The following is a 144,179-nucleotide window of genomic DNA, read 5'->3' on the forward strand; positions in this document are numbered from 1 at the left end:
CCCAATTAAAAGCAAATTGACAGTCACAGTTCACAGGGAATAATTCCATTTTAAACACCAGGTGTCACTGCAGTATACTCCTGACTGCATACCAAGCTTCTGTTTGCTTAAAGCTTGGCTTTCAAGCACTGTCAAAGACGAGAGGAGAACAAAGATGCTCCTACTTTCTTTTCCCAAGTGCCTGCATGCAGCTACATGGTTAGCCAGAATCTGGGCAAATCATTCAATATTTCAACCAGCCACATTTGTAGTTCTACACAGTAGTCTTCAAAGCTGAAGCTAGCCATTGTAATATAACTATTTTATCGCTAAGAGCAACTGTTTGGAATTAATATGTATATATATATGTGTGTGTGTGTGTGTGTGTGTATCTGTGATACAGTTCTCTTGATGAGAATAATGTATGCATTTCTTAGAATAGCCTGTATTGGGTAATGTTCAGGAAGTTAGTTCATTAATAAATTGTATCAAGTTATGTATTTTGCAGTTTTTCTGGTTCGTGAACAAATGTTGACCAAAAGGCAATCTATTAAACTACCAGTTACTGAATAATTTTGCATGTTTTCCTTATTTTTACAAGTCTTCTATTTGACATATAAGCTTATATCTTTCAATACTAAAATACCTTTTCACAGATTAAACAGATACTAATTGTCTGCGTGAGTGCAATTTTGCAGGCTCCTAGCTCAGTATAACTAATCCGTGGCTGCACTGTGAATTTTCCAGGAACCTGTTCATCAGTAATAGCTTGGTATTAAATGGGTAAAGCTGCTTTTCTCTCATCTGTAATTAAAGATAATGAGGGGGAAAGGTGCAACTCATGGAGAATGTGAGTCCCAGCAGGCTATGCACCACTTCATCCTCATGCTCTAGTGTGCAAAGAAGCCTTGCTCCAGTGAAATGCTTCAAAGATGACATTTCCTTGTGTTATTTAGGTGCAGAATACAGACTTGTGTTATGTATTCAGCTGTGGTCCTAGTTCAGCTGCCTCTGAAATGTTTCAGTGTGTTCACAAAGGAGAGTCTTGCCATTGACAGAGCAGTGTTGCAAATGGCGGGGGAACGTTACCTGGAGAGCACCTTTAGCAAAGCAAATGGAAACAAATTCTATGACAATTTCTGAAAATAACCCATAAAGCTAGTAATTGCAGCTTTTTCTTTAAAAATGTCGAAAGCTGCACAACTTTTAAAGGCTCAAGACCAATATTTTTACCTGCATTAAAGAGCACAGTGCCGCTGTATTCATAGGAGTTCCAGCTTTACTCTGCAGTCAATTTAAAATTTGTGCAGTGCATCTTGAATGTTGACAGGATTGTGGCTTTGGGGGGAATAAGGTGCTATATAACGCAAAGAAGACTTAAAAGTTCATTTCAGATAATGAAATCAGCACAAAATGCCTGGAACAAATAAAATTCTGTCAAATAATGCAGATTTTAGGACATACAAAAGCAAGTGTCTACAAGGACTAAATAAAACATTTGTTAAGAAAAACAAACTAACAGAAAGGAGGCACAAATTGAAGAAAAAAGGACAAAGCTTCTTTATTGTGTTTTATTCTTTCTGTCTGGCTACTGAATTTATATAGCGTTTTCAATTTTTGCAGGATTTTTAAATCAAACTAATTTCATTGCAATGTACCATTTCCCATTTGACATCATTTACAAGGATTTCCATTAAATTCAAAAGTTATTTGCAAATATATTAACTGGAGAAAATGGCAAAGCCTATTTCAAAAGCTTTCAGAGAATACAGTACAGAATCTTAGTAATTTTTTCCCCATATAAACAAGTAAATATTAGGATACTACTGTACATAAATAAAAGCTGTATTTTATATTATTCACTTATGTTCTTACTTTTAGATAACTGCTTCATACATTTAAGTAACATTTTCTTTTCTTTTCCTTTTTTTTTTTTTTTGCCCTGACATATTTACATAAAACTTGTCTACATTTACAGTAAATAACCATAATTACCTACTGTGCTTTCAGCAGCCAAAAGCTGAATTGGCTAGAAACATCAGATGAAGATTCTTAGAATAATGGTATGACTAAATTACATCAACTTGTGTATATTACTACAAAATGTTGAAAGGAATTTCATGGCATTTATCAATTTAAAAAATGCAACTTAGTCTTGGATCCGAGCTGCACTAACTGTAGTATAAGCCCTGCAATTACAGCCAAGCTACAATTTATGGAACATACATTCTGCAAAACTACAGTATTTTGGTGTCTACAGTGCTGTTAATAAAACCATATTGATTTCAGAAAGGTAGCAAGCCAAATAACCAATCGTGTAGCAAACAAGCCTCAGCAGTGCCAGCTTGGAAGTCTGCATGCACTGACTCCAGGTTTATATATTACAGTCACTTCTCTGAACTGCTCTCGCTACCTACAGATCTGAACCGCACAGTTCCTTCAACTGTATCCACTCCGAGACAGCCAGAGACAGTTCTAATCCTCTCTTTTCAGAAGATCATGCTGGTTAGAGGATGTTTTGAAGTTCTTCAGTGACCAGAAAATCAAATAGTTGTCCAAAAAACAGAATTTGTTGCTAAAACGTTACTTAGGAGAACATTGCTAGAAAACCGTTTTTACTGATAAACATTTTTTCCATTATAAAACAACGGTTAAAATAAATGAAAGTGTCTGTAATTACAAATACTTATCCACTATGTTCTAAGTAGGCAATGTTCCATGCATACAGCAATTTTGTGCTGAAGCTCCTTCAGCACCCAATTTAAAGTGAATCCTACTGAGGCAGGAGTTTAATAACAGCTATTGGAGATAATTATCCATATACCAGACTCTGTATTGTTTGTTGTTCCTATGGAAGTCATATCAATTCACTAACATAAAAGAAAGAAAATTCACTTCACTGAAAATACAAACAAAAATACGTTAGCACCAAACCAAACATGTCCTAAACTTTTAGGGTCTAATCCTGCACTCTTATCTCATGCAAATTATTACTTTTAAATAACATAACCCAGTTTTGATTTTTATTTTTTATTTTTTGCTAAAAAACATCTGTGGAAGTCCAAATCTGCACGTGAATGATGGTACTTACATTAGTGCACGCACCTTTGCCCATTTGGGGTTTATCATAGAGCAAAAGCATGTATTTATAATTTATTTTCCTTTCGTTTATGGTGCTACAGAGGCTTGATAAAAGATCAGGAAACCTACATGACAGTGGGGCAAAGAGGGCTTGACCCTTCCTCTCTGGGCTAAGGGAATACGGAGAAGAGTAAACAGTTCCACCCATCCCTTGTGCAATTCTCTGCTCCTTGTCCCTTGACTGCAATCTCCTCTACAATAAACACCTTTATGACTAGGTAGTCTGTGAGATGGGTGAAGCACAAATGAAACTTAGCTACTTTTCCTCTGACCTCTCTTTTCCTAGTTGCTGCAGTAGGCTGTACCTGGTCTGCCCTGATAGTACATGCTCCTCTCTGGGCTGGCAGCTGACTCTTGGCACACCTCAGTCTAGCAACACCAGGCAGACTGAAGAGGAGCAGCTCACACACTCAAAGCTCAGGGGGTTGGGACTGGGAAGCCAAGGGCCATTCCTAAGTTGTCGTCGCCACAGAACTGAGACAGGCCCTGAACGAAGGTGGTCCATGTGGAGCCATGAGTGATCCAGATGCTCATTTCAGGTCTGAAATAGCCACACAGGTAGGACGTTCGGAGGAGGCTGGTTACGTGACCATTCTCAAGCAGCCTCAGAGATAAAGACCAAGTTTAGTATCCTCTTCAATGTGAAAAAGGGGGTTCTTGTGCTCTTAAGGATTTTTTACTAATGTAAAAAACAAAACCAAAAACAAACAGTTCATCTCTTACTGTACATCTTTCCATGTCAGCTGAGTGTTTCCAAGCTATGGAACTTTTTGCCTTGAGAGAAAGTGAAGATCTCCACAGAAGTCTGCAAGACAGGATCTGATTTCCCCAAAATGTGTGACTTCAGAGCACAAGTCCAGGCTTCTAAACCCTGTTCAGAACTGTTAAGTGATGCAGTTTCTGTGCCCGCTGGACAGTGGCCAGGTGCTGTATTTCATCAAGGACAAAAAAAGAGAACCAAGATGGTGATGGTTGAGCGTGACAGGGAGGAGCAGTTACATAAATAAGAGGATAGTCCAAATCCAATGTATGCTGAAAGTTAAAACATGAACACCTCTTCATAGACATTAGGAAGTCAAAACACCAGTGGTGCCTTTTTTTTCTTTTTTTCTTTTTTTTTTTCCCCATAAGTAATAAGATTCATAAGGCTTTAGAACAATACAAGATTAAAATCACACAGTTGGTAACATTGTCTTGTAGTGAAAGGGAGGCATCTTGAAAGTTAAACCAAAGCATTTTAAAGTCATGTTTTACATACTTTGTAAATCTAAGCAGGTTGTTGCATTATCTTAAATTATGAGAAACAACACAGCTGCCTTCTAAACTGAACAAAGATCTCATTTTATATTTTCAGTAACAAACGTTCTATTTAAAATTATACAATTGAATTTGCAGAGACAGAAAACTTGCCAGACTGTTATTATAACAATAAATGAACACAACAAATGAAAGACAAATTTAGAAATGTGTATGGCAAGAGAGTACCACATACGGTAGACAAGTTGCTGTGCAGTAACAGTGAGCATTTTTACCTTTATGGAGACATCTTTACTTTTAGGCACTTTGCTGTTGTGGTTGTAGTGACTGTCCTTCTGTCCAGTTTGAGACAGAAGATGTCCAGAAAACAAACCCCACAGCTCAAAAAATCAGAACTAAGCTTTGTGTTGCCTATAGATTGGGCAGGCCAATGGATACATAATACAAAGATACTCCATGCATTTGCTATGCAAATTGTGGTGCCATATGAGCAGGTCCAACCAAGTGTAGAGCATGGAGATGTTCTAGCGATTCTGCCTACAACATCTCATCATTTAGAGTTAGGTTAAATATATCTACATTGTCTAGACCCTCTCTTGCTGACCTATGGCTTACATGTAAAGTAAATTTAATCAATGGGAACCTTATATCACAATAAGCTTTCAACTTTCTGTTGTCCATAGGAAAAGAACAGTGTCTGGTGTATGTGATACCCTAATGCACTACTGGAAAATTACTACCTAGGCAACTAATTTGTTTAACACCTTTTGTTGAGGATATATGAATGCTGAGCATGGGATCTTTCATATCGACCCAACTACACGGGGTTCTCCCTCCTTGGAGAAAAGGAACACCCTGCTTTTATCTCTGTGATGCTTCATCCATAGCTCTTATTCTCAGCATAATCCTCAACACAATGATAACTGGCTAGCTAGCAAGGGATATAAAAATACTTTTTTTTTTCCTTCTCTTTTTTTCTTTTTTTTTTCTTTTAAGGTTGTGATCTGCTCTGGCAATGTCTTCAGCCATGATCATCCCAAAAGACAGATACAAATGAACTTCAGCACCAGGGTATGAAATCATATTAACAGCAATTATGCTTCCTGCTCCAAGGAAGAGATTTGCCCTTGAGAGTCTTCAGCATGCTACCCCAGGAGCAGCCATCAGGTTGAGCATCTTTTGCATTCGCCCAGTTCTCAACAGACCACACACACCAAGTTGCTTGTGAGGCACATACAAGCCTTACTCAGGCACGTTGCAACCTAAATAAATAACGCTCATCTGAACTAACTGCTAATTAACCAAATATCCTCTTTGGAATTTGGCCCAAATTAAAATGTTTGTTGCAGAAATAGGTTTCTTACAGTCATCTTACAAACAAATGCATATACACAATTGGAGACAGAAGAACGTCCTTGAGGAGCCAAGTGTCTAGCTGCTCTCAAGCCAATGCACTTGGCCTGAATGGCTGCTTCTGAATGCTATCGCCCAACCCAGGCTTGTTACACGTGATGGCTCCATTCTGGCTCTTTGGAGGGTGAAGAAGAAACAGGGAAGCCCTGTCAGACTTTTGCAGTCAGAGCATCACAGTTAACGCTCAGTTCTGTGAAGCAGAAAATGCTAGAGAGAACACTTTATGTCACAACTTTACATGTCAGCTTTCAGAAAGCACATTGAAACCATTTATCCAGCATCTTATAAAAGCACCATTGAAAGGTTGAACAGAGAGCACCGTGTACACAGAATTTTGATCAAGACAACTGAGAGGAGCTGTTCAGGGAGCCATGGAGAAGTACACAGCCCAGAAGAATCCCCACAAGATGGATTCCTCGGAGGCACAATACACGAGGGCTTGGAGAACAAGGCAGCTGACCCTCAGCCAGTCGCTATTGCGGGACAGCCCAGCTTTGGGTGACTGATGCATCTGAATCCCAGCACCCACTCCTCTTTTGCCATTCCCCTCATCCCCCACCCCGTGCAGCCTGCTACATGTAAGCAAGCCTGTAATTGGTACTAATACAAAGACTGAAGCTACCGATTGTTCACAGCTGACATGGACACAGATCACCACCTCCCTGAATGCTCACTGTTGAAAAACGTAGGTTCTTCAAAAGATGATTGATCATGCTTATTGCAAAGCTTAGTTATTGTAGCTACAGTACTGGGCTTTCTAGAGGAACTTTGTAAGAGACTATTGCTAAACTGAGGCTAATTGAGGTCCAGTATGTTTGATGTGTCTTTATAAAGCTACTACCAACTGTTTCCAAAGCTGTTTCCCCCACAGATAAATGGGGGGAACACTCTTTCTAGTTTTGTGTCAAACGAACAGGATGGAAAAAAGAGTATGGAAGTACTAACTACTTAGTAAAAAAGGCACTATAGCTGATCTAGCTGTGGTAACTAGGTACATGCCTGTGTACAAATATCCTTAAAATTTATTTTGCTCTGTGACTGAGCAAGAAATTCTGAGCTCGTCATGGTAGAAAGGGACACTACTGGCTTCAAGATGTGGCTAGAAATCGCATGGGAGATGGATTCAGGGAAGAGATGTCCAAACTGCATTTCCTATTTCTACCAGTTCACAGAAGGGAATCAGAAAAGACCTTTTCAATAGTGTAGTTACAGAGATGTTGCAGCTGTACGTGGCTTTACTATGGCAATTTGAAGTGCGATCTTCTTATACAGTTGTGCTAACAAATGGAGGTAAAGAAATAAGTCTGTGAAGTTGCCCCAGAGAAGATCATCAGGTAACAAATAATTCATTCTGGATGTTGACATTTTATTTACGGGTGTGGTGAAAGAGAAACAAATAGCAGTGATGAGACAAGTAGAAGAGACTCCCCTTTCTTTATAGCAAAAATAATGTATTTGGAGATTGCTGCTGGGAAAGTATTTCCAGTGTATTAGTGAAAAGGAAGCATTGGCAACAGTCGTAAAAGAACAGATCTTACTTCTGGAAAGAGGGAACTAAAACAGAAGCTTATTTTTTTTTGTCAAGTGATGTTAATTACTCATTTAAGAACCTTGGACTGAATTCTAAAATATTCTTCTATAGCATTAGACTGCATAGTGGAGATTGTAGGGGAGTTATCACACTGCCCCCTTCACGTGTCCTTGTTCAGGAGGGCAATTCATTTTTTTTGGCTCCCAAGAGCCCAGCGTCAGGAGGTCTCAGAGGGTGAGGGCAGGTGCTAACATCGCAAGCAGCAATCTGGAATCTGAACGCGTTCCCCACCAGGCTGAGGGTCTGGTGGGCTGGAAGCAGATCCCTGCTGCGATGACTTCAGAGAAGACTGTCATGGTCAAAGCCCCTGAATGTGGCAAGGGACAGAATGGGGATGGCAGCTTGCACTAAACACTCTGTAATAAATACTGGCTGCATTACTGTGTCATCTGTCAAGAGGTGGAGGTGGAGAGCTTGAGGAGATGCAGATAAAGCACACATCTCCATCTCGTGACTGACAGAGGGGTAGAAGGAAAAGGTTAAGCTGTTTGTAACATCCGAGATCAATTCACATAAGAAGGAAATAAAACACTGATTTCAGACCCTGTCCACCACTCAAGAATTGTCTTTGCTACAGCAGCTGCTCTGCAGAGGTTGTGAGCAGCCCGAGAGTGGCAGAAACGGGAAGGAACGTGCCAGCACCATGGCACTGCAGGCTGCACACCAGCGCCCGGCGCCAGACCGTGTGAGGCAGACTGAGACAGCAACAAAAAAAAGACAGGGGGAGGGGTTTCACTGTGAAAAAGGGAAGTCTGGGGTCCCAACAGGGATCAGAAAGGAAGGAAGGAGCTGAGTCTGACATCCCTTCCTCCAGTCCAGCACTCCTGGTTCTGCTCCGAAAGACAGCAAAGTGCCACCAGGCAGTCCTTCTTCTTCCTTTGGCTCCCTGATCTTGGCGTCTTTTAGAGTGATGCTTGATTTTCTTCTTTTGCAGCTTAAAATTTTGCAATCTGGAGTTCAATGTTTTTCTTTGCTATCATTAACTGCTATTATTTTTTGATTTTTAAACTGATCTTGAAATTGCATCTGGTGAACCTGACAAGCCTCATGTTGCTACTGTTTCTCCATAAGCAGTCATCCATGTAATGAGTAAGACAGCCCTTAAGGGATAACTGCATCCTGAGATGTGTTTGGGAACCTCAGGAGTTGTGTATGTCTCCCACTGAGCTGCAGGAGTCAGACTGAGGACGACATACATAAACGAGTACACCTGAGCACAGAGCAGGCAGCAAGCACACAGTTAAACCTCCAGAAATTCTCCAAACTCAGCACAGAAGATCTTGTGATACGTGAGGCATTTTATCTTTGGCCTTAAACAGCATGAAGTAGAAGGAGAGAACAGTCAAAGGTGAACTTCATGAATTCACATTTGAGGGAACACTGCAAGGGGAGGAAGACCAAAGTCAGCTATAAAAAGCACTGCAGTGAAGTGGAAGAAAAGTCTTTGCTGCGGCCGTGAAAGCATGGCAGCACAGTCAAGATAGCTGCAGACTGGTCTGTCTGAGCTGCTTTTCCTTGCAGGAAGAGAGCCCCAGCTCAAGTGTGCTCCACGGCCGCGCGAGGTCAGGCTCCACAAAGCTTCAGTCACTCTGTGGGCAGTTTGCAGGCGAGCACTGCTCCTCAGAGCCATGCTCCTTACAGGCTACGCCCATAAACCAGTACACTTCTTTCAGTTGTAGGTATTTCTAACAAATGTGTGTACCCAGGACTGTGTTTGCCCTATACAGTACCAAGTACCATTGTGTGCTGGCCAGTGATCTGAGAAGGACTCAATCTGATATATCACACCTCAGCACCAGCTGAGCTGAAGCTAAACCCATTCTGGGCTGCTATGCAATGAGCCAATCTCAGTTTACGTACTGTTTTTGCATTAACTACTCTTCAAGCACATGCCAATATTATGTATGTGAATGTTATCTGAATGCTACCAAGTTTGGACCGTAGTTTGTCCTTGTTTACAAATCACGTGTATGTGTGTATGCATAGGGACACATGCACAGATGTACACATAAGTGTGTACAAAGGCATATAATGAAATGCCTGTTCTCTACTGTTGGACTGTTCTTGTATTATTGTAGTATTCATCATTGCACTATTCTTGAAGAAAACACGAGTATCAGTCCAGTACCTGCTTATTTCATCTAAGTACTGTACTTTGTTTTCACCAGTAACAGAATAACATGGTATCTTTGGAAAGACAGTGGCTTTCAAACTGCTTGTTGGAGCCCCAGGAACTTTGTGGTCTCCCTCAGCTATGACTCTCCTGCTTCTTTTGGCAGAGGAACAAGGATGACCAGTGGCAATCCCAGAAGAAATCCACTCTCTCTTCTGCCTCTTTTTTGCCTTTTTCTTTTACACAGACTCCATTATTTTAAGCTTAAAAACAGCAAGGCATGGTCCACATCCCTGTTTAAGAAGATTAAAAAAAATATAGCAGTTGTTCATTTACGTACATCTAAAATAGGAAAAAGATGTAAAGGAAAAACAAATACAACCCAAGGAAAGAATGGGATTCCTCTGGTTACATAAAGCAGTAAGGTAATCTACAAAAACCTCAAAGATTAAAAATATGTTGCAAAAATGAAAAATATCATCCACTCAACACAATACAGAAGTTTTCCTATATAATATAATAGATAAACATATTAAAATATTTTAAGTCTTTAAAAAGGGCAAAATTCTTTAAAAGATGACTCAACACTATTATGGTTAGACTAAACATTATGCCAACACATTGATTTGTACAACTTCTTGCAACATGACAGTTGTCTAGTGTGTGTATGTGTAGGTACGTGTGTGCACACAGGAGGAACACAGTGAGACCACTAAGAGTGTCACTTGCCATTTAAAAGCAGTATTTCACAAATAATTAAATGAAAAACCCTACAAATACCAGTACACATCTCAAAATACTGCAAGTCACATTCTACAGCCCCAACATTAAAAAAAAAAAAAAAGAAAAGAAAAAAGAAAGAAAAAAGCCTACAGAATTAATTCAAGTACCTTTGGGGTAGGTCTGTTGTGAAGTGAAGTAACTGTTATTTGCACTTTAGTTGTAATGACAGTGGAAAGGACACACCGATATCCTGCCTCCATCTCAACCCCACCTCGCTGCAAGGACTCACGGTCCCAGCAGGCTGACTCACAGCACGCTCCCAAAGACACAGAGGTTAGCACACCTTCCCCAGCCCTGCAAAGTCAGTCTGAGGAGAGGCGTGACGGTCTGTGAGTTGCTCCACGAAGTGGATGCCCGAACTCGAATGAAGAACGATTCTTCAAAAATATGTTGAAGAAAATGACATAAAATAATATTCTAAAATGAAAAGCTAGCTTTGTGTAAAGGCAGTCTTTTTGGTATGGGATCCTATCAGGACGACAAACACAGCACTCCTTCCCAAATTCTGGCCATCTTGGAACTAACAATAAAAAGGTAACAATAAAAAATAAGTTTTCCTGTGAGCCTCCATCCACCACCCAGAACAACCCCATGGATATCACACCCAGGCTGAAGCACGCATGGCTTCTTCACAACTTCTATTCTGTACTTAGCTTTGTTCCTCAAAATAAGAAGCGATTCCCTCTTCTTGTCTCACATGTTCCTTTGAAAACACCAGCAGATAAGATAAAGGCTGAAATCTGGCTGCCAGAGTAGTTAAAGTCTGGTGACATCCCTGTGGTGCTGCAAGTCCCCTATGCTCTCATAGTCATTCTCTCCCGAAAGAGCAGTGTGGTTTGTGTTAGGCACAGACAAGGTCCTGTCTTCTTCTTGGCTCACTGCCTGGATAGCTTCATAGTCAGGCTCCAGCTCCCCGTTGGGTCTGTCTGCTGACTGAGGCACAGTGGTAGTACTGAGGGTGTTTTCAAAGTCCTTCACGCTTGCATAGAGGCCACTGCAAACAGACGGGGACCTCTGAGATGCAATTTCTTGAATACAGGTGTAAGGAGAATCCAGTGCCTTGATGGCCTGTCCTGGCTTGCTCACTGAAGAGTACATGGCTGAGATCTAGGAAAAGGAGACACCCGCTGAGTGTTTAAGCATGGCATAAAGCTTGGGTGCCAGCTTGTCCCCCTCCCGCCATGAGTATATTGAAAGACAGGACCTTCCAATAAATACATATCCTTTCTTACAAAATTGCTTTTCTTGCATGCATTTATACATTTATTATTTCCTTCAAAAAAGAATGATGACATTTAGAAAAGTAAAAGTTACTTGAATATAAATCCCTGCAGGCAAATCAGATCCAGGACTGGCTTTGTGAGCAGGAGCTCTTGCAAGCTTTGCTATGGTACTGGAGCCAACTTGGGCTGAATGAGACAGGTATCAAAGTGATGATCAGGTTTAGCTGCTGGAATGCAAAATGATGCTGCCTGACCTTTGCTCTTTCATTTTAATGGTAGCAGCTACCCTCCAACTTTTACAGACACTGCAATAGGACAGCAGTTATTTGTTGGTTTTATAGGTGCAACCAAGGAGGGACCAAGACGTGAAGAGAACATTAAAAAACAGGAGGAAAATCAGAAACCAGCAAATAGTGCTGGCCCTGATATGCAAGGTCTATTCCTTTGGCTAGCCTGTACCTGAGCTGCACTTGTCACTGCCTATCAGAACTGAAGACCAGAGACTGGTTGCTGCAAACACAAGAAGGAGCAGGAATTTCTCTCCTTCTGGCTCCACGTGGGGTGGGGTAGAACAGCGAACCCTCAACAATGGTAGAAAAACCTTCCCAAAAGTAAATTTCTAATGGCACAAATCATATAAACAGTATTCTAGAAAAGCACTCAGAGGAGGTGGTATGCCCAAACCACTGCACAAAGGTGGCCCTTCATGAAGGAGAAGCCCACGTCCATGAGTCCCTGTTCTCCTGGCTGGTGCCCAGTGCATCCTGACTCCCTCTGTCAGTCGATGTGCATAACTTCCCTCTCGTGGGCCACAAGGCTGAAATTCTTTGCTTTGCTTCTCTGGTACCTACCATCATAATTGCCATACAGCTCCTCTGCTACGTTTAAAGTCTTTCCCAAGCATGCAAGACCACCATGGATTTGTATCAAATTGCACAGAAGCACTGGATATGGTCACAAGCAATGTTATTTCTGTTTCACTTTTCTCTCTCTGTTTCAATCTCCTCAATTTCTTTGACTAACAAACATTTAAAAGGACAGTTTATGTTCCAGTGCTTTCATTGTGCTTCAGAGCCCCGTACACTTTGAATGGGAAAGGTAGGGCACATTTCAAACTTCTTAAGTAGAACTTGGCAATCAAACCAAGGAACTGCCCTAATGATCAGCTAATTGTGGTCTCTCATTATTTTTAGACACCTTTTTTTAAGCCTATTGGCCTGGCAAAGCCATATGCTAGAATACTTCTATTCAGAAATTTATAAATACTTGTATTTCACAAATATGACAGTGCAAACTCTGTACAGAAAAACTTCAGCTTTCATTTTCCCTTCAGACAATTTTCACCTTTCTTAGATCCTGCTTAATCATGCAGAGCTTATGCTAATTTCTGCCTGAAAGAAGGTCTCTAGCTAGTTATTGAATTTCATGCAAGAAACCTACCTCGTCTTCTGTAAGAGATGGATCTTCCTCCCGAGACTTGTAAGACATCGAACTATGCCTCTGTAAAAAAGGAAGAAAGAAAGGAAAAAAAAAAAAGGCTCATTACCAGTCAACAGCGTGGAACCTACAATAAAACCCTCACATTACAATCAATACATTGTATTTTATGGTCATTTGCTCACTAGTTCCATTTTATGGAGCTAATATCCAGCTTACATCTCTGGAGATAACAGCCCTGAGGTTAGTAGAGCTTTTTAATGTATCTGCTCTTGTGCTGACCTAAAAGGGGCAAAAATTATGTAATAGTTAAAACAAACTCTGCTGCACTCTATCCCTGCCTTTAAACTTCCAATGAAGTAAAAAAAGTGTCTGCAGAGGCTTTTGAACAATTGAAAGTGAGGTGCTGTGAAACACTAGCCAGCCTTCTGCTTGATCTTCAGATACAATCCTAGATTACAAAAGAACTGCACTAACTGGAGCCTTCCTTACAATTACTGTCCTTCCTTCACTGGGCTCTGGAAGCTCTGCAAGGCAGCTATATTCTCCTCCACCACGAAATGTAGCAACTACTCAGAGGTGCACTCACAACCTTCAAAGCCATGCATATGGAAATGACCCACTTCAATGCACCCTGAGAGGGGAACCTAAATTGTCAAAGCATTTGTCTGGATCCGGTTCATGTGTCAAAGTTACTAAATGATGGAGGGCTTGGTTTCATGTCAAGTCTAACTTCAAGCATGCAAAGCGTAAGGCAAAGCATATGGATCATGAAACTTTGGGGAAAACCATTTTACCACTACAAAGAATGTCTTAGGATCAGCAAGTTTGCCAATGACACCAAGCTGTGTGGTGTGACTGACATGCTGGAGGGAAGGGATGCCATCCAGAGGGACCTGGACAGGCTCCAGAGGTGGGCCTGTGCAAACCTCATGAGGCGCAACAAGGCCAAGTGCAAGGTCCTGCGTCTGGGCTGGGACAATCCCAAGCACAAATACAGGCTGGGTGGCGAATGGATTGAGAGCAGCCCTGAGGAGAAGGACCTGGGGGTGTTGGTGGATGAGAAGCTCAACATGAGCTGGCAATGTGTGCTTGCAGCCCAGAAAGCCAACCGCATCCTGGGCTGCATCAAAAGCAGCATGGTCAGCAGGGTGAAGGAGATGATTGTCCTCCTCTGCTCTGCTCTCGTGAGGCCCCACCTGGAGCCCTGCGTTCAGCTCTGGGGCTCAGAGCAAAGGAAGGACACAAGTATTAGAGTGAGTCCAGTCGAGGGCCATGAGGACGATCAGAGGGCTGGAGCACCTCTCCTGTGAAGACAGGCTGAGGGAGTTGGGGTTGTTCAGCCTCAAGAAGAGAAGGCTGTGGGGAGACACAGACACAGACAGATTTCTAGGTTGGAAGAGACCTCAAGATCATCGAGTCCAACCTCCGACCTAACACTAAGTACTCCACTAAACCATATCACTAAGCTCTACATCTAAACGTCTTTTAAAGACCTCCAGGGATGGTGACTCCACCACCTCCCTGGGCAGCCCGTTCCAATGCTTAATAACCCTTTCGGTAAAGAAGTACTTCCTAACATCCAACCTAAAACTCCCCTGTCGCAACTTTCGCCCATTCCCCCTTGTCCTGTCACCAGGCACGTGGGAGAACAGACCAACCCCCACCTCACTACAGCCTCCTTTAAGGTAACTGTAGAGAGCGATAAGGTCGCCCCTGAGCCTCCTCTTCTCCAGGCTGAACAAGCCCAGCTCCCTCAGCCGCTCCTCGTAAGACTTGTTCTCCAGACCCCTCACCAGCTTGGTCGCCCTTCTCTGGACTCGCTCGAGCACGTCCATGTCCTTCCCGTAGCGAGGGGCCCAAAACTGAACACAGTACTCGAGGTGCGGCCTCACCAGAGCCGAGTACAGGGGCACAATCACTTCCCTAGACCTGCTGGCCACACTGCTTCTTATACAGGCCAGGATGCTGTTGGCCTTCTTGGCCACCTGAGCACACTGCTGGCTCATATTCAGCCGACTATCAACCAATACTCCCAGGTCCTTCTCGGCCAGGCAGCTTTCCAGCCACTCATCTCCCAGCCTGTAGCTCTGCTTGGGGTTGTTGCGCCCCAGGTGCAGGACCCGGCACTTGGCCCTGTTGAACTTCATACAGTTGACCTCAGCCCATCGCTCCAGCCTATCCAGATCCTCCTGCAGAGCCTTCCTGCCCTCGAGCAGATCGACACACGCACTTAGCTTGGTGTCATCTTACAGACCTTACAGCGGCCTTCCAGTACCTAAAGAGGCCCTGCAGGAAAGCTGGGGAGGGACTCTGTCAAGAGGTGTAGTGATAGGACAAGGGGGAATGGCTTTAAACTAAAGATATCAGGAAGAAATCCTTCACTCAGAGGGTGGTGAGGCCCTGGCACAGGCTGCCCAGAAGCTGTGGATGCCCCATCCCTGGAAGTGCTCAAGGCCAGGCTGGATGGGGCTTTGAGCAACCTGGTCTAGTGGGAAGTGTCCCTGCCCGTGGCAGCGGGTTTGGAAACAGGTGGTCTTTAAGTTCCCTTCCAACCCAAACCATTCTGTGATTCTGTGACTTTTATGGCAATCAGAACCCTGGCTACCTCACAGCAGACATGCGAGTCCTCCCCACCAGGGCAAGCAGACTTTACTGAACTCCTGCTCCACATTTTGGAGTTTTCTGCAAATTTTCCATTTAAAATATTTCAGACCTCCTCCAGTACAGACCAAGATGGAGAAGTAGAGCTATTTTTAGCAGAGCCAATTAAATATTGCTTCCAGAAACATATGAGATACACAAGAGACTCATTACAACAGATTCCTTCCTACTTTCACTTTTCTTGGTGGTTTAATTCTGAAAAATTCCAAAATTCAGGCTCCTCATGCAGGTCTGAGGAAGACTGACCCAAAGCACTCTGACATCTGCTCCTGGTGGGGCTTCCTTCTGGCCTAACATCTCTCTTACTTCTGTCTCACTGGCTGGAGAATGTAATCTTTAACCTGTGGTTTTCTTACTCACCAATTAAAAAAAAGAAGTTCAAATGCATTTTGGCATAGCCCTTTATTGAATCTGCTATACTACAGGTGCTCAGTTTATTTGTTCTTGTTTGCAGGATATGTTTTGTCTTGAGGAATAAGTTACTAGTGTCAACTTTGGCCAGTAAAACAAATATGTGCTAGAAAAAATCTGCAGTGATGTAATTTTCTCTAATCGGTATGTTTGTGAGCACCATGTGTCAGGATCCCTTCTATCGTTTCCCAATCCAGTATTGAGAAATACCCCCAAGTGCTAACAGACCTGTTCTTGTTTCCCTGGTATGCAGCATTCTTCTAAATGTGGAACCCGTGACACATTGATTTTGAAGGATACAGAAGAAAATACTTGCTCCTAAACATCTTGTACCTAGCAATTTTATAAATTACGTTTGAAGCCTCAACACAAACAGAACACGTCCTTATTTTCTTTCCACTTTCTTTTTGTTCCTCAACAGCACTGGAGTTTTTGCTCGTTGGCTTGGCTGTCGCTCCTGACTCAGGCACCAGAACAAGAACACCATTCTCCTCTGGTGCATTTGCAAGAGGTGCTTTGCCCGTCCTCAGGCTGTGCAAGTCTGAAACCAGATGGGCAGCAGCCAAATGTACACACAGAGAGCATTTCTACCAGTGTTCCCGGGTTTGCTCACTCTGGAAAGGCCTGGGTGAAAAAGAGGATCTGTACTGCCTTTTCTGCTTAAAAAAGAACTAAAGAAAAAGTATTTTGCCTCTCTAGTTTAATAGAAGAGCTACACCCAAGTTTTTCCAGCTCACAAAGGCCTGTAAGAGGCCTTGTACTATTAAATTCACCTTTCTTCATCAAAACCTTCCAAAGGCATTTTCTGGGTCACGGTCAATAACCTACTTGGATAACAAATTTTCACCTGTTCATGACATGTCTGGCCCCAGAAGCGATCTGTTATCCCTGCACCAACTGCCTGGCAGTGCTGCAGTGGGGAACGCTGACCAGGCAACGTGCTTCTTCTGCATCCAGCAGGCATTACCCAGGGGCACACCTCTGCTGGTAATGAAACAGTGCCAGGCACAACCAGTGGCACCAGAGCTGCTCTTCATGCTGTTAAATTCTGGAGCAGACTCTGGTTTGGCCAACCTTGCTCCTTCCCAAACATGACAGGAAGCAAGAAGAGACACCTATGGAGTCTGTTTAACTAAAAGAGTTACAAATATAAAATACGTTTCCATAAACATCTTGTTCTTGGTTGCCACGTCTGAAAAAACAGGCATTGCTGTGCATTGTGTGAAGAAGCAGAATAGAGGGAAGAATTATCATCACCACAACAGAGAAACAATCCCACAACCACCTCCACATACAATGCTGACAATAATGACATTTATATATTCAATCAATTACCATTTCCAACTCTGCTGCAGCTGTAGCTCTCAAGGACAGGACAGGCACACGCCTTGATGCATAATGCATGTACCTAGCAGAGGACTTTGGAACGAGCTGACGCTGCTGAGGCTTAACTCAGGATGCCTTTAGCTCTGAATAAATTTTAATTAGACAAACACCTTTTTTTTTCTGGCACTTTTGGGACTGCATGTGTCATTTCTTGATTAATCCTTCAAAACCTGAACCATTTTAATCAATTCCCAGTCCTTGCAGTCACTGACATTGTATACACGGTGTACTGGGGAGCTACTGAGCAGCAAATGCATTTCCTTTGTATCAGTGATGGGGAAATACAATGATTTTCTGGAAGTCTTTTCACACCTGGTAGGGAAAATGTCATTAGTACTGAAAGCTGTTTCTCTAAAAGATTAATTAGAAATTACATGTGCCCTGAATTTGGGGGGAGGGAAGTGTTGATGGATTATTATCGACAGACATATCTTAATTTTCTACCTAACAAGCTCATTATTTTTAAGAATGTGCACTGAGGAGCCTGGATAAACAATTTTTAGATTTCGAGTAGCCTTCCCTTTGTTCATATTGATTCTCTAGAGCTTTATAAATTATATGGTTAATCAGTTATTTAACAAGGTATTTTTCTGCTCTCTACCTGGATTACTGAAGTACTTCAAACAAGAGAACAAACAGAAGCAAGTAACAATACCTCAGCTTTCCTATGACTTTTCAGGTAAATATTTACATTAAAATGTTGCATCACATCTAAAGATTTTTGGAAATTTTTGTCAATACCTAATATTATTTCACAACTCAGACTCCAAAATTATATTAACCTGTTAAAATCACAGTTCTTTCCTTCACAATTACAAATTATTTCAACTAGTTCTGAAAAACGTGAACTCAACAATTTGTGACAACTCTGTGCAATAATTCAAAAGTATTCTTGCAATTAATTCTGGTGAAAAACTAAGACTAGTAAAACAACCTGTTGAAAATGTTATCGCTCTGTTTTTCAAGGATTTCACCACTAATTTGTCCTTAGGCTAGGAGAAAGAATAAGCTGTTGAGAAAACATAACTTTTGGCTGTGATTTCACCAGGTAGAAGTTCGTTACTTTGTTCATGTATGACAAACAGAATTCAACAACTATAAAATCTACAGGTTGATAAAGTCTTTGCAGCTTTTATGGCTAGCTTAATGGAGATATTTAGTTTAGTACTTATTATTTTGTGATCCGTTTTACGTGGGAATTGCTGAATATCAGCTACAAGACCAAAAGCAGATCTTATGTTTTAAAAGTCTACAAATTGCAATCCCTCTCCCTCTTTTTCTGTCCCTATTATCCCCTACAGAGGGAGACCAGATAAGGCTTTGAGCAGTTAAGTTGAAGTGGCCCAACAGAAGAGGCACATCTAAAGCTAAGGCATCTACCAAAAATGCCTCACTCTTTGTTCCACTAATTCAGGTTTTACTAGAAAAAAAACAAGGGCGAGATTTTGAACAATATGTGGTTGTTAACAAAAGTACTGGATACCTATTGTAATTGCTCCTACGAGTATAATATCATTAAATAAAGAAGCAGAGGCTTCCTATGTAACTTCTGGATAATGTTTGAGAAAAGCTTTAAGAACAGCGTGCTGCAAGGATCCTACACATAGGTTCCAACAATATGAATACATGCTTTTACTAAAGAGTAATGCTGTACCATGCATTTTCGTATTTCTGTGTTTTACAGTCTTGCATCAATGTGAGTGTTTATTTTTTTTTCTGTTTCTTGCCATTTTTTTGTTATTCAAAAAATATTCCTCTGCCCTGTGTGTTCTGTAGTGATTATCTGTCTGTTTGACAAGGACAAGTAGTATTTACCTTCTCTGGTTCACTTGCTCCTTCTGTTCCTTCTCCTTCTTCCACTTCTTTTTCTTGCACATTCTCATTTTCATCAAGAAGTTTCATGGGTACTGGAGGGGGAAGCTCATCTTCTACATCTGGTGTGTTGTCAAGAGGGCTTTCTGAATTAGCACTTTGGCGACTTTTTTTATTTCGGTCTACAGATGCGTATTCTGCCGATTCAATTCTGTACTCAGGATTCTGATCCTGATCTTCAGATGCCATCAGTGAAGCTGCTGACTTTCTGTTGCAGCTTCTTTCCATGTTGGCTGCTGCTCCAACATCTTTGATTTCCTTCACAGTTTCATACAAGCAGTCTTCAACTATGTTCTCTTGAGAGGAGCTGTCTTTTAAGACTTCGTAAGGCCCTTCCATTCCAAGACCTTGATCATTTTCTGCATTCCTAGCTGAGATGATGGTTTCCATGGTATTGTTAGGGGGAATACTGGGTAGTTCCCGGCTCTGGTGACATTTTATGGATTTTCCAAGACTGTCTTGTGGATCTAGCAGATCAGAGACAGATGTTTGTACTTCTTCATAAGGCTGGATACAGGCAGTTGTACTGTCCTCTGAGAGCACTAGAGAAAATTATAAAGAAGTATTTAAAACAACCACATGACTAAAAAAGCTGAATACAATTTGGTATTCTCTACGTTACTCTGTTTTTGTGTCTTATTAAAAAGAATAAATGACAGTAATTCCTGGAAATGTCTAGTAGTCATCATGTTTTCAGCTTAGAAAAAGCTTTCTGTTACAGAGCTTTCTGCACTCCACTGTTAAAATGTCATTCTGACAACATCTTAAATGCTTCGTGCACTCCCAAATCACTTTACAGAGCAACAGTATTCACAATAAGAACAGGTTGGGTGGGTAGGTGCAGGCAGGCACTTAGGTTCAGCTGGCTTGTACTCTATTACGTTGAATGCTTGCAGACTGTTCAGTAGTTTCAGATGGGGAATGCTGCTGGGAAGCCTCAAACCAATTACATGTAAAATATCTTGTGAGATTTTCCTCTTTCCACTTCCTTATCCTTTGTAATCAAAAAAGAAGGCTGTCCTACTTTTTCCCTGCCCAGCCCTCACCTTGTTCAACATGCTGGACAAACTCTCCTCTGAATCACACCTTGCCCAACCTTGTTAAGTCAGCCTCACTGCACGGTGCACCAGGAGGTCCTTACTGGAAGGCTGTGCCGTGCTTCTCCTAGTCTCACACCACATAATGTAGGTTGACAACCTACTAACGAGCCAGCCATATGCACAAAAGAGAAGATTAGACTTCAGGAAGTAGTGTTAGGCAGAACATGTTATTTTAAGTTGCAGAAGTGGGCCACATGTCACTGTCACAAAGAGGGTATCAGGGACTGAAATTTAGGGGACCTTTCATCTTACAGTGCACACGTGACATTTACCTGCATTCAGGGATGTATATGTGGGTACATACAAGCATGTTTCAGATAGTAAATGATATGTTACTTTATGAGACACCATTTCTTTGAAAAATCACTTCTGGACAGCTTTACAGTACAGTTCCTATGGTATTCTCTTGGAATAATCTACCTATTCTTCCATTTCCTTTAGTGTGTTTGACATCATGTCACCAAGTGCTGATGAAGCAATCCGTGCCACTGATTTGGTGGTTGTCACATGTATTTCTTTACCTTGGGCACTGGACATGCAGACTCACACAACAGCTCCCCTAGGAGCTGTAACCTGACAGAAAAACACAGGTTGGAATTTCAGGCATGGGATGGTAATCATTGTCTGAATGGGAAACGTGAGGAGAAGAAAGGGGAAACATCTTTCTCCATTCGCTTTGCCTCCTACATACACCTGGGGAGGAAAAAGTCACATTCAGGATGTTCTGTTCACTCCCCAGGATGCCTGCAGACTTCCTGAGGAACATCAGGACCAGCCTGAGAAAGCTGGAACATGTTTTCCCTTTCTGGCCTTGGCCCTCAGGGACTTTTGTGCTCTGCAAAGGGCTTGGCATAGACAGGCAGCCACCAACAAAACTCTGGCAGGTTGGTCAAAAGAAAAAATAATATGTTTGGTGCTGCTCCCATAGCCCTGTCCCTGCTCAAAAGGCTAGCAGAAGCAGCAAAATAACTATTAACAAAAAGGATATTTAAAGCATGTAATAAGAAATTAAAGCAAATTGTTTCCTCTTATGTGAAAGGGTTGCTATGCAAATTGTAAGCCGAGTAGTATCTGACAGTCTGAAAACTGTCTGATAGTTGACAGCATGCCTTTCAGTAGCAGCTTCTGACAGCTGAACGTGTGGTGACTGGTGGCAAGCAGCAATGCTTCCCCCTTCCAGAGGGCTTTTCCCTGCGCACTGAGTCACTCGGAGATGTAAGCGTACCCAAATGCAACAAGTCAATGTACAGGAGCTGTGACAAACTGCAAAAGGAAAGTTTAGAAATTCCTTTGGTTACTTGTCCCTGAGGGGTAAAGATTTAATAGCTTAACCTCCAGCTTCACAGTGAGGTTGGAGGGGAGCTGGAAGGAGGGGACGCAGTCCCCAGTGCCACAGCGAGCAGTTGGCTCCCAGCAGCGCTGAACCCAGAGCACGTTTTATTTTTAGGTGCAGCTGAGCAAAATATTTTCCAATGATACTTGACTTTCAATGTATGTGAATCACTTTGAGTGCTCAGCAAAGCAAAGACTGAGAAAAAAAGGAAGTGTTGCTCACCCTCGCCATTGCTGAGCGCCCCGTTCTGCTCACTGCTGGGGGGCGGCTCTGTGGCCGAGCTCGTGATGGAGTGGCTGAACACCTCCTTCTCGGAAGGCTGCAACACAAAGCAGTGGGATTTAATCAACACGTGGTCAGAACACACGTTTGCATGAACAGATTCACAATGAATTTCATTCTCATCTCAGGAGAGACTCTGACTCGAATGTATCACTGGCAGGAGGGTAAAATCATGCTGATTATACTCAAGCAGTTATTTATGTGTTTACAGATGTTAAAACAAACAAATGCAAGTATGTCCAGGGTGATCTCCCTTCCAGACTTTATGGTAATAGAAATTACCACAGCTTTAACCAGTGAGAAGACAGCAGCTGAAAAATGGGTATACTGCACTTGCGCTGCAACCCGAATGAAAGGAAAAGCAGGAGATATGGAGTGACAACAAAAAGTGCAAATTATTGAGATCATCAGAAGTTGTCCTCCTCTTCCTGTTCTGAAACTTTTAAAATTTCCTGTGCTTAACAATCTCTAAGCTCCTGATCTGTTTTCCAATCTGCAGTATTTTGCAAGGGGCCTGATGCAAACCAACCCCGAGAAGACACAAGCTGCCACAAATAAACACTTACCACGTTCATCAGATTTTCATGATCTCCATTCTGATGTTTGGACTTCTTTTCCCTTAATGAAGAGGCAATATAAGATGTTACTACAGATTACACTATTCCACAAATGCCAATCATTAATAGCTTTTACACACCTGCGGGGAGCAGAACTGTGATTCACCACGATATTACAAATCCCATAATTGAAAGCTATTATGGGGACAGGTAAGGTTTCTGTGTAAGGTCACCAGCAAGATAGGGTGGTGCTGAACATATCTGAAGAGGTACAGCAAACACAGGCAACCTTTTTTCTTTAATATAAAATCACAGTAAGATCACATGAAGAAGCAGAAGACACTCACAAAATTCATCTTACTTCCGCTTAGGATACTAGTTATAATTAACAATAACCATGAGCAGTTCAAGAAGGCCTACAAATTACATAGCAGCAGAGGCTTTTCAAGATGAATGCTGCTTCAATGGTACTTCACAGGACTCCCAGTATGGATTGAATTTCCCATTTCTACCATTTTGGAAATACAGCTCTTATTCTGCCAGGCGTCTTCTAGGCAGGACAGACACCTGTATGATCCCACCCTTTGGAGAGGCTGAACTCAGAGTCAGCAGTGTTTGTGACTCGGCCTCTTGCAGCTCCCTTGGTTTTTAGCTCTCTTCTCTCTGTGAAGGCCTGACAGATCAGGTCTACCACTGTGGGGTGAGTGCAGGCTGCCCAGCTCCCTCTCAGCAAGGCTGAGCTTCAACGTTTTGAAGGGGCCTTGAAATTTGAATGAACAAAGTCAGTAGAAGTGCCCGTACTTGTGAAATCTCTTGTGGAGAAGAAGATAAGGATAAGGTATAAGTACAAGCCATTTATTAATAGCACTGTCTGATTCTTAATCATTTTGGTCTGGATCAATTCCCTGGTCTCCAGGAACAGCCAAAGCAAAGCTGAAATTCACAGAAATCATTTTCCTTTCCTTTTCACCTATACTTTTCTGTCCTGTTAGCCCACCTCTTTTTCTTGATTAATAACATGTTACAGAAATTTTTACTTCCAGATCTTTCTGCAGAAATGCCTGTTCTCTCAGAAAGCCTGGCGAGACCAACAGCCCAAATGCCGAGTTAGGCAGTCAGAACTACACGTGTGTGCTGGAAGGCATCCCTGTGAGGAGGGCAACCCGCAGAAAGACCGAGGGGCTGACAGCAGCTGCTGCTTTACCTGCTCCAGCTCACTGCACCGCACGCTAAACCAGAGGTGTAGGAACACAGCTGATGCCTTTTCCTCAGCAGGGACCAGCACTAACATGCTGCTCCTGTCCTGCAAACCCCTGGGGACCGCTGGATCTTCGCAGAAGACCTCTGCTGGTCTGGCTCTCCCTCCCAGATGACGCCAAGTTGTGCAGCCCTTCCTCTCCCTTTTCCCTGCTCAGAGCAGCTCTCCTTCATGGTTTGCAAAAAAGCTTTGCCACGTGTGCAGTTTTTCAGAGAGTGAAAGCAAAATTCTTCTGCTTTTATTTCACTATGAGACATTTCCCACTCCTCCGGCTAGTTATAAAGCATCATTTAATACTAGTGCTGGTGTAAAGAAACTATTCAGAACAGATTATTGTCTTTAAAAATGTTTTTAGCTAATTTTTGTGTGTGTGTCTATGTGTGTGTGATCTACTACCCAGAAGAATGTACAGAGCCAAGCTATGCCAAAGGAATCCAGCAGTGAGGCACAGGATGGATGGTGCTAGAGCAGAGCTGGCACTGCCACGTGGCATGGCATTGCCATCAATGTCCAAGAAAGCACTCAGCAAGCACTACAGCATTATTCCTTCACACCAAAAATAAATTCTTAGATTATTCCTCTACAGCATAAGAAACAGTATGAACTATTTAAATTCAGGTTTGCTCTGAAAACAGATGTGCTGTCAGGCCTGAGATCCCAAATAAATTACCCTGAGGGTAAAAAGCTATCGTAAGCCAACCCATAGACATGCCTGTGGATGCAAAAGGCAGGGTAGTGTGAATTAACTTATCCCTCTGAAAACACAGAATGACTACTTTGCATTAACTTACTAGAACGTGGTAATTTATTTCTGTACATAAGTCCTCAGTATTTCTTGTTAACTAGTTACTCGGGAAGCTAATCCACGCAGTACTTGACTTGAGAAGTGTTATTGCTTCCTAAGCTCCCAAGCCATACCTGTTGCAGCTGGAGCAGAGGAAGATGAGGAAGGTGAGGAATAGGAGTGTTGTCACAGCTGCCAGGCTTCCCCACAGGATGATGTGGACCCGTCCACTGCTGAAGAAGCCACCGTCTGGTCCCATGATACTAGCAGGAGCTGGCGTCACTTGGGGATGGAGAGGTTACTCCTTGGAGAAGGCTGGCATCTGTGCTGAACACAGCTTCTGTTTCTGCAGAAAGAAGAACATCTTTGGAAGTTAGCACAGATTTTGAAGATAATGAATCTGACAACTCCAAATCTGACAGGAGAGGTTTTCAAAACCAGATCTTACAAAAAAAAACAGTTTTGACTGCAAGACAGCCAGCCAAAGACATTTTCAGATACATTTCTGATGGTGACATAGAACAAACTTTGTCAAGTATTAACACAAGCTGTTATGTATCTACAATCTCAACATGAATAAAATGTAGCACAACATCTCCGTACTCATGAGAAAGTTTATAAATCCATTTCAGGGACCAGAGTAGTCTATTTTGCAATGATATTTGTTAATTTCATTGAAAAGCGAGCTTTGAAAAACAACAACTTCTGCAAAGTTAACAAGGCAGAATTGCAGCAGGACTTTACCTCCTTCCCTTGTCTCCTGCCTGCATGGGATTTGGTGTTTCAAGTACAATGATAAGTAAGTTAGATAAGATTTTAAAAGGAATACTGCAAAAATCTTTCTCACAGTGGATCAGATCTAATCTTTTAATCTATTTCTATGTGAAATACTTTTTTTTTTTCTTAATAGTTGGTCTGAAGAGTAGTAATGTGAGTAGTAATATTGAACTCTTTTTTTTTTTTCTTTTCTCCAACTAAATAGAAGCCTAAGATAACAACTAATGAGAAAAATAGACACGGTGTTTTTTTAGAACTTGAATAAACACAACTTTTGCTACAGCACAGCAGCCCCTGCAGACACTTCCTGGGTTAACAGCATTTACGATCCATAAGTTTTGTTATTCAATATGTTCTAAACTTTTGTACATATTGTTAATATAACATACTGTCGACATATGGCAAAATTAAAAAAAAAAAGAAAAAAGGAATTTTTCATTCTGCACAGCTGAAGATATCTATTTCTACATAATTTAGAAATAAGTAATACAAGGTCAATTTGCAGACTTTCAGCCTTAGTTTGGGATTGATAAACTCTCAGGTAGAATACAATGGTCAAGAAAGGAGTAGTTATCTTATGGGAATAAAAAAAGCATCCCAAACTTAAGATTGAATAATGTCTAAAATTGACATGAATTACTTTAAAATTCTCAGTTACATTTCTGATGGTGACATAGAACAAACCTTGTCAAATATTAATAGAAAATATATTTTAGTTGTATGCATATATTTGGTTTATGCAAGTTTTTGCATATGAAATACGTATGTACAAATGTATATATATATTTTTTTACAGTGGCAGAATCACACTTTTTAATAACAAGTTCAATTCGGTACCAACATCATATCTGTATCAAAAACCACTATGTTGCCATTTTGTTACTAAAATATTATGAGGAAAAAGTTTAATTTTTAGAAAAATGCCAGTCACATCAAAGGAAATCTGTTGAGTCAGCAGAATAAACAATAACCGAGTTTTTTTACTACGTAGAAAGTAATGTTTCTGTTCCTGTGTCAAATGGGTTCATTAATTTCTACCATACAGGATCAGACTTCCGGACACCTTCTAAAAGGAACCAATTCTTACCAATTTATCCATGGTGAAAACAAATTTTAAGTTATTAATAACATTGCAATAGCTTGAAGAGGTGAGAAACAAACACAGAATTTATTACTTTTTCTGAGTCGTTCTAGCCATGTCCAACTTACCCTGGTTTGCATTTGCTGTGGGGAACAGAGAACATAAGGAATAATGTGAAAAAGACCAAAAGATGAAGTTTATGAAAGAATAAAGAAGTTGAAGTTTATGAAAAAATAAAGTTGCTGGTCCTAGAAAGACAGGCTTCAAAGTGTAGCTGAGTATTTCTAGTCTGGCCGACTAACTGGAAAGTCAGATAATTTGTAACTTTTCAAAACCCATAAACACAAAGGATGGGGAGGGAGCAGCAGGTGTCACATGCGTTGTCCAAGTGCAGGATGTGTTTTAGTGGTAGTTTTGAGCAGCAGTAAGTGCCCAACAGCTGCCATGGCACAGAACTTGGTGAGGGCAACTGCCTTGGACCAGCACCCAGGGTGGATTTCGCTGACATGCTGAGCAATCTGCTTCTGTGGTTATTTTGTTAAGAGCTTGGAAAAGTAAACATTTAAAAACAATGGAAGACTGCTCTGAAAAATGATACATATTGCAGATGTGAATCTGATACAGTCCCACCTCATCCCTCTTCTAAAGCAAAACTCAGGTTATGGCCACACCGAGTCATAGCCACATCACTGACTGCAGAATGGAGAGACATTAAGAGAATCAGGAATCAGATTTCGTCAGGAGAATCTTGGTGTAATGCCCCAAAAGACCTCTCAGGTTAGGTGCACTGGAATGGATTCCTGTAGAGGTGATGGACTGTCCTTACTTAGAAGGTACCACAAAGCATACCGCACCAGATGCCTTAACTGGCTCCAAACCTTTGGTAAGGGTTTTGAAAAGAGAATACTTGCTTTTCAACTTTTTTTTTTTTTTAATGAATTTTCAAATACTTTTTCAGACTTGTTAAAATATTTTAAAATTATTATAAAACAGTTTTTTACTTTCATTTTTTTCATCCTTTTGCCTTTTAAACATACTAATACTCTTTCTTCCTTGGGAAGAAGGCCAAAAATGGAAAGGGAAGAAAATAAAAACTGAATAAGAGTTTTTTTCCAGCATTTTTATTGTTTTATTTTTTATTTTTTTTAGTTTTCTCAATAAATAAGTATATAAATATAGAGAAGACAAATGAGAAAAAAAATCCTTTTTTTTTTTTTTTCAAATATTAGGCAAAAAAGGTTAATAAGAATAGGGATTTCAAAGCACGTTTCTGAAAACAAACACATGGTTATTTGTTTTTTTGGAGCAGACATAAAGTTGTCTTGAATGATATTTACTCTGAAGAGCAATACTGTTCTCCTCTGAAAAGACTAAGTGATATACCAAAAGCTAACACAGCAGGAAAAGTTACTCTACATATAAGGCTGCTGGTCTTTAGATACATACAATATTGAGCTAAGGAAAGCTAAGGATGCATGCTGTAAAGACACACAGAAAAGTTGCATCCCTTGAAAACTTCAGCCAGTTAGGAAGTTGTGTGATGAGCAGAAGCTTTTTAAGCTGAGCTTAAAAAAGGAGTGAGATCACAGAGAGAGCCAAGGGAGAGATATGTGTGAGTGCCAAGAAGCGCAAGACTGAAGCCAGAAATGAGAAACCCCACCAGGCAGAAGCCAAATGGAGGAAAGCAAATGACCAAGGACAGAATCTGTACTTGTTCTGCAGTGAAAGGCCAAGAATGCAGACACCAAAGCTTTGATTGTAAATTGAGAGAAAAAGGTCAGAAATGGTCAAGTGCTGCGGCACTTCTAGCTCCTGGAGGAGTTTGGCATCTGTGCAAAAGGACCTGGAAGCTGCTCAACAGTTCTGCTTTAAGTACAGAACAGCAACAAGTAAATATAAATATAATGTAAACAAAGCATGCCTACATTCACCCTGTGTTGAAGAGGGCACCCTTCTCAGGCGGTGCCATCAGAGGACTCATTCCTACTGTTCAATGCCTCCCACACTATGAAGCTAAAACAGGTCATTTTCATTCAGGCAGGTGCATTTGACACAGGGGATCTTGTGGAAGCTGGGCAAGCACCCACCAACTACCATGACCAGCCTGGGACAGAAACCTTACAGAGAGGACACTGAAAATACAACGGACTCGTCTGCTTCCACTTGGGGAATGCCTGGGAACTAAAAGGTATGGTTAATATAATGGACTTTGGAGCTGCTTCAGAAGCTAGTTTTAGACAGAAACTTACTTGCAATCATGACTATGGGACAACAAGCAGCTAATGTCAAAAATCTCTTAGACACCTGAAATGGTTAACTACTGCTTTTACAATAAAAAGTTATATCGTGCTGCCCTCTGGTGAAGCTTTCTGTTAGGGGAAAGGTATTTGTGCCTGCTGTCCTCACGGCTATGGCTCCTGTGATGGTGCTTCAGAGGTGAACAAAACCCTGCTGCTAAGGATGCAGCTTTCACAGAGTCTGTCATCCGCCTGGCTCGAAAAAATATCCTGCTACCACCCTGGAAAGACTGCCAGACTTGAATAGCTTAACCTTGCGGGGAGACACCACTGGGACAGAATAATGGTCAGCTGAACTGATTTTTTTTTCAGAATGTGAAGATCTCTGAAGATGAAAATTTCTTTAGCTGCACTCTTTCCAGAAAAAAAGCAAGGGTATCTTTCTTCAGAAATCTCAAGTTACTGTTGACACTAAACTCTAAAAAAAAGAATAATAAAGACAGACTTGGGATGCCTGTATAAGAAAAGTTATTTCATCTAGGGCAATGTGCCAATGATGGCTTGTACTCAGATTTCAAAATCATTATCAGTTCAGAAAACTAATTCTTACATTATATTGAATAGAATTTCTCCTCCTTGTTGGAACTTTCTCTTGCTTTTTAGACATCAATATTTACCATTAGTGAAATCTATATGACAAATAACACTCATAGCCATTTCTTCAAAATTGCACTTAAATGCACAATTATGTTTGTGGTTTCAGAAAGACAGATATTTCACTATATGACCCGCACTTTTACTGTGAATAATGTGTTATTTTTCCTTACAAGTGCTGTAGGGATAAAGCACAGCTCAGGCATTTCAGAGTGAGGACAGAAGGGTACAATGTGCAAGCAATTTGAGCGCGAGATATACAAAAGAGCGTGGGAAGGCTGCAATTTTTGGGAGTGCGTAGAGTGAGAACTTCAGCTCATGAGGGAGCTGCTGCAAAAGCCTGAACGAGACCTGAACTCCTTTAAAGCCTGGGGATGGCCAGATCCTGTGCATGCAGACCCGGTGGCCTGGGAGGCACGACAGGAGATGGCGGCACGTCCCCGTGCCCGCTGCCAGGGCTGAGGCTCTCTATGGGCACTTCTCCCACCAACCATCCCCTCGGTGTCCTATCACTGCTTCTGGGCTTTACAACCATTTCATTCATGTCCTGTTACAAACCACGTTAGGCCCATGTTTCCATAGGGAAATGGGTGGGAAAAGCCGATGGCTCTGCGTTTCTGGTTTCCTTAATGAATTATAGATAGAGCCTAGGCAAGGGAAGAAATTGTTCTGACAACTGAATGACTTTGGATGTGAGAACCCAAACGTGAGAGGACAGGAGAGACGCCGGAATGGCTCAGGGATCACAGCTCTTTGTCAGACCAGAGCTGTCAGACCAGGAGCTTCGTGGGTCTGCCCTCTGTGCTGAGCTTCCCTCTCAGGCTGCAAGGCCTCCTCGCACTCTCTTCTCTTGCCTGCTCCTCCCATATCCCATATCCAGTACCTCCAGTTACTATGGTAGCACTGCTAAACTATAAAACAGGTTAGTCATATCATCAGGATTGGAAGATCCCCTCCACCCTACTAGTGCAGACCTGGGAGGGACTGGGGAGAGTGGGGAAGAGGGCCTTGCAGGTGCGAGTAACATCATGGATGTAGCTCCCTTTATCCTTTAGTGCTGTCTGGAAGTGGCTCCTCAGTGTTTCCTTTCTGCAGCTTGCCACAGCTGGTGGACTCCTGATAGCAAAACTTCACACAACGCCCAAATTTTGGGATGCCATCAGGGCTGCGTCTGTCCCTGTACAGGCAAAATAATTAGGCCAAACTTTTCACAGGTATCTCCTGCTGCAGATTCTGGCTTGGAGTCTGTCTGCAGAAGGCAGTGAGAGTTGTGCTCAAGATCACATCCACAGTATTAAATTAAACGTGCATGGGATAATTGGAATGTATTGGAGCTGATTGGCATGGCACAGTCTGTGTCCATAAGGTTAAACTTACTTCTTCCCCATAAAATGGTGGTTGTCCACCAACCTGCCCACCAGGAGTGGTCCCTGGCCTGAGCTAACTCCTGAGCTGTGTTTGGTATCAGTTTGGGAAAGAGCCATTTGACTGCAGGCAAAAGTACACCTCTGGCTGCTCTAACTTGTTAAAAAATGATCCTTCCTATCTCAGGCCAAGAATCTGAATATAGTGGGTCCTTTTGACCTCATGCCCCTGTGATAGAAATCCATCGCTTCTCTCAGCACTCCTCCACCACAGGATGTGCCCACCTTTCTACCCAGCCCAGCTCTTCTCATTAGCTTCCAGTTCCTGTCTGTCTCCTCGGTATCTACTTCTGTTTGCTGCCTGAGGCAATCACCTCAGTTACAAGTGACAAAAACAATGCTAAGATAGCAATGAGCATGCATGGGTACCTAACAAAGTACAAAGATGTGGAAATGTTATCAAAAAGAGAAAGTTCAGATAATTCACAGGCATTTCTACATTAAAATAGATGAAACTATAGAACAGCCTGAATACAAAAACATTATCCTTGTTTTAATTTGGTGCTAGGTACTTAAGAGTAATTGCACACTATTAAATGCTTCTGGAGACAACAGGCGACAGGACTGCTGTCTACACTGAGGTCCTGCCTGCAGAAACTCTTCTTACACCACCGTGCTACCAGAATCAAGACTGTGAGGCTTCTGCAAATGCACTGTAGAAAAGTTGTATGACCGATCTGTGCTAGTTTTTCTGCACCTGTCTTATGGTGTTTCAGCTTCTAGTTGATTATATGTAGAGCCAGTACTGAACTATGCAAACGTTAAGACCAAGATCACGTTTTCCAGTGTCTAACGCATTTCACTTTTGGGGTTGCTGTGCACTAAATCAGAACAAATCCTTCCCTATGATAGATTAACGCTGTCCTAGTGCAGTTGCATTTTGAGATACTTGGCTTGGCAGCACCCATGTAACTGGAACAGTTGAAGACGAAAAGACACATCTTACTGCAAGCAGTCGGGAACTGCTACAGCAGACCAGATGTGCACATAATTAAGGGCTGGTCCTGAAAGCCTGATGCTGGAAAGAATTACTGACATGGACTACAGCGCTGCTGTAGGCTGTCAGACAAGTCTTTCTGAGGCTGTGCATGCCGTAAGCCTTCAAAATACGTTTCTGCTCTGTGAAACAGCAGAATGATGAGGTCCTGATTTAATCCCCCACTGTATCTACTTTTACAGAAATCACTGCTAGCTTACCAAAGATCTCTGTGTACTCTGTAATGCAAAAACAGACCCCAGACAAAACCGAGCAGTCCCAAACTACCAGTCACTTTTAACCCCCCTTTAAGCATTAACATCCCGCAAAGAGAAACCAAGTCTCTCTGAAACCATCTACCTGTGGCATCACAGAAATCTTTTTAAAAGGCTTGTGTCTCAGTAAATGCTGACCTACACTGCCACCTGCACTCAACTCACCCATGCCATGTCAGACTTCGTCACCTCAAGGTCAACATATTCAAAATTGAACTGACTTCTACATTTTGCTCTCTATTCCTATTAGAATTTTAGCAATTCACAAACTCAGAGCCATCACCAAATATCTTTTCTTTCCTTACATATTGCTCTCAATTCCATGACCTCCAGGCACAGACCATCATAAAATCTCCCTTCTGCCACTTCCAATTCTCCATCAGAAACTTGTACCTCTGCCTCAGGTGTATTCCAGCTTGAGCAATATCATGCCATGCTTCCTCGCTTCCCTCTGCCTGGCCTTCCTTCTTCACAGCCTGCCTCCCCTCTGAAGCTCCCGTTTCCCAACCCTCCCTATGCTCCCAGTGGTCCTAATTGCACACAAGCCTGCATCGTAGGCATTTCCTCCTCCTCAGAAAGACGTTCTGGAAAGCGGGAAAAGTCAAGACAGTTATATGAACAATTAAGCACATGAATTCAAGAGCTTGCTTCAAGTCAGCAGAATAGTTTCTATAAAAATGGTGAAGAAGTTTAGAAAAGAAGAGATTTTATTACTCAGAAAACAAGAGCGAGGTTTTCTAGCAGACTGTAAAACTGGATTTTCAAAGGAGGGTGAGCATAATTGCATGTGAACGTGACGATGTCCCAGCAAAGCAGAGCCTGCAACCAGGGGTTAATAAATGTGCATAATTACACACCTAACTTGTCACGTAGCTAGCACTGTTATTTGCCACATCCACAAGGTCTTTCTGTGTATAAGCCATACGCTCACAAATCTCTGCTGAAGGTATCTGATGCTATAAATCAGGTCCTACACAAACGTTATTTCAAACTAACAGCCTAGAGCTCACAAATTCATGCCAGGGTGGGTGACAACATTACCCCTGTGTCACTGATAAGAGAACTACCCGTTACCGGCCCTGCAAACCCCCAGCACAAGCTGGGACAAACCAGTGCTGAGGACAGAGCTTTCAAGCACAGAGCCCTGGCAGCTGCTGGGGAAGAAACTGATAATGAAGCCTCTGTGAAACAGCTCGCAGGAACTCCACTGCATATTTTCTCCAGGCTTTAGCAGCCAAGTAATGACTGTCTTGAATGCTCCAGCAGAAAAGCTTTATCTGATGAGTGACCATGCCAAAGACTACAGCTTAATTGTAGCATATTATTCTCTTTCCCACACCCCCACACTATCCCATATTGCTTTCTGGCTGCAGTGAGGTAATTAGACCACGATTACTGCATACTTTAGAGCATATAGAAATGAAAGCTGTCTTTGTGAAGTTTTTTCCAGCTCTGACACTATTATTCCTGATAGCTTTGCTTTTCCGGGAACTAGATGTTATTTCTTATTAAACACAGCCTGTTTATAATTGCACTTTGCTGGTTATAATTCTACCATGCCAAGTGCCCTTTTAGCCTTTGCAGTGCAACAACATTCTGTGTGAAGTGGTTCAAGCAGCCCTTTTGCAAACTCAGGTAATAATAATGGAAATGGAATTAACTCAGAAAGTAGGCACACACAGAGACTGCCTCTGCGATCTGACCTAAAAGACCTCTAAACTCCATGGCAGTCTTATCCATTTTTCAAACTGATGTCTCAGTTAGGCCCAGGAAACACAATGGAGAGACAGTACTTTTCCAGAGGCTACCTCCAACTTCCAAAAGACCCTGAACTTTTAAAGATATGGAAGCTCGCAAAGTATGCAGTAGCAAAACACAATGCTCTGATTGTCTGTGATGAAATGCTGCTACAGAAGTGGGATGCTTTTTAAAGAAAGACTACTTCATAAGGGTGGATTTCAACTTATGTGTGTTTGAATCTCTAAAACCAGGCTTCTGCTCACTCAGACACTATCTAAAGGATCCGAGCTGAGAGGTCTCACCTCTGTACTTATCACAGGAGAACATTAGATGTCTTTCAATGACTAGATACTTAACTTTTACGTTGGTAAAATTTTAGTACATATAATGAGATTAACAATACCTAAAGTGAGAAATTTTAAAAATGCCTTGTATCAAAATGTCTGGGTATTAGAGCCTTTTAATGCATCTTGAGTGAGATCCCCCCAAAATGAAGCACACCAAAATCATTCCAGTTTTGAAAAACCTAAACAAAATAATTTTTAAACTAAAAAGCCCACATTACTGAGTGCCAACACTAGCATATAGTTTAAAACTTGGAAAGAAAGGAGTGTTCCAGGGAAGTCAAGGGGAAGTCCATGGAGGTAAAGCACAAATTCCATAAGAAGGGCTTGTTATGTTTAAGATTAAATAATCTCAAAGAAAAAGGAATTAGTGAGAATTGAGCTGTGTAATATTCTGCAATATTAGAAGTAGCAGTCAGTCATTTAGCTTAGTGACAGACAAATTTAAAGAAAAAAAATCGTTTACATTGTCGTGTATTTTGTAAAGTTGAAGATCTACTTCAGGTTTGAATTTCTTGTTCTTCACTCCATTCAGTAAAGTGACTTTTCAGCTTAGCATTTGCATTTCATTAGAAATGCCAGCTTTCCTCTTAATTATTCAGCGCACATATGCAAGACCTTCTGCAGTGCTACAGATCCTGAAGAGTTTATGTTTTATCTAGATAAGGCCAATGCAGCACACTAGAGAATCTTTGTGTAAATAACTTATTTCTCGTGAAAAAAAAGCCCAAGACAGAGAAGGATTAGATGGCTGTTGAAGAGACCTTTGGCAGAGATGAGAACAGATCCCAGATACCTGGTGTCCCCAGCCAGTGCCATATTTACATCATCTTTCTTTCCTCCCTCAGGTTGGAAACACAGGTCTGCTGTTGTACTATTTCATTGCAATTTCTCTCCAAGATGGGCACAGTGATATCATTCTGTTGCTCCTACTGGAAATGGTGGGTGGGCAAAGAGCTGGGGCAAATGCAAACAATGACTTGCCTGTGATATTCCAGCACATCCTGTGGCATCCCCTCCACACCAAGGCACACACAGCATCCCATTTGCCAGCCGGAGCAGCGTGGGGTAATGAGATAAAACCAATCAAACTAATTCCTTCCCCAACACTCGCTTGCTGGCACTTTTTTCTCCAGCTTTCCTGCTGTGAAGAGTAAAATATAAAACTCTGGACTTGATACCAATGGACTGAGGCAATAAAAGCTAATCTGCAATCCTATGGGAATGATCCATGAGCAGGGTTCCCTCCACGCACACCCAAACCCCTCACTCCTTCCTCCACAGCAAATACGATTATAAGATCTAATGAGCTGCAACTAATGCAATTCTGAACGTCTTCACAGCTAATGAAAAACAGGTCTTCTCCTTCGAGGTTTAATTGAGATGTTTGGTTCGTACACTATGGAAAAGAATCACCCCATAAAGCTAGGCATGAATACTGCACTTATGTATCCAGCAAAGACAGTTTACATTTTTCATCTCTTTCTCCTGATGGCTGGATATTTGATGGAGATCTGTGCAGGAAAATATCTGTGACGGGAAATGGACTTCATGAAAGAAAACTTCTCATGTCATTTCAAGGAAAACCTCTAGTCTGAATGTTATCTATTAACCACCACTTCGCACTATGAACTTGGAATAAACAGAGCATTTCCTCAACAAGAATAACTCATAATCCCTAATAAAAATACACCTCTTGCTTCTTAAGAAAGAATCAAAACACAGAATCGGGCCTGTAGCTTGCAAACTTCAATTTGCTCATTCACAATCAACTGACTAAAAAAAAATATCCTTTTTTTTTCCCCTTTCCTCTAGTCTGCTCTTTCTGCTGCCTGTTGGTATCAATTTTTCTGCAATTTAAGAATCACTGATGCTGTGAGACTTCCCCTGCCTCTGTGCTTTCCCCTGTTACTATCATTAGCAAACTTTAGCAGGAAGACCTACGATATGTGTAGCACTGCAGAGATAAAGATAAGTACATCAATCCCACTGCACAAAGTTCTCCCACTACTTTGAGCGAAGAACTGCCAAAGCATTATGACAGACAAGCAATTGCTGGTAGGCGAGACATGCGGAGCATCACATCACTTCCCACAATCAATAACTGCCTGCCTTTTCTTCTTCCATTTTTCAGTTTTGTGTTGACCCAATCGTTACTTTTTTCCCCCAAAGAAATTGGTCTTGTTAAGGCTTTGAGGGTGAAGAACAAGACGGGAATTTGATGAAAACCAAGATCGGATACAGGATAACTGTTCTCCAGGGAGAGGAGAGAAAGTCAAAACAGAGCCGGCCAGAAGAAGAATAGTCTTACACTGGTGATATACGAGGGGAAAAGCAGCTTGAAAGGTGTGTGTGGCTGGCCAGCAGTATCCACCTCTTATTTAGAGCCTTTCAGCTGTGCGGATGTGACCACGGCACGAACACACACATGCAGCTGTACCTGCATCCACCTGCACACGTGCCACAAAGGCAGCCGCTGCCTCTGCTCCCACACGACCAGGAAACGACTTCACCAAGCAGTGTTTCATCTGCTTTATCCTTGTTCTGTGCCATGCTCAGGCCTTCTGTAATGCCCCCCTGAATATGGCTTATTTTAATGGATAATCTAACACTAATGGTGAACAAACGTCTCTCCATCCTTTTCTATTGCTTAGGGAGAAAATTTTATTGTAAAGTAATCAGATTCTGCAAATGGAAAACAGTTTAATGGGACAGTTTTGAAAAGAAAGCGTTCACCGATCAAGAGGGTGACCGCGAGTTATTGAAAGCTGAAACACTTACAGGTTAACTTGATGGCAGCAACAGTAAATTAACTTTTGCTTTTGTCGAAAGATTTTCTTGACTACGACGAACATCTGGCTAACTGCCTGAAAAGCAGAGGTCGTGCAGCTCTCTATTTTCTTCGATGCAGTATCTAGTTGGTGTGCTACTTTCAGAAAAACAACTGTGACATCCTTTTAGAGAGCCCTTTTTGGATTTTCAGCTGACAAGTAACACACAACCATAGACCTTAGTTTGGAGCAGTCACTACACTACTTGCCTTTCTATTTCAATGAGTTATTCAACCAACAAGAGAAACACAAGCCTAAGTTTGGCTGAAAGAAAGCAAAAACAACAGAAAGACTCCACTCACTTTATCCCAGTTTCACAAGCCTAAAAATAGCAGAAGGGAGCTAATGGATTTTATGTGGACAAGAATGAGAACCCAGATTGGTGAGGGGGAATTTATTCTTAGAAAAATCCCTCATTCTGGAATTGTTACACACAAGCATGTGCTGACCCAAATAGATCATGGCTCCTATCATTCCCTAGTGCATTCAAACAGATAAAATGCTGATGTGCACCAAAAATGTTTTGGGAAAACAGCAAGCAAAATCTGCATGGAAACTGCCAGAAAAAGAAAAAGCACAGCAGCTGGTGCACAAATGCTAACAGGCAAAGACAGCACTGCTGGCAAACACAGGTGAAGTGAAAGCAAGGAAAAGACTAAATGATGATGAAAAATTCAAAGGTCTGCCCGAATGGGTGGAGAAAATAAGCCAGTTACCATGGAATACGTACTGCTGTCTCGGAAAGATAGCCATTTGAGCAGCTTCGGGATGCCCAGTTTATTTCAGTATGCTGGTGCTGCCTAGCCTCAGGGACACTGGTTTTCCCCTGATGCAGCCTTCTGGCTTGGCTTGGCAGACACTTTGGTGGAGATGGACAACTTGATGCAGGAACGGCAGGAGATGGTGGCCCTTCTGGCACGGCAGCTGGAAGCCAGCCGACATAGCCTACAGCATTTAAAGCAGCTTTCTGTGCCCTGCATCTAGGCAGATGAAGCCTGCCTCTCGATACCTGCCTTGGGGTGACCTCCATTGCTCTGCAGCCTCTGCTGACAGCACTGGCTCGTGGCACACGCAGAGGCTTCGGGCGCTACTGAGAACTCCCCATGACACCCACAGCACCTGGATGTGGCTGGCAGAGATGGCACAGGACCTACAGGGAATGCTCGTGCTTCCCAAATAGTGATTGAAGACATGGAAAAACATCCCAGGGCATCCCAAATGCTTCTGGGTGGGCAGCTGAGGGAGGCCTTGGTCTCTGCTACAGTGAGGCTAGAAGGTGCCTGCAGGCACTTCCCAAAATTTGGGAGTCTTAATTTGCAGTTGAATCTCATACCAGTATACATAAGTGTTAAACAGATACAAACATCTTCCTCTATAATCATTTACTACGCAAGTGCTGAATACTATTAGCACTAAATCCTTGTTAGAAAGCAATAAGGATTTATGTAGGGATGAAACATTTCAGTCCAGTATCAAAAGAACTATTTTCTGCAAGCAGAACAATGCCAGAGCATCACAGTCCTTCCAGCTGGCAAAACCAAAAGGGAATAACCAGATTTTCCAAAATGTTCAGTACCGCAGACCCTATAATGTTTAATTATCTGATGATGTTTAGGACTCAGAGTAGAGAAGAGAAGAAGCAAATAAAACCACATGAATCTGGCCATCCTCTGAATATTTAAGACCCATCTGTGGAGCATCGATGTGTGTGCCCATCCCAACATTGTGTTAAACATCCCCATGCAGCTACAGAATACATGTGTAAGCATAGGATTAACAACTCTCAAAAGAATTCAGAAAAAAAAAAAACAAAACAATGCAAAGCAAAAACCAAAACACATTCTTCTCCCTTTGTGAACCTTTTAAAATGAAGTATTCATTTCCCTGCAATTTTTCCTCACTAAAATTTTATGTTACTGTAAAGAGACAGGTATGCAGGGAACTTCTGGCCCAATTCTGTTCTCATATAAAAGCTGAAAACAGAAAGTGGTGCCATCTCTGGAAGTAAGTGCAACTGCAGGTTTCTTTTTATTTAAAGCACCATTAACATAAGTATCCACATGATAAAATATTAAAACTGCAATAGAGGCTATTATTTGCTCAACCAATTTAAATCAAAATAAAATAAATAATAAACCTTTTTATTATTCAATTAGAGAGACCAGAAAAAAAAATGCAATGTTACAAGAAAAAGCAGACACTATTAGAAAATAATACAAAAGTATTCCTGCTGCAACTGAGGTCTCAGGAATTTCAAAATTTTAAGTCAAGTCATGGAGTTATTTTGTAGGCTGTTCTGCCTTTGTCTTCATTACTGGTGTGCTGCTATGAAAAAATATCCAGATACCCTGTGATTAATGCTAAGCATTAGTTACTATCTTGTGAAAGCAAGTTGAAACTTAAATGTCAGCCTTCAGTGTAAATCTGCTGAGATTTAGTCTCTTCCCAGAGTAAATCTATTATACCTCAGTAAATAGATAGGATATAAATAAAGTAGGAGCTCGGCAGAGTTTAAAATAGGAATTGCCACTGTATTAACAGGCTTATGGGCAATGTTACTTAGAAGTATTTGTTTTAAAGTCTCAGCAGGCTCATCCTGATGCCTATGGTGTAAAGCCATCTGCTGAACAGACAGAATCGATCTCTGAGTTTGTCCTGCTTGGTTTGTAAATTTACCTACTGTGACTAAGTACATAACTCATTATTAAAAACAGTCAGACCTGATCTTTCCTAAGGGTAAACTAATGCTTCTCATCATCCTTTTGAAAAGAAAAAAAAAAGCATGCAGGAGATAAGGAATAGGTAAGGCATTTAAATGAGACATTATTTGAAAGGTTTACTCCCATGGCCTGACTAAACATGCAAATGTGGACTCCCAATCAACTTTGTAAGAGAATTATAATTCATAATTGGCATTTCTAAAGCATTTTCACAAAGCTGTGTAAATATTGACTAATTAGCCACACAAGAAGCCTGTGGGGTAGGTGAGTAAGTACACCAACCCTCTTCCGTAACTGAGCAATTTACTGGCCTCTCCTGCAGAGGGGACTGAGCAGGCGGGGAGGTTTCCAGCCCCATACCCTTTTGCCAGCCCACGTTGCTCTGACCTCTGATGTGTCACCTGCTCCTCTGCTCTGAAGATTGGATGAGATCAGCTCTATTTTACCAGAGCTCTGAAAATAGTGGGCAAACCTCAGTTCATCATCCAGAAGTCCCATTAAAAAAACACCTTGTTATTCAAATGTCAAAATAAAACCCGAGGATTTGATCTAACTACATACATTATTTACCTGATGATGGTCACCTGTTCTACTTGAGGAACACTCAAACAATGTAGTGCACAATTATGGCCTACTCCCAGAAACAAAGTATGAGTAGGATACTTTTAACTAAATTTTAGAAATAGACCTCTACATGTGTGCACTAAGACACTCCTTTACTTAAAAATCAGTGAACTCTTCCTCAGCAAGGTTCAATAAGGACACATGCAAAGTCCTGCAAATGGGTCGGAGCAATCCCTAGTACACGTATAGGCTGGGCAGTGAGTGGATTAAGAGCAGTACTGCAGAGAAGTACCTGGGAATACCAGTGGACGAAAGAAAGGCTCGACATGAGCTGTCAATGTGTGCTTGCAGCCCGGAAAGCCAACCGCATCCTGGGCTGCATCAAAAGCAGCGTGGCCAGCAGGGCGAGGGAGGGGATTCTCCCCCTCTGCTTCCCTCGTGAGACCCCACCTGGAGTGCTGCATTCAGTGCTGTGGTCCCCAGCATAAAAAAAGACCAGGACCTATTAGAACGGATCCAGAGGAAGGCCACAAAGATGATCAGAGGGCTGGAGCACCTCTCCTATGAAGAAATGCTGAGACCTGTGTTTGTTTAGCCTAGAGAAGGGAAAGGGGCCTACAGGAAAGCTGGAGAGGGGTTCTTTGTCAGTGAGTGTGGTGACAGGCCAAGGAGTAATTGCTTTAAAATAAGAGGAAGTAGGTTTAGATTAGATATAAGGACAAAATTTTTTACTGTGAGGGTAGTGAGATAGGTTGCCCAGAGTGGCTATAGATGCCCCATCCCCAAAGTGTGGCCTTGAGGTCAGACTGGGACAACCTGGTCTAGTGGGAGGTGTCCTGGCCCATGGCAGGGGTGTTGGAACTAAACGGTCCCTTCCAACCTGAGCTATCCTGTGACTCTTACCACCAAGTACCCTCAATGAAGAGTGAAGGAAGTGTGAAAGTCCTGTTGGAGCCTCCAAGAGGCCTTACCCTTCATCATGTAATAAAACACTGAAGTCAAAGTTAATGTCATTAGCCTAGAGGAAGGGTCTAAAAACAGACTGAAGATCCTTGGAGGCCACATCATCGAGAAAGTCACTGAAGACTGCTTCCATCAAATCCAGCTCTTCAAATTAATTGCCCCTTAAGAAAGGAATAACTACTCACTAGTGTCTCAGGTTTTCTGGTTTAAAAGATCAAGCACTAATGATGGCTTTATTCCAGAGTTTTGTTAATAATTGCCATGTTCAGGGGTAACAAACAGCTATTTTCCAAACAATAGCATTATCACAAACTTACAATGTATACAACGTACACAATACGACTCATTTTTGTTTGGTGTAATCCTGCTTTGTCTATTGAAGCCATTGGTTATATGTTGTGTCTCATTTCAGCTACAATCTCTTTAGGACAAAGATTGTGACCCTGTGATTTTGTAAAGCCTCATTCACAGTTAAAATAGCATATAAATTAAATAAATAAGAAGAAATCAAACTGCAGGAATTTATTCTCCTTATATCAGGAATTCATAAGTGAGGATGAAAATATTTTTAAATGGATTTTGTTATGATAATATCTTCCAGAGATCTGGTTATCTTCTGTTGTTTAGATACTGGGAAATGCCTTTGAATTTAAGTGTGGCAACAATCTAGGTAAAAACAGTAACAGGGAAAAGCAAATTAAGCTGTTGACTGGTTGAGTACTAAATCCAGTGTTATTCCACACTGAAGCTCATTCTTCAGCCTGGTTCATGTGTAACTGCTGGTAAAATACCAACATGTTAAAGCTTTTTAACTATGGCCTTAGTTATCTACTCTGAGCAAGGCTAGACAAAACAAGCAGTAGAAATAGAGCAGAACTGGATGCCCTAGTGAGCAAATTTCTTCAAGAAACCCCCAAACCAAAGGAGTACAGATTAAGTGACTCAATATGATAAAAGGGCAAAAAGGGCCTCTGTACTCAGAAGGTTTATACTGACAGGAAGAACGGAGAAGCAGTGCAATGAAAATTACAAACATTTTCTACAAAGTTTGGCTCCCTTTCTTTTTAAGCCCGAATAACTGGTGGATCATGTCAATGAAAGAAGGCACTCCAGGCCACTTGCCCCTGCTCTCATGCTGCCCCTCAGCTTATGCCACCTGAAAGGTGTGTGAGATCACCTGCTGTGGGCCCGGGCTAACTCCTGAGGGCTGGTGGCTTTGGCACAGACACAGTCCCCAAGCCAGGCTGTTCCATGGCTGCTCAGTGGCTTGGGCCACTGTGGGGCCAGGAGCCTGGCTACAGCCAGAAACGTGCCATCAGTAGTAATATGGTAGAGCGATAAGCCAAGGCTTATCTCCGATGAAGTTCCATATGACATGCTTTTTTTTGTGCATGCATCTTTACGCTCTTCAGGACTTTGAGAGAGAAAAAAAAAAAACAACAGTTTTTATCTCTGTATAGAAATACACTCATGAAAACAAGTGTTCAGCCTGCTCTGAGGCTTTGACAAGTAGCTCAAAGGACCTCAGGAGACTGTCGAGCTCTTGCACCTGCAGCTGGAGAGTAGTGAAAAGACACAGATACTTTGGTCTTTAAGAATAAAGCTTGAAGACTTGGTAAGTGCCACTGGTGTTCACCTACAGCATGTAAAATGCAGCAATACTGGTAAAATGAGCTGATAAATTACCCTAGGTAGCCTTCTGCCCCTAGAGACCAGCAACTTCACACACCTGTAAGGCTCCCCATGCCCACAGCATGTAATAATGGATTCCCCATCCTTCAAGCCAGCAGGCCTAACAGGACACTTCAAACTCATCGTTTTTCTCATCATGCCTTTCTTTTTGCTTAACTACACTAAAACCTGTAAAGGGAACAGCATGTGACATCAACTCTGTGCAATAGGTTGGAAAAATCACCCATTTGCACAGCGTTAATAATGTCCTAAAATGGGCATTCACCCTCGAAAGGCATTAGCATGTAACAGCAGCTGCTCATCCTCTGAGCACAGATGAATGTTGGAAAGAGGTGCTGAGAGGCTTTGTCCTAGAATTACATGTCACTGTTTAAAATGTGATGTGAGGAAATTATTTTAATTGCCTATACCAGTTTGGGACTGAAATGGTCCTGCTCGCTAGCTTGGTAGTAGAGGTACAAACTTTTTTCTTTAGTCAGAGTGTTGTTTGAGAAGAACATGTACATACCTGAAAGTCTGGAAAGCCTCACCATGAAATATATAGCCCCAATAACATAGCTTTGTGAAATACTAGCTACTAATGATAGTGTTTAACCATGTCTCACATATGAAGATCTGATTTCTTGCAAGCATTAGTAATGAAAGAGCACAAACTGTTATTTCTGAGATAAATGTTCCAGTTCAAATGTCACAGACCACATCAAAGGCATTCACAGTTGATTCTGGGATTTAAAGAGGGGGAAAAAGAAAAGACTTACACTGCCACTGGTTGGTGGTGATCACAGTGCTAATGACCACGAGAGAAAGATGAGATTTTTTAAAGCATCATTATCTAGTGGCCTTGAGTGCTAATCAAAACAAGGACTATAATGCCTACTTTAATGGGGTTTGTCTCAGTAATGTTCCTAAATGGAATAAACTACATTAAACCCAGACAAGCTATGAAGAGAGATAAATGGCAAAACAATACACCGAAAACCTAAAGATTCCTTTAATCTGCTATTAACTGAGTTACCATCCATGGCATTCACAGTTAAATGCAGTTTTATAATCCATTTGTTGAACTGGACAACTAAAACAGATATGTTGCTGTTCTCCTGCTTAAAACAACAGATTAAATAAGGCCCAAATTAACCTCCAGAACTGCTGGTTTGGTGAATACTATAACATAACAGACTGCATATCTACCTTTTTACTTCTTTAAGGAAAGCAGCTCCCCTGGAGTTTTTTCCTGAAGTAAATAGAGGGAATTTTCCCTCACCTAGGGAGTCCTGCAGATCAGCTGAGCTTCAGCACATGGCAGGGAGGATGCTCCAACAGATAGAGGACCTCACACACTCCCCTAAAGGCCACTGCTGGCCCCTGCAGCTCCAATGCGGCAGGGATAGACACAAACGGACCTCAGCAGGCTTTGGATCACCCTCTGAATGTTTATGGGAAGGGACACTGAATGCCAGGAAGATTAATGCATCACCATTTACCTCCTCCTTCTTGTGCCTTTGGCCTTGCTCATCTCTCCTCTGCATATGCTGGCCCAACACATAGCCATGCTCACTTTCTTGACCTTGATATCCTGGAAGATGAATTACATTTGAACTCCTCAATGGGGATTTAATGGGTTTTCTATTGTATCTACTTTGCTGTACCTCTTACACTGAGTTGGGAGGATCCTCAACAGCTGAGAAGGAATGCAGACTATAAGATTTTTATCAGATGTATTCTTGCCATAAGAGGTGACAATTGACAGATAAAATGAGAGTCAAGGCATAGAGGTGTTGACACTTTTATGTTCATTTAGAGGCAAGACTGAATTGATGCTAAAGGTCCCATGTTGGGAAGATGGATTAGCTCTTTGTTCATGCTGTACACAAAATATAGGATCATGCACCTTATCTTGATGAAGCTTTCAGTAAGGATCTTTAAAAACTGGAGCTGTAGCTTAGAAAACATATAATTTATTCTATTCACCCCAGTATTCCAGAGGAAAAAAAATCCTATGGTTTGTATTGCTTTTGTAAAATGGTTGCTCTCCTGCACTCAAGGGACTGTGAAAGGTCAGTGATGTTGAATATACATGATTTATAAAGTACTCTTGGATGAGAGGTGCTGTGTAAATGTAAAATATTATTAGAGCATACTCTGCTTAATTGACATACACTGAAATGGAATTGGCTGCGCCACAAGAGCAGAGCTAAGAAACTAATTTAGTCTGATGACAGTGGCTTGTCTACAGCTAGTGACAGTCTACGGCAGCTTAAATATAAATTCATCTCACAGACAGACTTACCTAATGCTGAAAGTTATTGCTGTTCACCTGGACCAGGTCATACGCAGATTTAAATTTGAAGACTGTGCTCCATCCAGTCTTTCCATTAGAAATGACTAGGTAGGCAAAGATCAGAGACTTCTCCGCACCACAGTGTGGCTTCTGTGGTGTGGCAGCTCCTGTGCAGCCCAGCCACCCTCCCTAGAAATGCCACCTTGCAAAAGCCAGTTCTCAGGTGTATGCCAGAGATGCTTGGGATGCCATGGTCTTCACGTGCCTCAGAAATGTAGCCTCAGATGGCACTTTCAGACTCAGAATACACATCTTATTTATCCCTGGTTTTCATGGAGGCTACCAAGTTCCACCTAGAGATTTGATCCTTGAGATTTGTTCACTTACTTGTATATCCAAAAAGGCTTCCTAAAAACGCAGTCTCGTAACTGAGTGAGAGTGAGCTGGACTGGACTAGCGGTCCCACTGCTCCTCACTCACAGAGTTTCTGGCTTGGAAGAGAAATATAAATTATCCTTTCATGCACTTTTTGGGACTGATTCCAGCTCCTCTCTTTCTTCTGACCACAACAGTCTATCCTTTAACACTGCAATACATAATCGGTTTGAAGCAGATTTTAAAATGTTTTAACAGCTGACATTATTACTCCATTTTACCATAAATGGAAAAATGCCCATTCCCCTTCCCAAACAAAGATGTAGATTGCAGATCATATTCTGAAGTCTTTTTAAAACCTAGGCCAAAAGATCTCACCAGCACAATCTGTTCCCCTTCACGTAACTATTTCCACTCTCACAGATTCTTTTATCTAATTCCTTTCCTCCCTGAAGTTTACAGTGTCATTCCAAAGATTTTTCAGCTGCATTTCTCCTCCCTCCTCTTAAATTCTCTCCCTCTCATCAACCATCTAAAGTCCTTTTTCAAATAGCACTATTTTCTTTCAGAAGAGCAATGCTATGAATCCAGTACTACAAACTAATCTGTTATTACCTTTTCCCCCATGCTAAAACAAGCAGTTTTTTTCTTCTTTTAATTAAAAAAAAAAAGAAGGGAAAAGAAAAAAAAAGAAAAGAAAAGCTTGTGAGTTTCCCATCCCTAAAGGGAAAATAGAATTTCCTTTTTCTGAATGTATCAATGGTTTCCCATGAAAATTGATATATCTGTCTGAGTGGTAAAGAAGATTTGGTTTATCTACATCTGAGAGAATAGTTACATGATGTTATTGCATAAAATGATTGATTTGCAGGCAACAGAAGTTTTATTTAAGAATAATGTCTAAGTTAGTCTCATCTACACAAAACAATTTGCATCTTCACAAAAAAAAATACTCTATACTCAAAATAATTCCTCTCTTTACTGATGACTTAGACTATTTGGCTTCTTTTGCTCTCTCTGGATAATTTTTACTCTTAATAGATCTGCTCCTTTGGCTACAGCAGCAATGGCAGACGATGCCATTTAGGCTACACTGATCATGATTTATCTGTGCTCCCACTATAAGCATTTATCACGGGGGACTGCTTTTCCCTTTTGTCTTTTCATTGTGTTTCGATAGTTCCTTCCCTAACAAGGAGAATGGCAAAACGCAATATAGGTTTTTAAACTAGGGAATGACATTTTTAGCTGAGATCTATGTGCAAATGTTTGTTTCCAGCTGTTTGAGCAAAGTAGCAGCACATCCAAGATAGATGTATACATATTAACCTTTTTTTTGTAATATAAGAAAAAAATATCTTAAAAAAATAAATCTCTCAGCTATGAAAAAAAGCCAAGAAAAGCTTACTTGCTTGGATGTTTACATAGACCTGTGCCTACAGAAATAATATCTACCTAATTTCTCATAAGCAATGGAGTCTAGTCAAATCCTCTGTGCCATTTCACCCTCTTTTGATATTAACAATCCACAGGCTAGAAGGCACAGCCAAAGAAATCACCTCCAGACATTTCTCCTGCTTAGGAATTTGAGGAATGGGTGATGACCATGTAGGGTCTCTACTTCTTCGCATTTACTACATGATAAAGTTGAGTAGTATCTGGAGGATTCTGTGATCTCTGCTATACCACTATTTTTCAGGACCTAACTCAGCACTGGAAGTTAAACCATGTCTGGTTTCTTATCACATACCAATTGACCATCTTGTCCATGATAAAGATAAAAAGCCACAAGACTGTTTCTTTATATACTCCAGGTCTCCACATTCAAGCAATCGCACCAAGTGTTTATAGTTCATTTTCCAGCATGTCCCTAAATTTCTCAATGGCATGATTTTCAATATCACTTGCAATATTGTCATGTCGCAATTGCTCACATCTACTTTTGTGACTCGGACACAAGTGCCATCCTTAAAGCCCTGTCCTCAAGCACTTAAGAAACCAGTGTAGGTAGAGCTAATGAGCAATCTCTGAGCTTCCTAACAACTCTGCTTTCCTTTGAATCCACCAACCAAAAAAACTCCACAACAAATGTGTGAATGAAATGAGGCGCTTCTTACTTGTCTATCTATCTTTGTTGCTTCTAATCCTTGGAAACTTCTGAATTAACTCCATTGGCATGGTGAAAATAAGTCACAGCCAGAGGCATGGAGATATGCAGAGCATACTTATCGTTTAAGCTCTCCTCCAGAGTCCTCAGCCTCCCTGTAGCACGCATCAGCCCTCCCATGACCTCAGATCCCCATCAATCACTAAAGTCCTTCCTTCTCAAGCTAATGCAGCAGCAACTTCCGATCATCTTGTGTCAGGCACATTTGTGTTTGTAATTCATTTCACACTATGCAATTCATTAAGCACTCTATTTTGATTACCATAATGTGTGAATGCAATTTTGTATCTCCTCTATACAGGGTCACTTTTATGTCAGCTCTTTTTTGACTGTGACAGTCTTTTCCCATACTGAAGGCAAAACAGTGTTTACATTCAGTTAGTTAAAATATTTACATTGCACATTCAAATGATGCGCTTTCCCAGTGACAGGGCTCTCTGTGGTATTTCCTCCTGTACCTACTCTGCAGCGGAAACAGATGATTAAGATAAATATTCTGGGTGTCTCTAAACAAGCAGATTAGGGGAAAAAAGCAGCACAGCTATACTATGCCAACATGCCTGGCCTTTGCAGTACCCATGCTAGCCGTGTTGTCTGTCTAGCACTGCATGAAAGCCTTACAGGACCCACATTTAGAAGAGCTACACATTTTCCAGTCATTGCATCTCAAACAGATTCTCCGTTCATTGGTCATTCACTTGCTCGCTTGGTGCACAAGGTGGGTTGAAGCGTGACGCGTGTCGGTGCTGGGAGAGGAGGTAAGAATGGGGCTCCGACCATAGGATCGCTTGTAGGAGGCACACAGAGAGGACAGGGGCTGCTGCCGAGTGAGACAGTGAAGACCCACCACCCTCTTGTTTGGTAGCACTAAAGGAAGCCAAATTCTCCCCAAAAGAAGATGACAATCAATGCTATATGACCCTATGGGACTGAGGAGAGAATCTGGAAACGCAGTAAATATGGAGTTGAGCAGGAAAAGCAACACTACAGCTGGCAAGGGAAGGACAAAGTGGTGGCATTCCTAGGAGTCAGGAAACACACCAGACTCTCTTCTTTTAATATAAATGAATAAAATACTGCAACTGATGTGTAGAGACCTGCTGCACAAAGAGGTGCACCAAAGGCCTACGTGGCCTTCTCCCCAAAGGTGCTGTTTGAGGCTCGCAGGACAAAAAATAAAAAAAAGGTACGCACGACAGTAAACTTTGGTATCATTTAAGGCACATTATCATATACACAATAAACAGTTAATTTTGATCACATGCTTGTCACTATCAAACACATGCAAATCCTTCTGAAAGCAAAACAGATGCAGAGTGAATTAATTCCTCACATGGAAACTCGGCAGCAATGCAAAATTAGAAAGAAAGATTATAATTCCCGACCCTTGGTGGGTGTGCGCCTTACCTTACAACAATGCCCACGCGGGTCTGCATACGGGATGTCCCAGGCAGGGAGCAAAAGCTTCTGTGCTGAAAAAAAAGATGGTGCTCTGGTTAAGAAGTTACTGCAAAGGCTGTGCCTGTGCTGACGTCCATCACAAACTGCTGCATCTTTTTGTTTACAGAAACATATACAATAGATGAAAGTCGACTATGTAAGGAAAAGCTATCTATTTTAAATTGACCCTGCCTTAGTGTCATGTACTCCAGAGGAAATGGGTTATAAATGCCGCCGTATAAATGAGGCATGCAGCATTCAGCACATGAACTTTAAGCAGGATAGTTTGATGTGTGGGAGACAAATTTGTTTCACTTTTTCCAACTAATAGAGAACGAGACCATGTAACTGTTTGCCAATCAAAACATAGCAGTGAAATAAACTGTAAAGTAAAGCAACAGGCTCTACACCATCCTAACCCAGTGTATTCACGGTAATAACTGACCAATTCTGATTTAACTGAAAACTGTATTTATCCACATACGTTTTTATTTCCTGACATGAGTGCCTACAGCAAAGCATCTGCTGAATAATGGGTGTGAATTGCAGCCAATTTAATCATTCTGGTTCCATTTCTTGGCTTCTGCAGATGAGCTCCAGTTTGGGATCCCCACCCTTGCTCGTCCCCAAGAAGTCCAAGATCATTCAGCATCTAATCTCAGGCTCCACTCCTCCCTCTCCTGGGGGTAACAACAGACGAATGTGGTTTCCTCAAGACTTCCTCACCTGCTGGCCCACTCAGACAATTATCCAGCAGTTGCACAGCTGGATAATTTGGCCAGCCACCCAGCCAGTGCCACTGGTTTTGGCAGACGGATGCCCAGGGTGATCGGCACCAGCTGCTGCTGTCACTAGTGGGATGTTTTCCAGAGTTTCTCATTCAAGGCAATGAGTTTGTTGCTTGAAACAGTTGCTCCCTGAAGATTAAGGCCAAGCAGCAGCACAAGAGCCGTGTGTGTCCCCTGGGGCTGGTACATGCCACCAGGTGAACAGGAGGCACCAGCTACACCCTTCCAAATCCCAGGCGATCAAAAGAGCTGCCACAGACATGCTGGAAAAAAAGAGCAGAGCCCTGCAGTGTGCAGATGACACTCTCCTCCTCTCTGATCCCCCCTTATAAAAATCTCCCCCCAGAATCCCAGTATCTTTCAAACACTGCTTGTGACAGTGATCACTGCAAACCTGGAGCTGTATCAGGGACCTGCAGTGCTCGTGCTTTGTGCCTGCAGGCACATCAGCCGGGGCACACAGCATGAGCAGCAGCTACTGGGTGCTCACCTCTACCACCACGCTTATTATCATCCCCAAACAGCAGTGCAAACTCTCAAGAATATAGTTAACGACTGTAAGGAACAAACAGCAATAAGGACAGCAAGAAAGACCTTGAGAGTTGCTCAGACAAAATATATCTTCGTTTTAAAAATAGAAAAATAACAACAACAGCAACAAAAAAAAAAACACTAAAAATATCATTGAAGTAGTAAGGACACAGGAGAAATAACTGCACACCAGCACAAAATCTGTTTGGCACAGTCTGCCTACTCTTAGTTATTCCAAAGCGGCTGAAAAGAATAAATGCAGTTTTCTTTCTGCTGAGGTGTGTGGAACAAATGTTAATTTTTTTCCCACTGCACGGAACAGTTTATGCACCCCGCGTACCTGCAGGGGTGAGGAACTGCTAATAGGAAGAAGTATTTACCTTGCCTAATGGCTGTATGTTAATGTATTTCTATTAGCAAAACCCGTTTAACATTGCATATGTATAGTAGCTTCTGGCTTAGAAAGTAAGAAAGAAAGCACGAGACAAAATGGTCTTTTCTCTCTCTGATGGGAGCACAGATTTTTCTTGCTGATTGTAATGCAAACCAAACCCTCACACAGGGATCAGACAAACTCCAAACACCCCCAGCACGACAGCCACGGAGCTGCTCTCCTACAGAGCACCGCGGACTCCAAACTTCTCCTGTGCTGTGTCACATGCGTTTTAATTAATAACCAGACAGCGGCAATCACCGCCGTGCTACCACAGGGATAAAAGCATTACCTCCGCGTCCAGGCCCCCGTTTCTGCCGTGCAGAGGACATCAGGAGGAGCTGTCAGCAGCCTGGGTAATGCAGCTCCAGGAGCTCCAGCCCTGACCTCCTTCCCTTTGCGATTCTGCATGCGCGGCCGGACCTCCACCTTGGCGGCTGCCAGCCCGAGGCAGCCCATGCACAAAGCCGCCTCTGTCCGCCCTGGCAGCGGGCGCTATCACAAAGACATCCTAATGCACAGCCATGCACTTTTCCCTTCCTTCTTCTCGCTTATTCTGATGAGAGGAGATGGGGAAAGGAGCAGTGTATTTTTGATCAGCCGAAGCCTCGCTGCGTGACGAGGAGCTGGTGGCTGGAGGGGAGGTGAAGGCCGTGGCAGCGGCTCCCCGCTTCGCCTCACACGTTTTTTGTCTCGGGGCCGTGGGTGGCTGCGTGAGCAAGCATCCGAAGCAGGGGAGGAGTCACCCCAAGTGCAACTCTCGACTCGAAGCCTTGGCTGCGACGAAGCGGCAGGCTGGTGACACAGCAGGGCCAGCGCTACAAAGGCCACCCACCTGCCCAAACCTCCGCTCGTGGCCGCGGGACGCAGCGGCGATGCTGTGCTGCCACGGGGCTCCGGAGCCACGGACACCCCACAGCTCCTGGCCAGGCTGGCCGGTCACCTCCTCCACGTGACAATGCCATTTTCCTGCTCGAGAAGGCACTGCACTTTCCTCACCGAAAAATTGTGCGATGAGGCAACAGGTCGCCCTCCCGGCAGATGTTTGCAGCTGTCAGTATGCAGAGAGGAAGGTGGCAGCATTTCTAAGAGGCAAACCTTTCACAATTACATGCTTATATATATATATTTTTCCCTCTTAAAAGACAGACTCTCATGTGTGCACTGCATACATTTCACATAACTCCAAGTTTGTTTTCTTTTCTATCAGAAAATGAGAAGTTATCTCGCCTTGCCTGCAGAGAAGTGAGCGGCGATCCCTGCTGAGACCAACTGGAATTTCACAGTTTAACTCAAATGTTCCCAAGCCAAGCTACACGATACATGGTAGCCGTTCCACATTTCTTCACATTACTTATAATTCAGACCTTAAAATACTGCAACTGAACACCGCAGTAAGCAATGAACGGTTTTCTTCTAGTGACAAACAGCAAGAGACACGCAGTCCTTGGGTCCAGCGCAACTCTGAACTCATTCCAGGTCCCTGATGAACCATCACAGCATTACAATGATTTCCCATGCAATTAGTATTAATTGTGACTCGCTGGCAGTCCCACAAGGGCCCCCTCTCGCCCTTTTACCAGTCCTACCAGGTCAGCCTGAGAGCCACCAGCACGCATCACTGGTGCACCAGCTCCAAGGGCTCCTTCTTGCAGTTAAATTTTGGGGAACTGGCCAGGGCTGCCTCCAGTAACCATCACAGATACACCACTTCCAATCACTGCGTGTGAATTTCCAACATGAGACATTTCTAGATGGAAATTTTTAACTATTTTCTAAAACAACTTGAATGTTTGAAAGCATTTTGCTGTGGCCAAAACTCCAACATCCTTTTTCAGGAAAACTGAGTGGCGGTGGATACTGTGCATCTTGTACTCAAAATTAAACTAAGAACAGGAAGTTGTAAATGAGCAACCCCCTCTTCGAATTTTGCTCTTTAATAACCTCTTTAAAAAAGTTTATTTTCTTTTTATCTACTAATAAGATCAAGATATTTGTTAGCATCTTGCCAAATGGACTAAAGCAAGATCAAGGTTGCTTTGTTCCAGCAGAATCAGATGACCCTGTGGCAATAAACAAAATGAGATGTTCTTTGACTGAACATCGTAAATATCTAAAACGTATTTCAGAGTAGCACATGCATTTAGCTTCCAGGTCAGTATCCCAGCTGATGGATCTCAAACATGATCTCTTTCTGCCCTGTAGAACTGTTTAAGTAATCTCAAAAATCCATATATCTCTATCCTTTAAAACAAAGTGCTGAGGCAGTTTAGAGTCAAAAGGACACCCTAAAACAGAGAACTGCATGGAGGCCAGCTGACAAATGCAATTCAATAAATATTAGAGGATGTAATGTCTAATGCTAAAATACATTAGGAAATGCTTGTTGCTAGCAGCAAGTAGAATTACCCCAACTAAAACAGGTCAGGTATAATCAAGAACAATGTCCTGTAGGCCAGCTTTATTCCCCCTCCATTTTCTGTTTCTCACAACTTTCTAGTCCACATGAATCTGTGCTCCTCAGCATTGCTCTCCCCATGGCATTTTCCTCCTTCACTGTGTGACATTTGGGAACCACCACATAGTGTCACCAGGCTGCCTAATGCCAAGTGTCTACTACATGGTATGCTTTGGCTTGGAGGCAGCCGAGAACATGATGACAGTTACTGCTCTTGGAAAGTCTCGAGTATGGAGCAGAAGAGTGCTACAGACTGCCTGTGCCATCTCATGTCACCTCTACCAATTCAGCTGTCTGCAGCTCTAGACTTTGCTTAAGGGTTCATGTATTTAGTGTGGATAAATCTAGGTATGAAAACAGGAATGCACAGTATTTACATTTGGAAGAAAACATAAGCTACGTATATGTAAATGATAAATCTCTGCCTATGACAGCTTATTAATTTTTTTCCTTGTAGATCCTTCTTTTTCTGGGTCTTTCTGATCCATTTGGTTTTGATTGTTTAAAAGCTTTATTGTCTTCTTTTTCCACATCTATGGCATGCAAAGATAAGGTGACTATTTTTTAGAATCACATGAAGAATGAGCACTTTCAGACTATTCTCACTGTTATTTTCAAGTACAGGCAACTTCATTTTCATTGGTGTAAATCAATTTCAGTAATTCTCTTAATTTCTAAAATCTTTGGATATATACCATCCATCTGAGATCAGAATCCTCCTCACCTCTATCTCACACATCCTTAGCTCTCAAAGAGCATAACACAAAGGTATTGCTCAGAGCAGTTTAGGTGACAAAAGAGTTCTGTCATTCAGTGGAGGAATGGATTAAAGAACTACAGAAAGAAAGCTTCAGAGAATATCTTTTCTGTAAAAATGTGCATGCTTTTGCATGAAGATTAGGTGCGGTATGTGTCTTGGAGGTGTGGAATGACTATATTTCTCTGGACACTGTTACTCCAAAAATCTGGTTTAATCACAGGCTTTTGCAACTCTCTCTCTCTGCAAATCTGCAACTAAGAGACAGAGGGATACAATATTCAGTTTTCAGGAAACATAAGAGCGGTAATTTACTTCTCCAAGAAAGTATGCCAGGACTCAGTCACTGATATTCTAATACCCTATCAAATTCAATCTTTACAAATACAAAGCAAACATCTTTAAGCAAATTATGAACATGTCTATCCATAGAGATGGAAATTGTACAATTTACAATTGTAAATTACTTCTCTAATTGGTGCTACTTTAAATCTTCAACTAGTCAAAGAAAGATGTGTTCAGCCTGCATCAGGTGCTAATGAAGCCTTAAGTCTAGATAGAGATCTTAGTTAAATTAAAGTTAGCTGTTGAAATCCATTTTGATAACACTGCATATTCTAGATTTTCGTAAATGACAGATTTTCCAGTCAAACTTTTGACTGCTGCTCCTTCCTGCATTAACTTTTTAAGAGAGTTACTCTCACTGACAGCTGTATCTGGAGCATGGCATGGCACTGGTAGATGCGTCCCATCACGTCCTTCTACCGCCTAAGCCCAGTGCTGCACTGCATGCGGTTCTCTCCGTGAGCTGGAAATCCAGGGATTAAACAAAGAATTACACTGCAATCAAGCATCTGGGAGTGCATCACCTTTTGCTCTGGCTTGTTGGTCCTGAGAAGTACTTGTGTATCTCTGACACGTGCTGAAGGCAGGCATGCTCTGGACTGCATGCTCTCTCTGCTGAAGATGACTGCATTTCACATTGAGCTACCTATCTCACCGAATTACCTTGCTTTGACACAGATCATTTGGGTCTACAGTCAAAGGCTCCACTGAAGGCTCCTGACTACCTCAGGTGAAGACATCACCTACACAAATCGCGTAAAAGATTTATGGTCGTTTGGATTTTAACTTGGGATACCTACCGTATGTCTCAAGCCCCTTCTTCCAGAAGTCAAGTCAAGGTCCTATGAAGATTAAAGTGTACCAATACAATCTAAGTTCAGTATTTTGTACTACAAGAATGCAAATAATTTTCTTAAATCTTTTTAATGGAAATTGGATTATAGCAATTACAAATTACTGTACATTCGGGGAAGCTTTATTTTTTTTTTAAAGAACACTTTTTTTTTCTTTTTTTTCCTTTTCAAATTTCTTTCTTCTCTGTTGTAATCTCTCAGGTTAGCACTGATAATGGAACTAAAACTTTCACCTCACCTGGTTCTAGTAAGGCTGTCTTTATCAAGCTTTTGATCTTGTCTCTTTGGCTTCCATTTGTGGTAACCGGAATTTCCAGCTGTCTTTTCAGCCAACTACTTGATAGAGTTAGGATTGCTTAGTCCAGACAACATTGAGTTATTCAGTCTGAAACCGGTCAAGGCTAAATACTTCTAGATGGTTTCCTAATGCTATTCATTAGGACAGGGGTAGCTACAAATGGGCTTCCTTCAGCTTCAGCTTGCCTTCTATTCTTCCTTGCAGCTTGCTCATTTTATTAAAAATGAAGGGAAAAAAAATCACATCACTGGAATTTCATTTTCCACTCCTCATAGTCTTCAAATGTATACTCTCTATTAGGCCCAACAATTCTGCAACAAGACCTCTCTAGACCATTGCATTTAACAGCAGCAATGACCAGGAATTTTCTTTTTCCTTTGTTAATTCTCTGCTGCATCCTCCCACTTTCCCTATTTTCCAGTCCTTAATTAAATTTCAGGTCAAAGCTCCTTCAGACTTATGACATTCAAATGTTTTTATATTTGGTTAAAAATAGTGCAAATGCATTATCTGGTATTGTCATAACTAACCAAGAGAAACTCTCCAAAATTATTTGGATATATGGACAAGATTCGATTAGCTAAATCAAATTGCTAAACTACAAGTGCACAAGGGAATCATATATTTATTTTTAAATGTCAAATCTAATTAAAGTGTGCTCAAAATAATTGGCCTGGCTATGGGACATTAGCTGACAGAGGTTTTGGAAATGGAAGTGATACCAAGGTAATAGGCAAAATAGCCACCAGAAAATATAAATCTATATATCAGTCAAGGATTTGGGATTATAAATGCTATAGGGAGATAAAGAATGATATCCTCCTGTCGTTTATTGACAAGCTGTGATAGAGCAGCTGAGAAAAAGGATACCTGTGCCATTGCCTCGCCACCAGCCTGGACTGTGCTGCGTCCCACCTCCCAGAGCTGACTTGTATTTTTGATCCTGTCCGACCTGTTTGAACTATCCCAGCTTTGCTTCCAGGAATGGTGGCATCACACTCAGCAAAAGCATAGCTGATAAAACTGTTTGCATTCAGCAGATTGCGTTATATGAAAACTATTTGTTAAAATGTAAAAATTAAAATCTCTGTAACAAGTAACTATTTCAAGTATTTGCACAAACTATACAAGTCCTTCACCAGACCTACTGCTCTGCAGAAACTTTTGGAAGCTCATTTAAGAACTGAATCTGTGCTAAAAATCTCTAAAATGTGTTTACTCGTTAAAGAATGGATCTACTAAAGAAAAGGAAAGAAAGAGGGGGAAAAGAAAAAGAAACCATCCTTAGTAACTTTGACTTAATCAGAGTGGATTGAGATAGTGTTTAATATAGGAAGACTCATTTCAGAAAAAACAGGGTAGGATGCAGACCACCAGCTACTAGTGCTTAGTCTCTTTGATTATCCTTCAGAAGTGAAAATCAGTTTACAAAGCAGGAAAAACAAGATGAACAACCTTAATCCACACCAAAGACACATAAAAGGCTGACTAATTACGCCAAGCACCTCTTTATGCAAGGAAGCTCTCTCTAATGTTCTCCAAAGCACCTACAGGACCAAGCAGAGGGAGCTGCTGCCTGCACACCTGCTCCATGTGGCACTGGCCTGAAATGTAGGAATACTGCCCAGTGTTTGACCTATGTTATGGGCATGAAAGGAAGAAAAACAAAACAAAAGAAAACAAAGCAACAGCCTAACAAAGCACCTCAGATTCACATAGCTCCCGAAGCAGATGAACAGATGAGTAAGAACTGGGGTTTCCAGCTTCTGTGTCTTTATTGTTGTCTCGGGATGTTATGCTATTTTTTTTTTTTTTTTGGACTGCACACTACCTGTTAGAAAACAGACCTCTTTGGCTATTTATTGTTGTATTGTCCTTAAGCACTTTGTTCTCCCTTGGACATACTCACCACAGATGGATTGGTGCATACATGGAAGCTTCGCCCAAACTTGGTTCAAGATGCTGGGTTGAGATAATTTGGAGATTAATAGCAACTGAAAAGGAAACTTAAAAAAGCAAATCTGACAAGTGTCTGATACAGGCAGGCGTACGCCAGGCTGCTGAAAAACTGTACCCTGTTCTTTAAACTCCATGGAGCCTCTGAAATTAGCACTTGTCAGAGTGAGGCCAGAGGTGCCTCTGACCAACAGGACAGCGCTCCGAGAGCTCACTTTTTGGTAAACTGAGTGGAGAAGCTATAAATATACATAAACTATTTAGTGAAGTTTCAGGTCAGAAGTTTTTTGATCCACACTTCAGAAAGCTACCAAAGCAGAATATTCCACCCCTTTTCCACCTGCTTCCAGGAGACATCGCCTTGGTCCCAGTGGATGGCTTTGGCATCCTCCTGCTGTTTGTGTGCCCCTGCCTACTGCCTTCAGCTCCTGTGCATGGGAGCTGGCAGGCAGAGCAGACTGACGGACACATAGAGGGCAGCATCACTGCTCCAAGCAGTGCTCGGACAAGGAGGACAACCCAAGACGTTTGTACATCTCCCTTTTCAGAAAATCTCCCCTTAAATCACTCCTTCAGTGGGAACAGAACCAGATGCTTAAGCAGTCCTGCAAGGCCAGGTGGATTGCAAGATTTTTTTTCATGTCTGAATGCAACTTCTGTCAGTTTTACATAAGTTGCTAACACAGCCAAGGGGTTAGCAGGAGCCTGTTCAACTCCTCCAGACTCTGAACTGTACAAAATACACTGGACAAGAGAGTTAACAATATTGCTTATGGACTGGGAGACTAACTGGGCTGGGAGAGACACAAGCATAAAATCCTGAAACAGAGATCAGAGATGGGAGTCTCTTAAATGAGCAATCTTTGCCAGAATATGTAATGGCACATCACAGAGGATCACATTAGCCTACCTGCAAAAAAAAAACCCACACTTAACCAAATCCTGAAATTCTTGTTCAGTATTTGCATTAAACTCATGGGAATCACATGGGCTTCAGTATGCCTTTTCTCCCACACCAAAGCAGATGGGACAGATAGGGATGCGAGACAAACGCTTTCCATTAAGCCTGAGGGGAGATGAAGAAGCAAAGAAGCCCCCACGTGCACACACACTCATATGCAGAGCTCCCGCTCCGCAGGTGTGGAGCAAGCAGTGTCTTCCTCCAGAGATGGACTCAGGGACAGAGGTGGCCCAGTTTCGGAGCTGTTAGCTACTGCAACACTGAAAGTGGTTTTGTATATATAGCTTTCATGCTACTCAAATTCATCTTCCTGAGCTTGTTGCCCTCCTCACAGTTGTTAACAAATTTCCTTACATTTTTTTTCTCCTTTTTCACACACGCTCCTCCATCCCCGAGGAAGGCGCCGGAGCAGCTGCAGCCAGCTGTGCACTTTGGCCCAGGGCCTCTACCTGCTGCCCCCGAGAAATCGGCGGCAGCCCTGTGATGATGGAGATGGAGGCTGCCCTACATGAGGCAAGCAGGAGGAATATTTCATTTGCAGTCGGTGGGGCCGAGGAAAAAACAGTTATTAAAGTATTCACTTGTACCCTCCCTGGCTTTACTTTTACTGTCTGAGGAAGGGAAAGATAAAATATTAATTCTCCTTTTCCATCATTTTTAAAATCAGATGTTTAAGGTGCCTGTTAACAGCCTCTCTGTACTAGGGACCTGAAGTCACGGTCAGTCAAAGCCTGAATCTTTGCTCACACAAGTCTACGACGAACACCAGGTTGGAAGGCTTCCCTTGGCCCACCAATTCCTGCTCTCTTAAGTGTGAAGCACCACAGCCTATAATCCTATTCATACAGCAGAGTTTTGTTCCATGAAAAATGGTTAATAAAGTTCAGAAAATTGTCTCTTTTTTTTTTTTTTTAAAAAAAAAAAACTTCCCTAATTTTATAGGACAGCAAGAAGTTAAGTTCAACTAAGGGAGGGTTATCTTACAAGCGGAGGCCCCTCAAAACTAAAACACAGACATGAAGAATGTGAAATACAGACACAGATCTTTTCCAAGAGATCCTATTAGCAAAGAGATACATGCGTGCTGGAAGACACTTTCAATAATTACGGGTCTTGTGCAAACTCAGAAATCTCTCTGTGTCTTTTTATGAAGCTTCTATTTTTTTCTTTCCTTTTTATTTCTTCCTTTTTTTTTTTTTTAAGTTGTCTTTCCATTTATTCCAAATCCTGATAAAACAAACTCATTTTACTTGTGTTTCATGAGCTCATGACCAATAAAAGCTGCAAAAGAAAAAAAAAAAAAAGTGAATATGTTAGGCAGTCATTTAGATATTTGCTCTTTTAAACAGGAGGCCATTCTTTGCATGAATTTAATGTCAGCAAGCATAGGAGGTGTCAAATGCTTTGGCCTTTATGTTGTTTCTCAGTGATATAATTGCCAATAGCTCCTGTTTTTTAAAGAGAAGAATACTTATCGTGCTATTTGTGTTTTTTTTGTGTGCTTTTTTTTTTTTTTTTAATAACAATCCTTAACACAGGGGAGGGCATAAAACAATTTGCAGCTAAAGCTACGTTTCCAAACAAATAACCCTTTAACTGAAAGCACAAAACCACTCTTAACAGGCAGACAGACAGACCAGAGTGGGTAAGGTCTGCTGTTAGCAGTGACCCACCACCTCTTTTCCTCCCCATGCCGGCAGCTCCATCTCTCCCCTACCGAAAGCGTTATCCATGTGCATGTGTGCAGCTAAAACCCAAAATTATACCCTGTTCTCGGCATAGTTTTTCTGAATACAGACATACCTTCATAGGAACCGTTTATCTTTTACATTCCTGTTTTTAGATTTATCATTTCCATTCAGTCAAGCTCCCTTGTTTTGTCTTCTTATTTTGGCCCTAACCTTTTGAGAGCTTCACACACGACTCTTTTGACTCAGCACCATCTTGCTGATCTCAACTCTTGCGTTAACAAGATGACAAAAACAGACGCCCTACCCCACCACACAACTTTAAGTTCTCACTATTTGTGTCTGGGATGAACACACAAAAATGAAACCAAACAGAATGGCACACAGGAAACATGAAAGGTGACTGACACTGCAGAGACCTTGTATTCTCTGTTTTCCCGACTCTGCAGTAAAGGAGACACACTCCCGAATGCCAAAAACTAGTGAGGAAGTTTGCTTAGAGAACCATTGCCTTAAAAAAGTCTTGTAATAAACTATTTGGTAGCGTTAAACATTTTGTCTCCCAAACTCATAATTCTCTACTGAAAGTAGATAATGTGAGGTGAAGTATTGGAAAGTGAGGTGGCTTAACTTTATACACAGTCGGCTGGGCATTCTCTACAGGACCAGTACATGGACCTGCAAACAGAGTTTTTGGAAGCTGAAATAAGCAGCAGGCAGGACCCCGCACAACAGGTTCCCATTGCAACCCCACAAATACCATCCTCACGTAAAATGGCCATAGCAATAAACGGGAATGAACGGGAAGATGCATTCCTGGAGGCTTGTACAGAGAACAGCCATGGCACTGGGGCAGCAATGCCAGCTGAGAGATTTTGCTCCCCACGGCTAGGTGTTACCCAGCCACTGGACCACAACATCACTTCTCCATCGTCAGCACAGAAGCATTGCCTGCAGGCTTGGACTCTCTGAAGTGCCGCAGGAGGGTTTGGCAAGGAGAAAGATGCGTCTTCAAGCCTCTGGAAAGATGGAGGCAAATCCTGATAAGTAGGTTAGATGGATGCATGTGCTGAAATGACAAGCAGTGAGGTCAATGTGCTTGGTGGCTAGGGTGGTTGGCCACATGGGATCCATCAGGCTGGAGCTTTCTGTCCAGCAAACATCCAGACAGTTTAGGAAAAAGTGCACTGAAAGAAGATTTAGCATCTCTCCACTGGAACAAAACTTCAGAAAGCTCAAGATAACCCTGCACCAGTTTCCCTTCTCCAGTGAGACACAGCTTCTGTCTGGTAAGTGCTCAGGAGCTTCACAGGCTGAAAGTTTGGCATTCACTCAAGGAACCTCTGTCGGAAATGTTAAAACGGTGGTGTGGTTAGTTCGAATAATCTCATTCATGGCTCTAACTTCTGAAAAGAGCATCGACAGCCTGAGTGTCCTTCTGAAGCACCAAGGGTGTTTTCCAAAGGGAAAACACCCTTTAACTTTTGCACCAAATGCACTTGGTGGTTTCACACAACCATCCACACTGGTCTGCTGGAAGAAAAGCAGTCTCTCTGGGGCTGCTGCAGCCCTGCGGCTCTGTGGACACGTGGTGGCACTGCCACTGTCCCCAGCGGTGCTTGGGGAGCCAGGCTTGGCAGGCAGTCAGGGCTGACTGGAGGAGACAAGCCAGGAAATGCAGTGAAACCAAGAAAAGTTTGCTCCTCAATTTTCCTCCACACAAGAACCTCAACTTTTGTGACAAATTCTTTGCTTTTCACTTTTTCACCCCCTATCCTGAGCATGTGTACATTAAAACATTTCAGTGTGAGCAGAACCGTGCTATATCAGTATTCATCTAGGAGATCCTGGAGAAAGATATTTTTTTTTTTTTTTTTTCCCCAGCACTATTACAGTTAATTGGAAACATCTGCTACAAATATCTGTATGCCAGAAGCATCCCAATATACCAGGCAGTCTCTGCAGAAATACCCACTCTGTCCTTTCTGGATAGGTTTCGCCAACGGCATCTTTATTGTCAAAGAAAAGACACCATAAGACTAATCGGCCAAATGCAGAGTTTAAATTGTCTCTGCTCATATTCACACAAAGTAGTAACATATGCTGTGCTGTCACAGCTGTGAAAGATATTTTCACATCCTCATTCAGATTTTAACTGCTTTCTTGCGGTGAAGCAGGTCAAGGAGCTTTGGGAACACTGCTCTCTGGTACCCAGTAGCATCCTTAACCTAATACATGGTTGCAGTGAGAATATTCAAGTACATGCAATTAACATTTTATATTTTAATTTAGATTAGTGTCAATATATTACGTTAACATAAGTACGTGATTTAATGCAATGTGAATGTTAAATGTTTATATAAGTATTTATGTAAATAAAGGATAATTATTTGAATGTCCACTGGAAAAAAGTTCCTGTGGGATAGAATGCAGCTTAAGTATGAAGCATTTGTAAATCTCAATAAATACATTCGGTGAGACAAACTGAAAATCTGGGCTTGAATTTACAAACATAGGATCTTTAAATAGGTTGTCAAAGATGATGAAAAAATTTAGTTCAGACTGGACTTCCTAAATATTATTAGCCCTCTGTCTGACTGTTGTAAAGAAATTTCTTTTTAATAGGCTGAAATATGAGACATGACCATTTTTAATACAAGGAATCTCCAACAATTGTGACTAATGAAAGAAAATCACCATGTCAAATTATTATTTTTAGGGGGAAAAAAAATGAACTCAGACATTCATAGTAAGGAGTGAAGTGTGATTTTAATCTAATCTTTAATGAAGTCAGTCCAAACCAGATGATGTCTTTACTACAGAGCTTGTTCACAACAGCTGGAGATTTCTCTGTAACTGTAGTAGAGAGCATGATGAAAAAACTTGTTTAAAAAGGTAAAGAGTCATAACTTACAACCTCCAAACAAATCTTTGCAGCAGATGCTCTTCCCTTAGATGCCAGACTAGGAAACTTTATTCAGAGAAGAAAAAAAAAAGCTGAGAAATTGAGCCAGATTTTTTTAAAATAGATTATTATGGGTAAAATTTTCATGCAGATGGTCGTTATGAATTCTTATCTCAAACAAGGAGATTAGAAACAGATTTCCCTTTTAAATGAAGATCAGCAATCAATTTTCTGTAATGTAATCTTCTTAGATCCTTCCCCCGCCCCACGGATAATATCAGGCATATAATATCTGGATATTTGGCAGAATTGTGATGTTGATAGTAATAACGTGAAAATAATAAAATAGGTACTCTGACTGAAAGAGCATGTATTTCTTTATTCCCCGAAACAAAAAGAATAGTTTCCATAATATAACTGCAACAATATGTGAATTTTGGGGCAAGTTTTCTTCATCTTGAGTAGTGGGTTTAGGAGGACCATCATCACTTTCATCTCTCATCACTTTCATCTCTTTCATCACTTTCATCTCACACTAGTTTGTTTTTCTTTCTGCTCTTCTTAAGAATATGCAGTTACTTTATTCCCTAAGTAGGATACTCATTTTATTTTACCCTTGTGATTATCACTACTGCTAAATTCAAGAGACATTAAGTGAATAAACCCATGAACCTCAGTGTTCAACTTGAAGTTCAATACTGGTTAAGTAGCGCTCTTGAACCCTCACCATAATGCCATACAAAAATTAATACAATTGCTCTACAATTTTAAGGCATCAGTAACCAGAAAAATTATACAGTGAAGTGCATAGTTATCGAGCACATACATAGGTCTTTATGCCATGAAAAATAAAATGTCAGATACCTGTCTATGACTCTAACTTTTGCTCAACTGAGCTGTAAAGCAGATTTATCTTGGGGAAGTGGTGGGCTTGGTTGGCAGTGCCACAGCTTCCTCTGCCTGTGTGGGGAAACCCCTGATCAAACTTCCATGTGTACTGTAGAAATGCAGAAACTGTACTCACGCACAAGTGGAAGATGTGCCATTTCCACTGGTATTAAACAGAACTAGATGAAGGAAAGAGGGAAAAACTGTGCAATCTTGTTTGTGGCATTGAGTCATTCTTGATTCTCAAGTTTGTTGGCTTGCCACACTGTATGTCTGACACAAAAGGCAAACTCGCTCTCAAAGCAGAGTAAATCAGCAAGTAAAATTCTCAGAAAAACACTGAAGTCTGTCCAATAATTTCCTAAAAATGCATATTACACCTGCTTCAGCCATGAAATCTTAATTAATGTGTTTAATATATTTGGAACAAATAGTCACGTCAAGCATAAAAAATGTAAGCATGGAAATTGAGTGAGAATAATCTCAAGAAAAAAAAAAAAAAGAAGCAGATGCTTTTGCTGCTTATTACACAGGATACAACTCAAGTAATGATAACCATTGTTATGGCTGAACCAAAAAGAAAGCTTTGCATGCTTTAAGTGGAATAAATTGTCATCTCTATTCTTCTCTTGTTTGCCAGTTAAAGAAACATGAGCTTTAACATATGAATGGACAAAACAAATTGCTGGATTTTCTGTGAAATCTTAATTATATATTATTTTCAAGGTTAGGGAGAACAGAGATTATGACACATGCTTTCTTCTGAAATCCACAGAGCAGCACGATGCTCAAAGGACTACACATGGTAATGCAAGATGAGAAGTGATGAGAATGGAAAAGAAAAGGCATCTGAAGGGCCAGATCTGTACCCTGCAAACATGACCCTCATCTGCTGGTAGGGCTGCAGGGCAACCCTGGGGCCGAGCAAGCAACACGCCATGTCCTCCTTTCACACTCAAGCTCCTTGTGTCACTTGTCTGAGATCCTCCCCCAGAATCACTATCAAAACAGCACAAAAGCCATGTTTCACGCAGAGCACTGAGTACACAACTAAATATGCAGGTGTCCTACCAGGCCTCTGTTGGCAGCGCAGTACTCACCTGCACTGCGACTGGTGCCAAAGATAACTTGACTGAAGAGCTGAATTAAGAGCTTCTGCCTGTCTTTTGGAAGGCACCATGTCATCATGGGACGTGGCACTCAACCGCACAACAAAAACAGGGCTTGGCTCTCTCTCATCTCCTGCATCTTCTTAGCTACCTAAACCTCACTCCAACTCCAAATCTTATTGTAACTGCCAGGAACCATCCTGTCTAACACCCATCTGTGTGATTTCAATCCAGCTTCCACAGCTGGTGGAATCTTTCTTCTTGAAGACTCTCAAAAGCTGCCTGGACATGGTCCTGGGCAACCTGCTGGAGATGTTCCTGTTTGAGTAGGGGGGTTGGACCAGATGACCTCCAGAGGTCCCTTCCAGCCTCAACCATATGGTGATTCTGTGAAACTGCTGAAATTTTCCTCACAGCATGGGTGGTCTTCCAAGAAGTAAACCTATCTGCTCTAGGAAGGGTGATTTTCTATTTCTCTGCAGGCAGGTCAATATTTAGGCTGTGCTCCTGCACAGTGATCACTCATCAAAAAGGAAGAAGAAACTCAGCACATTCCCACAAAACCAAAGCACCTTGAAAAAACAGATGCATCTGACAACTGTCCCATCATGAGTTGTCCAACTCATTGTTCCCATTTTCTGCTTTGTTGCAGCTACATGCCCAAGAACACATCTCCTACGCCGCCCATAGTGTGCAGACACGTTACACCACAGGGGAATGCTCTGAACATGTGGAAGCAGCTAGCAATTTAATTAAAACATTCACACACACACACACAGGCACGTGCACATCTTATTTCTCAAGAGAAACACCTTAAATAAACATACCAGCACACAGAATTGCATGAAGACTCCCATATCCCTTCTATAAATTGAAGAATCATCATCTTAGAGATGATCTTTATTTTTACGTCTGCTACACCAGGAAAAGGCTTCACAAGCCTTGCAGATTATCAGGGACTGTCTTCTATTTCCTAGCCCGGCTTCACCCCTGGATCATTTGCTTCCTTTTATGTCATTTAACCTAAATAGTTCTTTTCCCTCCTTGGTGTTTACTCTCCTCCTGGACATTGACTCTCCTAGAGAGAGCAGCATCTCTGCCCTTGTTTTATTAGTTGAACAAACCAAGCTTTTACTGTGCCTTTTGGTTCAACATGCAATCCATTGTTCCCCAGGCTGTCCTGAGAGCCCTACTGCGAACGTCTTCCAGTTTGAACATGTCCTCCGTCTTTAATGTGCATAGTACATGCTATTCTTACTGTGCTTTGTCAACACTTTAAAATATGTTGTTAATACTTTCTGTTCCCTGCTAGAAATACCTCACCCACTATCCTTTTGTCATACATTTATCTTATTATAAGGAGCAGCATACAGGTAGCTTGATTCTAGACAGGATCCCAGACCTAGAATAAGTCTTAGATCTAGGATCCTGGTCCTAGGTGAGCTAATATAGCTGTGTTTACTTTTTCATGGTTTTCAATTGATGAGCTTCTAGCTCCCAGACTAAATTCAGATGCTTACTCCCCAAAAGCATGACCTTTCACTTTGCACAATTACATTTCATCCCAAGTCTATTACTCCAACTTGGAAGAAAATCTAATCCTCGTATGATGTTATGATTCTGTTCTGAAATGTCAGTGACTCTTACCTTTGAGTCATCTACTAATCCATAAGCGCACTGCTTTTTATTTGTGCCAATGACAGGAAGATATTCGAAGTGTTTCATCTCCTTTGAGAAACTTAATTAATAGCCTCCCCTTGGCCCAACACCCCCCCTTCAAGACTATTTATTCATTTATTCCTCTTTATTCAATTTTCTACCTACTTAAATTTTCTTCCGTAAATCTACTTCTCTTACCATACTGGTAATTCTCCCTATGAGTACCATATTCAAGTTCTTTATCAAAGTTGAGATGGATTACATCTATCGCCTTTCCTCAGCAACAGAACTGAAGAAGATGAAACAGCTACCCTTGGCACAATGTATTTGTTAATGATTTTTTATCTCATTACCCACTTGCTTCCATGACTTTATTATTTTCTTCAAAATTCACCCTAAAATATTACATACTCTAGAGGTTGGCTTAACAGGCTGTTATTTGCCAAATCAACTTCCCCTAGCTCTACCTCATAATTTGAAACATAAATTTTATATTTCTCATTCTCATTGCACATTGCAGAATTTCTAAGAAATATATTGAACAATCTCATATATCAATAAATATCTTTTCAGGCAGGAGCAGAAATGTTTTTAAAGGTAGAATTTGATGACTTCTGAAATATTGCTAGTCTCTGGAAAAGAACTGCTGGATATTATGTTTCTCTATCTTGTCCCTGAAACTGCATTACTGTTCTTAATGTCATACTGCTCTGGCTTTTTTTTTTTTTTTTTTAAGCTAAAATAGCAAACATGATTCCTCTTTAAAAAGGCCTTCCACATGAAACCTAAAATCAGATACCTCCCCATAACTTAATCACAAATGTTAAAAAGGTCAAGATTCTCTTCACCCCCAAAGTAATTGTACAGTTCTCAATAACAAATTTAATTTCTCTCATTTGGAGCAAACATGTATAATGCAAATGTTATTCAGAAACTACTACATTTTGGAATTAAACACACTTTTTTGCAGCTACTGTTTTAAACATCAGTTTGGAAATTAAGCAAAGTCTTGTCTCATTGACATATCCTTGCATAAACATTAACTTCAACAAATGAGTTTAAGTGTTTTCAGCCACCAACTGTGGCACTCAGCTGTATCTTCCACTTTACACTAGCCCACGACCTAATTAGCAGCACTGCAAATAGTCTAGGTATCTACTTATATCATGCACAAAGATGTAATTAGAAGCGTGTGTATACACAGATACGGATGAAGAAAAGAGAGAACAAATATACAGCTCCAACTGGTACTTTATTAACTCATTCTCAGTAGCAGTATCATACACAGAGTTAGTATGAGGTTAATGTATACCACACACTGTGACCTTTCTGACTGAATTTAATTGCATCTCTACCAAGGATAAAGAAAAATTATAAGGCACATGCTGATTGATTTTCTTGCTTGCAGACCACAAGAGCTCATTTTAACAAAACCTTGCCATTAGATTTATAATACAACTGAAAAAGTGTTTCAAATAATATACACTGTAATCTAATTTTTGAAACAATTAAACCAAAGAGTCTCCATCATAAGCCACAAAAATCTCCATTTACCTCTTCTGTAAACCCTCTCTATTGCATACAGCATTATTCTTCAATTGTTACCATGCTTAAAATGTGTGCAACACTGTCAGAGTCTTGCTGCCAAGCATTAAAGAGCACTTTTAGGCATTCTACTCCTGTAATCTTCAGGGACTACAAGTCAGGGGAAAAGCAAAGTAAAAAGAAAAGACAGGTCATCATGAATCTAAACGCAAAGTAATCTCATAATAGACACTTCCACTATACATGCACAACATACTCAGGTTCCACAAGAATTTTGCTGTCCTTAATTTAGTAAATCTGAGACCACTGTCTTCATGAACATACCACTGCACTGTGAGCTGTTGTGAAATTGTAAATTTTACCAGAATATTTTATACAGTGCAATTGCTGTATAAAGTATGATATACCTCTTTATAGGGGCTTTATTCTAAGCTTAGTTTCTTTTCTTTTAGGCCAACTTAGATTTTTTTTGCTCATTTTTCATTATTATTTTAAATACATTTTTTGTGCTATTTTCAGATATTGACTAGTGACACTATACTCTACACTAAAAATACCCATGGGGATCTTTGAGATAAGTGTTTGTTTAAAGCAGATCCCACTCGCAAAGGATGAAAGTAACAGCCAACCAACCACGCTGGGGTTTCACATTTTTTTTTAAAGGAAACACATTTTGTCATTAATGTATATGTTTTTTATGTATTGCACTCATCATCGTGGCCAGAATGACTCATCTCCATTAACGCACTGAGCAGCACTGTGCACAGCTGAACAATCAGTTGGATCAGTTGTGTTTAGAGGAATGGAAATTTGGATGACTCCCAAATTATGGTAGACCTAAGGTACCATTTGCCATCAAATCATTTGTATCAGAAATGACTTTAAATGACAACATTAAAATTAAATTTGTCCCATGTTTAACATGCCCATTAAAAAGAAATCCTTAAATGCCATTCACTGAAGCTCAGATGTGGATAGTCAAAATGATAATGTGGTTGGCCACAGCCCACCTCAGCAATATCCCTGACTTGTACAATCTGCAACATCTGTGACATCAAGGCTGAACCTACCCACTCAAGAAAAGAGAAAATCACTTTTACAGCTACCCCATTTCCACAAGTCTCTGATGCAAAGGTACTGGGAGTGTCATCAGGATGCCCAGAAAACAAAACTCATAAGCAACAGCAGGCTGGGATGAACCTGGAGTTGGAGGGTTTTCACAGACTTTTGAGCAAGCAGTCAGCTTTAACAAAGTAACCTCTTAAGAGCCACTGTAAACCCAAATTCACAATTTCTCATTTAATTCATCAGAATGCAAGCTCACTGAACAACTCCATTAAGGCAAAGACAGAATTAGCCTCATCACACATGCAGCAACATATGTCTCTTTCAACATGCACTGCAAAACAGATATGGAATGGAAAACAGATGACTTAGCTTCCTATTCTGTCTACTGGTAAAGAAAACATTCGCAAAACCTGCATATCTTCATGTAAATTACTCTGCTGCAAAGATAAATATCAAAGGTATGTGAAATGATAGATAAGTATCAAAAACATCTTAATGGAGCGGAACTAAAAACACCTACCAAATCTCCAAAGAGAAAAAAATAAACAACAGTTTATTTGTGTTCCCAGAAAAGCCTCAAGCCAAACATTAGCATTTTCTTTTGGAGGCAACTTTCTGCATACTGAGAGCAAGCTTAAATAAACTGCTGCCTTTTCTTCTTAGAATATTCGGGCAGTCTGCACATTTTTTCTTTAAGAAAATAAACATGAAAACCAATGCAGGAAGAACTTCACACAGAAGAAGTACAAAAGAAATTCAAATACTTCATTATAATTATAAATGAGATCTTGGCCAAGAAGACAGACATGTGAACCGCTGCCAGGTGGGAGTGTTGGCTAGCCATCCTTCAGGAGCACCAGCCACAGAAATTCGCCCTTGTCACCTTGTTCTGGAGATCTCCTTTCTGCACCCTTCATGAATTTTGCTTTGCATTTTTTTTATTTTTTTATTTTTTATTTATTTATTTTTTTACTCTTCTTTCTCAGTGCTGTCTTAGCCTGTCCCCTGCTACATTCCAGGGTTCTTCTTCTGTATCTCTAAAACCTCAGATGAGGGCTTGTTGGTATAGAACATAAGAGGTTCTGGGGCTCCAGTTTGCTTCCAGCTGCAGTAATTCTTTCTAGTTAGTAAAGCCAGGATGAAAAGCACTGCTGCTTTCTTGCTAGATAGTAAACATTCCTCTTCCACTGGGCACACAAATTATCTTCTGTTATTTGTGAAGACAGCTGACTAATGTTCTTGTTTACTTCTATGAACATATTTATACCATTCCTCAACTAGCCCAGGGAACTGTGCTAAAGGTGCTGCAGCTAACATATGGCAAATAGGAGGAAAAGCCTGAACATTGGAGAGTAGCACACTGCCTTTTACCTTGAGAAACACAGAAATAGTCACTCTGAAGTCTAAATTTGGGCAAAGAAGGCAGCAGCAAAATAGGTATCAGACAATAACTATCTTCAGTGAACATCATTCATCAACTCAGAGGAAACGTGGTTTTCCGCCTCCAGGGACGGGTGCAACATGTACTCATTAATGGCTGTTTATACAGATCAACACTTCTGCTGTATTAATTTTTTCCCCCCTTAGATGAGGTATTTCATGATCAAAGTATAGAAATCAACACTGCCAAAGCAGCATTATTTGAGCAGTCAAGTTAAGCACATGCACATTTGAAGGATCAGATCTTAATGAGTTTTTTTGGTTGTTTTTTGGCATGAATACAGCAAACACTTCAACACAAATATAACTCTGCCCATGCAAAGTGAAGGGCTCTGCTCATGTAATTAGCATCTACAAGCACAAGTATGTTTATAATAAATTAACAAATCATTAAAAATTTATTAGATTATTTCATAAATAGACTAATTAGTTCTGAATTTCTTAGCTGCTGTCTTAAACCACATGACCAATATATAATCTGTTACCCTTCACTTAACAGTTTTCATTGCAATGAATCCTGTGAATATGACACAACCTCATTAAAACCAACAGATTGTTGGTCAAACCTTTGCACATGGTGCCTAAAATTCAGTTCATCCAAGTGAAAACCTCTGTACTGCCATTCCAGTCAATAAGGCTGTAGATGTATCTTTAACTTGGTCATCACAATCTAACTCACATCACAACCTCAATGGACATCAACATACACCTCAGAAAAAAAGGCAGCCTGCTAAATCATAGCGTCCCTCTGAAAATGAGATCACGTCCTGTGATCACCAAGGTTAGTTTAAATTACAAAAGTTGGGTCTAAATTTATCAAATTTGGTTTGAAAGTAGTGAAAATTTCAAAGTCTTCAAATACAATTTCAAGTACATCACTTTCCGAGAAAGTTGGTGTTAGAAATATTTTCCAGATGTAGCTTAAGATTTCCAGATGAATACAGAAAACAGGAGAAAGTGAGAGACCTGTTCCTGACCAAAAGCTGCTAATTGCCCATATTAAACACCATTTATCCAGGACATGCCAGATGAAACTGGATATTGAGTTCTTGGTGCTACAGGAAAATGCCTGAACAAAATACATTTGTTTGCTCTAGAAGAATTTTTCTCTCTATTGTTTTATGAATGTTTTCAAAAGGCCCAGTTTCACTTTTGTATGAAAAAAAAGCAATTTTCAAATCTAGCATTCTGGAAAATTTTTTTTTTTTTTTTTTGACCAGTCATAGACAAAAACAACCAGGCTTCCAGGGCATGCACAACAGAAAACCTAATATGAAGTTTTCATAATATCTACATAAATGCTTACCTAGGTATCTACTTCAAACCCCTATTACTGTCTGTCCATATCTCAGATTTGTTCTTACTTTTTCTGTGCATTTTCTACATTCAGAACTATTAAACTTACTTATGGCATCAATAAGCTATATGAGGAACAAGGCAACTGACATGGCAAAACCAAGCTGAACACAAAAGATCTCTAATACATACTGTAATATTGTCAGAAACCAACAGAGACCACAGAAGCATCACGGAGGTAATAAAGGCAATAAATTGAAGCTATATGAGTATCTGTTTTTATTTTCAGAACACTTCCTGAAATTACGAGACCAATGTAGCTTTCTTTTTCACACATCACTTCTACATCTTGTCAGAAGGCAGCGCACAAACACTGAAATCGATGTTCTCTTGCTAGCCAGGACTAACAGATTTAAGCTAATTGTAACCACCTACATAAAAATGCTCCTTAGTATTCTTCCACAGAACTTTACTGAGGATGAAGTTGTGAACAAACAGATAAATAAAAACACTTAAAAAAATAAATATCCTAATATATTTATTAGTATAATACAAATAAATATAAATAAATAAATAAATATAAAAGCTTATAGCACACTTTTAGCATATCGTAAAGATGTCTGACTACTTCTAGCAGATTTGATCCTGCTGTCATGCAACAGCTCCTCATTCAAACAAGTGACCTCAGCAGAACTGAGATGGAATGGGGATCACTCAGTTCATAAACAGTCTCTCATATTTTTCATACTCTACTTTCAGACCAGACTGTGTGAAATACCAAGTCTCTGCAGCTCCAGCTAATGGAATGAGAGTTATGAAATGTCCACACTTCTCAGCTGAGGGCAGAACGTTGGAATACCAGCTCCCGACAAAACCCTGCTGATGCTGGTGGGGCAATACTCAACTTCATCTTCGTTCCCCAGGGAATGCCCAACAGTGACATAACAGAAAGACAACTGGTCAGTGTACTGCCTCCAGACAAGGACGAAACTATGAGAAGAGAAAGCTTTAGACAATGCTTGTTCTTTTTCTGTTGTTTGCCATTTCTTTCAACAGAAGGCACTAGGCCCCTGCAAGCATCAAGTGATGAGCACACTGCTCGTCCTGGCTTCGTGCTTAGCTAAACTAACAAGAAACTAACAAGAAAAAAACAAACAAAAAAAAAAAACAAAGAAAATATGACACCTGTTTCAATATTTTTTGATATTTGACATTTTTCAATATGTGGCAACCTTTTCAGTGTCGTTACATTTGGCTTTGAAGCAGAATTACATTGTTTCAGCTCTACATATCAATAAGATCCTCATTATCTGAATTTCATCAAGACCTTTATACTTTTAGTGTGCATAGAGAGGACGACATTACTGAAGAAGGACTGTTTGAAACAATATTCAGTTCTGTCACTCCCACACAGACCCACACATTGCTGCTGAGGTTAACTGTTCAAACCACAGTGCCGTGACTTAGCCAGCTCAGTACAGCATGGAGACCAACAACTAACTTGAAGATGACTCCTGTTGACAACGACAGCAGTATGTAGTTAAAGTGCACCAATGCAACGTTCAAGGACGGAGTACAGAGAATGAACACGGTAATAATCACAAGCACACCTGCAAAGCAGAAATCATTTTCTGATGTGTGGATATGTGTGAAGAGTTCAAGTTAATTTAGCACACAGAATGCAAGACCCCATATTCTCCCTTGCATAACTTGCCTTATGAGGTTATAATGATTTATTTTATTTCTATTGAATCTATGAATTTGCTTTCCTTCACCTCCCCTTCTCCATTTACGTTTGGTTAATATGCAAAGGTAATGCATTTTATTGAAGAAATAAGGAAGGTCTGCATTAAGTCACGTCTGCTTCAGAACTCAGTTGACTCCCCACCAGGTGGAATCTATTATTTGATTAAAAATATTGTGCCAGCTGCCATGCAGCACGTTTCACTACCCTGATTCCTGGTGGAATTATATCCATATTAAAAATGTAGTCTAGCATGAATCAGCCTCTTGTCAATATTAATGCATACTTGGAAAATGAAAGCATTTAAAAAAGCAATTCAACCCTCCTAGAACTGGCCAACTCAACCTCTAATGCAGAAGGTGCTCAGTGGGGAAGAATTTCAAATTTCACATATTGCAAGGTAGTAGCGTCATAAGGCAATGTCCTAATTATACCCCCAGGTTTGTTTTTCATAGTGATTTCTCTTACCATAAAAACAAACCAAACTTTCCTTCCAACAGAACCAGTCCTGAAATAAAGATGGTTGCTGAGTTTTAAGATTTAAAAGCAAAAGATCTTGTATTTCACTCACATGGTGAAGTATTTATTAGTGGAGGGTAATTATTAGGGAATTTGCCCAGAGCAAAAAAAAATAATTTATAGTTCAAGCCTACTACTGCTAATTTAGTTAGAACGAGAGACTATGTCAGGCAAAAAGCCCATTTAATTCAAGGGGGATTTCTGCCTGGTGTGGACTGCGGGAATATGTGCCAAGAATATATGCTGTGAATAAGTACTGAAAATGTTGCTCAGTTTCTTGCAGTGCAAGAATATCAAAAGCTTTAAGGCAATCACTTGCAAAGGCATGCTTAAAGAGCCTCTAAATAGGAAACACAGTGATGGCATATTGATAGGACTGTTTTTTCTCCATCATCTTTTCCAGCTACCTCAAAGCAAGTTGCAGACTACAGTTTCACTATCTCTAAAAAAAGAGTCCATCAGCAGCTCTGAAGAAAGTTTATATTCAATGCTGGGTTTGCAGTTTGCTTTGTTCAATGGACATACAATAAAAAGTTCTGATAGCTTCAGATAGCTATAGCCTTTTAATACACAAGAGATAGTCTCTTAACACACAATATAAGAACATGCAGAGATAAGGCTGAAAGCCCAAGCCCACATCATTTCCTGGTCATGTCGGGTAAACAGTGCTAAATACTTTCCTTAGAAAAACTGAAGAAGTAATACATGGATATTAAACTGATTAACATTAGTCGATCTAAACTCCCAAGTAGCAGTTAAGTTATACAATGTACAGAATAACTGGAAGATAATATAGGAAGTTTTAATCACAGAACTGAGCATAATTGGATGGTCGAGTCACTACGGAGACAGCTGGTACAACCACATGGTTGCTTAAACCGAACTGACGGTCTGAGCCCAGCTGAGAGTCACCCAGCACCCACACCATGGAAAATGTCATCGTAATGGGCAACTTTGCTGACAGTGTCTGCAGAGAGGCAAGTCCCCAACAGTGGAGTCCCACCGGCACTGAACTCCTCTTCAACTATACACAAGGATCTACAAATGTCGACACACATGGCAGTTCAGACTCTCTGAGAAGAAGACAAACAAGAAGAAATTAACTTTGCTACATCTTAGAGATCTCCCTCTCAAATACATTTGAATTCAGTTTTGAAGAGCCTGAACTATGACTTCAGATTTTATGGTGTTAAATGATTTGTGTTTCCAGAGCCACTTCATGACTTCCTCAATAAGCGAGAAATATATTACTTCATGTGCTTTCAGAGCTTTGTACATTTTGACTTTTCCCCCAATTACCTCTTTCACGCCAGTAAAAAGTGCTGTACTGTAGCCCTATCTGTGTTTCTTCAAGTGCCAATTAGAAATGCATTACACACACAGAGATGAAAATCCTGCACATACAGACATGCAACGTGACAAATAGCAGACATGTTAAGTAATGTTTATGCACTTTTCCTGTTCACTAACTTTCCTGGTAGCATAAGCCAGCAACCCCAGTTCACCCTCATCCAATAACTTAACCTGCCAAGGTTACATTCTCTATTTCTGTTGCAAAACATGGAGACATTTTCCATGTCAAAGATGTACCCAGACCTAGAACAGCACCTGCTTTGCAGAGAGAAAGCATCAGCTTGTCTAAAGACATCATGAAGACAAAACACCACTGAAAAGGAAGTTTAGCATTTCTCCTTGCTATATGCTACTTGTCTCAAAAGTGTCACAGACAGTGACATTTAAAATAATGAAGTTCAAGTCCACCAAAAAAGCCATACCTTTAGAGACAGTGTGATTTCAGAAAGGGAACACCATAAAATTTTGTGTAATAAGAGTACAACACCCCGATTTGCCAGCAGAGACATCAAAAAATAGGTTCAATGTCAATTACAGTATTCCTACCCTAAATGGTAACTAAAACTGTATCCCCCCGCAACCTTTACTGGCATGTATTGTGTGTAGGCCCTACATTTCAATAAAAGGAAGCAAAGGCACTTAACAGCACACTAGAGAGTTTTTATAAGATATGCGATCTGCAGGAAACCTATTGTCCCTCAATAAACATTTGTCAACTAAATGTGTTATTACCATTAATATAACAGTCATTGAAATGATAAAAGATACTGAAGTTTAACTTACATTTTAATAAAACTACTGAGTAGCAACAGCAGTGAGGTATTTTATATTAAAAAAATCTTTCATATTTTTGTATTATTATTATTGTTATCTGAAACCTCCCATTTCTGGTGTTCCCCAGTGCCACCACCCATCCACCTCCTGTGTCTCAGCCCTGCTCACAAATGGAAGAAAGGAAGCAAAGGAGGGTCCCTGCTCAGCCCACCACCCACCATGCACCTGCAGAGACCCCAAGCAGTCTTCAGTCCCCAGCCTGCCCACCTCACCCCCCTAGCTCATGTTGCCTTTGTTCCATAATCTGGAAGGCATAATATGAACGTGGCAGGAGACCTGACATTGAAGAAGGGAAGGGTTATGACTGAACTCATGACACAGGTTCAGTGCCTCCTTCTGTCACAGAGCTCCCCTGGATGCTTGCAAAAACACCAGACAAACATCCCATCTACACTCAACCCTCCCATTTCCCAAGTCCCTGACCTGCAGCAGTCTTGAGCATGCACCTGCAAATGGACGTGCTGGAGATCTGACTTGGGAGAGCTGACACTGAATAAAGAAAAATGCCACTAGCCCTTAAGAAAAAAGATAGTCTGTACTTCAGCTCAGACATTCAAAATTAATAGAAATATTTTTGGAACATTTCTTATTAAAGACATATGTCTTCATTTTTCATGTTTGCTATATGATAATAGCATTCCTTTTCCTCACACAGTGCTGTGAAAAAGCCTCTGGAAGTAGCAAAGCACTGAGCCATCACAGTTATTTTCTCTTGGATACGTTACAGTACTATCTAGGAGTCACAGGACAGGATATAGGCATGCTGTAGGCTGTACTGAGAGAGAACAAAAAGATGGTTCTTGTCTCTGTGGGTCACATTCAAACATAAAACAAAGGATAATAAATGGATATGGATGGTTCACAAGGAAGCAGGAGGAAACAAAGAGGCAGCATCAGTGAACACAAGAGGCAGTGGCTGTAACTCATCACTAACCTACTTTTTTTTTTCCTAGGGATTATGGCAGAGGAGATATTAAGAAGGGATTTAAAAGGAGAAAATTAGGTTAAGTGTGTTGACGTCTGCTCAGAGCTCATCCTTAACTTAGTAACAGCAAAGAATAAAGCACACAGATGCTGGTTTGAACACATGGTAAGTCAGTGATGAAGCTGGTATCACAAGAGAACTGGAGGGACTTATGCATAGATGTGCCAGAAGGCACATATGATATGAAATCAGGATGCTTCTTCCTATTATTATTGTAAGAGAGAGTGATGAATTTTACTGAAATGCTCACAAGAAAATGAAAACTACATCACATTTGAGTAAAGTAAGAGCTAAACAGGCTTTATGGGGACCATGCTTGGCAGTGGACAGAGAAGTGGCATTGTTTCATGACCACCGGCATCCCTATGAAACATGAAAGAAACGTGACTTATAGTTCACAATTGTTTTTTAAAACCCAGGATACCATTAGCTAAGTTGTTTGTTTTCATGAGTACTATCTTCTAATGACTCCTAAAATATCTGTTTGCAAGAGCCAGAAACTTCTGTGCTCCACGACTGTTTTGGTCTTTTAGACATTTATTTATTTACCTATGTTCTACCTGCTATTTAATTCTGTTGGAAAATATTTCAAATAATATTTTTTCCATTTTCTCCTTAGCTCAGCCATTTTGCAAAGTTAAGAAGCCAGTGGAATCTGGGGGCAGTCTGAGCTTAGTAACAAATCTGGGTCTTAAAACAAGTTTGACTTTCAAGAGATAACAATCTCAACAGTAATGTTGCCTTTTATCTAATTAACCTGTGAAATCAGACTAGTGTCTGATGACCTCCCAAAACATCTGTTGTTTTGTTTGAGGCAAGGTATTTCAACAAAAACATGTTGATATTTGGTAAATTATTGTTCAGAGGAAAAAAAAAGGTAAAAGTAGAAAAATGCAGATGACATCTTCTTTCCATCTACAAAGTTTTTAATGGCAGTTTCCAGATAATTACTTGACATTTAAAGTTCCAACAAAACATCAGAAGAAAGCAATTTCAGGAACACTTCACAAAAACGAGGAAAGCCTTTTCATTGTACTATAATTAGATAAACCTTACCAACAAAATATGGATCACCTCTAGTTATTTTGCTTAGTACTCTTCCACAAGGAAAGCTGGTAGGTGACAAACTAGCTTGCTACCATGCCGTTGTCCTGTACACTGGAAGAGCGCACTGAGGACCAGCATGCTGAGAACAAGAAAACTGCACCCGGTCCAGCCTGGTCGGTCTTCTGAGGTGGGCAATCCAGCAGAGCAGCCAGCAGCAAATAGCTCAGGCATTGAGAGAGTCATTGCTTTACATCTCCACTGACTTGTACGGAGATGCTGCACTCCCATGAGGACCTGGCAGCTCATAAATAACTAAATGTGCATGTTTCAGCCCGGCCGGTGTTGAATTCCTCCCTGCAACTGGGTGCCCAAGCTCCCCTCAGACTACGGCGCCTTGGAAGGCTCCTATAGGATGAAGCTTATCATACAAGCTTCCCAACTAGGTTAAATGGACCATGTCCTAAAAGTAGCTACTTCTCTCTGACGACTACAGGGAGACCTCGGGTGACCAGCTTCACTGCAGACATCCTCCGTCTGAGTGTCCTGAAGAGCACTCCAGGCTGGTGAGGCAGAAAATGTATGTATTCATGTTGTAGTTCTGGGGCTGTGTATTCGTCTGCTCTCAAAAGCAAAAAGTTATGCTCCTGACAGCTGTAATGACAGAACTAAATTAAGAAAATAGAGTTCAGAGAGGCAAAGAGACGTGGTTGAGCTTTGGATGAACAAACCTTATTAACTGACCAGCTATCATCTATCTAAGCAGATTAAAAGAATTATTATTACAGCTCTAGTTTAACGGTTTGGAAAACTGACATTTAAAGTTCCTGCCTAACATTCAGATATTCTTAATGCTGTGCAGTAAATTTGGTTTTTGAAACCTACTTGTAAATACATGGTAACTCTTGCAAGCTAATAGCAGCGTTCAAAAGTATTGGCAAGAACAAATCAAAACATATGCCTTTTTCAGAAACAAATTATTTTTGTGACTTCATGTTTTTATCAGATAGCAACCATAAAAAATGTGCCCATTGCAACAAGAGCCCAGAAGAAAGTCATTTCTATTACAATTTCTTCAGATCAAGTTAAATGAAATAAGATTTCCAAATCCACAAAATACAGTCATATGAAAACACTGTAGCATCTCTTCATACGCCAAAACACTGCACGTGAAAGTTCAGATATTTGATTTCCTAGAACATACCACTAAAGTATCATATATTTTCGTTCTTTTTAAGGCCATACCACTTCCTGGAAAAAATAAAAATAAAAAAAGAAAGCGTGCATGCTTCAGGCAGTCCTACATATTCTAGCTGGACAGAGATTATGCTGTCCCAGTTGAGTGATTTAAAATTTCATTTATTGTGATGTTTTGTGATTGAAGAGGTCAAAGCCTCCCCAGGGGAAAACTATAAGGTGGTCTGCAAACCAATTTAAGGAACACACATTAATTTCTTAGCTTCAGAAGGTTAATATGTGCCCTGGTTTCACTTTAAATAATGCCACCCTTGTATTAACCAAGGGAAAGACAGTAACTTTCAAGTCTATAGAGCGAAAAGGTTTTTTGTTGTTATTGTTTCTGTTTTTTATATTTCCCCTCCCCTCTCAAAATATGCAAAACAAATTTCAGAACTCCCAAACCTATATATCAAAGTACCTTCAGGTTCAATGCCAAATACTAGAGAGTCAAAAAATGCCAGAACAAATTTAGTTCAGCTCCCTTGAGTTTACACATTAAGATGAAATATTTGATTACATGATGACGTGCAATTTTTTCATTACCTGTGTTCTAAATAAAAACAAACAAATTCTGTAATGACCTGATTTGACAAGATATTCAGATCTCTATCTCATTTCAAATATATGACCTCAGTAATTAAAATTACACAAGCATTTACCTTGCAGAGAGACATATACAGTCAGGTAAGAATTTTCTTAAGAATTTGCATGAGTTTGATCTTTTCTTTTTCAGTGGGCAAAACATTTCTGGAGATAAAATGCATCTTCCACCAGCAAATACTGCTTGACACTATGCTGCAATCTAATTCTGAATGAACAAAATCAACAGAAATTTCCTTTTGCCTTATTTTTTTCAAACAGGTCTATCACAACAATCAGCTTATAAAAATATTTTGACTCCCATTCTAAAAATACCAGCTATTTATTATTTTAATCTGCTGTACAGACATCAGTCTAATACTCAGTTAGAATAAGTGGTTCTGAATCACGCGTATTTTGGGAATTTCTGACTCTCTGAACAATGCTGGGGTTTTAAATATTTATTGATAAAAATATTGTATTTCTAACAGAAATCTACATACAAACTAGCAAATTAGGAGAGTGGCAATCCTGCTTTATGACTTAGAGGTGTCTGGGCTTGGATATCTGCCTTCTCTGCCTACTTCCACCTTGGCTCGGATAATTGGAATAAAGATGAATGAAAATTTAGGCCTGCAGTTTTAATAGTAACTATTTCTAATTTAAATTTCCTTTTCTGCACTGAACGATTGCAAGAATGTGTGCTCAGAATTAAAAGGCTGCTCTTTAGCATCAGCACATTGATTTCTTGGGGTCCTTGCAAAGCTTTTCACATCGTTTCTGGACTAGAGATATACACCCCTCTAACTGCCTGTCAGACATCATTTCTGCTTTATGAATAAATAATACGATGCCCAAGGGAAGCGTTGGTCTAAGACAAAAAATCAATATGTGTCTAGCATGTGTTAGGCCGTTGTGCAGCTGAAGTCTGTCTCAAATATGTGGAGTAATTTTAATAACAAAACAAATGCTCTCTAAACTGAGCTTAAAGGAGGGTTATTAAGAAAGCACTGCCACTATTTCGCTGTGTATCCTATTTGAAGAATAATAATATTGCCCTCTTAAAATGCAAATAGATATTCGTATTGCAAAGTATTTGGCAACTACTTATCTACAAATTTCTAATATTCATGTTACAGAAGTATGGCAGCAACTGATTTTTAACTTTGTTCCTCTTAGAGCAGTTTTGGTATGCATCTGTGTAATAAAGCCATCTGCTACTACAACTGCCTTAATTTATATTTTAAAAATATCGTCTTCCAGAAATGCTTTCTATTTTTATGGAGGGCCTGGGATCAAAAGTGAAACAAAAGCAGGGTAGATTAATCATTCATGCAGCTCCCTAATCGCCTTAGTCATTCCTGCAGTGTAAGCCTATTTCCACACCCAGCACTGGTTGCAGCTCCAGCATATCCACCACCATAGTCACAGTGATGCAAACCCATCGCAGGAACACCTGAACCACTCCACCTTTTCAGTACGGGTCAAAATAAGACAACGTTGCCTACTGTCACAAGGGAGGTCTTTAATTCATTTATACTACAGCTGAGAAGAGCTGCAGTCTCACAGCTCCTCATCTCCCCAAAACGTCTCCTTCCTGCTCTGTTTCTCACCAATGCCAGCCTCAAGCATGAAGCCTGTGAGGAAATGGCTGGGGTGTTTTGTAAAAGGGGTACAAACCTCTGGTGCTTTTTCTCAGCAGCTTTGAGGTTCAGCAACTCAGCAACCCAAACAGCACCGAAGAAAGAAAAGGAAGAGGCAAAGGCAAGACAGTGAGCTGTTATCAGATGCATGAACAATCTCTGAGACCACTGACTCCAAGCCAACAGTGTCTAGCCCAGGGACATTGCCCTCAAAGGTCTTTTTCCCCTCCGTCGCTGTGCAGACCTTTCAGTGCAGATCCTCCCCCTGGGAGCACGCTGACAAGGCAGCTCCTCCTGCCACATTCACATAATGAAAAGCACAAACTTCATGTATTTATGACCTTTTCAGGTTGAGGAGCTGCAGCTGAGCGCCCTGGCCTGGGGGTGGTTAGTGCTGCAGGAGAGCTGGCCATCTGGAAGTGCAATCTAAAGAAAGCAGAGGGAAAACCTGATGTCTTGGGGAAAGAAACCTACAGATATGCAGAAGCTACAGCTGAGGTGTTCTGAGGCTCACACTGAAGGACAACATAGCGGAGCCCATCAGCGTCAGCACACATACAAAACACTTCTTTTACCAAATCAAAGAAAGCGAAATGCTAAAGACATGGAGAGGTGGCTTTCCAGAAAAAAAAATATAAAAGAAAAATCAAGGAAAAAGGAGAAAGCTCAGGCTGAAGCTCGAGTGTATTTTTATTGATGTTGAATATGTGTAAACCCCAAACCACTGGTAGTGCTGGTGGACTGTTTGTGTTTAAATGTTATTAGGGAAGTAAGCGGGAAGAGAACTGAGAAATGAGCAGTTATTCCCAAATTACTTCAAACACAGGAAGGCTCCAAATTCTGAGCACCAAACCAGCACATCCTGTGCACTGAAGGGGCTCTGAGGGGCCTGTGTGTCCTGCCTCTCTAATGGCGGGCAGAGCTGGGGTCCCCCCGTCCTGATGAACAATGCCATGTTAGCAAGCCCTCTCTGACCTGCAACCAGCCAGCACCCTGTCCTTCAGACACACACCTCCTGCACCCATCACACCAAGGCTGGACCTGAAATCCCAATGCAGAGACACAGGAATGTGGCATACCACAGCGAAACCTGTGCACTGCCACCACGCGCCTCAAAGAAGGCCTTCACCTCCTGTCCCCCACACATGATCCTGTGATTCTGTATGTGCAGGCATGGTGCTGAGGGACATGATTTAGTGATGGGACCTGGTAGGTCAAGTTGACGGTTGGACTTGATGATCTTGAAGGTCTTTTCCATGATTCTGTGATTCTGTATTTCCACCAGCCCCTGGCTGGCAGGACCACGTGGCTTAGGACACTCGACCAAGGCACACTTGACTCGTACTTCCTTATGCATGGGGCAGCCCCTTCCCTACTGGCAGAAAGCAGTGTAATTTTGGTGATGGTTGCACCAAAACTATCCCAGACTCGTGAGGGTTGTAGAGCAGATTTTTTCACTCGGGTCGCTGCTGATCGCAGTGAAGAATAACAGGGTTATGCAAAGCAAGCACACTTCAGCAGAGTAGAAGCAGGCAGTGACGTACACCCCATGCCACCAACACGTGTGTCACATAGCATGAAATCACACCAACACGTGGTATGGGAAAAGGACACTGAAACAAGGAAGGGTTTTAAGCTGCAGGACACATCTGAGGAGGAAGCTGTCACCTGAACTGTGAAATTCGTTTAGGCAATTTCTGATGAAAAAAAATACATTCCCTCTTAAAAGTATAAAACCTATGATTTGTACAATTATTTACCTTTAACTATGCCTGGGAAAAAATTTAAATGCATCTTCTTACAAATAAGAACACATTTTCAGTTAATGTTCTGAGCATTTTTCCAGAAATAATAAGAAAACTTGTTTTCTAGGTCAGCAAATTAAGCAGTATTGTGAGCTAGTTCAAAGGGCAGCCCAGTGAGTACCCAGAAGACTATTTCAAGATCCTGCAAGGGATCTCCTAGTCTGGAGGCAGGAGATTTTGGCAACATCAAGGAAAATCTGAATTAAAGACGAGGCCCAATTTTGCTGCAGTCCTCTTGTGTACAATATGCAGTATGTGAAAACTACTGCCAGATGCCCAACTTCTTTTCCCTTCTGTTTTGAAAGTCATGTTCAGAAGATGACATAATTAAACTATCAAATACAGAATGAGCAGCAAGTTTGAAGCTGTGATATTTGATTATATATGTAGACATGAAAACATTGTATGACTCATATTGTCAAAAAATACTTTAATGCTATTTTAAATGATCAGTTATGCTTCCTGGAAGTGACACTGGCTGTAACCTCTCTACCTCAGTGTTGTAGAGCCATACCCACCCAAGGGGAGGAACCCCTCAGCGAAATAACCAGACCCTTCTGTGCAGGCATTGCAGCATCCTGGGGTGTGGTTTCACACTGAGAAACCCTCAGCAGTGTAACCGGTTGAAAGAAGTCTTCAGTCTACCCACCTCCCTTATTGCTAGCCACACTTGCCTTCCTGACCTCAATCTGAACACACTTCCTTCAGCCACTCTCTAAACTACACTCACCAGTTGACCCAGGGCTGGTTGGTTGTTTTTAACACAGCCAAAAATCCCACACTGCCAGGGTGCAGTTTGATGCTATTTCTCCAGCAATAAAGCTGGCTGAAAAGATCCTGTCTTTACCACTCAGCCTCACTTGAGGCAAAACAGCTGCTTCTGGGTTGCACTACAAATGGGAGCAGAGAAGTAAATCCAGATTTTTAAAAGACCCTGAAACCCCACCAAAATAAATCTTTTTTTTTTTTTTTTTTTTCAGCTCCAAGATTCTCAACTTTTTTGACCCAGCAGGAAAAACCGCTGGACCTACAGCTGTACTCAGATGATGTAGTCTGGCTGTTTAATGCTGATGGAGTATTACACAGCATGATAACCTGTTCACAATTTCTGATTTCCTGTGCAAGAGCTCAGCATGTCCAAGTCCTTTAGAAACGCAGCAGAGTCATCGACGCAGCCTTATTGCAAACAGAATTTCCAAAATGATGAGTGATTTGACAGGAAAGAGAAAGACCCCTCACCTTGTAGAGGTGTTTCATTTCAAGATCACAGAGAACAGGAGTTTGGAACTAAAACACTTCATCTCCGACAGATTAAAGACAACTATCACAATGCTCTGGCTTCCACAAGGTATTAGAAGCATGGGTAATATTAAATTGACTTTATATGGATTTTACCTTTAAGGTGTCTGGCCAGGTTTGTTGATTTCTATGTTCATTTTAAAGGCAATTACTACCAAGAAACAGTATTTCCATCAATTATACACCAATTATATTTATGTATTTCACGTGGGCACAAGATCTGGGACTGAAGTATCTCTGCACTGTGTGTGGATAATAAAAAGAGACTCAGAGAGGGGCTTGGAGTATATTCACACAAACTCATTCACTGTAGCTTAGGAGGTACCAAGTCAAACAAGTTGTGTAACCCAGTATGCTACCACAGGTGTGCTCTCAGCTTTTGCTTCACAAAATCAGTTAAACCATTAAGCTTGTCTCAGTTAATGAGCTTTCCTATAGGAGAAGCTAGGAACATGCACAAGGTCAGTCAGCATGATGTGGTTACCTTGAAAGTTTTTCACTTGTGGTCTTATCAACATGCTGAAAGTGAGGAATACCAGGTTGGTATGCCCTAAAATTAATTCCCTGGAAAGTTTCAAGGCTATCTTTGTGCTAAGAAAGGGACTTGCAGTGTCCACAGTATTTCTCAACTGAACCACAAAGTGAGTGCATTGCACACTACAAAATGAACTGCACAGGTTAACACCTTATCTTCAGAAAGAACTGAACACCCCATTCATTACTGGTCTGCCCTAATACAACTGCTTGAGAAAAATCTCTCAAACTACAAATACGGGTGATCACTCAGCTGACTGGCTGATAAAGTCAAAATAGCTAACACTAGGATTCGAAAACACACTTCAACACTTCACTAGCTTAAAAAACAACAACCCACCATCACCAAGAAAATCTAATTCTATGTAAAGAAGGTAGCTCCTAGTCTAGTGATAAGCCTGCAGGTCACTAAGCAGCTGCCTGTCCTTCTCCTACCAAAATAAAAGATTTCCTCTTTTCCTGAATTCAGTTTGGTTCCAAAAAATAAAAAAATAAAAACATAGTGAAAGTGCAAATGACTGCCAAAGCTTTGGAAAACAGCTCATTCTCTCAAGATCTATTTGTTACCTTGCCGTTTTGAATAACCAGAAGCAGAGGTTTAGCCCTACCGCCACTAGATTCATCTTTTGGTCCAGTGCCACATTATCACTTACTAGAAACAGCCACACAACAAAGTTTGGGATACTTTTTCAAAAACTGCAGTTTTTGAAAAATCAACATCTGCTAGATGTTGGGAGATCTTAATTATTTAAATGGCAATGCAGTATAAAATTGATTTTGTTCAAATCTCATCAGAGCTCTAGAAATGAAAAAAAGCAGCACCCTATATACTGAAGACTTGATCTCACTGGTCTCCGTGCAGTGGTACCAGGTACAAATGGCAGATCGCATGCCCAGACTAACTTCTTAACTACTGTAATCTTCTCTGTACCTTCTGACATCCTGCTTTGTAACTCGACTGTGAAATACAAACTCCCAACTGTCTATTTTGTTATTTATTTTCTGTCCATACAGACAGAGACCTCATTAGCTATGCTTTCAGAACAGGCTTTGAAACAAGCAAATGCAATGTATAGATCTGTGGCATCTACAGCAAACACAGCAGCAGCAGCAGCTTTTAAGAACTTGGCAAAGCGAGCAAAGATGACAATTTCTGATAGGCACCTGTTGGTTTCCTTAATCAAAACAGACCTACCAAGCAAACCTCCCAGCACCAGAGCCAGATAATGAGGTAACGAAAGGCTTTCTAAATAAGCATGAAAATAAACATATCCAGCTGATTTCACCTTTTTCAGCTGGGCTGGAAGTACTGTTTCTGAAGACATGGAAAGAACTGCATTTTCAGAATGTATCATATCTTTATTTTACATACACACGCTTACATCTTACCCAGCAAATTATGGGTCATGAAGCTGTAAGCAACAGCTTCCGTAAAAGCTATTTGTAGTATCACTGCTACCCAGTGTGATTGCTTAGCACCGGCATGCTCATAAATTGCAGGTGTCTTCATAAAGTTGAACTAAAGCCAAGCTGACCACCACAGGAAACAAAAAGCAGACGCATAAATAATTACCTTGGAGTCTGTGTAGGGCTTGATGTTCTGGCGATATACAGTATTGACAAACGTTTCCTCCTAGGCAAAAAAAGGAAAGAAAATTTCACAGCTCTGAACATGAGCTCAATTATGCCACACTACGAGAAAATAACAGAGAATATACATTACCTCCCGTTCCTTCAAATTTAAAATCATATTCAGAGAAGAATACTTTTAGAAAGAGTTTTCCTTCCTGTACTTAAAATGCCCCAGTATAACTAATATAGTTTTTAAACTCATTATTTTTGTTTGTTTAGTATCTTCTGACTTTCAAAGATCTTATGAAGAATTTAGGCTGAGAATTTCGAATTTTTTATTCTCTCATCTATATATTGTTTCCAATAGTATGGATTTCATGGACCAGATCAGAATGAAAGGCTCATATACATAAAGTTAGGGTAGTTTATACCCACACAGTGACAGTACCCTTAGAGAAGCTTCTGAAAAAACAAACAAACAAACAAAAAAAAAACCCTAGCTTGGTTTGTAAATTGATATAGAAGAAAATACCTTCTTTTCCCTGGATGCTTATTCCAAATGTAAGGGGTCTTACACCTTTAACTTTGTAGGGAACTGGTTTGCTGTAGTATTGAAAGACTAGTTTAAACCAAAGTTGGAGCACACATTCAGCAGTTGGCTGCTATAACTCATTTGAACGACTTTCCAAACTAGATTAGTTAAAGCAATGGTCCAACTTCTCAAATAAATAAAGCTATACAGTGCTAACCAGTAGGATTAGGAATTCTAATTACTGCCAAAGTAAGTGGAAATAGATTTAAAACAGGCTAGGTCTGAAGGAATATGCCATTTCTTCTACACCACTAATTTTCAGAAGAGATTCATGTTTCTAAAGCAGCTTAAGAAATCAGGGATCCTGTCAGGCTATCTGCCTGCCCAGACCACAGAAGGATATGCTGATTCAATTACTTTCTTTTGACATAAGCCCAAATTACAATTAATGTAAGCACATATTACAACTCAAACCCTTTGCACAAAGAAATAATTTCTTTTTTTGCAAGCATTAACCAGCTGTTTTGCTAGTTCAGGCCTCCCCATTACTGGTGCAGTCTACTAAAAATAACGCAGTGCAAGCTACTACAGAACTGTTGCTTGGTTACATTCTCAATTATCACAATGCTGGCCTTACTCACTCAGTGTCAAGGTCAAAGCAATTGTTTCTTTGCTTTAATGATGAAGTATCCTGTTTATAAAAATCTTATCTGCTTCCTACTTGGTAAAATATTGCACATTTTAGTCAATCATTGGTGCCTAGTCCTGCAGAGAGACAAAGTGTGAGAAAATGACCTGCAGCATTAATTTTTGCCCTTAACACAGATTTTTTCTCCAACTCCACCCAAAATGTCAACTGCCTCACAATGACACAGGCATCAATGTTACCAACATTTCTTTCCTTCTTTGCCAGGTAAATGTGGCAGAAATGCATTAACTGTGTATGTATTCTAATTCTTGCCCCATCCAATCACAAGATAAGCAAAGTGGCAATTTTTAATTAGCATGCATCTCTAGCCAGTGCTGTAGGGAAAGCTAAAGCAAGCAGGAATTTCCACATCGGTTTTAAATGTGCAAAGCTTTTGGTCCTTCTTTGCCTCTGAGGGCAGGTGTCTAGCTGCAAGGACTGCAGTGCTCCCCAGGCTACTCCACGCTGCTGAATATTTCATAGCCCCTGAGAAACACAGCTGTAATCAACGTGCCAATAATGAAATGGGCGACGATAATACAGCAGAGGTAAAGTGCACCATTAGAAAGCATCATTGCTTTGGCTGCTACTGCAGGATAGCTGTAACAATTTATCATATTATTTGATAAAATAATAATGCTATCAGCTATGAAATCAAAATGAATGTTATGCCAAAAAAAAAATAATCAGAAAGCGTCTCAGGGGGCCAACGTGAATAGCAAAGAGAAAAAATCAGGATGAGTGCCAAAGCAAACGCATTCAAGACAGAAACTCCACTAAATGTATTAATCACCAATGCCAATTACATACAGGCACATCAGGAGTACTAATAGAAAACTAAGTTTAATGAAGTTAAAAGGAAAGGCTTTATAAATAGTGCCACAGAAGAAGCAAACAAAAAAGTTAAAAGGTAGTAAACATTTTTATTTTAATTAAAGTTTGTAGAATAATCAGCTGATGCCCCTACTTCTTTGTAACCTCAGATGGTTACAGAATCAGGTCCGTATTGCTTGGTGCTGGTCAGTAGTGAGAGACAGTGAAAGAAAGACCAACATCGAGATGACCATAATGGCATTTCCTGGAGATAATGTCATGAGCTATGATTAAGGATCTCACATTGAAAAGCATGATGGCCCAAGAGGTGAAACAAAGTGGGTGGATATCAGGATGTACCCGTGAATTGTGCAGGGAAGCTTCACAGAGAGTAATTCTTCCTGTCACTTAAGAAAATCCCCCCAAAACCTGACTGTTCCTAACACATAAGCCACCCTAGGTTTCTGAGGAAGGAAGCTCAGACTGCCCATAGAAATGTAAACTAATGTCACAGATAAGGCTATAGTAGGTAGGTGGTGAAAGGGGGAAGGTCATCCATCAAGAGCCATGTGGGTGGACAGCGAGGAATACTCCATAAGCATCCTTATCCCCAAAGATGACCTATACACATCTTTATTAATTTGGATTGATGTGTGGCTCAGACCACTAATTCTCTACCCCAAACTACAATGATGAGCATGGGTAAGCTGGAAAAGGCACGGTCTGGCTGTAGGAAACAACTCCGGAGCAAGGGGAGTAGTGACTGAGGACAATGTGGGCAGAAGAGGGTTGAGGCTGTCTTCCCCAGCACACATTTCCCCAAACATCAGAGGAAACCCCTGCTGAACCACGGCCCCCATGGCTGCATAGTCTTTTCACATTCCCCTGCCAAGCAGTCACTGACACCCACAGCTCCTTTCTGACATTTAAATGGCCTGCAATTAAGTGAAGGCTGATGTTGGCTCCCTTAGTTACTTGCTCGTACTCACAAGACTAAGCTGAATGTTATTCCCTGAAATTTAAGAAAGGTTTGGATGCGAGACTGCTGGTAGGTTCACTTGCAACACTGCGTGTTGCAAGGAGAAATCTTGACAGACGTGAGAAAGTGCTCAATGGGATGCTGCAGACATGACTGAAAAGAGAAAGCTAACAATAGTGGGGGGGAAAAATGCTACACTATTTGAGAAAGAACCTCTATGTTAAGGAAATGTCAACCTAATCATCTTTTATGTGTTTTAAAAAGTATTTCATAGAAACTTCAAGAACCCAAACACTTTTGTAAAAGAAACATATACTGCTATATATTAATGAAGATGATAAACATATTCTCTTCTTTCAGTCCCTTTGTACTCAGTATGTTCTCTATATGCATACTCCGTATTTTCATTTCTTTCCTCACCAGCAACAGACAGGCAAGGTGGACAGGTTTAATACTGCCAAAAGAAAATCTGGCATACACATGTTCAGCGCAGCAGGGGGAAAATCAGCTTTCTCTAACATCCCAGAAACATCACCTGTCACTCTGAAAGAAAGGGGTGTCTCAGGGTGATACTGCACTGGAGTCATTCCCATGCTTTGATAATCAAAGGACTCCTCCTAGTGTTATATTCCATCTGCCAGAGAAGAGATCACACAGATAGACCTTCCAGCCAGATGGAGTCACCAGAAATTCTATTCATCTATCAGAAAGCTCAGACACAACTGAGATGCTTTCATTCATATTTTCCTGCTCTCTCTCCTGCAAATACTCAAAGATAAGTTGCTCAGACAAACTCAGAGTTGGACTTCAAATGTCACAGACAAATCTTATGCAGCTCATTTTTTCTTTAATTTTTTTCCCCAGCATGAAATAATTATTTTTATTAACTCACTGGGGATTGCGCATTCCTTTTAGTATCTAGGCGAAAGTACATGACGGACAGACCCTGGACAATATAAGGCTGGTGGAACTGTTCTCTTTATTGCCTCATTAAACATCCAGAAATCTATTTCAGCAGTTGCAAATTTTGTGCAGTATTGACAGCTGTCTTCTGGATGTCAGCGTCCCCATCTGACCCTTCTATAAAATGGGATGGCCATGGTGATACAGGCTCCTGTAATTTGTGAGGTGCCTTTGATTTACATATATAGAAATATATATATGTATATAGAACTAATTCTAACAGTAGGATTATACATATATAGACATACATGTGCAGTCCTAACATCAAGGGTTCCCCAAACAATGCCCAACTCCAAAGTGGGGCTCTCATTTCCAAACTGACTCTTCTGAGATGCCAAGGCAGGCAGCAGTTCACTGCTCACCCAGCTCTTTCTCCTTGGATAACTGACTCTGCTGGGAGCCTTGCAAAATTTGCAGCATCATATTAAATCTTCCAAGCCTATGTATTTGCCAACATGTTGAGAAAAAGGACTTGGAAGACGGTAACAGCATTTCCTGATGATAAGTAACAGAGGTGAGGCTGGCAGCAGCACTGCTTACTAAAGCTGTCTGGCACTTCTCTCTTTCAGAGCCATTTTCAACTGTTTAAAAAATGCAGCCTCGTGCTAAATTTTCATTAAAACAATGCTTGTGTTTGTGAAAATAAAGCCAAAGAAAAATGTCTTTCCTTGCCCAAGTTAAAAGGTCTTGGCATCCTTTTCCTTTGAGAAGCTCCAGTATCTCTGCTCTTTGAAGTAGGGACTTGACATGAACCAAGAAAAAGCTTTTTGTCAGAGAGATGCTTTTTATTGCACTCAGAAATGGAAGAGGCGTAATACTGTGAAAACAGGAACAGTAAAGAAACAGAAAAGTAAGGAAAAGGGGAAAATCGGGACTAAGAGATGTGAGGGGAAGATAATGGATGAGAAATACCAAGGAAATTTGGCTGCAGAGGCAGGGAGAAAAGCAGGGCAAAGGAGGGCAAGAAAGTATGGAGGAAGGAGGGTGAGAGAGTCAGTCAGTCCAGGCAAAAGCTAAGCAGAAAAAAAAAATGTGTGAAAAGGGAGATTGGGAACCATTTGGATGAGAACAGGGTGAACTGAGATTCATCCAGCTGGTACAAAGGGAATCTGGCTGTGCCTTAGCAGAGGCAGGAGGACACAGGGCAAAGGAGGCAGCAACTGAGACCTGAGAGGCTGGTGGCAACAAAGAGTCTAGAGAAAGCCAGGAAAGTAATGTAAGTCCATTTGGGGAAAAAGAGAAAACATACAGATTGATAAAATAGGAAGAGTGGCTGCAGAGGGAAGTACACTCGGGAGAGTTGTAAGAGTGAGATGAGGCAAGAATAAGGCTGAGGAAAAGATGAGCGACACAGGAGTGGAAAGAAACACGTGTCTAGTCAAAATGAGGTCAAAAAAGATCATCTTTTGTCAGAAATATCAAGAAGAGCCTGTACCACTAAAACATATTCACCTTCACAGCCAAGTCCATGAAGGAGTGCAGGTATGCAGCCATAGGACATTTTGGGGACAGCTGAGTCTAGAGCATTTCTTCTGCTTTACCTCATCTCTCAGCATTGCTGGCACCAATAGCAGAAAACAGTAGAATAATATGTGATATGAATGATATGATATTGTAGTACAGTTCTTCACAACTATGAAATGCTAATGCTTTGTTCCTGTTAATGACGCTATACTAATTGACATTAGCTGTGGATTTTGTTCAAACTGTCTTCTTTTAGACATGCCAGAGGCTTGAGGGTCTGCCATAGAGCATCCTTCCTGCCCAGGGAAAACCAGGCAGGCCTCGTCTCTAGGTGCTGTCCCTACACAAACCACACTGCACTGGGGTGAGAGAGAAAAGAAAAGGGCGGGGACACATTTCCCAGTCTCATCCTGATGGGTCACAGGTCTGGCATCCCCAGCTCTGAGTGCTCCTGGGTCCACTGGTGTAAGTGTGCCCTTAATTATTGCCATGGTAACTGGTAAGTACACAACCACCCGCCCTCACGCTGTATTCTTTCTGTGCATTTTAATTCATGGAACTGGCACACAGAGCCCAGGAAAAATGACTGTGAGGTTAATTTATTTACTGAAGAAGCAAAAGCAGTGGTGCTGCTGATGGCTGCTGCTAGAGTTATAGATGCATCAGTGTAAAATACTGCACTGAAAACCTTTCCCATGACCCAGCACTGAAGCAGTTTTTAAAGCAACTCAGCAATACACTTAGATGTCAACAGCAGCCTCTTCAGCTACTGGAAAAAATGGGGGGGGGGGGGGGGGGAAGAGATCTCACCACTGTCTGATGCAGTAGTTTCAATAAAGTCTAATTTCATATAATAAAGCTTAATTTCATGTAATTGGCTAGAGCAAATTCAAGGAGAGATCCTGGAGGGTGGGGGGAAGACAGGAAAGGCCAGAGAACAAGCAGCAGCCTTCCAGTCTGCCAAAAACATAAAAGCTGATTTCCTTGTGTTCCACCTCCTCCCTTCACTACCCATTAATGGGGTTTCTCTGGCCAAATCAAAGCTTCAGGCACCATCTTTCAGTCCTCACCCTGGCTAGAGAAGTCCAACTGTTACAGACACTCAAACTCATCATACAAATAAGTGCCTGGCAAGAGTTTACTCTATGCACCTTGGAAAAAGCACAGGAGAACGTTGAGCCTCACTGCTTACTCAGAGCACAGACCAGCCTGAAACAGATACTTTTAATAGCAGCATCTCATTTTTCTGTTTTCAAAATAAATCAAACAGAATAAGCTCACAAAGGCTTTCTCCCAGGACTCCCCCTGCATCCTGCAGAGTGTTCTCCAACAGCGTGTGATCTGGTTCACGCCTCTAGAGTCGAACAACCAAGTGGTGTTATGGTCTCATATCCAAAGGCCTTCCTGCAGCAGCACCACAGCAAACTCATGCCACTCATTGCCTTGGGGCTGCATCACTTACTTCTGAAACAGAGAATCCCATTTCAAAAGCTTTGGCGAATTTAAGAGTGTTTTATATCAACTAGGGATTAGATGATTTCCTGCAGACTCAGGAATATTGTTGCTGCGGCTTCTACCACTTCTTTTTTCCTTCATCTAACAACTGACTCGCTACTCTCAACTGCTCCTTTGCCTACACAGTCCCAATGTGATAGAAATAAGGATGAAAGACTAAAGCTCTCTGTGTCCCTCTGAGTAAATCTCCCATACCCAATGTATTTCAGAAGAAAATATATACTGGAAAGAACTCCCTCCAACAGGGGGGAGTTTTGGGGTTGCAAATTGTTCCTCTAAAAGTAAGATACAGCAAGGTATAACTAACAAAATGGCTAGTGGCACAATAGCCAACGTGCTCCCTTGCCCATTATTCAAGACCCAACTGCAAGGCACCAAGGGTACATGGTATATTTAAGGATATTATCCAAACACCCTTCTCTTTACCTTCCTCTTAATGGCATAAGTTGTCTGTGGAATACAAGCACAGCAGACTATCATCGCATGCTACGATCTCAGCAGAGTTGCCTTTAATCAAGCAGCACAGCTCGAAAAGGCATCTCACTAAGAAAGTACCCTGCACCTCAGCCACAGAGAGCTTGCTCCAGGAAATCTGCAGATGAAGCTGAAAAATGTAGCAATTTAAGAGGAGCAAAATTGGACAGCAAGAACACTCACCTTTTATCTGAAAATGATTCACGAGACACCCCTACAAAATGTCAGACAACAGCAAAGCAGTTCATCCACTATTGATAACCCAGCATTCCCAAGCCATCAATAGCCATTTGAGTACTCTTAAAGTAGATTCAGCTTCATCTTCATTACTTTCTGTATTGAAAGACCAAGGACATATTCATGGATGTTTACGAAATGGCAAGCGAGCAAAGTATTGTATGTTTTATTACACTACCAAAGAAAAATCTCGTTCAGACACAGCTAGTGTATAATTTCTGTCTCTCTAAAAGCTGGAAGGCAATCATTAGCATGCTGGATCTGGCAAGTTCATATTATCTATCTGGTAATTACAGAAAGATGAAGAAGCCTTCAAAATATACCCTCAAATTTCTGCATTTACTACACACCTGATCAAAATACTACCGCCATTACCTAAATTAGCACATCTTTCCCATAAACCATTACTCAGAACACATTAACATTAATATAAAATGCATCAAATAATTATGATGGGCCATACCCACTACATTTTATCTACCCTTCTGACTTCAGAAATAAAAGCTGTACAATGACAACCTGAATGAAGGAAAATACTTTATTGACAGTGATGACAAGCTAGGTTTCACGGTAATTTGCTGGCCATTACTAGCCCAAATGAACACTACAATACAGCTCCAGTTTTTCAAAAATGTATACCATCAGTCAATGCTATTCACACTGCAGCAGTGTCAACATGCTAGAAACACACCAAAAGATAATCCCGGCCTCCAGAGATTGCTGTATAAAAGGATAGAAAGATGAGAGACAAGGGAGACGTTAGGACATACATATGTATACATATACAACATAATTGGGATGACTGGCCTGTGTCTCATTATCTCATTTATTCATGCTTCAAGTAAAGCACAGACATCGAGGTTAGAGGAAGACCACAGAAGCCAGGGTAAGATGGCTATCCAAGGAGCTGGAAGAACAGAAAGAAAGCAAACTGAACAAGGATAGAGAGACCACGAATGAAGAGGTTCAGACAAAAACAGTACTCAGGGGTTAAAAAACAAAACAAAACAAACAAAAAACAAAGCACAAAACCAACACTCAAAGCTGTACAAATGCAGAGCTAAAACCAGTGGGATCAGGGTCATATTATTTAGTTTCTGGATTACCCAGACTCAGAGTTTGGCTACACCAGGGCAGCACAACACAAACACAGGGCCATCTCCAGCCCAGCGAGTGCAGCAGCTTCGCAGAGAGCCACCTGCATTATTATGGGGAGAGTGACACACGGACCAGGATCCTCCCTAGTGCCAGACCCAGCCCAGACACGTTCCCTGGCCGACAGCAGGCCGCAGCAGCACCTTGACTTGCTGGGACAGATCAAGTAAAGCTGGAGTTGGACCGAACCTGCGCCAAACTACCAGGGGGTTGTCACACTGGGTTCCCCTGAAAACCCTCGGCTCTCTTCTGGTCAGCCTCTTCCCCCGTTACCTGAACAGTGGAGAACCCAAGTCCTGCAGTTTCCCACAGCAAAGACTCAATAAGAGTTTGTGCCCAAGGTTAGAGAGAAGCTTCTAACCGAAACCAGGAAAAAACAATGGAGTCAATCCCAGGTGAAGAGCACTTCTGAGCTGTTGATCAAGGCAGTCCCCAGGCTTGCTGTCAGAACAAGATTCGTCCACTGCCTAGTTACATGTACCACAGCTTTCCTCATCACAGCTCCTGCTCAGGACTTCTACCACCAGCTTCATCTTTGATGAGTGTTACACCTAAAACCTATGGCTTCCAAGGCAGTCTGAAAAAGAATTCAGCTCAGGCTCACCACATCGTTGAATGGTGCCTTTTCTCCTAGGGATTAAATGCAGCTTACAGTGCACTCCTTCTACTGAAGGGCACCATGTTGCTGCCTGGACAACAGGGACCCTTATCTCCCTGGCTTACACACCATTTTAATTGCACAGTAGCCGGCTGCCTGGTCAGGGCTAGTGGAGATAAGGTGAGGAGCATCCCTGAAGCCATTTGGGCAGGAGCCGGAGGCAGCCTCAGTGGGGACCCCTTCCCGACCCTCGCCCAGTGCTTTATTTAAGTGAAGCCTTAGGATAAGACAAGGATACAAAGACTACAGCAAAAGCACCTAAGTGCATCCTGCTCAGTGCTAATTCTTGAAACTACAGCTACAAACAAATAGATTCAATTACCGAGGTAGACGCTAACCCAATTCAAGAGGATTGGTACATATGTTATAACAAGATGCTGGAGCCTCAGCCTGATCACATTTACATGAAGAAATCATTTTATGCAAATCTCCTATCCTGCATGGCCTTCACTTGTGGATAAGAGAAACAGTGGTGTGCAGAGATCCACGATGCATGTCGGATGGGCAATATAAGGTAAATCATACCATTCAGTTATACAAGACATATAACTTGGAGAGAAAGTGTGTAGCTTCAAAGTCATACATTATTTATAAATAATACAGCCATCTCATGAAATATCCAAAAGGCTAACCACCCATTTTTTCCATTATTTTTCTCCAGTTTCACAAATCAGGGGAGAAGCTAAAGATGAGCATTTACCAAGAGCTAGTTTTTGGAAAGGATGGACTTGCACAGTGATGTTAGTTACAGGCTGCACGAGCTGACCACAGCAGGATGGCTATGCCCACCTGTGTGAGAGAGAAGGATAAGGCAAAGAAAGCCAGCTGGAGTGTGCCAAGGAGAGAAACTGCTCCCCAGGGAGCTCTCAGCCTCCCAGGACCATCACCGCTCTTCAAAATCACTTCTTCCTTTTTGTCTTTTTTTTTTTTTTTGGAATGTGAAATCCAAAAAGGGCAGCGCAGATTCACAAATCCCAGCTGCAGCATCCTGGCACGTGGCATGCTTTCTGTCAGCAATGCCGCCTCTTCAGAGCACGGGCTATGCTCTGTGCAGCACAGGGAAACATCTCCATGCCCAGCTTGCCAGTTTCTCCCAGCACTTCTGTTTCTATATGTCAGCAAGATGACACCTTCTCATCCTTGTCACTCAGCATAGCACCTTCCCAAAACCATCTTTTCATTCTTCTCATGTCCTCTCAGCAGCACGGTGATCCTGCATGCCCACCAGTGCTCTTACAGCTACCCACCTCCTGATATCTATGCAGTTTATCATTTACTTTTATGTTGCAGACTCTCTGCTCTTCAAAGTCCTTTTTAGATCTTGGTGTTCAGCTTGTATTTGACTCAACACAGCCTGGCTGCTTTCTGTTGGATTCGTTAGGGGCAGATACCCATATGCTCAAGAATAGCTTTGTAGTCTGAACTCCTAACATTTGTGCTTTCAGCAGACCACTGTTTCTGCTTGCTTATATTCAGATGCAGATGCCTTATGTGACTTTTACAACATGTTCAAGCAGCCTCCCATGCTGACTCTGAGGGTCTGAGGAAATGAATTTTCTCCCTCCTGACTTTAATCCTATTTTTAACTGGTCTCCTGTTATTTGTGTGTGGGAAAGGTACCTCAGTGTCTAAAAAGTCCTAAAAGTTAAAAGATAGATATGCACACACTGTAACTTGGACCATTTCTGAAACTCTTTGAAGACTTGGTGTGCATTTTCATTGTGTAGCGAATGGGAAATTTTCCTAAAGGATACATGAGCATAATTTGAGTTCACTGCTCATACCACACATGCAGGAATGAAGCAAATCAAACATACAACAGAAAAAAAATCTGATAAAATTTCTTATTAGCTTCAGATATTAGCTCTTATCAATTCAGAGTATACTTCTTATCAATTTGCTGCAATAGAAAGAGGGAAACATCAGAATACTTCTCAGTGTTAGGAATGTACCATTTCTACATGAGTGAAACTAAAAGTAAATATACCTCATATAATAAAGAGCAAATGTAGCACCAAGTGTCATTTTATACATGCAACCACCTCTCTGCACCGAGGAGTTTGTATGCATAATCCCTTTGAAACCATAATAGGGTATCAACATACAAATTACCATGTTTTTAAAATCCACATATTCTTCAGTTATCAAGGACATCTCCTCATCAGCTATTGTTCAAGTACATTTGGCCTGACAACTTTTGCAGCCTTTTCTTTTAACAACATGATTTGTTTTTTAACCATTCTAAACATGTGAAAACGACTTAAAATGCTGTATGAATTCCAATCCTGCCAAGTGTTTTTTCTTCCCACACCACAGGCTACAGGTACCAAAACCAAAAAATGAAATCTGTTTTCTGCATGAAGAAATATCTGTTCCTCCTTTGGTTAAACTTGTTCCTACCAAAGTTTGCATCCACTTCTCAGTTCAAATCTTGAAAAAAAAAAAAAAAATCACCCATTATGCATCTCACAAAGGTCTTAGCCACAGTATCACATATGCAGTCATTTCTCTTTGGAAGTTTCTGATATTGCAGGTACATACAGAATTTAAATGGCTCTCGTGCATGCCTGTAACTTGCGGGGGACTTAGTAAAGGCTTAGATTTTATCCTTTTCTAAAATGGCAGCTCTCCTTCTCCTTCAGGAAAATCAAACAACTTACGTTAAGACTGCTCCTCTTCCACCTCAAACAACTTCATCCCTGACCTGGAAAGTCTCCCAGTCACCAAGGATCATGCTTGAGCAATACTATTTACACTGAGAAGGCAGCACCAATATATCTGTGAAGTCTCTTTGCCAACTTTGAAAATCCCAAATAAGAAACAAATTAATATGAAAAACGTTTCAGTCTTTATTCTTCAAATAGAGAGTCAGGGGATAAAAACAAATTGGACATCAGTAGTCAAAGGGTAACTCCACTGCCATTGCCCGATTGACAAAGACGAAAGCTGTGCCTGCAATTAATACAAAATTAGCTTGCAAAACAAAATGAGAAAGCTAAGGTCACTGATAACATCTCTGTTTCTTCCACTTTCATAAAAAGCTGCACATTTTGTGTGTTGTTTGCAAGCTGCTGTTAGCTCTGTCAGAAGGAAGAAACAAACTCAGTGGCACACCTTTGTGTTTCACAACAAAAACGCTCTTTGTAGGTCTGTGTTGATAAAAGTCTCCTGCCTTGCATCTTGGCTATGATACTGCTTATGGGCTATCAGCACGACAGCCAAGCTCACCACCTAGTTTGTTATTCCATGGAGACAAATGTGGCACAATGCTGGCTACAAATGATGCACAAACACAGCTAGTAAAAAATGGGCTTTTAAGAAAAAGCAATACTTTGAAAAAGCCGTACAAGGGACTTGCACAATAAACATTTACAGACTCAAGTCACTGCTAAGAATGAGGTTTCTGCTTATTTTTCACATACATGGTCACAACAGGGATGAAAAACCTGCTCTTTTGTATACATCCTGCAGGAACAGAAGAAAATGACAACCTGCTTCCCTGCTGAACAACCAACCCAATGCACACACGAGATTTTTCTGTTTTGAAAACCAAGGGAGAAAAAACAGGAATGAACTGAGAAGCAGATAAGAGGTAGAAACGATATATTAGTATCCTTTTCTGGGTGAGAGTGGAGAATCATTTCAAAGTTTTTAAGGAACAAACTAGGGAACCGTTATTTAAGAGCAGGCGCTCTAAAAAAGTCTGTCTGCACAGAAGATGGCCCAGAGGTGGTCCTACCACTCATCCAGCACAGCTGCTTGTGAAAGGAGTTGGTACGGCCACACAATCACGGGATGCCTGAGGTTGGAAGGAACCTCTGGAGATCATCTGCTCCCAGCCCTCTGTTCAAGCAGGGACACCTGGAGTGAGTGGGTTGCCTTGGACCATGCCCATGCAGCTTCTGATGATCTGCAGGGAGATATACACAAGTTCTTCACAACCCACCCTGGGCAGCCTGTGCTCAGTCACCCATACAGTACAGAACTGCCTCCTGATGTTCAGAGGGAACCTCCTGTGTTCCAGTTTGTGCCCATTGCCTCTTGTCCTGTCACTGGAATCCACTGAAAAGAGCTTGGCTCTGACCTCTATGCACCCCCCCCTTCAGGTATTTATAGACATCAATGAGATTTCCCTGGACCTCCTCTTCTCCAGGCTGAACAGTCCCAGCTCTCTCTGCTTCTCCTCATATCTGAGGTGCTCCATCCCTTTATCATCTTCGTGGCCCTTCGCTGGGCTCTCTCCAGTATGCCCGTGTGTTTCCTGTACTGGGGAGCTGGACCCCGCACTCCAGGTGTGGCCTCACCAGAGCTGAGGATAGAGAGGGGAAGGATCTCCTCGCTCAACCTGCTGGCAATGCTTTGCCTAATGCAGCCAGGATACCAATTCATTGCCTCAAGTGCACACTGCTGACTTGCACTCAACATGCTGCCCACCAGGACCACCAGGTCCTTTTCTGCAGAGCTGCTTCCCAGCTGTGTGGCCCCCAACACATCTGGGTGCCTGCAGTTGTTCCTCCCCAGGTACAAGACTTGGCACTTCCCCTTGTTCCCAGTCATTCCCATGTTTAAATTTTGGATGTGGGACAGCTCGTGGCTACTGTCTGTAATGCAGCTGAAGCTGACATCCCCTGGACACAGCACTGACCAGCCAGGGCCAGCCACAGGCACAAGTGGCTCACCAGAAGCCAGGCACCTCTGTCAGAATATAAACTACCTCTAGTCCTAAATCCCATGTTAGCTACATCCACCTCCAAGAACTGCCTGCAGCATCAGCATCCCCTAATTGAGTTTGGTACACACCAAATTGCCAGGCTACGCTTTTGGAAGTTAACCCCTTACTGTATCAAACCCCCAGCACTGCCAGAGCTGAGGGACAAAAATCCATTAGAGAGGATGACGTAGAAGGGTAAGGAAAAAGCAAGTTTGCAGCATGTGCCTTCAGCACCCTTCTGCTTTTAGACTGAAACACCAGCTGCAGGGAGAGGAAGCAGTACTGCACTTCTCCCTGCCACAGAAACCTCACTCTTTAAAGAACAGTTGACTTAAAATAAATGAATTTTTTGCAAGAGCTTGCTCCTACCTGCATAAAATCATCCTGATACAGACACACACCACAGGTGCTGCAGTACTAATAAAACCAGGTGACTAGGTGTTTAAAAGGTATTAATCTCTCAGTTCCGGTCATTTACCCACAACTATCTTCACACTTATTTTTTTCTGAATTCAACCTTTCTGAGTGTCAGTTACTGATGAACTGCAGGGTGTATGATTTTTATTAAATGATGAAAACTAACATTTCAGAGTTACACCTCAGAAAACTGATTATTATCTATTGACAGATAGCTTAAACACAGAAATTAGTTGTTGTTGTTGTTGATGTTTTTTAATTAATTCTATTAGTCTAGACTCCAGTGAAAGGAAGTCTTTCCTGTTTAAGCTGTTACTGTTTCTTAATCGTCAGTGTAATTAAATATACAAGCTCAAAATTAATATAGAAAAGACTACTGCTCTGTGGAGCAGAGGATGCATCTTTCTGCATGGAACACAGCAGCTGCGAAGCCTTGGAAGTTCTTGTTCCTATGGAATCACAGCACTGCAAAATATAATTTCTGCCCTGTTCAGAAAACCAAATGAAAACAAGTTTTCAGAAAATGTTAGTATATGTATATCCCGAATAAAATATTCTTGGTTGCTGATTAAAACTGACAACTCCTGGTAATTTTACCACTGTCCAATGTCAGTAATTCCCACAGCTGGCGGAATCAAAGTGACAAAAATCAACCAAGCGTTTCCAGGTTCCTGGACAGCCAAGCATGAGATCCACGTCTGCAGGGCTGTGGTTCCCCAGGGTGACTCTACCCAGCTCCTCGAGCCACATCCTGCACTGCTGGATGGCTCCAGCACTTCCTGGCCCTGTGCTCCATGTATGGCAATGAAACCCCAAGTCACTTCCCCAGGACCTGCCCTACCCTGCCAGCATCTCTGACACTGCTGGAAACCAGGTGGCTAGGCAGGTGAGGCCTCCCTCCTTTGTTGGTTGCCCAGATAAGAGTTTGGGGGTCCCATCACACGTTTCACAGCCTGGGCCTCTCCTGTCAGCCCACCCCAGCTGTCTCTGGAGGCTGCTGACTGAACCTGCTGATGTTAACGTGCCTGTCAAGAACAAACTGCACCACGTTACGTGCACACGCTGTGCCCGAACGCTGAAGATATGGTAAACACATAAATGCTCAGCTATTGGCTGCCTGCTTTGCTGAGTAAATAATTTAGCTAATTTCCTTATAACTCTTTTTTTTTTTTTTTTTTTTTGGGAGGGGGCGGGGGGGTTGGGGAGGGGATGGGAATCAATCCTCTGCTTCTAGGCTAGTTTGCTTTCTCCAGCACTTCTCTGTTTGTAAACAAAACTGCTCAGGAAGATGCTAACAGAGTCACCTGGAAACCAACATCCATCAGTTCATACCAGTTACAGCCTGCACCATAATTTACTCACGTAACCAGATACAGACATCACTTTTTTCCACACAACTTATTTGACTGTTAACACTAATCAACTTCTGGAGTGTGTGCTGCTCAGAAACGAGATGGACTTGTTAAATAAAATTAGAGGAGTCACAAGCGAGGAGGGGCTGCAGGGTTCCCTCACACATTAAAATACACAGCTGAAGCTGAAATGTAAATCAAGAGTATGAAGTGATATCTTAAGAACGGAAAGAAAAATTAATTCTTGCTTTCACTTCAGCCAATAAAATTGACTGGAGCCACAATTTAAAAGATTTGACAGATTGCCAACCAAGACACCCTGGAAAAATGAACTGCTGTACCATACCTCTACATAATTAGCACAAAAATGTTTTCCAATACATTGGCAAATTTCATGTCATTAATTGACAGAATATTTTTTTCCAAATCGTCTACACTGGCAACACTAAGAGGTGCTTATATAAATGCATCGCATTTGACTACCAAGGACATAGCTAAAAGAAGAGAGAAAACAAGAAGGAATGAAAATCACATCAAAAAGTCAAACTGCATGAATAGATAACACTTTAAGTACAGACTCATTATAGGAGGACTATAGGCAACCATTTACCTAAGGTCCATATGCATAATGTCACATGCCACTACTCCCTTGCGTGATGAATTAATCCCCGCAGAAAAGCTCTGTGACAAGTCACATCACAAGAGTCATGAAATGGAGGTCACTGTACCAGCCAACAAATGACACATTAAAAAAAGGAAAGAAAAAAAAAAAGCAGAAAATGTTCTTTTTACTTTCCACTTAACTATCAACATGAGGGATTTATTTTACTAATCCGTGGCTGGCAGTGTCAGGGCTACTTGGAGCTGCAGAGGCAGAGAGAAATATCCAATTTTCAACCCCCCTTTAGCTACATCAAGGTAAGAAAGAAGAGCACTTCTGTCACTTCTGAGCTGATTACGACAACACAGCCTACATTAGGCCAATACTACACAGGCTTCCTCCTGTAACTAGGACAGCCAATTAAGATGGCCAAGATAGTACTAAACATACCTTTCTGTGGCATGCTTGTTTGTAGTTTATTTTGCCTGTCCCATTACAAAGTTACATCCCTACGTGAGCAGCATGACGGGGAGGGCCTGCCCAAATCTGGGCATATTCAGACTGTTTAAGCATTAGGTCGCTGTTCTGGGGAAGTGTTCTTTCTTACAGAAACATGATAAGAATAAGGCAACAGTTTGACAGTACCTTAAAGTGTGAGGCAGAATACACAGATCCAGTTTGGCCTTTAACTATTTTCCTCAGGCAAGCAGATCTATAAAGCCTCTCATCTAATGCATTAGATTAATAAATGATGAAGCTACAAACAGCAATGCCCCAACCTTCCATGATGTGGGCTCAATTATTTTGCATTTAACAAGAATAAAGGAAAATGAAATTAATTTAATCTCTGTAATTGCCAAAATAAATTACACAATCTTGCCTATTATAACAGATAAAAACAATACATCTACATTTACCAAATCACTGTAAGAAACGTAATTTTTACTCTGAACAGTTTTTTTTTTTTTTTTTTTTTTTGTGTGTGATGTATTAATTGCCATCCTTGGAAATGTATCTGCCAAATGCTACAGCAGAAGTCATGGGGACTTTTGTCCAGAACTAGGCTCTGGATCAGAGCTACTTTTAAACTAAGCTCAATGACAGCATTTCAAAGGAAAGAAAAATTATGTTTAGGAATGTGCTTGATGAATATTCCTGATTAAAGCACTGTGGAACTACGGGTTTTCTTATGGTAGGCATGCTCTAATAGTCCGAACACTGGTCCACACACACTACTAGAAGGAAAAGTAGCAATTATTTATCAAGAAGAAACTTTTACAGGCTGTGTAATTTGCTAGGATGCCACCCTCAAAACTGAGCAAGTTCCTCCCGCCTCTCCCTTATTCTCTGGTCTCTTAAAACAATGTCCCTGGGTGACAGGGAGCAGCAGCATGGTGCAGGCACCAGTGCTCCTACACAGCCCTCATTCCTAATCTGTGCCACTCTCCATGTCTCTTCCCAAATCCTGGATGTCTGACCTCCTCAAACCAGGGTCCTTAATTCACATTAATTCTCCCCACCATGGTACAATCCACAGGACTTCAGATCACCTTTCTCTGCATAGCCTTTCTGCTTTGTGAGTTACTGCAGGTGAGTAACAAGGATGCTCAGCGTCATCCCAGGTAAGGTTTCTGCACAGCCCTGCCCCGTGTCCTTTCATACATGTCTTGAAATAGCCTGCCTGAAGCAACCTAGGACTTGCTTTGCCAATTTTGGCAGCCGTACCCTGGTGGTGGCTCACAGCCATGTGACAACAAGCATATCCAGGTCTTTCTCTCCTTCAGTCACTTCCAAATGATGAGCCTCTAATCCCTTTGGCTTCAGCTGTAAAATTCCCATTGACTGATAATGGATTTTCCACTGATGTAGAATCAGGCACGTTGACTACACCACTACGAATTAACAGAAGAGAGCTCTGTTAATCCTTTATAAGCAAGCTTAATCTTTTGGTTTACAGAAGAAGGAGTGAAGGCCTCCTTTTCTCCAGTATCAGGCAGAACGTGACTATTCCAGATTTTTTTTTCTTGTTTTATTTGATTGAAACCAGTATTGTTTTTGGAAGACACAAATTCAGATAACACCACAGATGCACACTTCTGCCAGGCAAAAATGGAAGTGTTTGAGCTATGACTCCTGTCTGAAGCTGAAAGCTGGAATCAGCACTCTGGGAGTTGTGTTTACGCCACGGAACGTGCTGTCATACTGAAACAGCAGACTGACAAAGCCTTTACAGTGTTCACCTTTCAATTAAACAAGACTAATATCTGAAACCTCACATTAAAATAGCTGTAAGATTTGTTAGGGTTCTCTTAATTATGTGATTTGAACATTTCCTGTACATTAGCACTAGTTAGGGCTATTAAACTGCAAGCAAATATTAGCACTATTAAAGACTGCTACAGACCTTGGCTAATAACTCTGAAGCAATCAAGTCATCAGAAAGATGAACTTATCTTACATTAAGACATTTTTTCCATTAAAACGAGATTTTGTTAGATCAAATCAAATACACTTTATTAGATCTGTGGGTAGCAGAAAGGCTTTCATTTTTCACAAGAAAGGAAATTCATCATTATGCTTCAATGTCTGGTAAACAAGAGTTCAATCATGCAAACCCTTACTCCACTGAGAAACCACTGCTCACAGAGCAAAGACTTGCTCCACTGCAGTCAACAGTCTGAGCAAGGATACTTAACAGCAGTAAAATCTTGAAAGATCAAGCCCAAATATCACAGTTATAATTGGTACTGCACATCAAATAGCTCTTAATTTGATGTCCTATCCTGCAGGGCACTAGATGCAAACATTTCATTGATTTGGTAATTCATCATAAGCACTGCTCCTATGATAGGATGAAAAGAAGTCTTAAATACAACAGCTAAGTGGTTCTTCTAAAACACTGAAATGCCACATTTCTCCACAGGACAATAAAATGTTTATCTGTTGTCATGCATTTCATTTCCCCTGTTTAGGTGGGTGACCTTTTGAAAGGAGCACTGGAGGCTGACGTACACCTTCATTAAAGCAGTGCCTCTTTCTTCCCCTGCGTCTACAAGAACAATGAGCGCAGGAGGGACGAGGTGAGCAATCCAAGGAGTAATGAAGAGATTTTGTTTCAGAGGGTTATCAATTATTTATGAGTAAATCCCCAGATGAACACATCCAAAGCTGAACAGTTTTTAATACGTTTCACTTCTGTACACATGACACAACGCAACCAGACACGGGCTAAATTGGATGTCTGACTATTCGTGGTGTCAAATGGTGAGCTGAATCTGGACATCAGTAAATCACTGACATGTTTTTAAAGTACAAGAATCTGCTAGATTTAAAGCTATTTCACAACATTCCTCCAACTCAAAGAAATCATTCTTTATATTACCTCCTACTCATCAACATCTCAGCAAAGAAAAAGGTCATCCCGAACAATTTCTGTAATTATGCTAACATAGTTGTCTAAACAGTCTAATTTTCAAGATCTTATAAACGTATCACCCAGCTTTGAATGGAATTTTATTCCAGAGTTGAATGAAATGGAGCTGAATTTTTCCTGTTCAGAAAGAAAACACCAAACTATGGTCTTTTCCTCTCAAACAGGGTTTATCCTTTTCAAAACAAAGCATTTTCCTTTACATATTTTAAATTGCACTTTTTAAATTTTTGAAGATCCAAAGATTCATTTTGTGATATGGAATATACAAACATTATGTGGTGGTCTTCCTCATGAAGCAAGGACAATGGAACCAAATGTTTATATTTGCCTAGCATGCTTTCCACAGTAAGCTGATAATCTATTTTAAAATGATGTGATTGAAAACAGTCATCCTGGAAGTCTAGAAATGAAAATCAAACCCTCTGTCACACCTTCAGATTGTTCTTGATCTGTTCTTTCAAAACCCCTTTCCCGCAAGTTCCAACCAACATGGTACTGCCAATGTCACCAACACTGCCACTGTCATACCTCAGTGGGTGTCACCATGGGTGTCAAGGTGGCCCTGAGGCCACCTTTAGTGAGCTATTGAGAGCAGCTCAGAGGAGAAGGACCTGGGGGTGTTGGCTGACAAGAAATTCAGCATGAGCTGGCAATGTGCACTTGCAGCCCAGAAAGCCAACTGCATCCTGGGCTGCATTAAAAGCAGCGTGGCCAGCAGAGTGAGGGAGGGGATTCTGCCCTTCTGCTCCACTCTCATGAGACCCCACCTCAAGTGCTGTGCTCAGCTCTGGGGCCCCCAGCACAAGGAGGACATGGACCTATTACAGCAAATCCAGAGGAGGCCACGAGGATGATCAGAGGGCTGGAGCACCTCTCCTGTGAAGACAGGCTGAGGGAGTTGGGGTTGTTCAGCCTCGAGAAGAGAAGGCTCTGGGGAGACTTTACAGTGGCCTTCCAGTACCTACAGGGGGCCGACAGGAAAGCTGGGGAGGGACTCTTTGTCAGGGAGTGCAGTGATAGGACAAGGGGGAGTGGCTTTAAACTAAAAGAGGGGAGATTTAGATATAAGGAAGAAATTCTTCACTCAGAGGGTGGTGAGGCACAGGTTGCCTGGAGAAGCTGTGGATGCCCCATCCCTGGAAGTGTCCAGGGCCAGGCTGGATGGGGCTTTGGGCACCCTGGTCTAGTGAGAGGTGTCCCTGCCCATGGCAGGGGGTTGGAATCAAAAGATCTTAAAGGTCCCTTCCAACCCATATGATACTGTGATTCAGCTACTTCATGAAGCGAGGCTTCAGGCACAGCCAGGACATGCCCTGCAGAACGAGCCTCCCCAGCACGTTAGCGTAACTCCAAGCCACCGCTTGCCACCTGCAGCTGCCTTGCAGGAGGCCGCGCAGACACCATGTTGAGGGGACGGATGACAGTTGTTCCCTGAGGGGACATTGCCCTGTGGTGCAGCTGGGTGGCTGCTGAGGGGGAGACATGTAGGAACTCTGCTGGTTGCTCCAGCTAGCAAAGGGTCACCAGCAAACTGCCTTCCAAAGGGATGAGTCTGGGGACAGGCTCATCAAAAAACACATTTTAGAATAAGCATTTTCTGCCTTTTTCATAGAACTGCAGGAGAAGAGCTGGGTCTCCCACATGCTCTCTGCCCCCTCCCATTTAGGCCAGCACTCCCCTCAGCACCTCCACGACTCCAGGAATAAATTCTACTCCTGTCTTACCCTGGCTAGACTAAACTGCTCCAGTATCACAAAGAAAGCCACTTAGAAATCCATTTTAGATTTGTTTGCAGTACTTTAAGGGGTTTGTTATGTATTTGGATGAAAGGAGCACATTAAGCACATCTATATTTACCTCATTACAGTGTGGCTCTTTAAGTTAGATGAAAAGATTTACCCTGGCCAAGCTAGTTTGTTTATCGACATCAGCTAAGATATGTTTTCAAAGGCTCACCCTCATCATGTTTACATGAAAGCAGACAGATTTTTTAAAGAGTACCACATTCTGAGAACTGGAAAATGACAAAAAAAAAAAAAAAAAAACAACCTTTTGCGAGAACTACAAAATCAATGATCAGCACAGGAACAATTCCTACCATTTCCAATTACTTATAACAGAGGAAAAAACAAAAACAAACAAACAAACAAAAACTTTCCCATCTGAACTACTCCTTCTTACCCTGCAGACTTATCAACAGCCACAAACTGTAAGTGGATGATCAATCACCATGCACCTAGCTTAGATAATGGTGACTTGCATGCTTCTTTCCCTGGAACACCTAAAGTTAGAAGTTAACCACATCTGAAGCACAAGACTTTAAGCAAATGTAGTCTCCCAAGTATCTAAATTTTAAATCTGTATTTAAACAAGGACAATTAAAGGTTTTTCACAGGTTGCACTGAAGAAGAGCTCTTGGTTACTGCCGGCAAAGCATTTGGAAACACAGCACAACCAATACACTACCCACTGACCAAGCCCAGCTGTACAAGTCCTGCTTATCTCCAACAGGACCCGAAACATGACTTTGTACTCACATGGCTTTAATATTGAAATTTTATCCTTGAGCTATGTAAATATTTAAATGGCATTTATGGACAGTATCTTTCCTCATGAGTTGATACTTTCCCACGGAAGACTTCCAGAGCAATTAACAATGCTGATCTTTATCCTCCACACTGACTGTTCATTCATCCTTTCTAAAACGAATACTGCTTACATACGACCCAAGAGGGCTGTAACAAGGCAGTATTTATCTGCCCTAATAATCTACCATCACTGTTTTAATTAAACCTTGGTTATACCACACACATGAAGTGAGGAAACGCCTCCTGTCATTCATTTTCACCTGACAACCTGGCTGCTTAGTGCCCTTTTGCAGAAACTCGCCCCCCACCTTCTCCCATGCACCCAGCATCCCCAAACTGTGGTGCTGAATCGGGCTCCTTCCCATAGAGGGGTATGTTGCTTGTCAGATTTGACTGATGCTGCTGGCTCCGGTGCCACAGTTTGCCCAAGTAACTGTGGAGACAGTGTTGTAAAATAAAATGCTTTCCCACTGAAGACAAGCAGGGTGAAACTACAGAGGGGTTTTCTGCTTCTGCCCTCGAATAAGTTGCTGAACAGCTGTGGGTTCCTGCTGACCCTGGTCCATGAGCAGTTTGCACAACACAGCGCTGCCTGCCCGGCACACAGGGCTTCCTCACCCAGGGACCAGGCAAGCAGTACGTGGCACGTGCCCTGAGAGACCTGCAGCGAAGCCCTGGAACACACCAATTCAGAGCATGAGAGATACCAGGATGGAGATGGGGGAACAGCAACTAAGTGGGTCTCAACTCCCTTCAGTAAATTTGCACCTGAACCTTCAGACTTAAGCCTTCAGCCGCATGCAGCAGGTTTCTACAGGGCCTGCACAAGTCCTCACAAATACGCAGTGGATTCAAAGTCTAGAGTTTACTACCAGCAGTACTACAGAAATGAGTGTGTGCTGCTTGCCCTTTCCATGTTTTAGTCAGCGTAAGCCATATCTGATGATACGAACGCTTACAAACGTGCGTTTTGCCTGAGGAAGAAGCCGTCCCAAACCTCCTCCCTCACCAGAACAGACATTTGTGGCATTGTTATACACAATATACAGGCTGCAATGGATAGCACCAAGACAGCTCCTGTATCCTTGGATTGCAAACACCCCAATTTGCAAGGGGGTTATCCCAGCAGAGCCGCAGCTGGGCAGAGGGGTCCTGGGGCCGAGCTACCGGCACCGCAGCAAACTGCTCCCACCCGGATCACAACACCTGCTGGGTTCAAAACACCCGGAAGCAGCGGCATTGCTGCAGCATCATGCTGTTTTGAATGATTTATTGTTTCAATTAAACGTTAAACAACGTCTTCCAGTCTACTTGGTCCGTTACTCTTATTCTTGCATCGTATTTTGCAGTTACAAATGATACAGCGCTGGAACTACTGTGAAAAAGCCCCTGCGTTTTCCACCTCTGTCCCCACTGGAAGGATAAGGACTATGTGTGTCCTGTTCCAGCCTCTGAACTCTCCAGCACTTCACCATCAGCATCAATGAGCTGATAAACGGATTTAACTCCTTTGTCTGTCAATGAAGTCAGCACTGCCCCAGGAAAGTGTTCATTAACTAAATGCCACTGCACAGCCAGCAAGGAAAGCTCAATGCATTTCTTGTGAATTCCTCAGCATAGTGCTTCTTAAAATATAAATTACTTCTAGATTATCAAGCATTTCTTATTTAGGATTGAAGTCCAGTTGCTGCTTTCTGATCAATATAACTTTAATAATAGGATAGGTTTAGAGAGTAAGTTATCTAGTAGCAGTAGTCATTTGCATACAATACATGATCTAAAGGCAGATTCAAGTGCCTGGCAATGAGGTTTTTGAGGAGTGCTGTGCCTTAAAATGCAATAGATTACCTCCTTTGTTCCTCATTAAGTGACATTTCATAAAAGGAACTTAATAAGAGATAGATAAGCTTGTCGAGTGTCACATCCCACAACCTTTACTCATATAAGCAACGTGCTGCCTTCAGATCAGCTTCTCATTCAAAAGTTGCAGATCCTCATTGCTGACCTGAATATTGATTTTATGTTAATAAAATTCTGTGTTGAAATACCGGTTAAAGATAGAACTGCTCTTGTACTTCAGGCCTGCAAGATGCCACGTATATTGTACTCGCCTTTTTTTTTTTTTTTTTTTTTTTTTGACAAGAGCTAAAACCTCTCACCCCTTACATGAGATGCGCTACAGGCTGCAGAATTTGGCCCTTGTTAAATAAGCTCACAGCTGAATAAATCACTTTTCCAGTAAGGGGAGGCACTTTTGCTATAACGAAGCTGTACCCCTCACACACAGGAATGTTTATCAGGATAACATTTTTAAAGATGTAAAATCTGAAACCCTGCAGTTTCTGCTTCTGTATCATCTAAAGGAAACAAACACAGTAACAAAGTACTTCCATTTACGTACTAGGTATCTTAAGCAGAGCTTGTTTTTGCAAATTCTCTTAACAGACGTGACTTCAATCATAATTTACCTGCAACACAGACTTTCAACAGGATGAAGTAAGACTTGCTTCTGGTTTCACACAGCACGCTTATTTTTTGAAGTTTCATTTAATAAAATGAGAACTCTGGATAAAAGTTAATCGAGCCTGTCTGGCAGGAAGGGGAAAAATCTCTTCTGCCAGAATTTTCTCTCTGCTCTCTCTCACTGTCACTTTCCCTGCGTTTGTTGCTTAATGGCTCCGTATTATTTCAAAGCCCGCTCCTTTTACAAACGCAATCAACTCAAGCATTCAGCACCACAGATGATATATGACTCTGCTTAAACCCAAATCTCGGCGGGGCAGATTAGAAAGAAAGGTTAAAGAGCTCTATCACTCAGAGCGTTATAGTTCAGGCACCTACGAATCACTGCGGCGCTCTGTTCAGCTAATTGGGGCCATTAGCGCATGGCACACCGGGGCAGCCCAACTTTCGGCAGCGAGCTCCTTTTGCCCCTAGCACCTCCAAAAGCGGCCCCAGCTTTACCCCGGTCGCCTCCTCCTGTGTTTCCAGAGTTCCCAAGCGGAGGAGCAGAGCCGGAGGGCTCTGTCACCCGACCCAAAACCCAGCCGAGCGAAGCCCGCAAGCGCCGCGCATCCCGGCGGCCGGGCACCCGCACAACGCCGTGCCCGCAGCCGCGGGGCCGCATCCTGCGGGAACTCGCCCCCAAATGGCCGCCGAGCCCGGACAGGGGAGGGGGGCAGCCTCCCCGAGCCCCCCGCGCCTCCCCGAGCCCCCCGCAGCCCCGACTCACCGGGAGGCGCCGGCCCCGCGGATGCCGCCTGCAGCCCGCGGAGCGCTGCCCGCAGGGGCCGGGCAGCGGCGACGGAGGAGGAGCAGCAGCAAGTTGCGGCGCGGTGCTCTCCCCTCCCCTCCCTCCCTCCTCCTCCTCCTCCTCCTCCTCCTCCTCCGCCCGCCGGGAGGGTCGGGGGGGGCCGGAGCGCGGCCCGCGGAGAGTGCGCATGTCCCCGCGGTGGGCAGCCTGGAAGGGAAGGAGAGGAGGAATTTTATTCTTCTTCTTATTTATGATTACAATTTTTTTATTTTTTATTATGATGATGATTATTTTGCTTTTCCGCTCCGCGAGCGTGGCTGGTAAGGACAGGTGTTAGGACAAAAAGGACCTCCGGGTAGGTCATGGGCGGGGGTTTTAGTGTTGGAAGCAGGTATCGAAGTGGAAGGGGTCGCCGCGTTTTTCACCGTGCAGAGAAGTGCAAGGACCGAGTGCAGGGCGCTCTGAAAGCAACGGCAGGAAAGGCTGCAAAGGCAGAATGCTTTAACTTAGATCTCGGGGGAATTTTTAGGGAAATTGCACAATTACTATACGTTTCCACCCACATGCGGGACTGACCTAACACCCAGCGAGTTTCTTACTTCCCGAGAACAAGTTCAAATCCCCTATTCCATTCTGCAGTAATATGTATCTGACATGCGGCTGGCTCAAGGTCTGAGCCTGCATTTGCATTTGATGCTTGCCAAACAAGGGCTTACCTGTGAAGGAAGGTGGTTTCTGTTTGGTGGGTTTGGTTTGCTCTTTTTGAAAAAACAAAAAACAAACAAACAAACAAAAAAAAAAAAACCCAACAATATAAATACAGCATGGCCATCAGTGTCTAAATTGCTTTTTTTCTTTTTTTTTTTTTTTTCCTGAGCCTCCTTTATGCTCTTTGTCCAAGAACTCCTGTCCTCACAAGACAACATCATCCATGCTTGAAGAGCACAGCCCAGTTTATCCATGTGGCCCCCACCACAAAATGCATACTATTCTGTCACATAGTCTGTCAGCTCATGTAACATCCAGCTGGTTATTGTCATTTTATCAATCTGGTGTTGTTTTTCTTCTCTGTTCCTCACATGCCACTGTACTACCCAACACGTTGTAGCTGACCTAATGATGGTTTTCTTCGACGTTGTTGCCTGATTTCCGTTGCCTGTCCTTTTCGCACAGAGTTCCCATCAAATCTGTTGGTAACAAGCACGCTTTGTGACACCCCTCGCATCTGCATCCACTTCCCACGCGGCGACTCTGCGATGAACCCAGCTATCAGAATGACTTTAACTCTTTCCTAGCCAATTGTGTTGGTTTCTTGTCATCCTAGTCAATGAAAATTTGCACATCTGGAGTCAGCCACTTCATCAAATTCATTTTTCTACCTCTGTCCTCCCTCGTTCTGCACCAGTGGTTCCCCAACTCTACACAAGGATCATGGGTGTCCCATAAAGTCCTCGTAGGTCATCATTGACACTTAGTGCCTTCACAGTGTTTTCAGTTTAAAGTGTGAAATCGCACTGTGATTTGTAGGAAATGTTGGAGACTAGTGTATAGGTCCAGAAAGACTGGGAACCAATGTTCTAGCAGCTGCCCCCCTTCAGCTGCATCTTTTGGCCTAGTTTGATGCCATCAGCAGAAAGCAATTTCCCTCAAGCATTCACAAGGGATACACAAAACATGCCGGTACACTGAAACCAATACAAACATTACAACTCTCTTAACCTGATGTGGATATTGTCAGTCCTCCAGATACTTCTTTTGTTTAAATTTAATTAGTTCCTTCTAAAATATAAGCTAACCTTTATAAGCTAAACATAAGCTAAATCAAAACCATATACTAGCTGTTGGACAAGAGTCACTACGTACAGCATAAAAAAGGGTATTACCATAATAATTTTTATTCTCGTCTTAACCTATGCTCCTGTTCTCCTGTTCAAATGCAAACAAAGCTGACAATGGTTCCTAAGGAAAATAGAATAGAATAGAATAGAATAGCTCAGTTGGAAGGGACCTACAAACTTCATCAAGTCCAAGGGCAGCTCTCCTTTGCCTCTGCTTTTCTTCTTGCCCACCTCCTCTCTCCCCTTTGTCCTTCAAATCCAAATTTGGTTTAATTTATCTTTCCCTGTATTTAGGAATAAAACAGTTATTGTATGCTTCTCTTTCAAACAATAATCGAGGAAAGTGGAGTTTGCTCATTAACTAACCTTTATTTGCAACCCTATTCAGCACACAGGAAAAGATCAGCAAGGAAAGGAGAGATGCAGAGAATGAAGGAAAGGAGGTAACCTGTGGTCTCTTGACAAATGGGAAAGACCAGCCGTGGAGTCAAAATAGAATGAGTGTGCCCATGTGTGTGAAGGCAATGGATGGCTGGCAGAGATGGGGGAAAAGGGACTGCACAGGCAAGAGGAAAAGATGAAGTCCTTCAAAAAGGCTGGCAAAAATCAAGCACTCTTAGACACGATTAATTCTACACTCCGCAAGAGTGAAACTATTCCCTCTTGTCATTTCTGTGACAGGCGTTCCCGAAGGCCCCGATCACTGTTAGAGCTCCATTATGTGAGGCCTTGTGCTGATACATAAATGACGTGGTCCCCACCACAAGGGCCTTACAGTTTAGCTTAAGCCAAAATGCAACAAAGGAATGTAAAAAATAGCATAAGGGAGCAGGAGAGGAAGGGCAGCTGAAAGCTTGCATTGCAACCTATGTTACACTACTTCACAATTATATCTGAATAATATGTGAGTAATGTACATGCATATCAGTGACCCACTCTTCTCAATCACTTCTGTTGATTTTTTGCACATTAAAAATACCAGAAAAATCAAGTACCTGATTTAACCTTTAGCCCAAAAGGCTGCTGTTGGTAGTAGTCAGCTGTGAAGGGCTGCAAGTTAACACAGTAAGCAAAGGCATGGGAGTTGATGGAGGTCACAGCCCTTGGCTTGTAACATTTTGACAGAGAGCAGCAGCAAGGTGCAGCTGGACGCGCGCTGCCTTCACCACCTTCCTGGGCTGGAGCAGCCCATTCAGTCCCTTGCTCAGCTCTCCACTGCCCCATGTTGTGCCAGTGCAACTCTTTGTAAGCGAGATGAATGGAGAAGTTATTTCCAGCCGGATCAGTTCAGTTTCAGTTTCATGGGATGGAGCACACTAAACCAGCAGTGCACCTCTGCCAGGACAAGGAGGCCCTGTTCCCAGCCATACAATCCCATCATTTCTCTTTTTTCGGCTCTGATGTCTGAATTCCTTCACTTAATGCCGTTCACTAACCGAGTGGAAATGTGACCCAGGAAGAAACAGGTGCACAGTTTTCTGCTGGGTCTGTGCATTGAATCAGCTCACAGGCAAGTCAAACAAGCTCCAGAGCCACTGCAACCGAGGAGGTCAGGTCTCTGTGGCTGGGAGGAGGTCTGGCTTAGAGGAGAATGAAAAGGAGAAGGAACAAAACTTTCCCACTATGGCAGGAGCAAGCCTTCAGATGTGCTTAGGTGCTCATAAGTGCAGCATTAGAGGGCAATTTACATGTTAACCGAAAAATGTGCAAACTCTGCCAGAGCAGGCAGCTCTGCAGTTGGCTGCAGTCCCTAAATTAATTCCTATTTTATGTAATATATAGCATGGTCTTAATTCCACATCTCTTATTCATGTAGAAATACTCATTAAAGGAGTTTTAATAAGTAATTGGGGAAAACTCTGAGTTCTCAGCCTGCAGGGTTCTGTGGTTTGGGGAAGGTGAAATATCTTTTGAAGATGCATTGAGATATCCCCTAATTACCATTTGTATATAGTATAAGCAAACCTATTATAACAAGGATGCAACACCAAACTACACAAATGTAAATTTCCTCTGGGTGACTAATAAAGAGAAATGCTGTTAAAATGAGCCCTTCTAGTATCCCTCACCCAAGCCACTTTGTGTGATATAGCATGAACTATATGCTTTGAGACCGGGGAGAGGCTCATCCTCCACACTCTCCTTCCACATTGACAAACATGTTGAATGGGCTGATGCGTGTTTTTTTCTTCATCCCCATCCTGCCTCACTTCCAGCCTCTCATCCACCCACTCCATCTAACATGGACTTTGTCATTACTTAACAGAGCGTATTACGTGATTGCCCTGACCTGCCCCCAAAGATAACAACTACCGCTCTGTCTGTACATTGCTGGCTTGGTTTTCAAAAGGTCTGAGCAGTTCTAGTTCTTTAAGGGGCAAAAGGACCTGAGGATACAAGCACCTCTGGAAACCAAGACACTGTGGATAGGAAGAGGACTCTAAAGAGGTATGGGGGTTGGTAGGAAAGCATTGCTTCCATTCAAGGAGCACATCAGTAAGAAACTGCCACTGGCAAGAGGACATTAAATAATCTAATAGAAGTTTCTTACAGTCCAAAAAACCCTGTGAGAGCCTGAGTGACTACTGCATCTCTGAAATCAATGACAAATCACATTATGGTTGAGGCGTGTAAAATAGCTCTGTCAAAGAAACGGCCCCTGGCGTGGCCGATTTATCTGAGACGATCATTGTTAGTTCTGCACCCTGGTTAATGCTGGGTCCTTGTGGGCAAGCAAGCAATTTTCTTACAAAAGCACTGGGCCAAGGTTTTCTCCAAAGGAGAGGAATTCATTAAACTGACAAAGTAATTCCTCATGACGCCAGCAATGGGGAAGCCCACTTCCACATGCAGTTTGCTTCTCTTCAGTGGTTACACAAGGAGAAGAACAAAGTAGCTGCTGTCTCTGCCCCATAGCACCTGGACCCGAGATCAGACTTAGCAAACGATCAGCCTTCCCACTGCAGGTGAGCTCCGAAAGCCTGGCTGTGAATATGGACCCACTTTGCTGAGCTTTGAGTGCCTCGCTGCCCTGACTCCACTGTAATTACTCTTTGGCAGCACAACTACAAGAGATCAGAGCGAGGTCCACTGCACATATGCCCAGCAGTTTTCCACAAACAGGTTTCCACCCAGGAATCCTATTGTCATGAGTCATTAGAGTTTTGGGCTCATCAATTCTGGTGACACAATGCAGCAGTTTATTTTCAGAGGGAGTGAGCAGGTGTCCGTGACAGTATTTCAGCTGACAGTGCTTTGGTATTGCTACTCAGGAGCAATTTGTTACTCTTCTTATCCTGATTCATTACTGCAAAATATTGTTGGTTTTATGGCTTTATTTTTTAGCATTAGGGATAGCCTGTCTGGGACAAAAGAAAATGTTTGCTCCCTTAACCTGACTTCTGTGTATCAGACATTCAGTATGATGATAGAGGACTGGAAAAGTTACATTAATGATACATCTCCAACATCAATTGTAGATGATGGTTGGGAAAGAGAACAAAACTAACAAACTAAAACTAATGGCTGTAACTGACTGAGAAAATATTTTGGTTTAGAAAATTTCATCAATACCCTTTTTTTTCCACAAGTATTAGTAATCTGTATATAAATTATTCAGTCAGAAAATTCATTGTTAATATTAAAAATGGCAATCTATATATACAAACTACACAAACTACTTTCCTTTTTTTTTAATACCTACCTTAAATAAAATCTTGAAGACTGCTGTAATATAATGCTCCATGAATATTTTTTAAACTACCACTCAAGAACACTCATAGCGTTCATTTTCTAGGAGAAGCAGTATAGCAAGTGAGCTTGACCAAACCCCATCTGAATCTAATTACTAGGAAGGCAGGCGGACTTCTAATGGCAGTTACAAGCATCATGCTTGAATCTACAAATTGCTTAGTCTATCTGAGCTCCCTGTCTCTGTACTGAAAATGTGATAACTACACAATTGCAGTTTGCTGCAGCAAAGTTCAAGACATATTGCTGGCTTTTGAGAATCAAGGAGCAATATGAACAAAGTTGCACTGCATCATGTGTAAAGAAGCTGAAGTAACCACTAAAAACACACTGAAAAAAGAAACATGAAGAAATCCAAGCCATTACCATAGCAGAGCCCATTACAAATGTCTAGCCAGAATGAAGAGAGAGCATTTGGAAACAAATCAAAACCTGCCTGAGGAATTGAGTAAAAAAAGATTTTCTGAATTCACTAGTGCACATTTCAATTAATAGCCCACCTGCCAAGTGTAATGAACCTGAACACATTGTGGCCATTAATGCTCAAAAGTAGTTTTTTTTGGCCAAAAAAAAAAAAGACAGAGAGAGAGAAAGATTATTGAAAGGAAAAATAGTACTATTGGCATTCTGTCACACATTTAGGTAAAAGGTTGAATCTTGTGAAGGCTAGAAAAAATTCTTTGCCTTAGGCTAAGAGTGATTAATTATTACTCACAAAACACCAGAAAAATGCAGAGAGCAGGAAAGCTCTGCCTGGAAAGTGCTAAAGTCATGGTCCAGGGAAGCAGCTGTGGTGATGCAGGAGGTGAATTACATTTCTCAAGGTGCAAATTATCCTGCGCTAGGATTAGCGTACAGCGGATGAGACACTGCTGCCCATTCCCACCCCCAGCAGAAATACAGGTCCTGCCTCCCCAGCCTTGGGTGGATTTGTGGTCTGGGTGAGGGTCTCCAGCCTAGCAGGGCTCGGGTCCAGGAGTGGAAGGAGCCGGGCTGAATGCTCAGTTTGAATGACAAATGCTCCACCTTGTGAATTCTTTTCACAGCTGGCTGCATTGAGGAAGAGGTTTGAAGGATTACAGCCTAAAGCAGTTGACCTTTCTAACCTCCTTCACCAGCAAGCTGGAGGTCAAATTAAAGGATCAGAGTAAAAGGGCATGCTAAATGCAGCAGCTGAAGGATGGGGTTGTGGCTTTCTGTGCAGTGAGAAGTGCTATCATGAGGGTTACAGGTGGCACAAATGACCACAGGGCCCCAGCATCTTCAAAGGAGCAGCCCACGGGTGGGTAGGTGACCCCATCCTGATGTACCTGGAGGTCCAGCCCCCACATGGACTTCTAACTTTTACTCCTGTAATAGTTTTTGTTTCAGGCTTCTACCATGGTGTTTGGGTTGTCACACAATCGGAAGAGAAGCCTGGAAGACCTGAAAGCAAATTAATAAATCTATTTTCAACCTTGAAAATGATTTATATGGCTATGTATATCTCCCCTCTCTGTTGGTATCTTGCAAGTAAGAAAAAAGGATTTTACAAATAACCTTGAAGTTTGGTTTTAATACAGCCATCATAATTAATTAAAACTGCAGAAATTAATTTTGAGCTAAATGTGTATTTCAGGTGCCCCAAGACAGGGATGTGTTTAAAATGAGGGGCAAACAAAATCCATTACACAGAGAAAAATTACAGACAGAATAAAATTAAAGCAAGACATTATCTGAAATGCAAAAATGTAATATGTGTGTTTTAAAATAAGTTAGATGAAAGATTTTTCCACTTTCTTTTCCCACCTTTTCAAATCTTATGGAAAGAAACATGCCTCAGGCAAACTCAGGAAATATTTCCTTTTTGATAAAAAGGCCTTTCTGTTTCAAAGGATATCTGCTTAGTTATATAGCTACACCTATTTCAAATTCAGAGGGAATAAAGCTTTTGATTTAGTACAGTGTTAATGTTAGGAAAGACATTTAATCCTCAATTTTCTGAAGACTCTTTAAACTCCTGGCAGCCACTACCCTATATCACTCTGCAACATTCACTCACAGAAGTCTGTTCCTTTTTTTTTTTTTTTTTGTAACAAGAGAAGTATAAAAGAAAACAAGCCAAATTAATGTCTTCATTGGAAGCACTAGCTCACTTCCAAGGGACCTGTTACAGGGGTCAGATGTCCCGCTGGACACAAACCTTCTGTTTCCTGGGATACAAACTCTTTTTTGACATTTTCAGATGCTTTTCTTCCAGTTGTTATAAACTTTAGGCTGCCTAGTTGGCTCCTGCTTTTGCAACCTTGATGCCTCCACTTGAGTTGTCCCCTTTGGCACTTCTGCAGTATGTCAGGTGGGTTTTTCAGCACCAGTGAGAGCTGGTCTCCCTGTCTCCAATGTACGTGGCAGGGTTGTAGAGGGAAAATTCTCGCTGCTCATAAAACCAGGTGAACTGGTTAGCATCTGCTGTGCTTGTTCATTTGTCTGATCTGCCTAGCACCACTCCTCTGGTGGACACACTCCGTCAGCCTGCACTGTGCTGTGCACATCACTTTTTGAACTTATCCTCCAGCATTTCTTATAAAAACACAGACTACCTTAAATATTGCTATCATTTCCTTGACCTGGTGACCAGTTCTGAAAGAAACTATATGCAATATTGTTCTGAAGAAAAAAGTTCTGAAGAAACAATATGCAATATACCACATATCCTTCAGCAGAACAGTTAATTTGCTGACTTTGTCCCTTTTTCTTTCACCGGTTCCTTTTTCTTGACTTCCCCTCTGGCTATACAGTATAACCCCACCACAGAAATACCAGTGTAATTACTGGGCAAGACAAATCAATGTTGATTTCGAGATGCCTGGGAGTGATGTACATGCCCTCTTTTCTAGGGCAGCCTTGTACAGCCGGGGCTGGAAAGCAGAAACATGCTCTCTAATAACCCCACCAGATCCTCAAAAGGGCTAAAGCAGTGCAGCAGATCGTTTTACCATTGTAGTGCTAGTGATACAGCAGATACAGCATCAGCCAGAGCTCCTGCTATAAAATAACATACTTCAAGAGTTTGTAATGTCACTAACAAAATTGTTGTTCCACTTTACACTGAGGCTGATACTGTCAAATCAGAAGCAAATCTTTAAAGAACCTAAGATAATAACCTGGTAGGTTTTAATTTATGAGAAGTCTTACTTGTGTTTAAGATAGTGATTAAGGATTTGCTCCCTGTAAGCTCAAGCTTTTCTGTCTGCTGTTATCACATGTGGCCATCCTTTCATCTTTTTTTTCAGGATGCCAATGTTGTGTGTCCATACCACACTGGGCAGCTTTAATTTACCGTGTGTCCCACTCCAGATATACGAGTGCAAACAGCAGCAGGAGGAGCAGGACACACCAGTCCTGGGCTCTCACCACCTCGCTCCCAGGCTGGTCAATATTCCTACAGGGATTTTATGCAGAGACAGTGCTAGTGGTGTGTGAGGACTGTGGAGAAAGCTGGTGTTATCTCAGCATCAGGAATTACTGAGATAGACAGTGCTGGGTAGTGTGCAGCTGGCACAATTCTACATAAACATAAGCCTGTTTTTAGTAACGCTACTATTGTGCTTGAATTAAAAATAAGGGTGATATAAAAGCTAGAAAATCTACTGGTAACTTTCTTACAAAAAAGAGAAGAGCAGAAGAACAAAGGCATCAAAGATGATGAGATCTCTGGGGACAGAGCCTGCCCTTGGAGACAAATTCCTGAAGGGCATTTTAGTAGGGGCTCGCTGTTTGTGTGCTCCTGTTACAGAAACGAGAATTGTTTTCCCAACGGTAAGATTCCAAATTCAGCTGTGTGACTTACCTTTGTATTATTTGCTGTTTCAGAAAGATGCTCTATTCCAGCAAAACATCACAATTTTATGGTGCTGAAATGCCAGAAGGATTTGGAGTGACTTTCACCAAGCCACCTGAAAAGTAGGTCAGTGGCTATACATTTTAAAGGAACTGCAGTACTACAACAGAAACTGAGTTAATCCTGATGTATATGATGAATGTACCCCCTAACACCCTAACCTCACTGCAGGGGAGAGTCTGAACATAAATCTATCTTCACTAATCTTTTCGCAGCTGATTATTTCCAAAGGGAAAGGCCTCATGGCATTTTCTTTTTCATTAAATACCATGGAGAAAAATTGGTTGAGTTTGTTTGTTCAAACAGAGACATCTAAATCCGGACTTAGCCTGTAAACTCTCAGGAAGGGAGAGTAAGATTTCATGGAAACAGAAGGATACATATTAAAACTTAGTTTGAATTCATTTAATTCTGGAATTACTCTTCACAATGTAAATCTGCAATTAGCTACATTCACATGAAAGACAGACCTCTCGCAGTGATGGTTCAACTAATGTGTAGGTTTAGGTCTCTGCAGCTACATACAGTCGCCATTAAAACCCTGCAGGAAAGCCCTGGCGTATTCTAACTTACTGAGTTTCCCCAGAACAGCTCTTCCCTGCTGTATTTCATTTCAGCCTTGGTTTGTTGCTTTTAAATAGCCATTTTTAAAATTCTGAAATCTCCTTTTAGCTGGCAGGCAGAAAACGTAGGCAGCAGACAGAAGGATGTGTAGGGAAAAGGAGGAAAGGAGGTAAAGCAAATCTGAAGTACGTCAGAACAAATTTGAACATCACTTTTAAAAACAGTATTAAAACACTTCTGTACAGAGCAGACACCAGGGGACAGAGCAGGCATAAACATGCTAAATAAACTTACACATATTGCATGGAGGAGCTCTCAGAACAATTCCTATTGGAGTATAAACCCTTGGATTAACATGATAAAAAAAAAAAAAAAAAGACAAATTATCTTTCAGTAAAGAAAAATAAAAATAGAAACATCTGAGTGACTGTGGCTTGCCTAAAATGGGGACTGATGGGGAGATCAGGGATTGTGCAAAGGATTTAGGTGGCCTCCTAGGTGATGGGTGACCATGAGCTCCCTGTGGGACATGTGGGGTCAGAGGACTGATGGGAGGCTTGGAGAAGCAGGAAATCACCAAGAAGAAATATTGCAGTGTCAGACCCATTACTTGAATAGCATCCAGATTTGGAGGCTGCACTTCAGAAAGGCTATGGAAAATGTAAGCAGCAACCAATGCTGCTACTGGTGCTGGTTGGGCAATCATCAGAACAGGCAGGGGAGAGGGCAGCGATGGTCTGATGGCCCTCGAGACATTTTGTCCTGATGAGGAGGGGACTGTGCTGGTGAGGAGCAGCTTCAGTGCAAATCAGGAGACTCTGCTATGAAGTAGAGGCACAAGCATGAGGACAAAAGCTGTTCTCCAAGGTTTTTCTTTTGGTGAGAAAGATAAAAAACATCTGCAGAAAAATCTAATTAGCCTGTAAACGAGGAGATTCTGAAGTGGTCTGTCACAGTCTGTAAATGACATGGTTCTGAAAACAAAGTCCCAAAGATTCAGTGGGATGAAGCTGGGGCTGGGTAAGTTCAAGCTAAAAATAAAATCTAGATCTCAACCAGTGCAACAGCTTATGAGAGGATGTGGTTAGCTTCTCTCTTGCATTAAATCTTTGAACCAGTATTGTAATTCCTCTAAAAATGCTCTCATTCAGTCAACAGATAGGTGTTCAGCGGGCATTCCCAGGGTAAAGGGTAAAATTGGAGGGAGTTATGCAGACGCCTGCAATGATGCACCCTGGATTTAAAATCTGTGACTCTACAATAACCACCCTTGAGCAATATGTGATTAGAAGGGTTGAAAGTGTGCTAATTAATACAGAAAAGTTAATCAAAGTGGGCTGGTAAATCAGACAACCATAAAGGACAAAACATAGAAACAAGTTAATTTTCAGTGCTAGGAAAATAGGTAGGAAAAAGAAAGTGCTTCCAGAAAGCAAAATTTCTCCTTCAGAACAGCCTTGTGTAGAATGATTAATTCATTGTAAGCTTTTTGTGGTTAATGCATTTTTAAATGTCCCTCACTTGTGCACAGGTGCATCAGGGACAAAAGGTCCACATAGCACAGGACTGTGAAGGAATAGACTCGCCACGAGGCTGTGTATTTTGAGCACAAAGGGTTTCACACTGAGAGCAGAGACAGGACTTGGGTCCTCCTCCTGTGCAGAAAGATGATTTCTCTGAACAGTGGATGTCTGCTTCCATGAGACACAGCTGAGCAGCTCCAGCTTTGCCCAGCTGAGAAAGGCTACAGACGAACTTGCTGTAGGAAAGTAAACCTCAGCATCATGAAGATGCTTGTGAAATCCTTTTGGGATTTCACCCGCAGTGTCTTAACACGTCTGGTTAATTGTCAAGTGCCAAGTCTACATTCATCAATTAAATGAGAATCATTACAAACTGTCTCACCCATTGTCACAGAGGCAAAGGTTCCTTTCAACTCTAATAAATTAAATTAAATTGGCTCAAACCCTGCAACCACAGACAGATTGGCTTTGTGTTGAGAGGCATTACTTTGATTGACACCTGTCTGGCTGACCGGGAATGGTTACCGGAATGAATGGCATCAGACAAAGGGGTTTTGTGTGTTACAGGGGGGATTTTGCATGTACAGTCACACCATCAGCTGTCAGATGCAGAGCCTGGGAGAAGCAGCAACCAGTCACACGGCATTACCGGCTTTAGGTTAGAATAGAGGAGTCTGCTCCCAGATACATATGCAGCTAGATGTGTGTAAATATTATTGCTGTTGTTGTTTCATTCATCTCTATTTGAGGTATTGGGCAGGAATAAATACATATCTGCATATAACTGCAACTCATTAAGAAAGTGTATCTCACATACCAGATTTTCTCCACATTTCTTCCCAGTTAGCAAACATCCCAGTCAGTGACCTCAAAAAACTACAGTTTGTCTTTGTTGCCAGGAAGCTGATCTAGCTGATCTTTACCTTGTCTGTGTGTTTTTAAAAGCATGGGCTTTTTTTCTTTTCACTGTAACAGTTGTCTGCTCACCAGTACAGACGTGACACCCAAACTTCCCATTTTTTAATGGTTTCATCAGATCTCTGTGTGCAAATGCAAGCCATTGCACGCTATCACTGGTAATTCACTTCGACTAAACCTTGTCTACATTGAATATATTCTGAGCAACTGCTGCAAACTTGCGTTCAGTATGAGGAAGCTGTATTGCCACACTGACTGTCACAGTCAGAAAGAAAGCAGGCACTTGATTGTGAAATAAGTGTTTGGCTCACAGTGGCTCAGGATAGGCACCCACAGTTTTGCTTCACAGCCAGTGTAAATTGAGGTGGTTTTCCTCCCACCTGAGGATCTGGCACATGGGGTTTCTAAGAAGAATGGGAAAAGCTTGGAAGATGATGTACCGATATTTTTTTAATTTACTGATCTATTTTAGAGGTGCCCTTTTCTAACACGTTGCGTATTTGAATTACACAGCTGCAGCTCCTTCAAAATGCGGTTAAACAGGCTGCAATTTTGCAAACATTTAAAATTGAGAATAAATGGCAAGGGAACTAAATAGCTATGTTTATATGCAAATCAATATCCTAGCTGTACAAGAAAGGCTTAATATTCTGACTTGCTCTTATGAATTTAGGTACAAAAGAATTTAAAGTGGTAATACCAAAAATGGATTGCTGAGGAGGAATATAACAATAATTTCTTCATGCAAATGTAACTGATTGTCAGCTAAATACATTTGGTTCTGAGACTTCTGGGCTAGGTCTTGTTGGATGCCTCCTTTTGAGAAATGTTCAGTTGAGTTTAATTGCAGCATTATTTTCTGATCTCTGTTACTCGAATCCTCAGTCTAGAAGGAGCAGCGTCGCCTCTGTCTTCCTTCCTCTTGGTGCTTTTGGTATGATTCGCACAGCAGAAACACAGGTGGGTGTAACCACAAACAAACTTATCCAGTGAGGCAAGGGAAGTAGTGTCTGCACAGGCACTTTCATCGAGGTTGGTGGCAGGCGGAGGGTGACAGCTGATAATCTTGCACTTCAGAACACGATGCTTGTGGTTTTTCTCAGCACTCAGAAGATAAGGGCTCTTTCTAATCCATTTTCCTTTCTCCTCTCAGTCATTTGAGCACAGCAGATTCTTGTCATTTGCTGCTGACTTGTCCATGTGCTATAGGCTGTTTATATTAGCCAGTCACATACAACAGTGAAGTGATTTGTATAGCAAAGCAGTTGGTGATGAAGATCCAGCATCTGTACCCTCTGAGGAAGCTGTAGTTTTACAAGGTTTGCAATACAATTATGTAATGGCATCAGAAGTTTGCATCTTTCAGGGAGTGTTTCTGGACCGGTTCTAATCTGGTCCTACGGTTTGAATGCCTGTTTCTGTTTGAAGTATATCAGGTTTCTCCTGTTTTTGTTACATCCAAAAGGACTTCATCTCTTGCCCTCCAAGACCACTCCATGATGAAAATGAAACCATGGCTGGTAGAGTATGATCAGGAGACTCACTTCAAAAGCAGAGTTGTGATCTGAACTGAGATGCTAATGTAGACGTGTAGACACTGTCATTTCTGAAATGCAGATCTTGCTAGTAGAACTGTGGGGAGGGTTGTTTCTAAAAGACTGAAAAAAGTTTTAGTCTAAAAAGTTTAGTTTGGGTCTAAAAAAAATAAAGTTATGGAGATGAAGAAGGTACAATAGTTGATCTATGAATGAAAATGAAGAGGTAAATCTAGCAAGTGTAATACCAAAATCCACAGTTCTTTCTCACAGGATGGGCCTTCCCAGGAACCAGGCTCCCTCTTGCTTATAAAAGGAGAGCAGCCAAAAAGCAGTTCCTGCGTTTTCTAGAATTGGAATATAATCCAGAGAGCCAACAGTAACTAAACTGCAGTACCAAAACCCTCTCACAGCGATGGAAGCAGAAGAACGCTGTGATCCCAGCCTGGGCCTGGGTCTGTAAGATACTGTCACTCCATGAGGTGTGCTTAAAGCCCTCTGCCGCCGCTGCTCATTGTTTATAGCGAATTCAAGCTGATGGCACTGCTTGGCCTCTGGGGGAGATTACACTAGAGGTCAAAAAAGTGAATTCATCGAACCTCTTCTAAAGAACAGAATCAGTGGACGCACCAAAAATCTAAAATGTTAACAGTAAACTCTGCTTTTGGGAAGGTCTCCGAGATGTACCAGAGTGTGATGAGTCAACAAATGTGAACAGCTCATACTGTTGACATATTCTACATAGACTTTAATAAGCTATTTAAATGACCGTTTCACCAGAAGCTCCTAAAACCAAATCTATTATGGTATCTAAAAGGTTGGTTCTCATCTGGATAAATTCCTGTTTCAGAGTTAACAAATGAAGGGTATGAACGAAAGGTCTTTTTTCACAGAAGGGAAGGTCACCCCAGGGAGACAGAGCCCTGAAAAGAACCCACGAGAGCTTGTTCTGTTCAACATATTCATAACTGAACTGAGGGCAAGGTAGCACTGTGAGATGAACCTAAGTTATTCATGTAGGAAAAGAAAAGGCCAAGTCTGAATAGATACAGACAGATTCATGAAACTGAGTGAGCCAGGTAACAAAACAGAAGATGAAATTCAATGTAGGTAAATGCAAAGTGATGAACACAGGAAAAAACAGCTCTGACTTTATATATGCAATGATGGCTTCTGACTGAGTTGAACCACAAAGGAATGAGATTTAAAAATAAATAATTCTCTGAAAATATCAGCTCAACACATAATACTGATAAAAAACAAGTTTAATGCTAGACATTGCACAGGGAAAGGAATAAAGAACAAGTCAGAAATTATTAGTACATGGAATATTAATTCACAGTTTGAATGCTATATGCAGTTTTGATCTCCCTATCCCAATAAGTAGAAGGTAGAACTGAAATAGGTGTACAGAGGGAGAAAAGGAAGATAAAGAAAAGAAAGAAAGAAACATCTGAGGGGAAACAGTGGAATCTACAGATTCAAGAGTTACACAGAGAAAGTGAATAGAGAATGATTGTTCTCTGTCTCTCTGAATATAAGAAGTAAGAGGCAAAAAATGCAACTAACAGGCAGCAAATTTAAGGCTAATGGGATGAAATATTTTTCACGCAGGGTCCAGTTTAAGCTATGAAATGCCTTGCCACAGGGTACGTTGGATGCTAAAAATTTCCATGGATTAAAAAAGCAACTCAGATAAACTAATGGAAGAATAATCTATTGAGTGCTATTAAATACATGCTACATATTAAGTACCTACCATTGAGTGCATTTAATAGGCTATTAAATACCACCTCCAGCTAAGGAAGTCCCTGAGCCACAACTCACTGGAAGCTGGGAGAGACTATCAGAGAAATAGCACTACGTGCTTGTCCTTTTCTCATGCCCTTCCTTTGGCATTTGCTACTGGTCTCAGCTAGAGAGAAGAAACTGGGTTATATGGATAGACCTTTGATCTGACTCAGCTTGGTTACTCTTAGGTCCTGAGTGATGTCTGGAAGATGCTACATTCATATTTTCCTTTCCAGGCTGAAAGATGGCAAACCCAGCAAAGATAAAAGTGTCCTGGGTCCGACATGCACCTCACCAAGAAGAAGCCATGCTCTAGTGGTTGGTAAGCTTTTGGACCTGTATACTCTGACAAGAGCACGTATTTTGGCATCTCTGAGTTAGGAAGCTTTTCTTTTTTCTTTTTATTTTTTTTCGGGGGTAGTTCACTGCCATTTTCACCTTCACAGACTACACCATAGATAGAAATACTGAAAGATATGTTTTTCTAATTATATTAGCAAAGGTATGGCTGTCCCACAGATGAAATTGTGCACTGACATAGTAACTAATTTCCCACATATTCAGTCTGAGCCTTCAAGGATGAAAGAACAGCTCCTGAAAGTGCCACCACCTATACACAAAGAGATGATCAAATTTTATTTATTTATTTATTTATTTGATTTTCAGTATCTAGCATGCTCAGCACATTGCCATTCAATTCTATGTTCCAGCTGTCATTCATAAATTACTTCAGCTATATTCCCTCCTTTAATGATAGGAGCACACTCCTTAACAAAGCTGGCTGTCAAAACAGTGTATTCTATTTTGAATCAATTAATTGTATGTGTACATCTAGACCCACTATAAAATATGTGTGGAATAATTGTCTACTGGAGTAGAGTTTATGCTTAACACCCAAAGTAATTAAAACTACATGAGGACAATTTTAACAGTGTACTTTATCATTGGGACTTATTTTCCCATCATACCCTCCAGAGGGCAATTTGATGACCTTGTAAACAATTAATCATGTATGAATGAACAATGAAAGCATTTTCAGCAGTCCAGAGATTTCATTTCCTTAGCAAACACATTGGTACGTAGCAACAGCAGTGTTAGTACCAGTGCCACCAATGTGGTGTAGGAGGCTCCGGTTGGTAGAGGAGCAGAGGAATTCTGTTCCTTTTGCTCTCCAGAGAGCCCCAGCCTGCTCTGATCTGGCCATCTGAACCGACGACCAGAAGTGGTGAGCTGTGCCATGCAACAAGGGTTGCTACCAGACACCCACGTTATGAAGATTAATGGACACAAGTCAGGACAACGATGTGCTGTGGATGGAAGTTTTGTTGCACGTCCAGTGACACAGCTGCAGTATCGTGTGGTGTTGTTGGAGGTATTTCAGCATGCTATAAATCTGCCAGAGGTGTAAAGCTGTATGCAGGAACCTGATCCTCCACAGAATTCGGATGACTGTGTAGCAGTCCTCCCACTGTGATAAGGGAAGTCTCTTGTACTGCAGCCAGAGCACAGAGGCTTTGGTCCTGGGTTGTCTAACCTCGACCAAAACCTGTCCTGGCTTTGGGGTAGCAAATCCCAGTACCCTCATTCAAGTTTCTCCCATTCCTGTCATTGTTACAGAAGCATTGCAGGGAGGAAAAGAGGGAACAGGTCCCTAGAGAGCCTGGGATAAACACAGCCATAATAACAGGGAAAAAGTCCTTGGAGAGAGTTGTGCACAAATTCACACATTTTATCCCTGAAGGTGGATACTGGAAACTGTTGAGTATTATGAGAAGAGGAAGATTGGTGACCATTGTTGAATTTCAAGACAAAATGAGCACGGATATACAGAAATACAATCTTTGTCATGGGAATGTAATTACCCAATATAATTATCTTTTCAATAGCAGAAGTTCACAAAGTTATAATGGGCAACTGTTTATTAAAAAGTAGATGCCTGAATTCATGCATCTAAATAAATGACTTGTTCCTAGAATTCCTGGGTGCACAACTCTTCAGACAGCCAGACCATGGACCTTCACTTTTAAAAGTTTTGTTTAACTGTACTCCAGATAATTAAAAAAGAAAAAAAAAAAGCAGAGCAATGCACAAATCTGCTGAAGCAGCATTTGTAACAGGGCTTTTTGCTGCTACAGCAGCAGTTAGCAGGAGTTGAGTGAGCTTAACCCAGTTTGGCAGTGCATCTCTGAACAGTGACTGCAATGCAGGCGTATTCAGAAGGAACAGGAGAGGAAGGAGTGGCTGTGCATGATGAAGAGAAGTTAGGGTCTATCCCATGTGCCAGAGATTTGCTGCGGTGCTAGGCAATTGCTTAAAAAGCAGTATTTTCTGAGCTGTCTCCCAAATAAGTTCCTCAATTTAAGTGCTGCAGGCAGATGGGTTTTCTGTCCCTTTATGAGCTGGGAAGCAGCAGAGTGGCTCTGGCTGGGTAGAGCTCGTACCCACCAGCTACACCTGATTCAGCCTGGAGAGGGGCCATGCTGAAGTGATAACTGAGAGCGAGGGAGATGGGGAAGACAGAGTGCCATGCGTTGAGAAGGCAGATTTGTGCGTCTGGCCAGATCTCTGCAGGTTTCACTGCTGGTTTTTAATTGGCTGTGCAAAGGAGTGCCCCTTTTGGAAAGGCTTGAAGGAGGCCTAGGGTGGTCTTAGTCTGCCCTTAAGATATTCAACAAGTTTAAAGTGCCTGCCTTGTAAACCAGCATAAATGAGCAAAACAGAACAGGGAACCTAAGCCCTTCCTCACCACCCCTGCTGATGAGAGCACAGAGGTCAAAAACCAACTGCCTTGTCTCTGAAAAAGAACTGGACAAGACAGAGAATTCTATGGGTTTTTGTAAGTATGAAAAAAACAACCCCAGGCTGATTTATATTGTTAAAATTTTAATGTGCACAAATATAAGATCAGGGTGCTTTCTAGTTGTGAAGACTTTTTGTGTTTTTTAGGTCAAAACCCCCACAGATTTGTTTGGAATAACGAAACAGAAAAGCAAAGATCTGGAAGTTAATTATTTCTTTATGAGTTCTTGTTAATTAATTCTTAATTAAAATGCAGCACAAAAAGTTTGCTCTGTACTCACATCATTTATTTACTGAAGGCTGTTTGACTAGTTGAACAGGGTAGAGCAAAAAAACATTTATATAGTCACAGTTTTGTAACTCCTTATGTTCGACATGCCTTGGTAAGATCACTGTACCTTATCCAAACGATATGAAACCAGTTGTTCATTGTCTTTTGGAAGATGGAGTTTCCTTTTCTTTAAAGAGAACAATTCAGAGCAGCATTGTAATTTATATATAAAAGCCAGATATTTTCTGCATGGATCATTGTATTTAGATGCAAATGTAGCCTTTGGATCTTGCTTCATTACAAACATGTACAGTGTAGTGCTTCTGAAAGGATATTGCTGATTTCTGCAATATTCAATTGATATAATATGAATTAAAAAGACAACCCTACAAAACTTCAGCTAGTATTGTGGTATTATGGGCATTTAAACCCGTTGCTAGATGTCTTCTTTTGAATTCAGCTTGTATGCACCACTGAGTCCCTAGATTGGACAAATCCACAAAACATGTCTTTATCAGAGGCGTACTATTCACTTTGTGTAGATGTCTTTGATTCATAGCAGAAATTGATTTCTGAGTTATTCAGAATAGTAAAGCTCAGTCTCTTTGCCAGTTAATTGCTACACTAGCTTATGCTTCACACCATACGGAAACACTCTTTTAAATATGCAAAGAAAAAAAGCTAAAAATAAATCACAGCTGCTGTTAGATAGGGGTCTAAAGATACAGCCAAGGCAGAAAAAAAAAAAAGAAAAAAAGAACTGTCTTGGTTTAAATACAGCTAAACCGCTTTTAATATTGAGAAGTTCTTTTTCTGTTCTCCAATCGATATTCATTAATAGTGTCCAGAACAGAGAACTTTAAATATAAAGCACTGAGATCACAGCAGTAATTACAACATACAGTTTCATAGCTGTAATATTTTCCTGCTCCTGGTTACATTAATGACTGCAGTAATAATTTGTATTTGGCTTATAAGGATCAATTTATATCAGCTCGTTTCTTATTGATATGTTCAATTTAAATTCAAACCAATATCTTAATTTACAACAACATAAAGCTTCTGAAGGTGGAAATGACTTTTATCTTTGCAGCAGTAATTGCTCCTGACCAGTAATGATAGCTTGACCTCATCCATACATGAAGATCAAGTGTGTGTATCAAACCCTGACATGTTATCACCGATTTCCTACAACCAACAAAGTACAAATCTGAGAAACACTTTACTGTATTGTATGTGTCCAGATCAGATCTATGATGAAAATCTCATTTATTGCGCGGTCCCAGTTACTCTGCATAACACCTACCTCACCAAAAAAAAGCAATTTTTTCTTGTTCCTGACTTTCTTTCAGTGGGTACACACAGCACAGATGAGTCAGTGAGCAAGGGGAGAGTAAAGAGGGGCAGCAACAAGTTTCAGATTATAGAAAAATGCATGCAATTTCATTGCTGGTTCAGCCTGGTAATAATAGTACAGACTCTCATGTAATACCTGCTCTGGCTCTTCCCTAAATTGATAACAAAACTTAGATTAGCAGTAGCCTCTATCCAGTGAAATTACATGGCTGAATGCAACCAATAGAAACTTCTAAACCTCCAGTTTTACGCAAGTTCAAGATTTTTGCGTGTTTGGAGAGGTCTTCAAAGTAAAATTGCCTGCTTCTGTCAGAAAAAAGTGAGAAAAAGGACAACCCAATACAGGAGACAGGCTTAAGCATGCTAGGCCTAGCTAGCCAAGTAGCTGGGTTACAGACTCAAAGGACTCACGTACAAAAAAATGGCAGGTGTGTCACAGAAATGATAAAAGATTGCTGGTTGTTGAAGTCCTCCAGGGTGCACATCTGATTGTCAAACGAGGAAGCTGAAGCAGAAGTGCATGAAAAACTTTGCTGTCCTCAGCATCGGGCTCGCCTCGCGCTGAGGAGCAGGATGAGGTGCTTGGCTGGTGGTGTCTCCCCTGTGAGCAGGCACCCGTGACCAAAGCTGGCTGCCTCAAAACCTTTCATGCTTTCAGCCAGACTGCAGGGAGTGAAATGGCAGGCTAGCCTCTGTCCTGTATTCCTCCTTACTTAGAAAGTACTTCCCCAGTTCTAAGCCCAGGACTTGTCCCTCAGACAAAAGAGGCAAAGCACCACACGTGGGACAGCTGATGTTTGACAGTGATGTTTGATGTTTGTTTGGGGCTGCACTTGCTGGGGCCCGAACATGGTCTGAGCCTGTTGCTGTCACCGGCTGTGCCCTGCTGTCCTTGCTGGGCGCAGGGCCAGTGTCACATCAGTGCGGCACTGCCTGCCATCCCCTCTGTCACCACGGGCCCAGCTCCCCAGCAGTGTCCTTCCCCCCTTTCTCAGCAGGGCCGCACAGGCCTCCAAGCTCCACAAAGGCTGGTGTTGCCACCCATTTCAGACAGTTTCAATAAACACGACACTGATACTATCACTAGTGCTCCTCGCATCCTTCCCAGCCAGAACTGGCATCAGCTGCCAACTGTGATGGTTGCTCATTTAAGATCCGTACTAGTACCAGAAAATGAATGATAAAAGTCTTGCTCTGGCAGGCATCAAGCAGAGCTAGAAAGCATATGTGCAGTTTGTTCCAGAGACTCCTCCACAACTAGAGCAAATGGTTTTATTCTGCCTTTGAGATTTTTTTTTTCATTCAAGGCACTGTGCAAACCATGACAAATGAGCCACTACTTAACAAACAATTTGTATCAATTAATGATACTTCACTTCATACTGACAAGCCTCAGGACTTCACTGGTTGTATGATGTTTTTCACTTATGCCTCTGGACATATTCAGTCTTTTCCGATGGGGAGAGATGACCACTGAGACAGATGTTTTTTCCCATCTGCAGTCTCCTCACTCCTGTCCCTTTCTACCACTAGCAGACCTGACTTCAGTAATCAAGGGCAGCAAATTAAAAAATTTCTCCTCAATTACACAAATACAGATGCAAATGAGGGATATGAAAGCTGGAAGAAGATCCCTAGAGGACAGCAGCAGCTGGGGCAGGCCATGATGTGGAGACCATCCAGAGGGAGTGTGGAGACAGCTAATGCAGGCAGCAGCCTCTCTGGACACTCCATGCTCCCAGCTCTCGGGGACTGGGATGTACATAAGCCCAGATAGCTGTTTCTTCCCCGTAGGACAAAAGGGATGCACTGGATATATGGATTGCCAGGCCCTGGTCCCTGCCCTCGCAAGCAATCACCTCTTACAATTCTTTTTCTGAACTTAATGAGCACTGCCTGATAATCTCTTCATTTATGCTGTCCTTGAACAGCTGTTCCAGAGAGCACAATTATAGAAAAGGGGGGCACTTTCTGTTTCCTAGCCTAAATGTATTTATACGTAGCATGCAAAACATTGGATTGTGCCCACACTGTCCTTTCTCTGAAGTGTTCCTACACCACTGCCATGGTACAATTATAAGTAAAAAGTGTATCCCCCCTTTTACTCCTCCCCACTTGTTTGAGCAAGTGAAGGGCTGCCAGCCCTCTCTCATGACACAGACTGCCCCTTCCCCACCCTCTGCTACCTGTTGCGCTCACTCTTATGATGAACGACCAGCCCAGTAGGCAGGGCTCTTCATAAGGTCTCATCACTGCAAATACTTCCTAGAATCTCATTTGCTTTTCATATGATTGCCTCCAAAGGTGGTTCACAGTCATTCTTTGGTTAGTTGGCAAACACATGCCTCTCTCTCTCTGTCAACAACAAGGTCCTTGTTTTCATGTGTTTGATTTTTGTTTTCCTCAAATATATAGTTTTTGGTTTTATTGAAATTCATTCCATCTCCACTGCTGTGGTGCTGAAATTCATCTGGTAATTCGAATAGGATATCCAAGCCTCCTCTCATTTTATGATACTGTCCAGCTTCATAGCATTAGCAAATTTCATCAACATTGCTGCTACTTATTGTGCTAAAATCATGGATGGAAATGTTAAGGAAGATGGGTTGTAAGACTGGAGAATTTCCACTATTAACATCTCTCTGATTTCATGTTTTGCAGTCATTGCTACTCCCTTGCTCTGCAGACCCAAGATAACAAGTACTGACAGAAGAGCTTGTGCACACAGAGCAGTATCTTCGTGGAGCTGTGCGAAGAAGGCAGCACCAGCACAGGCAGATTACAACTGGGATCCAGCAGGTGGTGACTGTTACAAGCCAGTGTCAAATCATTCTGATGCCAACCAGCAAATCATTGGTATAGAATCATAGAGTAGTTTGGGTTGGAAGGGACCTTAAAGATCACTTACTTCCAACCCCCCTGCCATGGGCAGGGTCACCTCCCTCTAGATCAGGTTGTCCAAAGCCCCATCCAACCTGGACTTGAACGCTTTCAGGGAGGGTGCATCCATCTCTGGATGCCCCATAGTGGTGGTGGGAGCTTGTGCCATGATTAACAATGTATTGTGACTGCAAAACAGATGATTTTCTTGTTGCCTCTGAAGTGATACCCAGCTTGAGGAGAGCACAGTTCCAAAGTGTCACTGGTGGCATCCATAAATGTTCCTTTCCCACATACACAGTGATTGCACTGTAGAGACTCTGTGGACACATCAGTGTGAAAGAAAAATACTGAAATACTGAAGATGGTTTATTTGATGAGGAGGGCAAATTCGGCTGCTCTCGTGCTAGCAGAATCATGCGTGCCCAGCATGCCTACAAGTATCTATTCTAGTAAACTGTTAGACCGATCCATGAGACTGGCCCACCACAGCTAGCAAGCTTCGTGAGTAATTCCTGGGCATGGTTAGAGACCTGTAGGTGGTTTGCATGCAGCAGCCCTGTTTTAGAGGATGAGACAATTTATTAGCATAGATGCAAGCTATTCAATGCCAGTTGGCCTCAGCACCTGGGAGTGCTCCTAGGCACGTCTAATTTATTATTGTAGACAGAGCCTTTGTGCATACTGCTGTGGGATACCTTGGCAATGTTCATAGTGCTGTGTGGCCCAAATCAATTTGAATATGAAAGCATCTTTTCTCCTTTCTGAAATATGAGTATGTGCTGTTATTTCAGGAGAGTTCAGTGTGCCCTCTACCAGCCTGGCTGATGAGGCCGTCTCCTGCTATGCGAGCACCTGGCAGGAGATGGCTCAGTTGTGCACTGAACTACTGCATAATGTAAGCAGGACCAGTTTTAGGCAAACTGAAAGCAAAATGGCACTGTCTGTAACCCAGCTGAGGTGCCAGGCAGCCTGGTGTTCTTCAAAGTCATGGGGCAGGAGGTAAATGGCACAACAATTACACAAATAATGCAAAGAGCTTTTGCCGGCATGGGCTCAGGACACCATCAGTTCACAGGTCTGGCACAGACAGCTAAAAACCTCATCTGTCATCATTGGGAGCGGTCCAAAAGAGGCAGGCATGGAAAGGGCTTTGTGCGCTCGGAGCTTTGTGTGGCAAGCGGCGGTGCATGGGGAAACAGGGTGAGGAAATGCAGTGCCGTTGCTTTGTCGTGTCGATGCCAACTGGCAACTGCCTCATGTCATTTTGAAATCCATTGAAAGTTTGGATGAGCCTTTCTGTTCTTTGTGTTTCCTTCAGTGCTTATCCACCAGTGAGCTGTGGAACTAAGGTCTTTATTGCAGCAGGTAATGGATGTTTAAAAAATAACAAAAATAGCTTTGGTAAGAACCAAGCAGTGAGTAAATAAGGATTGTGAATGGCAGCAAAACGCCTGCCATGCTGTGTGTGGAGAGGACCCCATCCCCACACCGTATCACTTCCCCAGTGACGGGGTTACATGGTACTGGTATTTCTGCCTTTCTCCCCAGGCAGGAAGGGACCCAAACCTGTGCCAGCACCGATGTCCTGACTGACCCCTGTCCACCACAGTGTTTCCTGACTCCAGCAGTGCAGAAATGGTGCTGGAGCTGGGGCTATGGAGAGATCAGCTGCCCCATCCCCCCTGCCCCTGCACCCTCACTGTCCAGCTTCACTTGTGGCACTCTAGTATCTCCTTACCTTCTCTGGCCATCACCAGCCTGTCCCTGTCTCCTCTAGCTCCTTGCTCATGGAGGTGGCCAAGCTCACACTCAGCCTGCACATCCTTGCAGTTTCTTTTTCTTCCTCCTTTCCCCTGCTGGGCGAAGTTCCTTTCTCCAAAGCTTTCAGTGGCTGCTGAAGTCCAGAAAAAAGTGCAAGTCGTGACACACAATGAGTGAAATACAATATTTTCTCTGTCCAAGGAAAGTAATGAAAGAAAATACCTTTTCATGTTCTTTCCCATAGCAAGGTCACAGTTAGATACCTCTGACAGTTCCCTAAGCCTTTGTTTCTTCTTTCAATGTGCATCTACGAGAAGCGTTTGCCTCCTAGGTTATTAGCTTGCAGAAACAATAGCAATGGCTTGAGATTTCAGTTATTGTTATAAAAATCAAGGAAATAATTTTTAGCTTGGCAGATGGCCAGGGCAAAATTCAAACATGACCTTTTTTTACCAGTTATGGTCTTTATACCATAGTCTATCTATGTTAATTTACTGCAGCTGCTAAATTGGAGCAGGCACTATTTTCTCAGCTCTCAAACAAAACTGTTTCTGTTCTAAGAAGCCTTTTGTCACTTGGTGATGGAGCAACAAGTCAATGGCTGGAGAAGGACTGCAAGTTACAGGAGGGAGTAAGAATTGCAGTGACTCCTTTGAGTTCAAAATCACCAGGCTTCAACAACCAAGACTGAAAAAAATGTAGGCAAAAAATCAGGATGCTGAGCTGTAATACAGAAGCCTCTTCATCACAGATCTGTCTTCCCATTTCATGCCCTGCTCAGGGAGCACATGGAGAGACCAGGTAACACTCCGGTGGCTTTTCAAGTCAACACAACCAACTGAGTTCATAGCAGAGACCTCCAGACACTGCCTGGATGCTAGTACCAGTGTTAAAGTGTCCTAAGCTCAGCTTGAATACTTACAAAGCAGTATTCAGTTAAAGGCTAGTAGAAAAAGTTCCTAGCTGCAGGCTTTGATTTTTGCTTTCCTTCCACTGGGATCCCATGTTAGTGATGACAGAGAAACACCTAGCTTCTTCCCTTGACTGAGACAAAAGCAAGCCTACAGCAAGTAGTATCAATCAAAACCTGTTATGAGATTGCATGGAATATTTCTCTGGGCAGCATCAGCTTGGATGAAGCTGTGACTCCAGTGCTGATGATGCTCCCTCTCTGGTTTGTTCTTAAGGTTTTCCCAAATGTTCCTGCAAATGCTTGTTTGCGTGCCCACTTCCAGGATCTGCCCCAGGGCAGGGGTCTGATCCTGCTTCCTCTGCTTTCAGAATTTTCTCCAAGGCTGCTGCCAGTTTTATAGTGCTCTAAAAATCCATCTGGTAAGTTATAATAGCCATCAAATACAGCTGTGGAGCGCATGTTTGTCAAATTTGTATTAAGAAAACAGAAGAGAGAAAGAAGAAAATCATTGGTGCCTTAGCTTGCAGCCAGTGTCCAAAACACTGATCTGGAACAAAGTTTATGTTTATGAACAATTGCTGCAGTGCAGTGTGGGCAAAAGGCAAACAGAGGCTTGTGTTATCACTATCAATAATCCAGCATTAACAGAGATGTTTAAATCACAACACTTTAACCAGGATTTTAGGTCTATTTTCCTATATAGCAACCCTCTGTTTTGCAGCCCTTCTTGCCCTACCACATCCTTGCAGTAAGGTGTGGTGCTTTGGGGAAGGTTTATATTGTGTGGAGTGGAAGACATCTGCAGAGCTCTTTACATCATGTACGTGCACAATTCCCATTGCCCAGCAGGCTGTTTCTGCCATGGGCAGAAGGGAACAAGGTCCCTACTTAGACTTCCATACAAGTATCGCGAAATCACGGGGCCTCTTTCTCAATGGGACACCAGGAGTGCTCCACAACACTGAACGTTAGTTTTAGGCATACTGATATGAATTTATGGTAGGATACATGATCAAGCTGATGATGCCCTGTGCAGCATGTTTTGTGCTTCCATGCCCAAGAGAGCAAGGTCAGCCTTGTAGGGCCATAGTAACACACCCAGGTTTTATGAGCTTTTGATAAAATAAGGGGGAACTTAACTGCTAATATGTGTACCGTGTGGGTCTGGTTCTCCTCTCCCTAGCTAAAACAGGATTGTGCTGGTAGGTGTGAGAGCTTAAGAATCATTTGTAGGGAGGGAGTTGTCCGTGGTAGTATGGTGGTATAGTCTGTGATGGCTGTGAGCTGGTATATGAGCACAGGCTGTGCTGGCATTTCAGGCATGAGAACAGGTACATTTCTTCTGTACAGCTGAACTAGCTCCATACCAGGACTTCTCAATTTGCCCAAGAGAACTTCTACATTTCCATTTTGACCCATATGTATCATTACAATGCTGTGAGGACATTGACATGGCTCTGTGTGACTTACCATTCCACAGCAAAACTGGTTTTATTTCTGTGCAGTGAATGTATTTTGTGGATCAGTTTACACTTAAGCATGGAAAATCATGCTCTTCCTCGAGGCGTTCTTCAAACGCCTTCTCTGATTTTAGCTTATGGACTGGGAGGAATGGTTTTACTGCCATTGAACCATAAGGGGAAAAGGAAAAGTAAAGAACAGCTGGGTTTAATGAGTTGGAACAGATGCAGGTATTAAAGCAGTGTGTACACTTGTCATTCAAAGAGCTCCTACATGTGTATAAATGACGAGCAATTTAAATCAAGACCTTTGTTACAGAGGTTACAACAGGCATACTGCTTTTAAAAGGTTCAGAACATGGTGTCCTAAATTATTTTATTTTCTTTGCTACAGACAAGTCCAAAGCAATGTAATTTATGGAGGTGTGAACTATTAATATGTATTTTAATATACAACGGACCTTTCATTCTGGACTATGTCACTGGTTTCCTATTACAGCCATCCTTTCCTCTTGTTTCACATTGCATGTCAGGCTATATGAATGTTTCCAAGGCAAATTCCTGTAACGCTGGCTGAGTATTTTTTCTTTTGAAGGCTATTCCAGAGGTGATGCATCAATAGCTTCAAATCTTTGTGCAGTGCTTGAGCATTGCTGGAAAGGAAAAAAAACTTAAATCCATTGAAATGTGATCATTTTGTAATTTCAGTGAAAGCATTAAAAATAAATCACATGTTAAGAGGATCTCCAGACTTCAACACCAACACAATCTTAAATGACAGGATCTGGTATTGGGAGTATGGAATTTTCTCTGTGGGATTAAAGATGTCAATTTATCCTTATGCAGATAAATTCAACTGCTTAATTTTAGACTGAGAATACATGTTTTTCATGGTGGTAGCTTGACAGTCTTCAGCATCTAAGTGAGACTGGGATGAAATTGTTATGAAAAAACTTTTCATCAGTAATTTATTCTTTAAATCAATGCTAATAGTTAGTCTTAGGGCTAGAAATTTAATAAAAATATAATGATTATTAAAGATGGCTTAGAGGAAATTAAATGCCCCCAAAAGGTGTTGCTTTTACAATAATGACAGTATCTGTGCTTAAAATTCAAATCAGCTTTTCCTAATTACCCGTGAAAAATGACTATTTCACTTTCATGGATTCAATCCATAAAAGTCTTCCTCTACCTTGAAACAGCCACCTGGAGATACATGGACAGCAAGTATAACTACAGCTGTCCCCCGGTCTACGAATCCTTGTGTCTCTGGAGGGGATTCAGCCTGCGAGAAGTCGGATGGTCCACTTCGTCAAGGGGCTGGTGCTTGGCAGCCTTTTGCAATGGGTCCCCTGCCAAGAGCTCTCTCCAGCAGATGGTAACAGCTGGGTTATGACCGACTTCGAAAAAGTGCAGAAGGAGGCCTTATGAAGGGCCCATTGTACCATCCCAATGATTTTTTCTTGCGAGTGGGCCTTTGTTGTACCGTGGCATAAATTACTCAGGCAGTTGGGGAGGACATGCGTTAAGGCAGCTGGCTTGTCACTAGGCTGGCTCCTGCATTACAGAAGTCCCAGGGACTTGAATGGGATCTAACCTTTGTGTATGTGAAATACAGGCCTTAAAGTAACAGAGGCTCTTCTTACTGCTGGTGTTGGAAATACTTGTGGTATTGAATGTTTTTAATTCCTGTAGGGGTGGCCATTCAGGCACTGTAAAGGCAATCTAGGAAAAAGCAGAAGAGTGCCTGTATCTCTCTGGTAGTCTTTTTATTAATGGATGGATCCATGCCACATTACACTCTGCACAACAGATGACTATGCAAATCACTTGTCTCAATCCAAATGTATATTATAAATACTCAGTTTGTGTCAAAATCGTACAAAAATGTGTTTTGATTAGGTGTATCAATAAATCTTTTATCACTGTTCCTTTGTTCTAGCAATAGTTTTATTTTATTCATATTATGCTGTCAGATCATTCTTTAGGCTGCTCTGGAGTAACCAGCAGCCTAATTAGCAGGCCTGTAATTTCAGCAAGCTGTATTTTCCAATTCTGGTTGACATCCAATACTCAAAATCCAAATTTCATTCAAAGATTTTTTTTTTCCTGATTGTACCTCCAGCACATGTCAAAGCTCTAACACATGCCAGTTTCTGCACAGTTTAAGTAATGCCAGTAAGAGGGGTTGACTGCAGCTTTCCCTCTTTATCCAGATATAAATTACTGCACACTAAATCTCTGTTGATTAAAGCAGATAAGGAATGGGAGGGTTCTGCAGGCACAAAGCTGGAACTCAGGGAGTTTCTGGACTGTGGTTAGATCTTGAACTTTTAGGGTAGTTCTTGTGCTGACATACAACAGCCAAAACGCAGCTCTCGTTTGGCAACATTTTCAACTTGTCTTCATTTAGAAACAGAGTTCTGGTGCTCCTGTTGTATTCATCAGGGGTCTGGCTGTCTGTAATCCCCCATATTTTCATTTTGAATACATAGCATTGCAGAATCATTTAGGTTGGAAAAGACCTTTAAGATCAAGTCCAACCATCACCCAACACTACCAAGCCCACCACATAACCAAGTCCCTAAATGCCACATCCACACATCGCTTAAATGCCTCCAGGGATGGCAACTCCACTACTTCTCTGGGCAGCCTATTCCAATGAAAAAACCACCCTTTCTGTGAAGATATCCAGTCTAAACATTCCCTGTGCCCAGTGTCCAGCTGGAAGCACATTTGACAGGAAGATCATGGTTTAAATCTGCACAAGTTACGTGGAGATAGATAGGAAGCTGGATGGAAGGTACAAACTGTTCTTAACCTTACTATGGGAATGACTTGAACATGGAGACTGTAACTATTGCTAAATTAGTGAGTCTACACACAGGAGAAGTATTGTGACTGCCTCAGTGCAGAACATACTTGGATACAAAAAATTCACCGATCCAACCTGCCAGTGACTAAGACAAATTCTCTGTATTGCTTGGTGCTTGTGCTGATGGCAATTAAAGCACCTGGCAAAGATCTCTCTCTAAAACCAAGACCTTCAAGTGTCACCGTGGGACCTGATTTTCACCATTCATCCTGAGAACAACATTGTTACATCTCACAAGTGGATAGGTTTTCTTCAGCAGTAAGCCACTTGCTCAAAATCTCAAATAATAGCCCAAAATGCATTAGATAACTAGAAAAAGATAGGTGTAGGTTTTACAGTAATCCATACTACTGTAAATCAGGAGGAACTCCTTTCACATGCACAGGGTTAAGCTAGATTTACAGCAGTGTAGCCAAAAGAATACAGCCTCGAGGTCCTGAAGTACCCTGACACAGTGATTTATTCAGTTGTGGGCATCTTCTTCAGATAATTGTACAGTAGAAGGGCTGGGGCTGCACAGACGAATAACATAATCATCTTTATTTTATTACTGTTCCTCTAATGCTAACATCTGCCAATTAGTGTTGTCCTATTGTCCAGATCACAAGTGGGCTCTGCCCATTGCAGCCCCTGTGGTCCCAGCAGAGCCCTAATTCAGCCGTGCCCATGCAGCTGTGCTGAGAAGTTCCCGCACCACAAGATACTTTGCATGTGGTCAGAGCATGGCACAGAGACTGCGGTCCTCCAAATCACGTTTTTGAGTTATTTTTATTTCCTGTTGTTTATGTCCTTGCATGCTGTCCTTGGCTGTGTGCAGAAGAAAATATAACGAAATACGAGGAAACAACAAATACTGAGGGACCCCTCTCCTGAACTCCTGCTTTCTTGGAGTTGGAGACTCAGGGAGCTGAGCTGCAGCAGAGCTGCTGTACTTAACAGCGTCTGATAAAACTGTTCTTTATGATTTTTTCTAATCCT

The 144,179-nt window shown here is 41.7% G+C and overlaps 1 protein-coding gene across 1 annotated transcript; it reads right to left on the reverse strand.

Moving 5' to 3' along the window:
• Positions 1 to 10,467: 10,467 nt before the first annotated feature.
• Positions 10,468 to 113,122, reverse strand: PAG1 (phosphoprotein membrane anchor with glycosphingolipid microdomains 1). The gene is made up of 9 exons (XM_050708698.1): positions 113,064 to 113,122; positions 87,253 to 87,312; positions 49,090 to 49,154; positions 24,719 to 24,930; positions 22,552 to 22,603; positions 21,926 to 22,022; positions 19,214 to 19,812; positions 12,941 to 13,000; positions 10,468 to 11,384 (listed from the first exon to the last, which is right to left on the reverse strand). Exons 4-9 carry the CDS (start codon positions 24,841 to 24,843, stop codon positions 11,034 to 11,036), a joined length of 1,284 nt encoding a protein of 427 aa, XP_050564655.1. The 5' UTR covers positions 24,844 to 24,930; positions 49,090 to 49,154; positions 87,253 to 87,312; positions 113,064 to 113,122; the 3' UTR covers positions 10,468 to 11,033.
• Between the last annotated feature and the right edge of the window lie 31,057 nt (positions 113,123 to 144,179).

Source organism: Cygnus atratus, chromosome 2, assembly GCF_013377495.2.
Source record: "Cygnus atratus isolate AKBS03 ecotype Queensland, Australia chromosome 2, CAtr_DNAZoo_HiC_assembly, whole genome shotgun sequence".
NCBI classification, from domain to species: domain Eukaryota; kingdom Metazoa; phylum Chordata; class Aves; order Anseriformes; family Anatidae; genus Cygnus; species Cygnus atratus.

Coding starts and splice junctions, on each gene's coding strand:
- PAG1 (XM_050708698.1), bottom strand. CDS start 24,843: ATGGGACCAGACGGTGGCTTCTTCAGCAGTGGACGGGTCCACATCATC. Junction 22,023..22,551: donor ATGAAAATCTGATGAACGTG/GTAAGTGTTTAT, acceptor TTTGTGTTGCAG/CCTTCCGAGAAGGAGGTGTT. Junction 13,001..19,213: donor GAGCAAGTGAACCAGAGAAG/GTAAATACTACT, acceptor CCTTTTTTACAG/AGGCATAGTTCGATGTCTTA.